The sequence below is a fragment of the Rhamphochromis longiceps genome, linkage group LG7, assembly GCF_057381845.1.
Source record: "Rhamphochromis longiceps isolate RC_006_pf linkage group LG7, R_longiceps_female_GT1.1, whole genome shotgun sequence".
Classification (NCBI taxonomy): domain Eukaryota; kingdom Metazoa; phylum Chordata; class Actinopteri; order Cichliformes; family Cichlidae; genus Rhamphochromis; species Rhamphochromis longiceps.
Window position 1 is genome coordinate 19,562,151 of NC_140563.1, and position 112,734 is coordinate 19,674,884.

The 112,734-nt window shown below is 40.0% G+C and overlaps 4 protein-coding genes across 12 annotated transcripts; 2 read left to right on the plus strand and 2 right to left on the minus strand.

Moving 5' to 3' along the window:
* Positions 1-31,184: 31,184 nt before the first annotated feature.
* Positions 31,185-64,090, minus strand: fbln1 (fibulin 1). Of its 2 annotated transcripts, XM_085412736.1 has the most exons (17): positions 63,779-64,090; positions 59,729-59,837; positions 57,978-58,107; positions 54,656-54,797; positions 54,140-54,199; positions 53,963-54,049; positions 53,651-53,788; positions 53,414-53,551; positions 52,363-52,506; positions 52,139-52,264; positions 51,835-51,960; positions 51,062-51,181; positions 50,453-50,584; positions 50,213-50,336; positions 45,558-45,703; positions 43,757-43,897; positions 31,185-31,717 (listed from the first exon to the last, which is right to left on the minus strand). In XM_085412736.1, the coding sequence occupies exons 1-17, from the start codon at positions 63,831-63,833 to the stop codon at positions 31,578-31,580; spliced, it is 2,058 nt and encodes a 685-aa protein (XP_085268862.1). In that variant the 5' UTR covers positions 63,834-64,090; the 3' UTR covers positions 31,185-31,577. The 2 variants fall into 2 exon arrangements, with proteins under 2 accessions (XP_085268862.1, XP_085268863.1); XM_085412737.1 differs by lacking the exons at positions 31,185-31,717; positions 43,757-43,897; positions 45,558-45,703 and adding an exon at positions 48,032-49,432 and having other exon boundaries at positions 63,779-64,081.
* Positions 64,091-65,290: 1,200 nt separating this feature from the next.
* Positions 65,291-80,795, minus strand: LOC146665203 (transcription intermediary factor 1-alpha-like). Of its 6 annotated transcripts, XM_085412739.1 has the most exons (19): positions 80,198-80,795; positions 79,842-79,960; positions 79,251-79,398; positions 78,926-79,058; positions 78,541-78,657; positions 78,316-78,430; positions 77,957-78,103; positions 77,664-77,778; positions 74,985-75,340; positions 74,242-74,379; positions 74,052-74,157; positions 73,882-73,936; positions 73,611-73,743; positions 70,669-71,015; positions 70,281-70,410; positions 68,627-68,701; positions 68,068-68,223; positions 67,661-67,971; positions 65,291-66,949 (listed from the first exon to the last, which is right to left on the minus strand). In XM_085412739.1, the coding sequence occupies exons 1-18, from the start codon at positions 80,466-80,468 to the stop codon at positions 67,699-67,701; spliced, it is 2,934 nt and encodes a 977-aa protein (XP_085268865.1). In that variant the 5' UTR covers positions 80,469-80,795; the 3' UTR covers positions 65,291-66,949; positions 67,661-67,698. The 6 variants fall into 6 exon arrangements, with proteins under 6 accessions (XP_085268865.1, XP_085268866.1, XP_085268867.1 ...); XM_085412740.1 differs by lacking the exon at positions 65,291-66,949 and having other exon boundaries at positions 66,980-67,971; positions 73,611-73,740; XM_085412741.1 differs by lacking the exon at positions 65,291-66,949 and having other exon boundaries at positions 66,980-67,971; positions 70,281-70,407.
* Positions 80,796-80,814: 19 nt separating this feature from the next.
* LOC146665204 (aldo-keto reductase family 1 member D1-like) lies at positions 80,815-90,449 on the plus strand. The gene is made up of 9 exons (XM_085412747.1): positions 80,815-82,240; positions 82,418-82,585; positions 82,727-82,843; positions 83,158-83,235; positions 84,359-84,481; positions 84,767-84,876; positions 85,070-85,235; positions 86,401-86,483; positions 86,591-90,449. The coding sequence occupies exons 1-9, from the start codon at positions 82,064-82,066 to the stop codon at positions 86,631-86,633; spliced, it is 1,065 nt and encodes a 354-aa protein (XP_085268873.1). The 5' UTR covers positions 80,815-82,063; the 3' UTR covers positions 86,634-90,449.
* An 883-nt stretch (positions 90,450-91,332) lies between these two features.
* slc6a13 (solute carrier family 6 member 13) lies at positions 91,333-109,580 on the plus strand. 3 transcript variants are annotated; one of them, XM_085412745.1, is made up of 16 exons: positions 91,333-91,782; positions 92,005-92,120; positions 95,988-96,197; positions 96,780-96,914; positions 97,515-97,655; positions 98,586-98,667; positions 98,903-99,035; positions 99,396-99,530; positions 103,042-103,145; positions 103,317-103,441; positions 104,701-104,813; positions 105,048-105,185; positions 105,641-105,743; positions 105,988-106,088; positions 106,271-106,441; positions 107,235-109,580. In XM_085412745.1, exons 2-16 carry the CDS (start codon positions 92,114-92,116, stop codon positions 107,397-107,399), a joined length of 1,863 nt encoding a protein of 620 aa, XP_085268871.1. In that variant the 5' UTR covers positions 91,333-91,782; positions 92,005-92,113; the 3' UTR covers positions 107,400-109,580. The 3 variants fall into 3 exon arrangements, with proteins under 3 accessions (XP_085268871.1, XP_085268872.1, XP_085268870.1); XM_085412746.1 differs by lacking the exon at positions 92,005-92,120; XM_085412744.1 differs by lacking the exon at positions 91,333-91,782 and having other exon boundaries at positions 91,813-92,120.
* The last annotated feature ends 3,154 nt before the right edge of the window (positions 109,581-112,734 follow it).

A 112,734-nucleotide genomic window follows, 5' to 3' on the forward strand; every position in this document is an offset into this window, starting at 1 on the left:
ATTCAAAAGGATGCATAAAGGAATCACTGGTGGCACTGCTGAATATTGGTTGTTATTCTCACATTTTTTTTTCGGTTTAAAAAGAATACTAGACGGCATTAAAATACTTGTAGAAATTCGGGGAAAAGCAGATATTATTAAAGGTTTGTTTGCCAAATGAGACAGAGCGTTCAAAGGGGAAACCACATCGTATTGTGTAAGAATCTGTGGTACTACAGGCCATCATTAACATTTTGTCACTGGGCAATACATATATCTTTGGGATTAGCTGTTTAGTGTTGATTTGAGCCTGAAAATGTGTAGAATTCTGCCTTGGGATAGTCCTATTCACTGACTCATGAATGCTGAACAGCCATGTGTCTGCTACTTCAATGGGTTATAAAAACGAAGACTCCTAGGATTACTGATGATCTTTTCTTTTCAGTAATCCACAGCTGGCAAAGTTAAAGTCAGTGTAACTGTACAGTTCATTTTCCTTTTCTTGAGGAATAAGAAAGCAGGATGCAGATGTAATGTGCCCATAGTTCTTTCCTTGCACTGATTCAACAGAACACTTTGTCAGCATTGTTACAGTTCTTTAAAGAAACCTGTGATTGTACTTGTTTTCATCATTTAGTGATGTATCGTAAGATGTCCCTGCTTCACTGGGGACTTTTTTTTTAAGCGACATTATCCCCTCTCCAAATTAGGGGTTACCTACTTTAATGTATGCATTTGTAAGTTAAAACAAGGAAGCACTTCTGATTTTAGGTTTTCTTTTTCAGAGGAGCCACAGTACGTAGTCACATCTAGAGTCATAGGCAGTGAGGATTTAACACTATTAGCATGATAATCAACCCCAGGGGGAGCAGAGTTTAGGTAGCGGTGTTGGTAAATGGCATTAAAGAAGGTAATAGTGGAGAAATTATATCCTTATGCTTAATTATAGCATTTTCAGAAAGACATCTACTGTAATGAAATTTATTCCCCACATCTGCGTAATCCATTATAGTAAATTTACATGTTTTTCAATAAATTACACGTTACAGGGAATACTGTTAAATGTTCAGTTTCTATGCCATATGTCACAACAATATCCACTTGTGGATGTTTCAGAGAAGTCAAATGAGTCTAACAATTAAATGCATGTTGAAGCTGTCATGTTCAGGATGAGGATATTGTCCTGTCTTTGTGAATTTCTATGCTTAAACAATTATTTTACTTATTTTGGTTTGTTTTTTGGTGGTCTGGGAGCAGACACAATATCTATGGGAATGCATTTTTGGGTGGATTAAATGAGAAAAGAAGTTGCAGAGAGGTGTAATAAATTTGGCCAGATTTCTAGAAATGCGAGCTACTCCAGCTACAATGGGATGGATGTTGTCTCCCCTGACAAGACTGGGTTTTCCCCAGAAAGTTTCCCAATTATCTATAAAACCTACATTTTGTTTTTTGGACACCGCTCAGACAGCCAGCAATTTAAGGAGAGCATGTGGCTAAAATGTCACTCCTGGTCCGATTGGGGAGGGGACCAGAGAAAATTAGAGTCCAACATGGCAAAGTTACACTCCAATTCAATATAAATCTTATTCAGGTGTCATTACTGCTGATGTTGCCTTATTATGGTGAATTATTATGGTGGCTTATGGTGCTGGTGCATTATAATCCTCCAATGTTTGCAAAATTCCAATCAAAATCAAAATGAGTAAAACTCACAAAACACAAATAAAAATGTAGTGCTCTCCCAGTAAAGTCTATTTGACTGTGTCCGAGATTCATTTTGCAAGTAAATGGGCAGTTATAGAGAAGGATTACTGTAATTCACACTGACACAAAAACAATAAGTGAGTGGCTGTTTCACAAACAAGTGGAAAAAAGCAAATGTGGATTTTCCCTGTATTTTTGTTTGTGGAAAAGCCTGTTTGTCCTCAATCTGTCACATTCTTCACCATCAGTGGCACAACACACCACATGGCCTTGACCTAATGTTGTGGGTTTCCTCGTAGGAGCAGTCAGGCATATTCAAAACAGACGCATTTCACACGTGTTGCACTGAATTTCTGCAAACAATTTTTCCTGAATGTTTACGCATCTGTTAGCAACAGTTATACTGAATAATTAAGCTAAATTTCTAAAAAAAAAAAAAAAAAGAAGAAACCATACAAATTTATATACAAGAGCAGCACAAAAATGCATCTAAAGAAAGTATTGCTCACCCATAAGGAAGTAAGCAGAAAAAAAAAACTGTAAACAGGAAACGTGGGCATAAGAAAATGCATTCTGCAGTTTCAACTCCAGTCTGCTCTCAGCACAGCATCTATTTTTGGAAACGCTGTGAAAACACTCAGCAGGCATTGCTTAAAAAAAACTACTCCTGGTTTTGGAGTGAAATAATACTACATTATATGGTCAAATAAATGACAAGTCTAATGATGATAGTAGATATGTTACTATGATTTTTTTCTAGAGCAGTAAAGACCATAAAGGAGGCCACTTTTCCACTTTATTGTCCGCAGCTGTCTAGTTGAGCCACTGGTACTGCAGATTGGCAAGTGGGTAATGCTTTTTTCAGACCTGGCGCGTTGCCAGCGTTTGGTTCCTGTCATTATCTATGCTTTGTGTGTCAGTGATGGCTGCATGCATGTAATGAATATTCAAAATCTCTTCCCATTAAAATAATAGCCTCATCAAGAGGGTTCCTTTCAGCAAAGCTGCATCAGTGCCCAAATGAGCTCTGTGATTCAAGACAGCTCACAGAGTGGAGGACAAAGGCTGGAATTTTAATTGTTTCAAAGGAATCAGCTAGTTAGCCTTCTGCACAGACATCTGAGGAAGCGCTTTATAAGAAAGATGATGTGCAGATAAAGATTAGGTTTGTAGAAAATGTTGCTGTAAATTAATCCAGCACAATCCATAGCTTTGATAGGTTTTGCTTTGCTGTGATAAGCTACAAAGGGTAGACTACAAAGAGTGGAGGACTTGAAAGAAGAGTGGTTGGTGGTTATTTGTAAAACTTTCTAAAAAAAAAGGTGCATCCTTTTTAGTCGCAGGGAGATTAAACCTTTTATTCAAGTGACAAAACACCTTATTAACCTCCACCTAACCTCTCAGGATTGACCTTTGACTTGTGACCCTGACACCGCTGTGCTTTACTCCGGCTGGGAATCGACATGAGCCTTTTTCAATACAAAAGTTGTGCCAAAATGGAAAAAAGTGCTGATTGTCTGAGTGTATGTGGAATAGAAGATTGAAGGGGGTGGAACAGAGAGAAGAGTTTAATTAGTGACACAGTACCCCCGGTAATCCACTCTCCCTCAGCTCATAAAAAGAATATGGGAGGGAGGGATGGGTGGGAGACATGAGCAGTTTTTAACAAGAGGTCAGGGAAACTTTGGCTTAGAACATGGGCTTTTATCAAATCCACTGGCAAATCTGCAGATTAGTCCATTCCTTTGTTTTCAGGAAGTCTGCTCCCACCAACTCAGAATGGTCCTAAATCCACTTAGGACCGTTGCAAGAGCTCCAAGTCACTGAACTGGATGGCAAAATACGCATGTGTCTGTCTGTTTGTGCGTGCACATGTGACTGCATGTGCAAGTGTGGAAACACATGTGCACGAGTTTCTATGAGCCGGGGGGATGACACAGTCAGGAAGGGGTTGTCAGGAAGCCTTGAGCTCAAACAAGAAGCATTGACCAAAAAAATTCCAGTGATCGCTCATGACTTTCTGGCCACCAGAAGAAATGCAAAAGGATGGCAGGCCACTTTCCCACTGTGACCTCTCCATAGATAATATGTACTTTGGAAACTGTCATACCTTGTGGTTTCATTAAAGGTCTTTTGATATTTACATTGCCTGTTGAGCTGCTCTCTATACAGAGTCAATTTGGTCAAAATGTGAAATTCTCCCCCTTAAGTAAACACCATGCTTTCTTCCCTGCAGAATCATTTTACCACAACCGAAGTCACTGGCATTTGATATAGGGTTATGGTCAAAACACTTGTGGACAGCAACAAAAGTCAGGGTCTTTAAATCCAATATTCAGTTCCTGACAAAAGCCCTTTTCTTTTTCAGTCTTCCCCTCTCCTTTACCTGTTACTTTCACCAAATATCTCTAGCTTTATGCTTCCTGTCCTATTCAACCTGGGGAAATGGGGCATTAGAGTGATGACAAGGAGCCAGAATCACTGAGTGTGCTAAGACTCCACGGGATGCTTCTTCGTTCACTCCTGCATATATTTAAAGTAGGTATCTTTCAACTCCAAAACAAAGATCTAGAAGAGAAAACACATTAGCAAAATTGGCAGAAAGCTGAGACACAAAAGGCAAATGATTTATTATAGCTTTCAGCAGAAATACCAGAGTAGTGCAGGCCCTCAGGTGCTTTTTTGGCAGACTATAGTGGAGGATAAGAGAATCAGTGCTGAGAGATGTGCTGGAATGATGAGCCTGGGAAGCAGAGAAGGTGTAGGTAGCGCTCCTTGCAGGTGGGGAAAACTGAAGGAAAATGCCAATGAGGGGGTACTTTTAAGACTTCAAAGGAATTTCAGCAGGTTTTGCAAAAAAAAAAAAAAAGAAAACCCCCCACATATTTTTTACCTGCATATCTGTCACCTGAAACAGAAAAAATATTGAAGGTGTTTTATTTCTCTTTAGTAAATCTAAATTAAGGACCATAAAACCTTTTAATTAAAAAGAAAATTAGAAATTACAGTCCTCTGGAGAGATTTGCCTGTGACTGACCTAGTTGCAGCCTAATCATATTTGTTGTTGGCCCATGTGATATCAGATATTTTCTTACAGTAGTTTCACCCCTTCCACAATTATGCTGTCCAACCAACAGACCTCACCGCAAATCCTGGCAAAGTTGGATCACTAAGTCAGTGTCTCATTCACTGCTGGAATATAGGTTGAAATTCATGTTTAGGAGCTGGCTGACTGTCAGTCGACTTATGGACATTGCACTGAGCTGACTGGGGTGATCGTGGTGTATGCAGAATAACAGCAGGAAAAATATATCATCGTGGTACATTCTGCATTTGTTAGTGACTTGAGACATTATAGTAGGCTCCACAAGTGTTTTTCATGGCTCCAGTAAGTTGTTGAATATTATCAGTGCAGTGTTACCTTTGTGTGGCACCAATCATTATAGAACAATTAGTACATTTTCATGCAGTCAGTCAGTTCAATCACCTTGAAGCTTGTGCTTTAACCCTCTTGTGTTTTTTCCAGTGCCCTCTCAGCTTGGCTATTATGATACCCAAGAGAAAACATCCTCATTTTTGTAAGCGGGTTATCAGCCAGTTATTTTAAGGTGTTCCTTCATGATTAGGATCATCAATAATTTTAAGTAAGTGTTGTTAACAGGTCACTTATTTGTGTTGTCAGGAAATTTTGGCATGTTGTTATCTTTTTCAACCAGAAAGACTGCTTTCTGGCTGTCCAGCGCTTCATGCCAAATACTCACTGTTGGATCTCTTCCTCTGTTTGGGTCTTGTTCTAGGAGGTTATTTGTAGGTTTATTAGCCACTTGGCATTGTGTTGGTGGGTAATGCCTCTTTATTCCACAGAATTGCTCAGTCTCATTTATGGGAGGGTTGATCTTTGTTCTGTTTATCCTTTGGAGATGGGTGTATATTGTAGATGGTTCTAAGAGAGATGGATGAGATGGAAACAGATGATGTACTGTGGTGACGCCCAGGAGGAGCATTTACTCAAGAGGAGCAGCTGAAACAAGAAGACTATTGTCATTAACATAAAGCTAGATCTTGCCTTTATTTTTCACCATTCAAGTTTCATAGTTTCAAGGTTGTTTTTTGCACTTCTAGGTCACTTAAGTGCTTCTCTACTCCTTCGCTAATCTGTAGTGTTTCCCGTGGTTCAGTCCTGGGTCCATTACTATCTTCTGTCGACATCCTTTCTTTAGCTGACACCATTCAGTCTTTTTCTAGCATTTCCTATCATTTCTGTGCCGATGATATTCAGTTGTATCTGTCTCACCACCTGGATAAGTTTTCCACCCTAGTCCACTGTTAAACCCGGGTTCATGACTGCCTCTTTAGCAGTTACTTTATCTCAAACACCAACATAACTGAAACCATGATCATCACTCCTCATGATTTGTAATGCCTTGTGCACTGGATTGGATAAATTAGCTCTTATAAATATCTCCTACACCCAAGAGACACTTCCAGAATACTGCAGTAACACGTTCCAGCAAGTGAATTCATGTCACTCCCATTTTATATACTTTATATTGGCTTCCAGAATTTGTTTTAAAATCCTTGTTCTCACATACAGATCACTAAACAGGATCTAGACATTTATCCCTGCTAATACTGATACTATTGCTCATAGACTTTGATCTTAGGCTCAGAATCTGCTGATTGTTCATCATACAAGAATGAAAACAGGGTCACAAAGCATTGTTTTTAATGTTTTGTTACTTACTTTCTTAGTTACATTGGGATTATGTTACTATTACCTGCTGTGATGTGTTTTGATATAACATATGAACATGAATTAATGGTTTAAACTTGCATTAGAACCAGAAGGAGATACAAGGAAGCTATAACTTTTGTTATTAAAGATTAAGTGCAGCTTTATTATAGAAGCGCACAGGTGAAAGGATCCTTTTTTGCAAGTGATCGTAGTTGTGGTATAAAGGAGGAACCAAAATGTAAAAATTTTATTGCTTTTCCACCAAAGGAAAACTGAGTCTTTTTTGATTTACATTGTTCTAGAAATTATATTACATGGCCATTTTAGAAGGTATGCCCAAACAGTATAAACAATGTTTGTAACATGTTATTGTATTAAATTCAGTAATTACGTCATCGTTACAGTTATGTTGTAAGTTGCATTACAGAGATCCCTAGATGTAGAGATAGAGTTAGCGATAGAAAGAGAAAAACATCAACATTCTTCCACTTGTGCTACAATCCGTTGATTTCAGTTGGTGAGCAAGAAGGAGGAAAATAGCATAGTGGTCTAGGACATTTGTGGAGTGACACAAGAAACTGTGTCCAGGACAGAAACGCAGATGTTTCTGCATTATGCTAGATTAAATTCATTTTCACCTCAAAATACCTGAAATTAGTTGCAACTTCTTTAAAAAAAACTTTTTTGAACATGTACATATGTATTCACAGACTTTGCCATGACACTCAAAACTGAACTTAGATGTTCCTCTTTATATAAAGTCCCATAGTTGCAGTACATGTCCGAGCACAAATCAGCCCAACAGTGTCAGATCCACTTAAAAAAAAAAACACGTCAAAACAGTCGCACTTTATTAACAGAAACGTTCAACATATCCTCAAAAACTCATCTCATCAGTCTTGTAAGTGACTCCTTTCACAAGGAAAGCTGAGGTAAACATCAAGGTAGCCAGACTGAAGAGCCTACACTCACTACAGATGAACGGGGACCAGCATTGCTAGGATTATGCACTTAAAATGGGTGGAATAAGAAAACAGAATACAGTTGACTGCAATCTACTGACATCTAGTGGTGAAATTTTACAAGTCATTTCTTCTTCATGTCCTGTAGACCCTGGCCTTATGGCCTGGCTGTCACATGTTGACAAGATCATGTTCTTCCTCTTTAAGGTTGGGGAATCTCTTTCATGGATTTTATATCTCACATAAAACTTCCAGAATACATTTACAATTCTATGTTTATCAGTAATTGTGCTATGGTTCAGGTATATCAAAGATTAAATGGTCTTTATTTGTCGCTTTCATTGAGGCTAACTTCTTTACAAGGCTGGAAAACTACACCAACCTTTGTACTGCAGTTAAACCTAGCCAAACAGAGTTGCCCACAATACAAAGTATTGGTCAGGCTGACTAAACAGACCAGGGTTTTTGTTTGGGTTTTGCCATAGTGTCACAGATGCCAAGTTACTCATTTGTAATGTCTGCAGCTTTGTCTGTGTATTTTTTCAATGTAAATTCTAGATGGGGAAAGGTTCAAACACTGTTGTGATGAAAATAAACATGACTTTAATTGCTTACAATTTGTTGTTCCCTCTTACAATGTAGTGAGCAGGCCCTGGAGCCTTCCTCCTTTTGGGTAGTGATGCTTTTGCTCATTCATAGGAACGCACATTAACATCCACTCTCAGTATTGGCTTTCACACACACCTCACCAGTGTCAAGTCTAGTAGTTCTAAAAACGTCATTGGCAGCTCGAAGGAAAAGCAAATATTTAACTAGAACTTAAAAATAATTTTCCACCTCACTAAGAGGACCACACACACATACACACACACACACGGATGCACTCACACCAACACATATGCATGCATGCGTGTTAAAATCTTCTCCTTTCCTTGTGCACTCTCTCTCCCTTTCACAAACACACACACACATATGCACATGGACACGGCTTTCCTTCAAACCCACATCCTGAATATCCTTCCCCAGGGGAGAAGATTTACACTGTGGTTGTCCTTCAGGTAAACCATAAGAGCTCTGCACTGAAGCCTCTACTCTCACAACCCCATGATTTTTGACTTGGTTTACAGTCAAATGAATACAGTGGAAAGAATGGAAAAGTGGGAGAGTTGCATTTGGGTATGAAATCATATTAGTAGCTTTACAAAAAATTCAAACTTGTATCCACGGGGCAATTAATAATTCCATTCAGACATAAAAACACACCCTCACAAACACACAAGACAAGAAAAGTGATACTAATTGCAACACTCTAACCTATATAGTGTTCTTACTCTATATTCTTTGGCTGGGCTGCTCTAGAGGTCTAGCAGGAGAATTGATGGGTGCTTAAAGCAGACCAGCAAAGCTAGGCTACTGGAGGAAGCAGTGGCAACAATTAATTCAAGCCCTGTAAACGATCCAGATTAACTATACTCACTTGGCCTCTATCATTGTGGCTTGAGAGTATAAAACTCTATTCTCCACAGACTTGGTTGGCACCAGTGTTTAAAAAAAGTCCGGCATTGTAAATGTCCTGCAGTACTAGATTTGGTTGTGACTACAGCAAGAATCTAGCAGTTTTAATGCATTCCAGAGTGGACCAAAGGAGACTCAATACTTGAAATGTGCAATTCACTTGTATTTTTATTTTTTATTCCTATTTATTCTATTTATCCCCTTTGTATATTTTATTTATATTGTCTCTGTATTTATATATATATGTGTGTGTGTGTGTGTGTGTGTGTGTGTGTGTGTGTGTGTGTGTATATATATATATATAACAATTCTGTAACTGTAACTTCGGTCGTTGCTGTGCTTTTTTTTTTGGAAGTCGAATTTCCCAGAGGAACCCACCCGAGGGATTAATAAAGTTCTATCTTATCTTATCTTATCTTATCTAATTGCTACAGCGCAGAGAAAAACATTTGTGTAGGGCTGCTCTTTCAAAACAATTGAGTGCATAACGAAACCCAACAGATGTTTACTGAGAACACACTTGGTTAGCCATGATATAAAAACGAGCTTTCCACCCAAAGGTATTAGAAATACGAAAAAAATATTTCTCTGGATAAAACACAAGAACATTATGTTCACGCTGTGCTTACATGTAAGCTAGGAAGGAAACTGGACTACCGGATTCAGTTTAGCTAGTAGCTAAGCTAATGGGTACGTAACAACTGTTTTTCTGCGTTCTTGTTCAGTTCAAATGTTTAACCCTTGTAAATTTGTAGGTTCATTTATTTTTATTTTACCACTTGTCAGTGCTGATGTTTAGTTTAAATGTGACTACTTCACATTAGAACTGTAAAACTTTATGCTTCATCCATTAAGTTCATAAAGTCTGACAGTCTTCCATAGCCTAATGAATGAGTTGTGAAATCACTTGTGAAGAGTGAATATGGAATACTATATGTAAGACAGTGAACAAAATTACACACTCTTGGTGTTAAATGGTCCACAAATGTAACTGAACCTGACGTCAACAGGCTGGTTGGTTGCTGTCAATAGATTAATAGCTAATAGTATCAGTACCAGTTATTCATACAGAGTATTTTTTAAACAAGGACTGCACTGAGGAGAGCCACGATGTGAGAGGGGGGGGGGGGGGGGGGGGGGGGGGGGGAGTCTGGCATCTCTTCCTCAGAGCATCCATTTATTTGTTTTTGTTATCCTTCGCACACGTTGACCTATTTTCCTTGCAGACGTGCTGATGGGATTCCTGATCATGCTCCTGTAACATAGTCATGTTGTGGTGTGATGTGCATGCTGCAATCTGTTATGTTGTAATCTGTTTGGATGTACTTGGGAAGACAAAGATTATTTTATTGCATAAAATAGCGCTGGTTGCATCAGCTGACTGTGCCACTTGGTACACCTGGCAAGATGAGGAAAAATCAGAGTTACATTAACCCATTGTCACTTAGGGCAATAAAGTTAAAAGCAAGTAGTTGTCACATAATTTAGTTTTTCCCACCATTCTGCTTAGAAACATTGTCCTGTTGCATGACCTGTTTTTGGTCAAGCTCTAGCTGACAGATGACCTCAAATTTGAATCTAAAATACTTTGCTAGACAGAGTAGTTCATGACTGATTCAATGCTTGCAAAGTCCCCAGGTCATGTGGCTTCAAAGCAAGCCTTGATCATCACCCCTCCACCACTGTGCTGTTGGTACCAACTGTACAGTTGGTATGAGATGTCTGTGCCCATATGCTGTTTGAGTTTCGCCAGACATGGATATTTCAAATTATGGCCACAAATTTCCACTGTGGTCTTGTCTGTTCAAAGGACATTGTTTTAGAAGTCTTGCAGTTTGTTCAGATGTAGCTTTGCAGTCCTAGCAACCTTTCCAAGCAAGCCACGCTAGATGAGTTCAGATATTTTTTAGTTGTACTATCATGAACTTCAACTTTTAACTGCTAACTGAAACCTGTAGAGCTTGGGGTTTTTTGTCATTTCTCTGAGCACTGCACAGTTTGAGGTTGAGGTGAATGTGCTGGAATATCAACTTTTGGGAAGATTGGCAGTTGTCGTGAATGTTTTCCACTTATGAATAATCGTTTTCACTGTAGAATGATGGACTTCAAATTATTTAGAAATGGTCTTGTATCCCTTCCCAGTTGAATTATGGCTGAAGTCTTTCCTCCTTGGGTTTTTTAACACATGCCTCAATGCTGCAGCAAACCAGGAAACTCACACTTGTTGATGATTAATTAAAGTTCATATGATCAGCAGCACCTGACTGGTACTTACCGTTTTAATTCCTATGGAATCATGTGAAAAATTTCTTCTTCATGACTGTATTAAAAACTTTCCACTCTGAAGAAGGAGAATTAGTGATACTTTTCACATGAGATGCATCCTTCTGAGTACAAATTTCAGTCTTGTCACTGAAACTTAACTAAAATAAGAGGTACATGGCACATAAGATTGTAAATTTAAAAGATTAGAGAATGCCTTAAAGGGAAGAAAATAAAATTGACTTTGGGTGTGAATTATTGTGCATGTTTCCAAACCTATTATATTCAGTTCATGCTGACACCAGTACCGTTTTCCCAATCATTTTGTGAAAGACTGTTCTGATGATTGGCTGGTGATAAACACCACCCACCTAATACAGGGGTTACCAATCTACAATAAATGATAATTTAGCTTCCTACAGCAGGCAGGGTGTAAGCTTACACATCATCAGCATTCCTGAAGTCTTGCCCAGTGCAAAGGTCTATTTACACTGCCATAATAACACAATTGTTCAAATGGGCTGTATGAAATATTAAATGAAACAGGAGATGAATGGAATCCAGTCTGATATGCTTGGTTTCAGAAAGGAAAGAATCGCCTCTCTCGCCTTGTTTATCATATGCAAGAAAAATAAGTCATAATACTTTCCAGCCTATGAGCATATGATGCCGTTGTGTGGTTTCTTGACCCAGGGCACACTGTCAGATGCAATACAGCAAACCTTCTTCTTTGAAATATACCACTCACAATAGAGGTACTAGTGCACTCACAGTAAATTGTTACCCTTTAGGCTAAATTTAATGTTGTTTACTTTGTAATGTAGTGGCTGTATGTACAGATTTTGAAGTTTTACTTATCAGGAGGGACCATGCGTTTACCTGCTGCTCCTTGGCAGGTAGCTCCATGCCCTCCTGGGTTTTAATTGCACCTTAGAACACACATGCATCAACACTACAATGAGCGGGTGGAGGGAGGTTTGGAGTCTTCTCCCACCCCCATTCTCTGCAGCCTGCTGGAGCGGGAGGGCTAGGTGGAGTTGGCCGTCCGACTGCGGTCTGGAGTGTGGGGCCTCCCTGCTGCTACGGAGTCGGGGCGGTCTGCCTCCCCCCACCGCAGGGAAAAGGGTAACACCACCTGGGTCTGGGTGCAGTTCCCCCCTCCAGGGGCAAGGGTACCTAGACCCGGTTTGTAGAGTACGCTTGGGGAGTGTGATCGTGTGTACAGCGTCTCTTTATGTCCGTCTCCACGTTGGTTGAGTGTGGAGTGAGTGCACATGAGAGCGGGGGGGGAATGGATGTTTGTGTCTGTGTGTGCCTGTATGTCTGTGTCTATATGTCAGGTGGGGTATCAGACGCCACCTCTCTGGGGACACCTCAGGCCCTCCAAGGTTTGGAGGCCTATCTCCACCTACCACCACTTCCCCTGCCGGTGGCGGACTCCCTCAGGTGTCGGTGCGTTGGTGGTTCTTTGTGTCTGGGGGTGGGCGTCCAGGTACACACCGGCTCACTCCTTGGCGGCCGCTTATCGGGGCCTGGAGCCTGGGGCTCGCTCGGGCCCCTTCGGGGGTGGGGTCACTCAGGCACAGCTGGCGGCCGGCGGAGCTCACGGGCGCGTCACTGCAACTCCCCCTGGCTTCTGCTCCGCGGCTGCTGAGTGAACCCTCATCTGGGACTCTCCTCAGCTCTTACTGGAACAGTGGCGCGGCTGCCCCTCTGTTGGTCTTCCATGGTTTCTTGTGTTCTGGGGGCCTCTGGATGTCTGGAGTTTTGATCTCCTCCATACCTGCTTCACACCCTGGAGGACGGGGCTGTGGCCCCCCCACACTCCCTAGCAGATCGTTACATGGAGAAACCTTTGGAATACAAGCGCGCTGATCCACACAGGTATGCACACGGGTGTTCACTGCTCGTAGACCCAAATTACACCTTTCTTGGCTGCTACCTCGAAGCACATCTGTCCTGCGTGCTGCACAACAACATTGAATATTTAGTATTTACTGCTGTTTACAGTTAGCTAGATTAATGCGATGGTGTTGTGTTTAGTATGTTGCTTTGTTTCTTTTTTTTTTGTCTTTTTTTGCTTGTTTTCTATTCTTCTCTCAACAGGAGATCCAGGAGATTTTTATTTTTTTTCTTCCCCCCTTTCTCACTGTCCCTCTCCCCTTCTGTTTTTCCTTTCCTTCCTCTTTCTTTCTCCCTTTCCTATCTCTCACTCATGTCTGTCCCGTCTGTAACATCTGAAAATAAAATATAATAAATAATAAAAACAAAGATCGACCAAATGGACCAATACGGCAATGCCACGATGATCCATTTGGCAAAGTAAATCCATTGGGTATCCTTGTTGGTCTTCAGACAACAATTCTGATGGCTAAAGAACCAAATGGGACAGGCGAAAAAAAAAAAAAAAAAAAAAAAAAAAAAGACGTTTTACTTACCTCGGGTTTAACACAAATGTAGCACTTCTGTTTTTTTTTTCACACAGAGTAGTGATTGCATACCATGCTATAAAAGCACATAATTCCTTTGCAGTACATTTCAGTTTTGATTAGAAAACACCCCATGGTGGTGTCTTGCAGGTCTGTCATGGGCTTCTTACTTTAGATTATTTTTATATAAGCCTTGATAAAGCATGGCAAGCTCAGACGTGCAAGAGTCTCAAAATATTGCCAAATACTATGAACACCTTAGATACCAAGGCATCCAGATGTAGTTTTTCTGCAGGGCATCAAACCGGGAACTTGATCCAACAGCACAAAGCTGAACAATGCAGAAAAAGGGTGTATTTTAGTCCCCTCTGTTTTTGTCAAGCAGGAGAAAATCTCTGTATACTTTTTGATGTATAGGTATGCATGGCTTTTACGCTCAAACTATTATAACATTGCTAACCTAAACCTGTGTAAGTACTGACAGGTGACTGCAATATGTGGTATACTGTGGTATACCACAGTACTAGCAGATATTTACATTCAAGTTCTCTGTGTTTTTCTGCAAAACTCTTCCATTGTAATGCCCCAAAATAGTTGTGTAAATGTCACTCCAAATCCTTATATTGCCTGCCATTACTCAACATCTCCCCATGAGGTTGAATGATTATGGATAGTTTTACAATATTATGCTAAGCCAGGCAATATGTCACGTAATATACAAAACACCAGTGTGCGCCAAGCAAAAACCATGTTATTGTCCAGCTGTGGTCAGAGAGTCGGCTTCCCATGAAACAAGGCTCCAGGGGCCAAATGTTGCCGGATTTGTGGCCAGGGCCACACTGCAGTTTAGCCATCACGTGTCACAGATCTGCCTCGTCCCCCGATGGTGGAACAATGAATGTGTCCAGGACTAGGCTGAAAGAGAAAGCTTCCTGAGGTCAGATGAGTATAATGCACTAGCTGGCTTTGAAATAAAACTGGTTTGTTTTTCTTAAAAGAAGGTTGAGGTTTTGGGGTTTCAGTCCATCACCCCCACACAACACCACCTCCACTCCTCTCCATTTGTTACAATGGAAGCATTATGACTTATGTATTTTGACCTTTTTGATCTTAACACGAGATGGTGATTGGCACAAAACTTGTTTCATCATAACTGGAGCTCTGGTTTGGCCCACTTAAATGTCAGCTATGTATAAACTGTGAACATAGTGCTTTTGTTAAAAAAATTAAAGCAGTCATGAAACACTACATGTATAAAGTCTCATTTATACCATGGAGCCAGTTTTAACACTGTCTGTGAGGCTGGATTTAATGAATAAGTGTTAAAAGGTTTTTAGAGCATGTGTAGCAGCATCTTGTGCCAAAACAGAATGTGATGTCACTAAGTTGGTTTGTTGGTTGCTACTGATAGACTTATAAAAGTTTAAGTTAGCTAACTAGTGACAGAACCAATAAATAAGTGGAAAACAAGGAGACTGAAAGTATAAAATGGTCTAAAGGAACTGTCGCTGACTGCAACAATGAGTTTTATGTTTAAAAAAAACAAAACAAGGATATACTGTCACTTTCACTCTCTGTCTCTTAAGCAGTAAGTGGTTCTTTAATGTTGGTTAGCGGCACCTAGCCACTAATTCTCCTGTTAGCCATAATGTTAGGGTTTGTAGAGCACTTCATAAATGAGGACTGCATAAAAGAGAGCCCATTGTGTCAGGTCCACTGGTTGTTCACAGGACCAACAAGCCAGATGGCGACAAGCTGGAGACCGACACTGTCCCCTCAGTTTACAGACTGGGCGGTGCTATAAGTTGACAGAGCAGAAGTGATCAATGCTTATTCAATAAACGAATCTGTTTTCACATCCAAACAGTTTACAACTGTCTGGTGAATCACCGGCGCACCTGAATCAAGTGCCCTAAAACCCCTAACATTATGGCTAACAGGTGAATTTTCCTGTTTCTGTGCAGCTAGCCAGCAACAAAGAACCACTTACTGTTTAAAAGACAGGGTGAAAGTGAAGAATAACTTGTTGTTATTGTTGTTGTTGTGGTTGGGGTTATCAAAAAACTCCTTGTTGGACCCAGGGGCAGTACAAATGTGACCAGCTTATACTGATTTTTAGTTAGTTAGTTATTGGTTCTGTCACTAGTTAGCTAGGATAAATTAAAGTAAATCTATTTGAAGCAACCAACCCAGTGACGTCACATTCTTTGGCACAAGATGGTGCTACAAATGCTCTAAAAACTTTAACTTTAAACATTTATTTATGAAATCTTGTTCCACAGACAGTGTTAAATCTACAACAGATTTTTAGAGTAGGACTCTGTGGTCTAAATTAGCTTTTATACATGTAGTGCTTCATGTCCAGTTTAAGAATATTGCATAGAATAAACATTGAATATAAAAAATGTTTTTCATTATTTTTTCATCAACAGTAATTTAACTGCCACTGAAAAAAAGTTACAGAGCTGCTTCAGTCTTCAGAAACAGCATGGCCCAAAAAAAGAAAACAGAGTCATCTTATTTTATAAGGTCTAACCTATACTGAAGGCGGTGGCAGAAAACGGAAGACATTATGAACAAAAAGTTTATCTTTTGTCACACACAGAGATTATGCAAAGTGTAAATGTACTCTCCTAACCTAGAGATAGCCAGGATCCAAAAATAGTTAAAGCTCATTGGGTGTAATGGTCAGCAATGGTCAGTAATGGCCAGTGGTTTGGCCCAATCTGCTCCTTGTTACACAGCTCTTCCTGTCCACACACATACTGTATAATAAAGACTTCCTCAACAGGCTGGAAACCACTCCATTCTCAACAACAGTCTTGAGGTCCGCTTTCTCTCCTTACCCCCCTCCCCATCTCATTCTTTCTTTGATTCTTGCTTTCTCTCAGCCTTTCCCATCTCTATCGCGCTCTTTCCTTCTACATACTGACCTTCCCAGGCTGGCCTGAGTCTTTATATTTCAGGCTTTGAGGCTACATCTGAAACAAAAGCAAAATTATGGGTCTGGTTTGGCTTGGGGAGAGCGCAGTGACCCCGGCATGCGGTTTTCTTAGGCCAGACCAGAGAGAGGTGAGGTGGGGAGAAGAATTTGTGTGAATCTAGCTGTGTATTTGAAGAAACCCCTAACCACACCTAATTTGAATGTGTCATTTGCAGGAGGGGGGGCGATCTAAACTTGGGCTAGCCAGTGATAGACTAAAATCCACATACTACAGAAGGCACCCCTTGTTTTACCTTCTGTGTTAAGAGGTTTTCCGAGGGGCCATAGTCCGGAGAGAAAACATACAAATTATCACCTCATAAATATGCTCCCCTCTTCGCCGTTTATCCAATACATCATTTTTTACATTTCCATTATTTCTTTCATGTTGCTTTGGGCCATCAACCTGAAATAGCAAAGCATAATCTGAATGCTTTTATTGTCAAACTGTCACATGTTCAAGCATTCACTCATACAGTTTGTGTTTTTAGAAGATTATCAATACAAATTTTGAAGTAACAAAGAAAATGCTTTAATGCTAGCATCTCATTGTTTGTATTCATGAAGAAGAGGTGTAGCAATGAGAAAGATTTAAAAAGACATATTTTAAGACCATACACAGATGGATCACCCTAAAGCAAAACAATCGGTGAATAAAGCTCACAGTTTCATCCTGTGTCTCTGAGAGTTTCCTACAGTGGGTCTGCATCGTACTGTGTGGTCTTGAACCCTATTTAGACCTAGTGGGTGACCACTGTACAATTAGGTATTCCATGTTTCACAGCAGCAGCAGAAAGTGGAATTCCTGTCAATGGAGGAGACCTTCTCATGTTTACTGCTCACATATTCCTCCTACGATCCATGGCAGTGCACCCAAGCCGGCTTATGGTTGATTGTAACACTCAGTATGAAAGAGACAGAATTTGAAAACCCCATAAGACACTGTGTTTATCTAACTGTAGAGCCTCGAAGGGAAGATCTTACTACATGCAAGGATGAAAGTTGACGCCCCATGTGGCAATTCGAGAACAGGCAGCTTGACAGTGTTTGACATAACTAATTCAAGGATGACGCGGGTTCATGTGATAGGGAGAAATCATCATTTTGTCCTTTTTTTTCTTTAAGTTGTATACATATAATGAGAGCAACGCAACACGCAGTCATCAGCGTTTCTCATTTGTCTACATTTCAAGACAAACCTCATGTAAGCTTATCTTGAAGTTTTATTTCTAAGCTAAAAATAAACTAGAATCAACAATCCGGAGAAGATTTCACCAAACAATCACACAGTCTTGAAGTATTTCTGTTTGAACTTTTGCGGAGAAGTCAGTTGCCACGGAATACAGTTGCCAAGTATTCCGTTTGTTTACTGGTTTAAGTCAGTGACTGTTGATAGATGACAGTCACTGACAGCTCTAGACATCTCCTAAGACAGACCAGATAGTCTTGATTCTTTGCAAAGAATCAAAGAATCAAACTGCAATTTGGGGAAAATGTATAACAATGGGGAGAAATCACATTATGGTTTTCATCCATTGAGCCAAACAGTGCCATGCGTCATTCGTAATGGTGGAAAGGCGACTTAAAACATCAAAGTATAAAAGCAGGACTTGATCCATGACAGTTTTCAGAAAAAAAAAACAGAAAAAAAGCCACAGCTTTGGATTCATATGCTTAAATCATTATAGAGTAAGACCCCTTACCACTGCAAGCGTGCTCTAATGAGAAATCTCTCCATGCTGCTTGCTTGCTGAGTGGTGTTGTTGGGAGGTTTGATGACAGACCCTTGTGTGAACAACTGTAGCTTCATCACCGTTACATCCTTGAGATTAAGCTGTATAAGCAGCAATGACCTCTTAGTAGAACCCAAACAAATGCAATGGCTTTTTAAAATCTATAAGAAAGGGCCCTTCTCACTTTTTATCATGATTGCCACAAACTTACTTCATTTCAGAACAAAGCTGGCATCCATAAATTGTAGGGTTGGTCGATTGGGCATGAGCTCTTGGAGAGCAAAGAATCTAAAATCTACATACTTATACTTAAGTGATGAGAAACAGTCACAGACTAATGAGCTCATATGTTATTGCAAATCCTTGGAGATCACAATTTCAGGAAGGTGAATATAGAAAGCCTATCCTGCAAAAAAAGAAGAGCCAAGCAACTGGACAGATTAATTTTTCTTAGGTTTATCTGTCAACTAAAGATAGATTAGTCTTTGTCATAAAGACAAGGCATTTCAAAAGCAGAGAATAGGAATCGTGCCATTATTGAGACTTAGGAGGTAATGAGCCAAATCTTGGCAGCACCACCATTAATCAGTTTGAGGAGGCTTCCCACTATAAAAGATAAACTGGTATGTAGCCATCTTCGACCAGACTCACAACAAACATGAATTGGACTAGATTTGTTCAGTCAGTGCCATCATTGCATAAATGTAGTAAAGACCAAGAGATTTGTTGATTTTCACTTCTCAAATGGCGTTTACTATTAGTCAGTTAAAATCTTAAGACATTATTTTAACATCCTTTATTTGATCCAAGAAACATTCCTTCAAAAGAGCCTTAAACAATTCAATTCATTTTTGTTCATATAGCACCAAATGACAACAACAATCACGTGAAGGTGCTTAATATTGTAAGGTAAAGACGATAATGATGATAATAACAGTGTTCCTTCCTTTGGTAAAGGAACTTGTTCTTGTAAATTTAAAATGTTTCTTTTCGGCTTCACTCTCAGCAGGTGCACGGTTTCCTGTTGTCCAGCTGTTTGGCCATGGTGTTCAAAATGGTGAGTGGTAGAGATTGCCAGCTCTACCCTCTTCCCACACTTGGTTCCTGTGCAACTGGGCAGAATGTGCTCTAGTCAAAGGTCTGTGTGTGGTCCATGGAGCTCCCACGGCAGCTCAGTGTTGCCCAAAAGAAAGCCAAAGCCAAATCCACAATCTATGTAAAATTGCAATAATATTTCTTCAAATCTGGAAAATCATATTTAGAAAAGTATACAAAAGGACCTCTAGCTCCCTGGTCACCCTGGTCTGGTCAGCTATCGTTGCTGAAGTCACATTTTTTGCGACTTGAAAACTTTTGACATGATACAGAGTCTAATGGAACTGAGAAAGAAAATAATAATAACAATAAATAATCTTTTCTTTTCTCTATATTTTTGAAGTAATAATGAATGCTAGGACAGAACGATAGAACAAAATGTCATGGCATTTTCTAAGCTTAAATACTTTGCCCCTATTGTCATGTATCAAAGGACAGTGCAAAGCCTGCTTCTTTATCTTGTGCGTTCTCCAGCACACAGCGTGTCTGCTCTTAATTGTGGTAGGCGGAACATCAACAAGACTCATTCTATTCTTCATTTAATCCCACAGACACACCAGAAAACAGCTACAGTAGTTTCTGCAAGCTACATTTTCCACGGGAAACGGCCACAAGCCCAAAAAAGCAAAGCGCAGTGTCATCACCCAGGAATCCAAGAAATACCAGAAAGTCTGAGTTTTATTACAAAAATCATCTATGAGCACAAACAAATGTGGAGCACAAACATGCCTATTAATTGAGAAGGCAGATGGTCCTGTTGCGGGTGGGACGCAGTGAGCAGGGACTGTGGAAAACAAAGCATCCTTGGTGACCACGACCTTCCATTTCTGTCGCTCCAACTGGGAGACAGGGTCTGAGGTTGAAACCCACAAGAGTTGAACAGAATTTGCCAGTGTTGCCTCAGCAAGACACACAGACAGACCAATTCACAGGAACAAGTTGTATTGGGTTTCCGGGGGGACTGTTGTTTATCCACTTCATCATCAGTGTTGTGTTTTCGATTCTGTTTTTTTCCTTGATAGCTTTGGGCTTGAATTCACTTCCACTCTGACCTAAAATCCCCAGTGCAAAAGGAAAATTCACAAAATCAAGTTTTTAGTAGTAATATTGAAACAAGTAGACTCTGGAAGTTACAAGCAAAGCAATTATCAAAAGCTCATTTGTCTGTAGCCTTCCATAATTTGGGGAATTCCACTGGGTGCTTGATTTAGACAACACATATAAAATAGTTTTCTTTAGGGTGGGATCATACTGACGCATCCCAAGAAACAAAATTCCCCCTAAAGATGTCTTTTCTCCCAGACATAGTAACTGGATCCTCTGTTTAATAGTTTGCCGTAGCAGGGGACTGACAGAGTGGTTTCCATTCCGCTGGGCTGTAACCGATTGTCCCAGTGACCACAACAAAGGATAAAAAAGGAAGGAGGGTGAGTGGATAGAGAATAACTCAGGGCTTAGTGTGGACTTGAGAATCCTGAGATCAATGACTCAATGGCTTCCAGAGTCTCCTCCAGCTTTTAATCCTCAGCACAGTATCTGTAAGTCAAGGCTGCGTGATACAAGTATAGCATAATCATATGCACAGGATGTGGTGTCCTACCAGTCAATCTGGCATTTCAAAATGTTACACAAAGATGCGGGAATCAATGAAGCTTGACCTATTTAATTCATCCAGATATGAGTTTAAACCAAGGAAGAGACATCACCACAGTGGGCTACCAACAGTGCACTCCATATGTCAAATAAGTGGCATTCAGCCCTGCTTTGTGGGGTTGGGTGCTCACACGGGTGACTTTGAAGGCAACAGACAATTTATTTAAGTGTGTGTTGATGGAGCAGTGTTACCTTCGCAGACTTCCTCTCCAGACGTCCATGGGTAACCATTAACCAAGCCTACTTTCTGTGACCTTCTACCACTACAAGACATATTATGATGGACTTCCTCATCACTCTGAATTTACAAAGGGTGATAAAAAAAAAAAATTACGACAATATTAATTATTGTTGGCAATTGTGTGCTACATTAAGCCACACAGAAAAGCTCCATGCCAGGGTGCCAGAGTCAAAGACACTCATTAATATCACAGATGACCTTTTTTTCCTTGTGGTTTATGGAACTCTAAATCACTTGCCTAGTCATGCACAAAGTAAAGCAGAGCACTAAGTAGGCAGAGATGCAGTAATGTTAAAAGGAAAGCAGGCAAACACATTTTGACTGTCATCAAATTAAAAATACGCCTTTTGATGCCCTAAGTCCTTTTACCCACGATGGTGTCTTTGAACAATTGGATAATTAATTCTCTAAATCTCTCTTCTTAAAATCTGAGTGTATACAGAGACAGTGGTTTAGGAACAATGACATACAGATGTGCTCTGGAAGACTGAGCTTTGCTATTATAAACCCATAAATAGTATTTCTATCAAAACTTATTTTTTTCCCTCGCTCAGCTCCAGCACAAACAATTGTGGATTTTAAACTGTATGACAGCAGCTAATATATTCTTCCCTTCTCTTTTTCAGATTAATATTGTTTCAGAATGAGTTTGGCAGGAGGCTCATTATATTTAAATCTGTTTTACACTTTAGCATTATGATTATGGCAATTTGAAGTCTAGAGGTTTTAATACATTTTGTAAATAAGCGGTGACCCAAGTCATATAGATCAGGGGTGTCAAACCTAAGGCCTGCGGGCCAGAATCGGACTGCCAAAGACTCGAATCTGGCCCATTGGTCAACTTTAATAAATATGGGCATAAAGTTTGGACTTTTAAATGTATTTTCATAAGTTTTAAGGTTTTTCCTGCTCATTAAGACCTCCCCCATGGCCATTTATACTGCACTAAAGTAAATAAGAAATAGATATGCAGAACAGTTAAATGACAGAAAGTTCATGTTTTTTCACCAATTACTATAGAAATCCGTGTATTTTACAGAGTAACAAAACAAAAAAAGAAAGTACACATTCTGTCAGTTAACAAAAATGTTGTGTTTTATAATCACAGGACAGTCTAAACAATGAGCAAACAGAATCTTTTCTGTAATTTTACACATTTATTCCTTGTGTTAGTTTGGTGTATTAAAAGTGTTTTAGTGATAAAATAATGGCTATGGTTCTGATCATGGCAAGTGCGTCATAGTCAGAAGTATAAAGTGAATTCCCAGCCATTGCATACATGACACCTAAATGCAAAACATACAGTACGTATTGGTCTCAGATGAAAATGAAAATTCCGCTGATAATTTCATATGTTTACAGAGTAAACCCTTCGTGTTTTATGTTCACTATCTGCTCACTGCTTAGAGACCCAGAGGCATCTGAGAAAGTGAGAAGTGTCCACTGAGGGGTGACAGTTGGGTGTATGTGCTTAGTCACAGACAAAACAAGACCTTAGCAGACACTGAAAACTCACAGCTCATTTTCAGATACAATGAAAGCTCAAACATTTGAGGTCTGAAGGCTCTGAGATCATGCTCATTAGTATATAGATATAGCCCTCAAAGGTCAAGCACATAGCTGAGCGCTGGAAAGTGAAGACAGCTATAGTTAATGATGTAAGTTTAATATGGGACTGGAATTCTTTTAAAATCCTTGTTTTGCATTGTATTCAGCAGAGCAATTGGAATAACATGTCTATTATGGTGCATTTTCTGAAAATACACAAGTTTCTATTAACCCTCTGTGTAAAATGTAAATAACAACAGAAATATTAACAGAACACAGTTATTTGCAAATATTATAAACCAGTATTTTATTCAAATAGAACATATGTGATAACATTTCAAATGTTTAAACTGAAACATTTTCTTTTTTTTAGTGAAAAGCATAATAAACATTTCTTTTAATTTGATGGCATCAACACATCTCAAAAAAGCTGTGACGGGACCAATAAAAGGCTTGAAAAGTAAGTGGTACCAAAAAGAGACAGCTAGAGGAACACTTTGCAACTCATTAGATTAATTAGAGTGATTGGGTATTACAAATTTCCCACGTGTGGGACTAATAAAAGTTATCTTATCTTATCTTATCTTAAAACCATCTTAGACAGGCAGAGTTTCTCAGACTTAAAGGTTGGCAGAGGTTCACCAATCTGCAAAACTGTCTACAACAGTTTCTCAATTTTAGAATAATATCTGATCAATGAGAAATTATATCATCAAAAGATTCAGTCTCTGGCGGAATCTCTGTGTGCCAGAGACAAGGCCAAAACTCAATATTAGATGCCCGTGAGCTTTGAAAATCATTCCATGGGCTCAAGAACAATTCCAAAAATCCTTCTCTATCACAGTTCAGTGTGTTATCCATAAATGCAGGTTAAAGCTTTATCGCATAAAGAAAAAGCAATATGTGGACATAATCCAGAAACACAGCTGTCTGCCCTGGGCCAAAGCACATTTACAGCAGCCTGAGGCAAAATGAAAATTTCTTCTATGGTCGGGTGAATTGAAATTAGAAATTTTCTTTCAAAACATGAACGCCACACCCGCAAAACTAAAGAGAAGAGGAGCCACCCGCTGTCATTTTCAATTAAATTCAATTGTATTTGTATACAATGTTTAAATAAGTAACAAACAATTTGAATAAGCGCTATAGAATTTATAGTATAGAATCAAAACAACAGTTACACTTTTCACATTCAAGGCACTTTACAGTGGTCTGAAAAAGTATTGGTCCCCTTCCTGATTTCCTGTTTTTTGGTATGTTTGACACACTTAAATACTTCAAATCATTAAACAAATTTAAATATTAGCCAAAAATCACACAAGTGAACACAAAATGCAGTTTCTAAATGAAGGTGTTTATTATTAAGGAGAAAAAACCTACATGCCCATGTGTGAAAGAGTGATTGCCTTCTAAACCTAATAACTGGTTGGGCCACCCTTAACAGCAATAACTGCAATCAAGCATTTGTGATCACTGGCAATGAGTCTTTTACAGCACTGTGGGGGAATTTTGTCACACTCTTTTTTGCAGAATTGTTGTAATTTAGCCACATTGGAGGGAACACATCAGAGCATGACCCATCTTTTTTTTAAGGTCATGTCACAGCATCTCAATCAGATTCAGGTCAGGACTTTAACTAGGCCACTCCAAAGTCTTCATTTAGTTTTTCTTAAGTCTTTCAGAGGTGGACTTGCTCGTGTGTTTTGGATCATTGACCTAAAGCTGAAGCCAAGTGCAGCTTTAGGTCATGAACAGATGGCTGGAAATTCTCCTTCAGGATGTTTTGGTAGACAGCAGAATTCATGGTTCCATTTACCAGAGGTGTGGACTCGAGTCACATGACTTGGACTCGAGTCAGACTTGAGTCATTAATTTTATGACTTTAGACTTGACTTGAAAAAATGTTCTAAGACTTGTGACTTGACTTGGACTTTTACACCAATGACTTGGGACTTGAATTGGACTTGAACCGGTTTACTTGAAAAGACTTGATATTTTACCCCAAATATAAAATTTAACATGCATATTATATAGAGATTGAAAATGTGACGTCATTCAGGGGTAAAACCGCAAAGGATTCTGGGAACTCGTGGCAAGCGGTACTAGCGCACGCAGGCTTTCAATTAAAATCAGTTATACAGCGATAAAAAGAAACACAAAAATGTCAAGAAGCCGTTGTATTATTAACTACAATAGCCGGTCGCATGACAGCCACGGGAAGCCGACGGGTAAAGAGATCGGTTGTTATCGGATTACGTCGTTGAAGAGAAATTGTTCGAGCCATGTTTCCGAAGTAACAAAGAGGCGACTGGATTGCAGCCATTCAAAGACAAAATATAACGTCCCAGAACACTCCAGCTCACAGGTTAGTCTGCTCCAAGCATTTACACGAAGGTCAGTCTGCTGTTGTAGTTAATACATCATTTTCATAACATAATTGGTGATATAGGTTACAAGCAAGTCTGGCGCTGAACAGAAATTGTCGCGCTATGCTCCTTTATTTATTGTGTTTATTGTGCATAAATAGTGAATTGTCCTGACACAATATTGCGTTTCGCTTCTGTTATTATGGTGCATTGACAAAAACATATACTTTTATTCACAGGATAAAACAGTTGTTTTGTATCACCAATTGCCCAGTACGATTACAGCATACAGTATTATTGTCACTGCTACATTTCTGTGATGCTACCAGAAATTATTTCCACTACTAATTAATTACCGTTGAGCTCAAAGGTTATATTAATAAACGGTTAATGAATGTATATTTATGACGACGATTTGTGAGACTGGTAAACTTATGATACGTACGATGGTCTTTCGTTCTACACGGTGCATTTCAAGGTCCTGCACCCATCCGTCGGTAAACTGTACCTGCTTGTTGCAGTGACCTGAAGTTACTAAACTTCATGAGTGTATGCACTCACTCCAAGAACCGTATGATTATAAATATGCATATAAATATGCTACGATGAGATAGCTGACTTCATCTAACTAGCAAATGTTGTCCAGGCTACGTTGGTGATGCAGTTTTTTTTTTAATGTGTATGATATTTTTGTCATGCGATTTTAAAGCTGGTCCTACAACCGCATCCAAGAATAACATGCAGCTTATCTCAGAACTGTCGGTGAAAATTATTCTTGGAGCTAGGTTTAATTGAGCTGCATTTTAAAGAGGTGCAATTTCACAATTTGTGTATATTTTCTAAGTTCACTATTTTGTCATGTGTTGAGAAAAACACAGATTTTAAAATTACATGGTCTAATATTTACATTTAGCATATAACTGCAACATTATTTTTTTCGTTTTTTTTTTAAAGACTCGAAAGGACTTGAAATTCAAAATTTCAGACTTGTGACTTGACTCGGACTTTTACACCAGTGACTTGAGACTCGACTCTGACTTGCCTGACATTACTTAAGACTTGACTTGAGACTTGAGGATAAAGACTTGAGACTTACTTGAGACTTGCAAAACAATGACTTGGTCCCACCTCTGCCATTTACCACAGCAAGTCTTCCAGGTCCTGAAGCAGCAAAACAGCAGTGGTAGTGTGATGTACAGACCGTCACACTACCACCACTGTTTGTATTTTCTGAAATGCTGTGTTAGTTTTATGCCAGACATAACGGGACTTAAACCTTCAAAAAAGTTCTATTTTTGTCTCATCAATCCACATAATATTTTCCTAGATGTCTTGGGGATTATCAAGCTGTTGCTTTGGCAAATATGAGAAATGGCCTGCATTTGTATAGTGCTTTTCTAGTCCCTAAGGACCCCAAAGTGCTTCACACTACATTCAGTCATTCACACACTGGCGATGGCAAGCTACATTGTAGCCACAGCTGCCCACTGACAGAAGCGAGGCTGCCGGACACTGGCGCCACCGGGCCCTCTGACCACCACCAGTAGGCAAACATGGGGTTAGTATCTTGCCCAAGATATTTGGCATGCAGCCAGGAGGCAGCCTGGGATCAAACCACCGACCTTCTGATTAGTGGCTGACCTGCTCTGCCACCTGAGCTACAGCCACCCGAGAAGAGTACTGTTCTCCTTGAACACTCCTATTGATATCATTTTGCCCAGTCTCTTTCTTACTGTTGAATCATGAACCTCAGAACCTTAACTGAGACGTGTGAAGCCTGTGGCTCTTTAATATTGTTCTGGGTTCTTTTGTGACCTCCTGGATGAGTTGTCGATGTGCTCTTGGAGCAATTTTGGTAGGCTGGTCACTCCTGGGAAGCTTCACCACTGTTCCAAGTTTTCTTCATTTGTGTATAATGGCTCTCACCATGAATTAATGGAGTCCCAAAGCCTTAGACTGATAGAGGTCAAAGACTTTGTTTCTATGTTTTTTCTTTAGATTGTGGCATGATGTGTTGATGTGTTTTTGAGATCTTTAGCCTGCTTCACTTTGGCCGCAGGTTGTATTTAAGTAACTTCTTGACTCAACAGGTCTGCGTGTAATCAGGCCTGAGCGTGTTTTGTGAAACTGAACTCAGCTTTCCAAAAATGAGGTTAATCCCAGTTAATTCATGATCTAACAAGAGGGCTATTACTTTTTCACACAGGTCCAGGTAGGTTTGAATTACTTTTCACCCTTAATCAGTGAAATCATCATTGATTAATCATCACTGCATTTTGTATTTACTCAGGTTATTTTTGTCTAATATTAAAATTTGTTTGATGCTTGGTCTGTAACATGTCATTTGACAAATATGCAAAAATGCAAAATGTATATTGTAAGGCAAATACCCTACAATAATACAAAGAAAACTGAGTAAACCCCAACAATCAAACAACCCGCTATGAGTAAGCACTTTGGCAACAGTGGGAAGGAAAAACTCCCTTTTAACAGGAAGCAGAGGCAGAAGCAGGCTCAGGGAGGGGCGGCCATCTGCTGCGACCAGTTCAAAAGCCTATATCGCTGATGTGGTATGGGGTTTCACCAGATGAAAACAATGGGTCCCTCATACCATGAAATATACAACAAAGAAGACCCGGGAATTTTAAGCAGCTAGAATCCTCTATCAGGCACAAAATGGGACATTCCTCTCCCCAAAAATGTTTCTCAGTTTAAACATTTTATGTTTTTCAGTGTTTTTATTTACATTTCTCAACTTCTGTTAAACTGGGGTTGTAATCTTTAAGTTGTCATTGGATATTTAAACCTTACAGTTAGAGTGTCATTACACAAAAAGCATATTGTTCACAATAAACAATGTACTTTTTGTGCTTATAAAGAGCATTTTATTCAAATGTTAAATTTTGCAACCGGTAGTAAAAGTTGTCTCAATACGTAACAAATAAAGGCCACATCAAACAAAACCATGTCTATACAGTCTAAGGTCAAGACTATCACACCAAGACTGTATGCAGTTGGATTGATTTTCCCTCTTTCCCTACGATATGCATCCACTTAAGCACTACGGACGTCACAGTGTGTTCTGAGCTGCTTGTAACAACAGAGAGAGTGCACACTGAATTTTCATGAGTACAGCCTTGGTCTATAGTCCCAAATGTGATTGATCTACTGTATAATCTGGCAACAGTTTGAGTTCAGTAGCGGTTATAAATGGTTACATTTACAATCTGTAATTTATGTAAGGGCACACATCTGTGCTTTGTGTTTTTCTTTTGGGTCAAGGTGGGGCCCCATTTATAATTGGTCAAATGTCTATCACATTAAAACTCAAAAGATTGAACTGATTTAAAGAGAAGTAAGTATATCACAAAAACAGTATAAAGTAGGTAATTTGCTGTGGAACCAGTCATTTATGATCCTATAGCTTTGTTTGTTTTTTAGTCATGTAAGACTCTCACAGTGGGTTTGTATAATGCAACACTCACAATCAATTTCACGTGGTATATATTTAGGAAAGATGGACATAGGTTTAAGTACACTATTTTTGTTTGACTTTTAGCTGAAAGATAGAAAAAAGATGCAGTTAGTTGGTTGTTTCTGATATTTTAATGCAAGGTGACATTTACTCAAGGATCTTTGTAGGATTCCCTGACTGTGCAGTGTTGTGTTGTATGTGTCTGCCATCTATTGGACTCACAAGAAACACCACTTGGCAAATTCATGTGACATATTTAGAAATAAGTTCTTATCAATAGAGGTAGATAACTGTAATTCATTTTTGGCTTTTGCATATTTAAAACTGTTACAGATAAAACTTGAGCTAAGATTGGATTAAAATATGCATCAATTAAATACAGTTAATTTACAATTACATTACAGTTGTTATTAACTCATTATCTCTGTGAATAGAAAATGTTCTAAAGAGATGAACATCTGAGGGACGGGGGGGAAGCATAGCAAGTTGGTAGTGCCCACCTAAAAGAAACATTTTTGTGTTTATGGCAAAGAGGAACGGTGGTTTGTAAAATAGAGGAAAAAAATAAATACCCACAAATGTATTAAAAGAGCTCACTTATATCCTATAACATGTGTTGCGGTCAGAGCTGTTGTAGGACGCCAGGAAAAAGAGGGAGTGGGTGAGTGCAGGAGTCGGCTGAGCACGTGCCTGCAGAGGTCCTCTGGTCTCTGTCTGGGATCAGCCTGCCACACCAGCCCCTGGGCTAGACTCCCATCAGCCCCATACCCTGTCTTCTCTGAGCCAGACACCACCATGACCACTTGTATTGAGAGCTCTGACCGCCATTGTGCCACAGTAGAGTACACAAACAAACAGTGCAGACACACACCGGTCTGCTCTCCTGCCATTACGTCTACTCAAGCCCACTTGGTTTAGTCATACCGTAGGTCTCCATTGCAAGCAGCTCCTTCTTGGCTTGGGATGAAGAATTTGGCAGAAGATATTTGCTCATTTGTCCCCACACATGTATGTGGTTTGGTAACTTTGCTAGGGACTGCTGCCCCAGTCTTTCTTACAGTGGAGCTTCAGAGCAAGCCAGGCCTTTTCTGGGTAATGTCCTCCCACACAGTCTGACTATACAGCTTTTTGCTGTTCGTTTCCAGCTGTTTACATCCTTACAATGTGTGTGTGTGGTTTTTTGTGGATTTTGGTATGCACTATAGAAAAGCCGAACATGTGGACATCTATTATCATCTGTCATCACAGCAGTTCACATTGTTTCATCATTTACTTCCAGCTATTCCCACCTCTTCTCCAAATAAGGCCATACAAAAAAAAGTCAGGCTACTCACTTATATGTCATCCAGAAATAAAACAGTTACAATGCATGCATTAACCATTTGCTCAGAGTATAGCTTAACGTTGTGCACATGCACATGCACTCACATCCACAGGCACACTGCATTTCTTCTTTCTTTTCATGTTGACCACAAGATTAACCTGCTGCCCTCTATTTCCTCTGAAGAGGATTCCCCCTCCTCCCCTTCAGTAGAGCCTTAAAATCTATCACAGACTTTAGATCCTGATGTATGTGCCCCATCCTCTGTTTTCTTTGAAGTCTTTAACTGGCCCTGGCCACATTGCAGTCTGATAGCTGGACTGTCGCTTACACATATTCAGCTTTTTTCTGTCTGAGATGAGCCTCTCACCCATCCCAACATCCTTAGTATTGTCTGAAGAGGGAATATCTGGTTTAAACATAATTTGTCAGGCACAATTAAAAATACAGTTACATGGGTTCAAGTGACTCTGGCCTTTAAGTGTTGCTATCACCTTGTTTCCTATTGTTACTTTGCCATGTAGGAAAATCTTACATTTCCCAACTTCTAAACTGCAAAAAGATCACAAGTACTGATATGTCTGAATGCTCAAAATCAACTTTAGTACTTGTAATGACGATGGCACTCTAGGCAAAATTATAAAGGATCACTAATGTGATAAAAATACATTTCACATATGCTTACATTTAAAATATTTCTTCACTATTCTGAGCCATCAGGATACAAGGTTTGAATTTTTTTGTTTTGTTTAATTCCAGTTTTAGCTTGTAAATCCTGACATCTTTATACTGTTGTCAATTTCATCTCCATGTGTGAATTCTGCCTTATAATATATTTTATTTCAGTCTTTACATCTGTTTCTGAGATCTTAACATTTATGGATTACTTGTATTAAAACAGCCAGTAGTGAGCCTTTGAATGACATGAGCCCAAATAATATTTATACTACAGTTGGTATACTATGTTAAGGTAGTAAAGCAATTTGAAATTACTTTGCATTGCATACCTTGTTTTACATTAAAACTGTGTTGGGTATGTCAATGCCAAACATGATGAAGGATAGGAAAAAGGACTGAACCAAAGCTGTTAAAATAACAAACAATTTTGGTCTTCAAATGTTATCAGGAAAAAACAACAGATATAACAAATACTGTAACAAAAAAAATAATGTTTATTCCTTTAAAAAAGTTTGTGCACAGTAGGAAAGGAAAGGTAGGTGTTTTAAAAACAGAGGCTTAAACATCATGAAAAGAGTATGGCTGAATGTAATCCCCATATCCTTTAAGGGCCTCTCCAAATGCATGCACGTTCAATTAAAAAAGTCTTTTTAAAATATAAAGTTTCTTCATATTTGTGCACATAATGCTGAGCTTGTCATCAAAACAAAGTGTATTGCTCTTTTCAGAAGCAGCTAGGAGCATTTCATCTCAGCAACAGTCAAAAGCAATTCCATAGTCAACACATAACATTAAAACCTCAACACTGATATGTCCATTGATATAACAAAACCAATGTGTACAGTGTTGACAATGGATGTCTTATATTGTGATTGTTGGTAAAATCTTGACATTTTCAGAACCAAAACTCTGAGACAAACACATGGACGTTGACGATGTTATGGCCAGAGTCGCCCTGAATTGTCAGGTTGCGCATAGATAGCTTGAGTACTGTCATCGCTGGACCAATCAGAGGCTTCACCTGGCGAACAATACCTGGAAAAGACAAAGATGAATGAGAAAAAGTAGTATGGCTAAATGTGTAGATCCGTGCTAAGCAAGACTACTTGTTGTATCATGACATGTCTCAATAATCTCAATAAACAAAAAAAGAATTATTTTGTTCAGAAGCTTGAGAGTTGGTTAGCTTAAGGAACTACAATCAGTCAGAATAATTTTCCTCAAAGAAACTGTTGTCATTGTGGAGTCTTTTTGTCTTTATTAATGTAGTTCTGTGTGTTTTAAATATGGTTTCTTTGTTCACCCTAGTGATATCTAGCTCTGGATAGTTTGGGTTTATAGTGTTGAGGATCAAAGTGTTTGCTCTTACCTCACTACAATTAAGGACAGTTTGTGATTGTATTTGTAATTTACCAGCAAAAGTGAAAAGACAGTAACATGTAGTCACAAGCTAGTCACAGCTTGCTTTAACTAGCCATTCTTCAGTCGTTAATTTCACATGTCTGATAGCTCTGTCAGTCTTGCATATCCTTAAATTATCTGTCTAGACAGGTTGCATAATAGCTTAGAACATATTTTTGAGTTTCAAGCTTATTTTCTTCCAACTTCAATAACTGAATTTGCAGCATACTATGGTTATACACATCTAGAGTCTTAGGACATGAAGTTTAATCAAAATTGAATTTATAAACTACTAATTTACAAAAACAGTTGTCTCAAGGATGCTTTATATTGTAAGATAAAGACCCTATAATATTATTATAGAGAAAACCCAACAATCAGACAATCCCCTATGAGCAAATACTTGGCAAGTGTAGGAAGGAGGAACTCCCTTTTAACAGGAAGAGACATGTGGTGGAACCATGATCAAGGAGGGCCAGCCATCTGTCATGACTTGTTCAGGGGTGAGGGTAGAACCTGAAAGCTGAGGGAAGTCCCTTAGCAGACTAAACCTTTAAGTTTCTAACCCATAGGTTTTTATCAAAAATCAAAGTCTTAAACCTAATTTAAAAGTACAGTTAACTCTGCTCACAACTGTGCAGCAATGCACAATTCGAACCACATCATCAAGTTCGCCAATGACACGACTGTGGTGGGTCTCATCAGCAAGAACAAGTCAGAATACAGAGAGGAGGTGCAACAGCTAATGGACTGGTGAAGAGTTGTCAAGAGCACCAAATTCCTTGGTGTCCACCTGGGGGAGAACCTCCCCTGGCCCCTCAATACCAGCTCCATAACTAAGAAGGCCCAACAGCATCTCTATTTCCCACAGAAGCTGAGAAAAGCCCATCTCCCACCATCCATTCTCACCACCTTCTACAGAGGGACTATAGAGAGCATCCTGAGCACACACACCTTCATACATCAAGTTGCTTTTTGCATACTTCTCAGACTTTTGCACATTTCTATTGCACTGTTGTGTCTGCACTGTCTTGTGTCTGTATCATTCTGTTCTGTATGGTGTTGCACTGTCTTTGTTTTGTTTTGTTTGCAATTTTTGCACATTGCACCTTAAGTACTCCGGTGCTTATTGTCTGTTATATGTCATATGTGGCACCATGGTTTGGAGGAACGTTATCTCATTTCACTGTGTACTGTAACACTGCACGTGGTTGGAATGACAATAAAGCCACTTGACTTGACTTGTGTCTTTCCCAAATGCAAACTGGAAGCTGGTTCCATGGGACACAGGGCGAACAGTTGAAAACTGCCTCCCATTCTACTCTTGGAAAGTCTAGGAAACATTAGTAAGCCAGCAGCCTGAAATTGAAGTGGTCTATTGGGATAGTATAATACTATGAGGTCTTTAAGGTAGGATCATTCAGGACTTTATATGTAACAAAAAGGATTTAACAGTAAGTCAGTGAAGAGAAGCTAATACAGTATGTGAGATGTATAATCTTTCCTTCTAGTAGTGCTCTCACTGGGGTACTTTGGATCTTTAAAATATCCTGATGATAAGGAATTACAATAGTCCTGCCTAGAAAGAGTAGTATTACAGCAGGATTTTCCAAATTTTAGCAAAACTGTGTAGACGAAAGGAGGCAGACCTAGATATTTGATTAATGTGTCATATCCTATACAAAAATGACTCCAAGATTCCTCACAGTAGTATAAAACTTTGTTAATTTGTCTGGATTTATAACTTTAAAACAACATAGGTTTTTATGTTTTTTAAAGGGACATGTACACAGGAAGCAATTCTGTGGTTCCCTGGTTATATAACCCTCTAATGTATAAGTCAATCAACTGTCATGTGTTAATCAGAATCAGAATCAGAATCAGAATACTTTATTGATCCCTGGGGGAAATTATTTTTTGTTACAGTGCTCCATTTTAAACCAACATTAAGACAAGACAGACAATACGCTAACTAAGAATAGTACAATATATACATATATATACATACATACATACATAAGTCACTTATAAATAAATAGCTGGAAAAGAAACATGTGTAGTTGTAGCAGCAAACAGTGTGTTAAGTGGATGCGTTGTACAGGGAGATGGCCACAGGCAGGAATGATTTCCTGTGTCGTTCAGTGGTGCTTTTCGGTAATCTCAGTCTCTCACTGAACGAGCTCCTGTGACTGACCAGCATGTCATGGAGTGGGTGGGAGGTGTTATCCAACATTGTCTTTATCTTGGACAGCATCCGCCTCTCCGACACCACCTTGAGGGAGTCCAGCTCCATCCCCACAACATTGCTGGCCTTACGGATCAGTTTATTAAGTCTGTTGGCATCTGCGACCCTCAGCCTGCTCCCCCAGCATGCAACAGCATAGAGGATCGCACTGGCCACCACAGACTCATAGAAAATCCTCAGCATTTTCTGGCAGATGTTGAAGGACCTCAGTCGCCTCAAAAAATAGAGACGACTCTGGCCCTTCCTGTAAAGTGCTGTGGTGTTTTTAGCCCAGTCCAGTTTATTGTCAATGTGTACTCCAAGGTATTTATAGTCCTCCACAATGTCAACACTGACCCCCTGGATTGAAACAGGGGTCAAGTGTTTCCTGGTCTTCCTGAAGTCCACGATCAGTTCCTTGGTCTTTGCCACGTTGAGCTGCAGATGATTCTGCTCACACCACGTGACAAAGGAGTCGACCACAGCCCGGTCACGTGGTGTGAGCAGAATCATCTGATCTAATCAATGATATTATTTGCTCTCACAGGTAGTGGGTTCAACTCCTTCCCTTCAAATTGAGAAAGTTTTAATTCAGGACTCACTCAGTTTGCATTGCCAGTGGTTAATTTTTTGTTGGGACTCGCAGTCAGAGAATATCATTAAGTATCTACTATCTGGGGCTCACCCCATCACTGCAAATCACTTCCTGTGTGATTAAGACATGTCTGCAGTTTAAATAATTGATTTGTGCCGTTTGGCTTCATTAACAAAGATGACTATCATTTGAACGACACAAACTTTGTAGTATTTTTTTTATATCTGCTAAAGGTTTTATGTATTAAATGAAAACTATTGGACCCAGCACAAAACCTTGTGGAACTCCATGACTAGATTTCATTTGTGAAGAAGACTTTTTTATACAAAAAAATGGGAATCTATCAGATAAATATATTTCAAACCAGCCAGTGCATTTTCTACTAATGGTGTACACTATTCCCTGTAGTAAAATGTAGTAAAAAATTTCTGCCCACAGTCCAGTGTGCTAGATTGTTAACTTCCACGTCTAGGGTATACCTTATGTTTTACCATCCACTGACTGAGATCTATTGATCCATCCACAAAAAAGGGATGAATCAATAGATGTTTCTTCAGTAGGAAATATTTAACTGTTCATTAATCAGGCTTTTGAGCAACAGATTTGGGAGTTTTTTAGCTCTATTCTTCACTGTCTGTGCAATCAGGCCTGTCAACTCAAAACAAAAAGTCAAACTGAATATGCAGAGATTCTATGTTCTCTCCCTCCTTTTCTCTCACAATGCAACGATTAATAAATTATAAAGTGTATATGTGACTTGTTTTCTGTCTTGAGATTTTGGCCTAGATATTGACCAGCAAACCTATTAAAAACAGAGCATGTTAACTACCAGACACCATGATGGTAATAGATGCTACTGTAGAAACAAATATGTATAGTTAAAGATCACTATAGCAAATGAAAAGTTCTGAATAACAAAGTAAAATGAGGCACAGTTCAAACCACCGCACGCAAAGCTAACATATCACAACTCTATCAAAACTATGTCATTGAGAATAGAGTGGAGGCTGGAAGTTGGGTCGATCTTTAAAGAACAGTGAAGTAATCATCAATGAATACTGAATAGCATTTATTGCTTAAAATGCGTTTCCCTACTTTTTTGGCATCAGCTGATCAATTTAGATGAGTTTCAAATAACCTTTGCTGTTAATGAGCCAAAGATCTGCCAATGAACAACCCCATAAACAGAAGACACAGTGATATCATGGTAAAACAGATGGAAGAATAAACATACTGCAACAGAGCATTACTGAATCCCCATGGAATTCATTGGGTGCTCTTTTTAAGTGAACATGCGATTAGAGGGGGGAAAAATGCCAGTGTTTACACAAGCTGTCAACAGACTTTTCTCTGCAGAGGGCTGGGGACATTTCAGCTCTGGCCTGTTTGAACAGCTATCGGTGGTATAGTCAGGCAGCACAATCACCACACTGTCCTCCTATCACACCTTCAGCCGCCCTCTTTCTTTTTCCCCATTTACTTCTGCTTCTCATACTCATCTGAGTCAGTAACATGTTAAAGCCTTTAGTAGGATGACTCAAGAGTTTAACTCAGCATGGATCAAAATGACAGATCACTGCCTAGATCACTATGAATTATGAGGCTCTTTCCTGTGGTACTTGTAAAAAAAAAAAAGGCAGTAAAATCCATTTGGTTGTCATTCACTACAGGGCAAATGATGATCCATTATGAGCCATGCACTGGGTCCTGTGGGACACTGGCATTGTATGATGGCCCCCCACTCACATATTCGCCTTTTTTTCCCTCCCTTCTCTTCCCTTCCTGAGGGGGGCTGGCGTTTGTGGCACCATCACTGTGGCCCACAAGGCTAAATGAGTCCCATGTGTTTGATGGAGGGGAGCAGTTGCAGTCACGCGATACAGCCATGGAGGCATTTCTCCAGGAATCGATCTTTAACTCTGGGAGGGGCAAGCTATAGGAACTTAGACTGGCGTCTCTCCTTCTCTCTGTCACTTTATTTTGCTCTCTTGTCCTTCTCCGAGCCAGGAATGTGGGCACACAACAGATTCCAGCAGATTCTGGTGATAAGCACTTGGAGAAGTGTGGAATGGGGCCCACTTCTACCAGGGTTGCCCCTTGTTTTGGTGTTTTGGGATTCTGTTGCGTAGTGACACTAAAGGGGCCCGGGTCTGAGATTTTATTGTTTCCAAACCATTAGCGTTGTCAGAGAGAACTAACCTTTTCTTAAACCTAACAACAGCTGCAATATTAAGAAAATAACTGACATGGAAAAAGAGATTGGATTTTGAGTCGGAAAATTATTTTCAGACATAAGCCAGCTGAGATGGCATGCAACGCCAGTGGAGTTAATCAGTGCAAAGGTTCATTCTTTGCTCATTTGCTTAAATCAAACGAGATCTGATCAAAAGCTTCCGTCCTGGGATGAGCAATCATGCAATGAAGATGAGTAAGTTGTTATGAGCACAATATGGACCACCGCAAGGACAGATGGGTTTAAGTCCACATTAAGGGCATTTTTAAAAAATGTTATTATTGCATTAATTGTGGCCTATATCTAATTACGGCTAAACACTTATAATCAGGGCCAGCTGAGGTTAAGTTTTCCATTAAAACTCCAGAGGATGGTTTCCGTGAAAAGTAAAACAAAAAAAATCTTACCACATAAATAAATAACAAAAACACAGAGACTAAACTAAACTAAAATTTATTTAGGGCATCTAAACAAGGCTATGTGGTATGTGTGTCGGCCCCATTAGAGTTTTGTAAATTTGTTTGTGGTCTAATTAGCACATGCAGAGTGCAAAAGTGTGCTGTCCGGAATTTTTGCAATGGCTCGTCCAAATCCTTCAGTTTTCTCAGAGCATTTGAAAAGAAACATGAACCATGGTTCAGGGTTCCTCACTTCAGATTTTGGAATTTCTTTTAATCCTATATATGTTCATCTATATAAGATGTGCCACAGTTATCTTGCACACCTCATGTGAACTATTTTTTGTGAACCTTGAGGACAAGAAAGGGTCATTATGTCATTATACTGTGGGCTTAAGCGCCCAACTCTGCACGAAGTAGCGTGATACCATAGTCGTTTTACATGACCTCTCGGAAGCCTCAGCGAAATCCCAACATGATGACTTTGTGTTTCCGTGAGCTTCCCATCAAAAGCACAGTGGTATCCTCAGTGAAGGCAAAGCATCAGCTAACAGCTGGGCCTCAACGCACTCACAGCGAACCTGAGGTGAAACCACAACCACATACGCATCTTTAACATTTCTTCCAAGCTATAAGGCAAAGGGCCAACATCCACATAACAGGTTGACTTTGATTTGCTGCAATGCCACCTGAGATTCATATAAATAAAGACGGGAAGGTTTTCAAACCTCTACAGCTGACAGCATGCCCTGTGACTGGGTTGCAAAGTTGCAAAGTAATGCCGGAAAAGTTTGTGGTGTCTTTCCAATTCTTTGAAGTATCTGCCGCAGGGTGCAAAGGTGACCCCACTGGTTTTTAACAGCCACCATCACACTAAACCCTAACAGCTGTACAGTTTGTCCACTCCCCAGAAGCATCCCACCACACAATAAAGTAGCCTCCCATGAAGAAAACAGTCCTAAATAAACACATAGTAGTAGCAGAGACGCTGCCCCCAAAACAAAGTGAAGCAAATGCCATCCTTCATGGCCACGAGGTCTGCAATATTGAAGGGTTACATGTAAACAGTACAATTTCGGGGTTTTCTGGTTTCTACAACTCAGCAAGGAAGTGTATGACAAAATCCAAAATGAACGGGTTTAACACCAGAGACAAATGAAAAGTATGCATTGGCTTCACCGCAGTATTGTATAATGACATGCTGGTTGTGGTGCTATGCATGCTCACTGCAGTGAAACCCCTGGAGAGCATCCAGGTGCTGTACAAAGTTCCAGTATACAAAGAGGGTACTGGAGGACATTCTTGAGCACCCTCACTGTAGTAACTGTGAGATCATCCGGATCTCTCACTGATGTACCAAGTGCATCTCTTACTGATTCACAGCTGCTGGCATTTGTATAAACAGAGCAAAGAGTGGTTTCTTTTTCAATAACTCTTTTTTACTGCCTGAAAGGTTTTCTCCATAAAAACTCGAAGGCAAGCCAAAGAAATTGCTAACTAGCTCCCTTGTTACCCCATTAGTAAAACAAGCAATTTCAGTTTTGATAACCCTTCAGTTTGGCTGAAATATAATACATTCAAATGTCCCGGCGCGGCAGGATAATCAACTGTACGAAGACAGCGTACAGACCCCTCAGGGTCTGACTTTGTATTTATCTTCTGACTGGTGCACTGATGGCCACTCAGGTCAGGCTGTCCAAACACAACTCTGACCACTCCAAAGAGGGAGTGGGACCCATGTATACCCCATCCATGTCTGTGTGGCTTGGTATTTTAAGGCCAATTAACAGTGATTCACTGTTGGACAGTGGCACGCATGGGCTGTGACATCACTGAAGTGGCCTTAGGGAACTGGTTGGTTCTTTTCTTGGACTTTCTGTTTTAGCAGTTGTGGGCCAGAGCAGCTGAGATGACATAACATGCACCATTATCTTTACCACAACCTTTGCACTACATTACAACTGACCTTTCAAAGCGAAAAACCATAGCTCAGGGGCATAAAATAGACTTGAATGTAGACTAAATGGATAAAAGCGTATGTGAGGAAAAACTGCCCTGTTTGCATTTTAAATCACTGCACTTTATCATGCATTAGAACTGAAGTATACAGCGTGTTCATGAGCTTTTAGCGCACTTTGCTATCTATCTGGGCAAGTCACATCATGAGCATGGATTAAAAACAGGCATTAATTTTGGGAATTGAGTGGTTAACTAAACACAGTTGGTTTTTCTTAAAAACACAGTGCTGGAAAGCAAAGAGTAATGATGAGTGTAAATTAAATGGATCACCAAAGCACGGGAGATAAGTGTATCATAATGAATTATTGCGACAGTTTTATTGCGAGCAATGTGTACTATATGTGTTCACACCAGTGTCTTGGTAACTTGACTTACTGACTGGGTACGCAGAATGTCTGTGTGAGCTTGACATTGCTGCATCGCTATCTCTTCATCAGTACATTTGAATGCGGTGGACCACCCGAGCGGAGCGCTGTGTGTTTGATTGTGGGATTACTGTGTGGAGGAGAACGTGTTTTGATTAGCCATACTGTAATCTCCCGACAGGGATTCTTCGTGGGCTTGGCGCACTCTGGTGGGCCGTGTAAAGATCCAGCCAAATAACAGCCTCGCTCGAAGCAGAGCGGCGTGTTGTCTGCTTATCTCCACAGCTGTCCTCAGCTTCTCACCAGCAACAGCCACAAGCTAGAGCTGCAGGCTTCACTGGCTCAGAGGCGGTCATGTCTCACACAGAAGGTTCACATTCCGCCAGTCACTGTGGACGGCAGCATCGAAGACCACGACTACCTGCACAGAGGCGCTTTGTCCATGGCTACCTCGCTTGCTGCCAACATCGTGCCAATGGGAGTGCGAAAGATATTTATCTCTGGACATCGTATAAACCACTAAGGCATATTTCCACCTGCCTTTCAAACTGGAATGGAATTTAGCCCCAGCGTCTCAAACTCACAGATTCTCTACATCATGGCTGTGATTCATAAACAAAGTCATTACGTAATCTGTTGCCATCCAGCAAGATAAACATCAATACTACACAATAAAATCTGTTTTTCCAACTTAAAAGAAGAAGAAATGCAGACAGCAATGATTAATGGCACATTAAAATCCTTCCATGACAAATAATTACTCATGAAGAGGAGTCATTTGAACAAATCCAAGGCATGACTAAATGTGTGGTGACTGGTTCATTCAATGGTTGGCTACTGATTGTGTTGTACATTGGATTTACACACAAGGATCCTGGTCAGGGGTTTGGCTGTGTCAACTGAAAGTGGAGATTGCATAGCATAAGAGCTGTGGCTGAATGTATAGTTACTTATAGTTAAAGCGGTCACATGAAGAGAAGCCTTCTCAGTAACAGTTAAAATCAAAAGAACGCTTCCATGCTCTCTGAGCTGGCCTTGATACGTGGTGATAGAAAAAGCATGACCATTCTTGGATGATAGTTCGCTGGTAGACAATCAAACAAGGGAACTACCAGCATTTTATTAACACCTCAAACCACGCTCGTGCTTCCAGCTGAAGCCACCGAGCCAGTGTTTTTAAAAGCAGGATTCATCTACCCTCCCGCTGACTGCCAGAGTCAATCACCCCGTCATCAACCCGACTCAAACAACCTGCCCCTAATCAAAATCAATGACTGCTTCCAACACTTTTTGACGGGTGACAAATAAAACACTTTGGAGAATCTGGTGTTTGTCTACCTGAAGAGATGTTTCTTTGTGTGGTCGCTGTTGCGCTACTGCTGTGGTCATCCTGGGAATTTGTCCACGTCTGATTGGTTGTGATTATGTTTTCCAAGTGCTGAGGGATGTCTTTGTTTGCACAGATGCATCAGGGTTGTTATCCAGATGTGACAGAGCTGTTGAAGCCAGTGATGGATGACCGGGAACTATGAAAGAGCGGTGTGGTTCTTACATTGTGGTGTGTTCTCAGCCAGTGCTGTACATGTGCGTGTGTGTGCTTGCGCGTGTATGCGTCCGTGCATATGTCTACGGCTACACCGCATGCATGTGCGCGCTTTTAAAGTTGATGGGTTTTAAAATAGGGAGTGAAAGGGAAAAGAGCAGCAGCCAATCAGACCTTTTTAAGAATCACTTTTTTTCGAGTTAGCAACAGATTCTGTGGACTGCTAATTGCCTCTTTTGTCCCGTTCAATAACACAAAAAGTGGCCAAAAATAATGACCGAAGTCAGTTTGAGTTCACACACTTGTTCATTAGTGGAGCCTCAATGTCTGCTACTCTTCACATCCCACCAAGCTGTAATACCACTGTTGGAGACACACTGGAGATACTGGAAACTAAGCTTCCTTAAGTGACACGTCAGCTAGCCTCACAATGGTTATGCAACAGCTGCATCTGCGAGCCAAAGCACCAGCAGCACAACCCACTAAATAAAACCAAGAGGGCCTTCATCACACCATGGACACCACACTTCACAGCAAGTAGTCAGTGACCAAAGGCTCCAGTGCGCAGGGCCTCAATTTGGATACGTGATGGGCAACTGGTGCTAACATGCAAGAGCTGCATCCAATAAGCATCCAATGGGTTTGGGAGAGAAGTGGCTCCTCACAAACAGGCCTTTCATGTGGTCGTCAGTTTAAGTGCTCTAATGCTCGGCGAGACACTGAGGCCTAGTGCAGGGAAATGGAACAATACATTTAACCACATGAAGCACAGCGCCCAGGATTACTTCTGCACATATTTTCTCTCTCCCGGCCTCTTTGACTGAACTGCAGTCTCTCGCTTTGTCTTTCTCTCCATACGCTTTTGCTCTCTTTGCTCTCCCTCGCGCAAACACACGCTGCCCCTGCAAATGAGCACCGCTATAAACAGGGAATTTCTCCTAAACCCTCTTTATACACATGCACACAGACGTGCACAGTGGATGACACATTACAAAACAGAGCTTATCGTTCATGTAGAATTACACCGTTGTGCATTCCAAGAAAAATACACCACTCGCAAGACAGTGCAATATAATTATAATTGGTTTTACAGGAATTTATGTGAGTTATTGCTGGTGATAAACTGGTTTTTTTTCTCTCCCATGTCTTTGGGTGTATTTGATAAGTACACATCTGTTTCTGCAAGTGCATGAAAGAGGAACACTTGCGTGCTCGCACCAGTCTGGCCTTAACCAGTGACAGCCACACACTCTCTCCTCCTCCTTCCCTCCCTTTAATTCTTTAAAGACAGATGTGCATACTGACAAGCCATCCCTTCATCCATCACTCGGAGAAGAAGAACAAGGAGAAAAGGAAGAAACTATACTTCATCTACCAACCCTGCCTGCATCTCAACACACCAACTAAACAAAAACACCTAAGCAGGTCCAACAATGTGTCATCTCAGGGCTGAGAACGCCCTCATCCTCCCTCAGCCAAGGCTCAGTTCTGCTCCTCTACAGACACCACCAGTAGCCTTGGGTCACCACCACACTAAAGTATACCAATGGCTTCTACCCAAACATCTGTTGTTGTTACACACCGCTGGAGATGGTATCTGCTGCTCCTACTTGAAACAGTGCAAATCCTTTTTTTTTTTGTGCATAGTGGCAGCTACTGACCAGGTAGTTATGATGAATTGCCTGTCAACAGCAATTAATCATGCACACATGCATACGAACACACAAATGTAGATTTATGCCCTCTATTCTTGCACGTTCAGGCCACCATAACTTATTGTGGAAAATAATGATCTTTGGGATAAGCATAGCCATGGATAAGTGAATTAAATGGTACTTTGCTTAACCACAAGACTGTGAAAACCGATGCCAAATATTTGGTCAGGCAGAAACAGGCCTTTGTCTGTCTCAGAGAGCCACTCAGAGGACAGCTCGCCGAGCACAGAGACACGAGGAGCCCCCGTGAAGACGATGACAGCTACATGATGCCACCACGCTGCAACGACCATAACAAGCTGCGTCAGATGTACTTATGTCAATACATTCATCGTGAATATATTTTTGTGCTGTTTTGTTCTTGCACTTTTTAAATGCACACATGTGCGTTTGATTTGTTGTAAAATAGATATATATATTTCAAAATGAGATGAGGTCAGAAAAACCACCTCCTTTGTCAAAAAGAAATTGCAATTTCCAGTCACAGAGACCATCGGGTGGTATGTGTTACACGTTAAAGTCACTCTTGTCTGAATGTGCTATTGGTTCACCCAGACAAGCAAAAAATACCCTGTACTCACCCACATACAGCCCATTCTCCACTCGCTTGATGATGTCGAAGGCGTTGTCCACGTTGCCCTCCAGGATGTCAAACTTGACATCGTAACTCCCGAAGTTATAGGACCCGTAGGCTGGCACTGTTGTTCTCAGGAAGACGATCTCTGATGAATTATTCAGGGAGAAGAAGTTAAGACAGTGGGATTGCTGTGCAAAGCCGGTCCCAACTGTTGTTTTTTCTGAATTTAATTTTTTTTTAAAGAAATACAATAAAGTGTGTGATGACAGTGCTTGTGTTCGTGATAGTCAGAGAAACCTTAAGGATTTTTAGCACTAGTTCTTTACACTCCAATTCAGGACATATGAGGAATGACAAGAAGTGACACTGAGAACGGCTGTGTCTGAAACACACACTGCATGACAGCCAAAAGATGCTTATCAGCTGTCGCAACCTGCAAATGATTACAGTTGTTACATATGTGGCAGCAGTTCTCTGGGGAAAGCCAGCTAAAACTGTCTTCCACTGAGGACTTCATGGAAAAGCTCATTTGGGTGTCAGAGGCAGCCGTACGGATTCTGGCAACTGTACAGAAAGCAGTTGATGGGAGCTCAGAGATTAAAGCAGATAAAATTAAGATAATAATAATAATAATAATAATAATAATAAGAAGAAGAAGAAGAAGAAGAAGAAGAAGAAGAAGAAGAAGAAGAAGAAGAAGAAGAAGAAGAAGAAGAATGACACTGAAAAAAAGATGAGATTTGGAAAGAAAGATAAACATTTTTTAAACTTGGTGATGCTAAAGGAATTCTTCCAGTCCAGAAAAAAATTTATAGTCATGGTAAAAAGAAAAAGCACCTCTGACAGTTTAGTGTATCAAGACATAATATTAATTTTTTTTTTTAAATCATCTGGTTTAGAATAGGTGTTAAAATCATTCAAGAACAACATGATATGAACAAAAACACTTGACATATTAATCATTATACTCCATAAAAATTAATCCAAAATGCAGAAGCAGTGAAAAACTAAGGAATTAAGAGGGTATACATGTAAGTAGCAGCCACATGCTGTTAAATCAAATGTACTGCATGTGTTGTTGTTCATCTGAGGTTGGATTGAAAGACCTGCTAAGGTCTTTTTTTATTATTATTATGACCGAGGCAACTGTCTATCTGTGTGACATATATGAAACAGGAGAGGAGGAGGAAATGAAAGTCAGTAGAAGTAGAGTACATGTGTGTGAATGAGAGGGAGACAGGTGTAAAAGGGAACAGGCAAGGAGTGGAGATTGTGAAGGTAGATTTTAGGTGGAGTTTAAATGCCAATGCACAGTCCAACCCAATGCACAGTGCAGATGAGAGATGAAGAGAAGAGGGGAGGCATGGTGGAGACAAGTGTCAGGGGTAATTTTGTGACAGAAGAATAGCAGCAAAGATGAAAAGAATGGTTTACCAAATGATGTATATTTTGGTGATGGCGACTTTAACAAAAAGACAGGAGGCCAAACTGGATGTGGCAGGGCTGTAAATGCTAATGCGTTGGTAGTGAGCAGGGAGGACAGAATTAGAAATGAGTACATTAGAGAGACAGCTCGGGTTGAGCAGTTTGGAGACAGTTAAGAGGTTTGGACACATGCTGAATGAAAATAATAAGAAGATATGTATATAAAACAGCAGCCAACCGCTTAGCTTCAGAGACCACAAGATATCGGCACATTGAAAATCTTTTTCTTTAAATAGAAAAAACCCCTCTTGTGTTTAGTGCTTTATTTACTGGATTATGTACCTTTTGTGTGACTATTCAAAGAATAGTCGTGTACCTACCCTCAGGCCTTGGTAGTTCTCTGAAAGTAGGCAGGGAAATGAAGGTGTGTGACACTGAGTGCATGGGGTCCAGAACGCAGGCGATGTTATTGGGCTGACAGGACTTTACACAGCGAACAACTTCAGACCGTTCAAGCCTCGCCGCTCTGAAGAAGTGAACAAACATACTTACCCACCAAAAACAAAACAAAAAATAATTGGAAAAGAAAACATGCACAGCCTCTGACCTTTTAGGTTCTGCTTTCTTAAAGCTAACCACCTTAGAACAAATCAGGGCAGCGCGATGCTGTTGCACAAACACTATTTGAATGAGGCAGAAGGGGCACTGAATGTAGCGCTCGGCACAAGAAAACAATCAAATTCTTCAAATTCTATGTGGTTTGGAAGAATAATAAACCAACAATGGCTAAGGCTCATGCCACAGTCAAACTTTGTAGCTTGTGGAGACTTGTGCTGTCATTGATGTCTTTCTGATCCACTATTTCAAGCTGTGTGGGAAATGAATTACTACATTTACAGAATGATCCACAACCTGCTCAGGAAAATATTTGGATTTGCAGAGCATCCCCGGCTTCACATCAGATAATCTCTTGAGGAGGATTTATGGGGAAAGGGAGTGTTCTAAAAGACTCCTAAATTGTAAGCCACATGACTAGACAACTCCCCAGCCTCTCCCCAGGGCAGCTCTCATCCTATTATTTAGGGCTTTGTTTATTCCACAGACTAATCAGTGACAGGTCGGAGGGATTGGAGTGCCTCTACTGGCTCCTAAAGCTAACGCCACCTGAAACATCACTATTAACTACCTGTCTGCTACATAAGACAGCTTTTTTAGAGAGGTTTCTAAGGCATTAGCAACCCCATAAATCAAGAGTTTGAAAACTTGTGATCATTTGGGAACTTTTGGAACAAAATAAAAGCCTTGATTATGACATTCAAGATGTTAAACTCAAGCTGAGCCTTGCTTGAGTTTAACAAAGGAGGCAAGTCAGTACACGGTTACACTGGGTTATGAAAACATCCATGTTGTCATGTATAAGTCCAGTTAATGTGCATGGCAGCCATATAGCCACACTGTGAGTCATGCCCGTGGATCTCTGGCGCTCCTCGGGGGACCTATCTGCTGCAGCTCAAAGCTCAAGCCCAAGCTTGGGTTGCAGGGCTCCTTTCATGGAGAGCGAGGAGAGAAGCCCCTGACAAAAAGTCAAGCCACCACTGGGTAGGGGCTTGTAATTAGCAATTAGCGGCGGGTCCAGGTTTTGCTCTGCTCTGGGCCAAACCCACAAAATGTTCTCCTAGTTTATAATACCACGGCCTGAGCTGCAGAAAGACCCAAGTGGGGCTCTAGAGGATGAGGTGAAAGCTGTTGGGGTAGAGAGTAAATTTATGAGAAGACAATGACCTAGAGTGAACTGCCCCCCCCCCCAACCCTAACCCTTTTACACTCAGATGGGCTCTTCAAAGCAGAGGCATCAGCTCAATGTAATTACAGTTCAGTGTAAAAACAAAAAAAACTTCTACGTCTTCATTTGTGAATATGTGTGCATTTATTTCATGCACACACACTTGGACACACATGAACATATGCGCGCCTTCTCCATGTCCCCATGCCTCACGTGGCCCAGCCCAGGAGAAAAAAACCCCAATATTCTCAGACCAGAAAGAAAAACAGACTTTTTTGGATGAAAGTCTTCTGGTCAAGTGTAGGGCCTTTTATTTTTTTGGTAATTATTATTTATAGTCAGCACATTGATAACGCCCCAACACAAACACTGCAGGGCATCATTCATTTTGTGCGCGGTGATGTTGCTGTACCGCAAATTGTTCAGACCACCGGCCAGAGCCCAGAGCCCCATAACTCAATGTCAAAAGGGGAGGAAAAAACTCCTGTACGCCACTAGACTCTTATTTTAAGGCTATCCCCAACAGGGACCAAGTGCATCCTTACTAGCCCAAACGTTCGGGACAGGAGGAACCTGAGAAATCTGCATTTACAGTTATTAAAAGCCACAGCCGCTCAGGCAGCACCCTCACAGCATGTCAAGCTATTTATAATCTCCGCTGGTGCACATTTCCCCTCTCCTTTCCCACTGCATCTCTTCTCATGTCACTTACTCAGCCTTCATTTGGAATTGTCTGTCTGTGTTGGGGTTTGCACCCGCAGTATGCAGTGGAAATCTGTGCAACGGGAGCTAAAGAGATGTGCACGAAAAAAATCACTGGTAATGGTAAGTGACATTTGGGAAGCAGGAGTAACAATGCAAAGTCTGGTGTCAGTCTGGCTTACTGGAATTTGAAAGAGTAGAGTCACTCTAAGTACTTTATATATTACGTGTAGTTAGTGACTGAAGGTTTTGCTGTTTGCGATTTTTAACAGGTTTTTTTAAGCCAATGTTAAAGACAAAAATACAGCCTGGTTTGCACATATGTTTGCAGATATAATGCAGGAAACCCTTTAAAAAAAAAACAAGAAAATTAACTTTAATGGCATCTAATAACATTAATAAATGCTGTTTAGCACTAAAATGTTTAAAATACTAAAACACTTTCTTGTAATTGAAGAACTTTTTTTTAATGACAAAACAGAATATACGCAATGTTCTGAAACTACTGGAATAATAGTAATATGAAACTTTGTGAGGGGAAATCTTCATGCCTCCATCTGTGACTTAGCCTCACATTCCAACTGCTCCCTTTGCTGTATTTGATTAAACCCCACAAAGCACCATTATCAAACACTGGTTTTAACTTGAACATGTGTTATTTCTATTGCAGTTTTAATAGAAAACTGTTCATCCAGCACATAAACCATAAAATACTGCAAAATGTCAGACTTTATCATGCAACCATCATCAAATTACACTCAGTTGTCGGCAGACTTGGGTTGTTACCATTTTGAGAGTTACACTGACCTAGAACGCCACCTACAGTGGCTTCTTTGACAATGCCTCACCTAAAAAGATGCATTCTGTTGGTCCTAATATAAACTCCTGAATAATAATCCATGTTTTTTTGTTTAAAACAAAAGCTTTATTGTGTGTAATGCTATACAACTACAAATTGTGATTGTTTTTCCTTCTGATTAATGTATTTTACAGTGTCATTAAAAAAATAATGTGCCATGTTTAATGTGCATTTATTAGGAGACAGAGTAGTATTTGAGTTCATTCATTTAAAAAACTGTAGTAGAAAAAAGCCTCAATAGCAGACAAGATAAAGGGGACAGCGGTACCATAGTTTTGGACCAGCAGTAGCCCTGAAAGGCCTGCACTTGCCAGAAACTCATGAAAATTTGAATTATATTTTTACCTGTACATGCTCTAACTATACTTAACTTGTGTAATCATTAATATATAGCAGGCTATATTGCATCACCATCCTTTACTCTTGCATGCATTTTGCAATTTTTCTGATTTCTTAGTGAGATTAAGTTAATATGCCACATCCATTTTAAGGGGGTAAAAACTTGTGCAAACCTATGAATCCCTTTTGTTTATTCTAGTAGGGGATTATAAGGTACTCTGGGCTCCTCCTGGGTAACAAACACCAGCACTTTAGCCAGGTATGTAGTGATTGTGCCATAGCGGCGCAGCCTCAGTTCCAGAGACAGCTCAAAGTCCTCTGGCTTGTTGATGAGCTTTGCCACTGACATCACACCACCAGTGGGCATCTGCTCAGTTCTGAAGAAGCCGCCCTCGTTGCCAGCTGTGATAGCAATGTGGATGTCATCGCCAGGCACGGTGTGGGAGGGGCCCATGCGGAAGATGGTGGTGAAGATGGGGATGTTGGTGGGGAAGGTGAGGTAGTAGTAGGTTATTCTCAGGGGCATGGTCAGGCACTGGACAGACTCATTGCAAAGCAAGCGTTCGCATCGACTGCAAAAGAAAAAAAAGAGATCGGAGGCAGGACGGGACAAGACGGAACAAAACGGGCAAAAAGAGAGAAAGAGAAAGGGAGATCAGGTGAAAATTTCATTTGCCGTGCATGGCATGCAGAGAAAGGAATTATCACTTTCAGTTATAGTGCCCTCTTTAGGATCATGCAAAACGTTCTGTCACTGGGTGCCTCCAAACAAGGGTGTGGGTGTACACACTGTCATCGTCATGTGCGCCAAAATTAAACTGAAAAACACCCATGTGCATGTCATCACTCGGAAACAGCAAAACATGCTACAGCCAGATTCATACTGAAATCATTCCAGCATTGAGCATACTGGACATGCAGGGGCTCTGATCCATATACAAACCAGGAGTGCTTTAAAAAGCCTGATATGTAAACTTAAAGCTCTTTAGATGGTGACTGTTTCAAATTTAACTATATGGAGCACAGACCGTGTTCTTTGAGTGTTGCATGAAACTATGTAACAAAACAGAAAATGTCCTGGCAATTGGTTATTTTATGCCTTTTTTTTTTTTTTTTAAATGGTGATGGTCCATAAATAGTAATTGATAAATGCTAAAATTAAATATGTGGTTAAAAAAATACACGAAAAAAATGTGAAATTTACTATATTTTTACGAATTTGTTTTAATGTGTAATAGGGGTAAACTCATTCAATTTAATTCTGTCGTAACACAGACAACACAATCATAGTTATGCCTGTTCATAAACATGTCCCTGCTCAGCAAAGAATCTGCACCAGTTCAAATACTCACGTCTCTCCGACCCGTCTGTAATTGTTCGGACACTCGAAAGACAGGCATCTGAATCCTCCCTGTACATTGAAGCAGCTTTGATTCTCTGTGCACGTATGGCTTCCTGTCACACATTCATCAATATCTGAAAGACAAAAAAGGGTCTTAAAAGTCACTAACATGATTTTTTTCCCAAAGCTGGGGAAAAAGGGCCTCCAACAAACGCCACATGACTGCAACATGACATTACAGAGAGCTCACCCTGGCAGCTGCGCCCGTTTACCGCCAAGGTGTAGCCATTGACGGGGCAGGAACAGTGGAAACTGCCAGGCGTGTTGTGACAGCGGTAGGAGCAAATGTGACCTCCGGTGGGCAGGGCACATTCATCTATATCTGGAAACGTCAAAGAAAAAGGTGAATTTGTAACACATTCATTTTATTTATATACACATAATAAGGATGGCCAACCACCATTAATGTCTGATCCATATGTGCCACACATTAGCGTTCTCACATACGTCTCTGTCAGGTCATGTCTAGAAAAATTCAAGGCTGATCTGCATGTTTGAATGTTCCTATTTGTGGAAATTCGGCTAATACCCCCAACTCGTCACAGCAGATGGCCGCCCTGGGTTCTGGCAGATGTTTCTTCCTGTTAAAAGGGAGTTTTTCCTTCTCACCATCGCCAAGTGCTTGCTAATAGGAGGTCATCTGATTATAAGGCTTTTTTCTGTTTTTTTCTGCTATCCTTCTTTTATTGTAGGGTCTTTACCTTACAATGTGCCTCGAGGTTGTGATTTGGTGCTATACAATAAAATGTCAACTGAATTAAACTGAGTATCAGTTGCAGTTCACATGCTTCAACTTTACCTTCACAAGTAGTGCCATCTAGGTCACTGAGCTGGTAGCCACGGCGGCAGTAACACTGGTAGGAACCGTACACATTGGCGCACTCTTGACTACATGGGGTGCTCTCACACTCGTTCGAATCTGCACAGAGAAAGTATCAAAGTTAGCATCAAAATGTATGCGTGCATGTGTCTGTAATGCAATATTTACCTATTTATGGATAAAGAACAAGTAACTATGAAAGCTACCTAAAAAATATGACTCCTAGATTGATGACTGGTAAAATGCTACGTAGGCTGAAGATATACAGCAACATATTTCTTAAGTTAGACTTGAAAGTGTACCCCAGTGTACACAGGGGTATCTAGGTGTATCGGTTATCTCTTTGTTGGTCTTGTTCCAGCATTACCATAATAATGTTGGTCCAGGATCAACATTGCAACTGAATGCTTCCCTGATCCTGGACCAGTATTATTATGATACAGGAAAAACATTAACACTGGGATGTCAGATCATGCAGGATTTCTATTGTGTAAGTCAGAGGGGAGACATGTTATTGACTGTCCCTTATACTATATGGCACCTTTCTTCTTTAAAAAAAAAAAAGAATCTGACATTCAGACCAACACTCCGTTAGATGCATCGGGGGCAAAAACGCATTTAGGAATGCATGGGGAGCAGGAGATTGATCCACAAAGATTCTGATTACCAGATCCACATCCGCCCACATAAACTCTGTCTAGTCAACAGTATCTAGGCTCTATAAAGTCTCCCAAATTACTTGATTGTCTTACCATCACAATTTCTGCCGTCAGCAGCTAACGCGAAGCCTGTAGTGCAGCTACATTTGTAGGATCCCAAAGTGTTCTCACACTTATGAGCACACAGACGACCAGGGTAATGCCTGCATTCATTGACATCTAAGACAAAAAGTCCAAAACTGACAAAGTAAGAAGCTGAAATTGTGACTTCAATGCTTATTTTAACTAGAAGTAGTACACACACATACATGCTGTGGGCATTTACATGCTCAGGATACACTTGGATTTAGCTACCAACGTAAGAACGCAAAGCAAAAGAAAAAGAAAAACAGTTTACCTTCACAAAGCCGAGTGATGCTATTGAACATGTAGCCAGCTTCACACTCACATCGGTAAGACCCCAACATGTTGAGGCACGCATGACCTCCACAGACGTTTTCAGTAGTCTTACACTCATCGATATCTGTAAGCAGGGGTGCAAGCGACAGAGAACACCATGATATCCACCGCAGGTAGGCTAGTAAGACACTTTGCATGTAGGTATGATGAGCTCTTCCGTACCAACGCAGCGTGTGCCCTCTTCATTGAGGTGGTATCCTCGACCGCAGTTAACCGAGTTCCTCTGGCAAGTGTACGAGCCCACTGTGTTGACACAGATCTGCCCCCTGTTGCATGGACCTGTCTGGCTAACACATTCATTTATATCTGAAAACAGGAGCACAGATGACACAGATGTTACTCTAAATTTTAAAAATGCCCTGATGTTCCACAGTTTCTGTTATATTTTTTTCTTATCATGTCTTATATTGTTACATGATCAATTCCTTCTTTTTGTGACCCATATATAGAATAGAATAGAATAGAATAGAATTCAACTTTATTGTCATTGCACATGCACAGGTACAGGGCAACGAAATGCAGTTTGCATCCATCCAGAAGTGCTTTAGTGATATAGATATATTACAATATATATTAGCAATAGTATAGATATGTAAGTCGTATCTGTCTTAGTTTCCTTGACTTGTCTTCTTTTTCAGTTCCTATTTTAATTGGATCATTTCTATTCCTTGTGTGTGTCATTCCTTTCAGCTGTTTGTCTTCTCGTGTAATGAGGCCCTGATTGCCTTGATTTAACCTGGTCTTGTTTCCTAATTAGTCCTCTGTCTATAATTTGGCTCCTCTCAATCAATGTAATGATGGCAGTGATTAACCTTACACCAGGTAATTTATTGCATGATGAGCTAAAAACATTTTTTTTTTATTTAAGTCAATAAAATAAATAATTGATAAATCAAATTTGACCACAATGATGAGGACAGGTTTGAGTTTAATAGCGAGCCCCAAAAAGACCTAAGTCTAACTACATAGCTGGAAATTTAACTGACTTAAGGCTTCAAGAACAGAAGTCTTAATGATGTTAATTTATTAAAGAGCATATGCCAGTCATCATATTGTTAAATATTTTGAAATTTACATTAATATGAGGACATTTTGAGGGAAGCAATTTAAGAATCTCAATATCCTTACAAGTGCTCAAGTAAAGATCATAAATGGCAGCGGAGCTCTGTATGGGATGCTTGGCCACAATAAATCTTTTGGTGCTAATGCTTACCAATACAGTTTCCAAGAGCATCCTGGATAAAGCCAGATCCACACTGAACTTTGGGCAGACAACGGAACGACCCCTGGGTGTTTTGGCATTGAAACTGCGGTCCACAGTTATGGATACCGGTCTCACACTCATCAATATCTGGATGAAGACATCACAGAAGAATTGCCTGTCAACACGCTATGAATAGCAGCCAAAAAAAATACAGCAGATCAATGTCTCCCTACAAACAGCAGAGACCTTTGCAGTTGTTGCTGTCAGTGAGCTCATATCCTGTTCCACAGCTGACTTCTCTCTGGCAACGGAACGAGCCCTCTGTGTTGATGCAACGCTCTCCTCCCCGACAGTTGCTGGCTCCCACCAAACACTCGTTAATGTCTGCGAAAAAACAGGACAGACAGTAAAGGAATACATCACATGTCTCCTGCTGAGGCTCTGTTGTGTTAGTCTTTTCTAGTAGAAAAGTATTTTCTTTATCACCAAAAACAGTCCTGATATTAAAATATAAGACTGAAATCATTACATATATATAACAATACAAAAGGAGCTTACCCTCACAGCTCCTTCCATCTGGTTTGAGTTTATAGCCTTTGAAACAGGCACAAGTGTCATTCCCCACACAGCGATGAGCACACTTCCCTGAGAGGCACCACAGAAACATTAATATCTGATCCGCGCTTTTTAACGCAAGTGCAGAAATCACAATTGTTAGCTTTTATTGTGCTTTACCATTGCACTGATTATTTAATGCTGAATCTCCATTTTCAGTTGTCTCGTCCTTGTTAGGCACTGCAAGAGAGAGAAAAAAGCATGCTTATTCATGCTTTCATACCTTATGCATGAAATCATTTGGCACAACATTGTGTTACTAGTGAACTTCTGACTTTGATGGTCATTAAATTCTTATTTTATCCAGTCCAAAAGCTCATAATCAGCATGCTGAATCTTACCCATTTCCACATTAATGCTCAGTAGCTGAACCTGAGCTGCTTTATATCATGAGCTAAGAAAATGAGCATGCGATGACCATAAGCGTCCACTAGGGGGCGGTGTAGTCTTATGTTTGACACCAGTAGTCCTCCTATTTCTACTTCTAATTATTTTGTTGACTTGCATAGGTTTTCACTTACTTTAATCCACTTTTTTATGCCCACTCTACTTTAAATTACATATTTTGTTTGTTTTATTTAAAAAAAAAAAACAATAAAAGAAACTGCCTCCTGCAGGATCACATTTTTTACCCACGTTCTCTCTGATGCGCTGTGGCTCCTTCCACACAGCAGGCCCGGGACACCAGATTGCACTGATGGCCAACAGATAGGTTGTGGTCACAGGGTAGGCCAAGCTCATGGGCTGTTTTACCCAGAGTACAACAGTCACAGCACATCTATCGAAAACAGCATACAACAAAGTATTAGAGAACTTAGAAGGATAGACATGAAAAATGTGCAAGTAATTGAAAGAAAACAAAATACAGATCTTTTCAGGATATTGTGTACCAGCAGAGGTAAAACAAAAACAAAGAATAGCTGACAGAGGGTTGGTATGCTGGTTGGTTAAAGAAGTGAGACAGCCTTTTAAAGTGACAGCTGAGAATAAGTTGCTTTAGACAGACAGCCAAGCTCTCAATCAACCAGACAGACAGAAAAAGAGCTTTTTTGAGACGATACGCCAACTGGCAGGCTTCAGACGGGACCAGAAAGGCAGTCAGTCAGTTAGAAAAAGAGAACACAGAGGGAGACAGTGATGAGATGACATCAACCCCCCTCTCCTTAATGCATGCTCAGTCAATCATTATGACAGCCCGGTAATGTCAGTTATGGACAAGAAAGGTGGGGAGTGTGACAGATGGGCATGTTTTGGCAATTTGGTTATGCAGCTGGAATCTGACTGTGTGTGCGGTGGTGCACACGTGCAGCGTTTGTAGCGACTGCAAGACTGAACACATGCTAAGGAGAGCAACTGTAAGAGTTGTGTACCAGTAGTGGCTGACTGCTACTCTCTGTGTTTGTTTGTGTGTGCTTGTTTATGTGTGGGTATATGCCTGTGTGGCCTTGACTGCTAGAAAACGTTTTGTTCTTAGGACTCTTTTAGTGTAAACCACTCACAACAAGCACACAAACACACTCCTGAACAGTTCGCACACACAACTGCTTTATATCTTGTTATTGTGCAGCTTTTTCTTGCTTCTCCCATGCTTGCTTAGAGTAAGTGGCCTTTTTATTAGTTTCATATATGAAACATCAATACAGCATTCTGCTATCATCACTGCAAATCTTACAAAACACAATAATGCAGTTTCTAAATTGAAAACATAAACCTTATCCAGACAGCACATTGAAGCAAATCCCCTTTTCTTCTCTCTGACTGCTTAGAGAAAGTACAACATTATTTTCACAGATATTGTCATTATTTATCATTTAAACGTACATTTTGTTCTGTCCATCTCGCATCGTCGTGCTTTTTCCTTGAGAACACACAGATTATTTGAAGAAGTTCGGAGTTATTGAATAAGCCACCCACAGTCCTGATTTCTTTCTTGTCAATCTGACGTCCTCCATATCAAGTAAATGATTTTTGTGGAGTGTTTGTGGAGTTTTGCACATTTGAGACATATTTTCACACTATGTAAGCACCTAGAGATTTTAAGCATATTTGAAAATGTGCATATTTTTCTCAAGCTTCTCGTGTTCCTTCTTCCTGATGTTGGGAAGGTCCACAGCTGTCTTTCTCTTCGTGTCCACGGCTACTATGTCCGGTTGGTTAGTCATCACCAGTTTGTCAATGCATTTCTCAATCATCCTTGGGGACGTGACCTATTTTGACCTCGGGACTTCCAGGCCATAATCGGCAGAGATATTCCTGTATACTATGCCAGCCACTTGGTTCATTTGTGCTGCCAGATGCTCATAGAGTTACAGTCACTTTCTTTAGCCCGTAAGTGTGACTCATGTCAGGGCCAGGTACTGTCTAACACTTCATGCTTGAGACTCTTTCTTGGATGTCTGCCGCTGTGATGGTTACTGGATCCTGTTCAGGGAAGTTGCTGTGGTCTTCTCTTAGCTCCACTAGCCACTGAGCATTGTTGTTATGTGTTGCAACCCCGTGGTGGTGTTATTCTCATATTGTTTTCGCGCTACTAAAGATGCTCCAGATTTTAAGCATTTTAATTTCGCAAAAAGGGTGTGACAGGAGAAACTTTGTAAAACAACTTGAAAGCACTGTAGAGAAAATTATTTTTGTAAGTGCATCATCATAGCATGCTGGCAGCCATGCCAGCAGCAGCAGCAGAGAGAGGAACACAGAGCAGCTGATGTTTGCCAGCATAGAAGAGGTTCTGGTAAATATGTAAAGTAATCAGCTTTGGTTATGTGTTAAGGTTGGCTCATTTTCCCTCATCAGAGCTACGCTGCTAATTTTATTTTAAAGCATATTTGTAGCATGCGGTGGCTGTGTGGGGCTACAACACCTTTAAAAGCTTCTATGCAGTATATAGTAGATCACAACTAAACTGTTAAAGGATAGAAATTCTAGACCAATTTCTTTATTAAGTAATTTATCAAAATACTTCTGAAAGACATAAAACCAGTTAAAGGGAACTAATGAAGGTGAGAAAAAGAACACATTTAAATCTGTAATCAAAGATGGAAGCAGAACTTACACAAGCCTAGTTTTGTGTAAAAGTACAAATTTTCATGCTAGTTATAAAGCTCACTAATAATGAGGTTATATTGGATTGTAACCCCATTAAATGACTATTTATTTCAATTTAAAACAAATGGGAACATTTCTCTATAATGTTGATGTTTGGTGCAATAGCTATGCCTAATCATCTTCACTGTTTTGGTCCTTTTGTTTCTAAAGGTTGACTTTAGTGGTGGTTTTGATTTTCCTGAAGGAGACACCCTCATTACTCATCGAGTCACACCACTGACCAGCCAGTCGGTGGCATGCAGTCTGTTGATGACACATTTTTGGATTGCTCAGATCGCTTGGATCCCCAGAGGAATCGCTACTAAAAAAGTCCTGGTACCAGGTACTTCCATCTAATGGAAAACCCTGCAAACCGTGGCGTGCCAACCTGAGTAGCTACTAATGGAAAAGGGACTTAAAATTACAAGAAAGTCTGGCTTCTTGGAAGCAAAACATAAGGAAACCAAGGGTGATTCAAGATTTTTTGCCAAAAACACTGTATATACTGTGTATATAGTACATATAGAATGAAAATAAAGGCAAGAATTTGCCTGAGTTTGGTTAAGAAGCATTTCAAATCTGAAAGGTGCTTAGTGCTTGGATATGGGCTGGTGAAATATTCCACAGTCACAGTTTAATTTATAATCTAGCAACAAGTTTCATTCCTCCCTACAGTGACATGCCTCATCCTGCTGCACAACACACACACACTCCCACACACACCCACACACATAGAGATGTACAACACTGCTCTCATCAATCACTTGCCATAATCATCGTCCAACAAAGTGGTGAAAGAAGTTTTTTGGTGATTTACTTTTCTGTTTTGTCATTTCTATTAGCAAAACACTCATATACACTCATACAAACACACCTTTGTAGTCTTGGTGTCGCAGGTGTTGGTGAATAAAGAATCGCAGGCCCCCTGGTCTTTGGCAATGTTGATACCATTGGTGCACATTTTATCCTCGAGCACTGTTACACAGCACTGCTCCTGCACTATCCTGTCAGCAAGAAAAAACACAAAACACAGGTGGTGCATTTACTCTCCGCTCTATCAATAATTGGCTTACGGCAAAGAAAATCTGTCTTAGAAGTGCAGCTCATTAAAATTGGCCCGAGGCGAGCCTAAAGGGGATCTCATGTCACACTGAAAACTGACGAATGACTGGGCTGAGTATGTCTAGAATGAGCTCAACGATGGACATTGTGTTTGCAATGCTGACAGCTCTCTGAGGTCTGTTCAGATTGTTTAACACCCAAGAAGTTAAACCAAAGATTTTAGTCCCAAGCTGCACATTTGTCCAAAAATATCTCCATATTCTTTTGCAGAGCAAAATCACTAAAACAAACCTCATCCTACATACACACCCTATAAAAACAACAAACAAAAAAAGCAGAACAGCAGGGGCCCTAATCGGCTGACTAACATTTGCCAGTATCTGTAGTTTACTTGCAGCCACAATGACATCACCGGGACAGAATCAGTCTGCATTTCTTAAGAATTTGGTGACACAGTTAGGATTTGAGAAATAGCCATAACCATAAAATGAGTAACATCTTGATACAGGATGTATCGTAATTGACCTTCACCTCTGAGATCCCCTTAGGGATTAGCATAACACAAATTTTCTGCAAGAATCATTTAAAAAATGACAATAGCTGTTTAATTGGGAAAAGCAGTACTGGGAAGCAGCCAGCCCAATCTGACAAAAGAGTGTTATCATAAAAATATGTTTTACTTAATGTTTCTGTTCAGATCAGATTTCGTTGTATTGTCTAACTGTCTGCCCAATCAGTTAAGGGAGCGGAGGGGAGGTTGACTGTTCCTCCCTGGTCTGGATCTCTGTCTCCCTGCAGTTTTACAAGACAAAAAAACATAACAAACCAAGTTTTTTTTATCATCTCTTACCAGAAACCTCTTTCCACATAAACCACTCGAGATCCGAAAGTCACAACAAAGTACACACCTCCTCTGCAGAACCTTTTAAGGGCACAGTAGCGTGCTCCTGTTTTCCTTTTACCATTTTTCTCCTGTTTTTTTTTCTTTCTTCTTACGTTGGTGTCTGAAGTAATCTCACAGATTTCCTGTTATTCCCTCCCTCTATGTCGGATTTCACCTCTAAGGTATTTCCTGGGTTTTGAAACAGCCCCTCTTCTGACCCCCCTCACCTTTTTCCACCCCTAAATATTACCCTGCTACCCCCACAAATCCCTGCCCCTTTTCCTCTCCACTCCTCACACTATAATTTAGACAAATTTGGAATCACTTACAGTGGCTATGGCAAATGTGTTTGCCATCAGTTTGGCTTATAGGCCCTGAACCTGTGGTAGCACACCTTCTATGGTTACCAGCAGACGTGTTATTATCCCATCACTATTAGCGCTTCCTGCTCTCACGTGAAGTGAATAATGTGCCTAGAGATTTATGGGAGTAAGGTAAAGTGATCTCATATTAAGGGCATTTAGACATTTCCTTAATATCCAGCACATGCCAAATCACTTGGGCCCAGTACCATGGATAGAAAATATGATTTTAAGAAATGCAGCATTTAACAGCTTGGAAGTCTATAAACTACCACACTTAAACATAACAGAGGAAGGTAGCAGTCAGCAGCGGCTTACCTGCATGTGGTTGACTCAGAGATAAGGGGCAGGGATGCACAGTCTTCATGATCGGTGCCATGCTTTTGCCCATTTTTACAGCAGTCCTCCATTGAGATTTGTTCTGCTCCTATTAAAAACAACATTGTTTTTACCTTTGCATGTACAGGTGAATCACAACAGGCCCCACATTATAGTGCTGGCCACCTGCCTGCCTACACACACACACACACACACACACACACACACACACACACACACACACACACACACACACACACACACACACACACACACACACATCAAGTGCCTAAACACACTGTGCCTCAAATATATATCAGATGGCAAACTTCTGAGCATCATTTGAGGGGAATGAGCAACATTTATCCGATGAGCATTTGTCTTTCAGCAAGACCAAACAGTTTTTATTAATTGAGCAATGATGATCTGTTTTTTTGTCTCTCTTTCCTAAACAAAAGACAATCCTGCTATTGTGACCCAAGACAAATTGTATAGCAAATAAACAAAATTCAGAGTCTGTTTAACGATATGAAAAAAAGCCTTGAGAGATTTTTTTGTTTGTTTTTTGCCAAAGACAATGAATGATGGATATGTTTTTGCAGAACCACATGAGGCCTTTTGACTGGAGCGCGACCAACTCTGTGGTAATCTGGCTGTTTATTCATGTGGATTAGAGAGTTTGGAATGCTTCGACTCTCTAAACAATCAGCCGTAACAATCACATCAAGCACATTCGTTTGCCTGTGGTTAGTGTGTTATATGCCAAACGTGAAATAGCTTTGGCAGATCCACGTCTTGGGCTTTTTTTCCAGTTTTTTTGTTGCCTGTCTCAAACCAAGATCGGTCTACAAAATTGACATTAATCATCGTTATTTCCCCCCTGAGAGGAAAAAGAGAAAACAAATATTGAATTATCCAGAATAGTGATTGTGAAATACCTCAAACAGAACCATCTGCGTCTAGCAGGAGTAAGCAAGATCAGATAATAAGTTAGATTAGGCAGGTAGGGAGGGAGGACAAGTGTCCGGAATTGCAGTCCACAGTTTTATAGATTTGCTGCCCTCTCCCAGAGGTGCAGGAGGAATGTTTTATTATGACCATTAAATCAAACTAGTCAAGCTGAGGCGAAAGCGGGAATAGTTGTTATCACAAACAGTCTGCACACTGGTAAACCTCGTGGAAACACAACGCAAGAGCTGCTGTAAAACTTCATTTCTCAGGTTCATCACAAGTTTCTATAAGTCCCGCTTAAAATCTAGAACTAATATGAGGAGAAGCATAACAATGACACAAGAAAGAGTTCTTTAAAAAATGACACGTTTTGATTGTTGTCTGTTTCTTTAAGAAAGTAAGCGAGGTTACAGGAAAAAACAACTGTGCCCATTCCTACTACAGAAAGGAGGTTTAACCTGGCAGAAAGGAGCGAATATGGATATAGGATTTATTGGTAGACAGGCACATTAGCTGACTCACTACTGACTTCTGGAAGTCTGGCACATCACAGTATTCTCTGGCCAATAAACCTTGTAGCAGCTGGATGAAATGAGATGACATTTTAAAAGCTTTTCACATGGACCTACCAAGCAGGCTCCCCCAGCCTCTCTCTCTCTCTGTCTCTGTCTCTCGCTCACTGACTTAATTTGTTTTCTGAATGTGTAAGTAACAACGGGGTTTTCCAAAAAAGCTAGGAAAGCAAAACTGTGCTCACAAGAGGCTGAAAATATGGATGTTTATTAACAATAAAGAATCCTATTTAAATGTGTGTACCCCTGTGCATATGTGTAATGTTTTGGGGTTTTTTTTACCACTTCCAGTAACTGACACCATCTTGTCAAAACACATGATTTGTATTAGAACTGGAAAGGCATCCAAGAGGTGTCCAGAGTCCATAAAAATGAACTAATCCTAAACTCTTTCTTAGCTTAGTCAGTGCATTTTAAATGCCAGGAACAGTTGGTCACTTATTCTAAACTTCCCCCAGCGATCTGTTCTGGACTTTTCCCCTCACAGTAGCGTTCTGCTGATAACTAACTCTAACCCACTAGGCATCACTGACTCATTCCTTTGCTACCGCTGTCTGCTGACTTGAAAACCTAAGATTGAAAGACCAGAAGTGCTTTAAAACTGCATGGCTTCTTGTCTTTTATCAAAAAAGAAGAAGAAGAAGAAGAAGCAAACCAGGCACAGCTGTGCTCTGGTTTAGATACAGCCTGCCATAATTCTCAGTCTCCTCGGTGCATTGTCTGTCTGGAGAGGGCTAATTTCCATTTTGGATGATGTTGTAGCTGTGAGGGCCATTCTGTCTTGGCAGAGCAGCACATGTCTTGTCTGCGTCTAGACGCCTCATGTAAACAAGGCATAATGAGCATAATGAGCCTACTCGTGGAGCCCCGCCTACACAGAGGAGCTGGCCTCAGACAGACATCACAACATAGAAGTGTGCATCTCTTTCATAGGCACCACTCAAAGCTGACATGTGGAAGCTTCTTCCAATCTTACTGATATATACAAAAGGCTGAAACCAAAGTCGAGCTTATCTATCTGGAATGCATTTGGTTATGCAGTTGGTTGAGCTGATACCCAGCAGATCTGCAGAAAGACCTGCAACACAACCTCCTACAGAGAAGGCAGCTGAGAGAAAGGTCCCCCTGCTGACTGTGAAATTGCCCCGTGTGTGACCACAGCACACTGGGCTTTTTAAGACACGGCTAGTCTTATGATTTGGTGACCCTGCTGTGAGGCTCAATCTCACCCTTCTGTCTAGGACCACCCTGCCCTGGTGAGATACTGGTTGCTCTTACATAGCATCACAGCATACCAGCACTCGGCCTTTGACTTGCAGGGCAGAGAGTGAAGAAACCTCAGGCAGGGATGACTTTTGCTTCACAACTGGTGTGAAACTACATTTTAACACTCTCCATGTGGGGTAACATATCATCACTTCATGGAATGGAGTGATTCCACTCCACAGTGTAACTAAATAAAACACAGTAGTGAGAGAGTTAAAGGTAGAAAAGGTTAACTGTAAAGTTCTATAGTTGTGGGTTTTGTTGATGCAGTGCACAAAAGTTGGAAAATGGTTTAGATGGCACTTTATATGGTCACACTGCTACTTATTGTACATTGTAAGTGGTAATAAAAAAAGAAAGAGGTGTGGGATTATAATATTATTTTATGCCATGTTAGACCTCTAATTAAAGTTTGTGAATTATTATGTAGTTTTAGTTTGCATTATTCTCCTGAATTAGAAGAAGGTGGTAACTATTGCATTTGTTAAACTGATTTGCATTATATTAGACTGCTGATTTATTGTGAATGAATGACATTGTTTTATGATGCATTATACTGCTGAGTTATAAGAAATACTGTTCGCAGAAAGTCATCGCCTTATTTGTCTGATTAGAAGAGAACAGAACATACTGGAGTTTTCTGCCCCATCTCAGCAGGAGCAGATAAACAGGGAGCCAAGGTCGTAGCTTAGGCGCTGTGTGAGAGAAAGCATGTGAATGTTTAGGCTTTTATGAATAGGTGGGGGCCACTAGAGGCTATAAGAGGTTGATCAATGCTCCACCATTTTGAGATCGGATGCTGTCTGCGTACGGTGTCCATCTCCCACGCGTGTGATCATTAAAATCATTGTTTGACTCAACCTGGCCGGACCAGTGTTGTTATTGTGGTTTTTCCTCTTGTATCCATCCCCAATATCAATATTTGAATCCGTAACAGAGGAAAAACAATGATTCTAAACAATAGTTTCAATCTTTTAATTTGAGATGTTCGAGCCTTAGCAATTTTAATAAAGACCTGCAACACTTTGAAGCACCCACCTTTGCAAACTTTGCTTTCATCACATGCCCCAACTAGCCCCCAGACAAATGCATCACTTCCCCAAGTATCACCCTTTAGCCTGTTATCTGTCTGCTTCTTACTTTGAGTACTTTAAAGTGAAGCTGTCATGCAATATGCGCTATTCATCCAAATCACTGTCACATGCACAGTCCCACTGCTTGGCTCACCTAGCAGCAGTGATACCCAGCTTCTCACGCTTACCTTGGCCAAGAAGAACTCCGAACAGAGAGAAGAGCAGCGCTACGCGCAAAGCCATTGAAAGAGGTGAGACTCAAAGTATCAAAAACTGGAGAGAAACAGACGTGGACGAGGTGGACTTTCCGATGCTGGTTGTTCCGCGGGGATGTGTGAAAAAGCTGCAGTGCTCCTTAAAAAAAGATGAAGAAGAAGAAGCTAGACTGGGAAAAGAAGTGGATTTGATGGAGCTGAGAGTCGCAGTTGCAGCTTGACTGAAGGAATGAGCGTCTAATTACGGCACCGCGAGGGGCGGGCTGAGGGCCACAGGCGCACACTTACTGCTTATCTTGTTTGTGTGGCTTATTTCAAACCACATCGCAGTTAGAGTTTATGATTACAATATATAATTTACAGATAGTATATTTTAGCGAGTGTACAAAAGAGCTGTCGTTTTAAAATACCTCCTATTGCAGATCCTTTGTTGTTGTTGTTGTTGTTGTTAAGTGTCCTGAAGCAACATCTGAAAAACTGCCTCTGGAGATGGGACTCGCAGTCATCTCCGGGCTACTGTACCGTGAAGTGTGCGCTCACACATGGAAACTGCACTTCCATCAATGGCAGAGCAGAGTATTTCTGCCTGTGACTAATGACTGTAGTGATTACCCAACATCTGGAGCTGGTTTGGGGGTATTTTAAAAATGTGTTGTGGCTATGTCCAGACTGTAAGCCTTGAAACCTTTTGGATTCCTCTGAGGAAATAAGGGGAATAAAAAATAAATAAATATTTTCACTACCACTAACTGCTGTTATTTCTGAGTTTGGTGCACTTACAGAGACCTAAGACCTGGCTCTGTGACACCCCCGCCTCCCAACCCATCCCACCCTTAATATTGTATCTTCACAGCAGTGTCACAGGTCCCTGCAGTCCTACTATAAAGCTTAATTTTCTATAGTAATGTGAATGAATTCAATCTTCCCTAAGTGTGCCACATGTGTGCAATCAACATCAGTCAAAGTGATCACGAGCTGTGAAAAGTGGCTACATATAAACAAGCCACAGACGCATGCACTCACACACGTCTACCAGAACTGGCAAGAAGTGGAGAAATAATTGATATAGTGCTTTATAAACATTTTGTACCAACTAAGACCCTCTGCAAATTCAATCAGTCTACTGGCTCTGGGCATTGTGACAGAGAGAGATTAAATGATCTTCTAATCAAAGCCATATGGCTCCACCACCACCAGTCTAACCAACAAGAAACACCACCAAGGGCTTGATATAAGGACACCACAGGCGTATAAAAAAGGCCACAGGTATATGACTGTCATAAAAGGATAACTGCCCTTTTAAATGTGTAGTGCTTGATGATCCGTGTCTTGATCTCTTTGTGCTTCCGTCCACTACAGTGTGTATTTTCTGCTAGTACTCTGACAATCTCTCTGTAAAAGTACATTTTAATACAGCACACTGGTGTTTTGAATGTTGTAGCTCATTTAATAGAATAAACAAATTGCACATTCTTGGCAGTTCTCTTTCATTTCACTATACCACACCAGTTTTACAGAGGTGGGTAACTGGGGTAAGTTGTTAGGATGAAAATCCACAGCTTCCTTTCTCAGTATATGTATCAAATTGCAATATTTCTAATATAATATTTTTGAAAATGGGCTTTATATTATAAACAAGCTTCGGGGGAAATTGTTTGAGCAGGTAATCCATCACAGAAAGGTTTTGTCTCTTTTTTATTTCCTCCTTTTTCACTTCACCTGCATGGAAAATGGGAAATATTTTTGAATCAACCTGCACTTGGACACTACAGTACAGCAATTAGACCTTGCCACAAGTAAAAGCAGACACGGTGGGGTGGCTTTTGTAATGGATTGCCAAATCATTTGGCAAAATAAGCAAAGTCTAGTATCAGCAAGACAGGAAAAAAAGTTGCTATAAATCCTAAACGGTGTTATCAAAAAGTATTTGGCCCCTTCCTGATTTCTTTGTGTTACTTTCTCACAGAAACAGAAACGTCCACAACGCAGGACTTTGTTGTGTTCTCAACCTGTGGGTTAAGCCTCTACTAGCAGTGCATATGTAGTTCTTGGAGACCTCTATGAGCCAAGGATCTAGGGGGGTTATCACAATAACAAAGGCAATTACTTTTTCACACAGTCAGGTATGTTTGGATAATTTTTTTTTTTTACCTTAATAAAGTTACTTATTATTTCAAAATTGCATTTTTTTTTCTTTCTCATAGTTACCACTGTTGCTTCACTCAAGGACATGAGTTTAACTCCACCATCTGGCCTTTCAGTGTGGAGTTTGCATGTTCTCCCCATGTTTGCATGGGTTGTCTCTGGGTACTCCGCCTTCCTCCTCCTCGCCAAAGACATGCAGTTAGTGAGTTTGGGTTAATTGGTGATTCCAAATTGCCCATAGGTGTGAATGTGAGTATGAATGGTTTTCTGTCTCTGTCAGACTGTTGACCTGTTCAGGGTGTACCCCCACCTCTTGCCCTATGGCAATTAGGAAAGGCTCCAGCGCCCCCCAGCAGCAACCCCCCCCCCCCCTCCCACAACCCTGATAAGGATTTGGTTTTTACTCTGGTTATTTTCATCTATTGTTAAAATGTGTTTGATGATCTGAAACATGTAACAAATATGCAAAACAAAAAAAGGAAAGGGGGGGGGGGGGGGGGGTGCTCTGTGTGCTGTACCTTTGGGTTAAGACTGTAGTACTACTATAGTAAAGCATATGTAGTTCCTGGAGTCCTCTATCAGCTGAAGACGTAGCAACCCCTTCTTAGAATTATCACAACAAAGGGCAAGTCTTTAGTGCTGACCAATCCTAATCTTATCTAATAAGAGATAATATGCCATAAAAGGAATGAAGAATGTCCAACATGAAAGCCAGGACCCTGCCATGCTTCCAGTCCAGCTGGCTGGAGAACAGTCAGAGGGCAACTTCCCATGCCTTTCAGTCCACCAAAAACAACTAAGCCTCATTCCTTCACTCCACCTCAAATCTACATTTGGGGTTTAACAAGTAAACGCAGCATGAGCTGACTTGCAAGCTAATAGGTGAAGGAAATTGGAGTGGCCAAGGTCGCATTCAAACAGTGTTAATCTTGTTGTTGGGGGGTGTAGCGCAGCTCCTTTGAAGCTCCTTAAAGCTGGTCTTGCCACGTCTATGTCAATCTGCAGAGGGTCACAAACACATCAAAGGCAGACTGAAATCTGCCCCGTGGGACACAAAGGAGTTTGTAGAACAACATTAAACTCTATTAACATGGAGCTACCGAGCAAAAAAGGCGTAGAACATTAAACCTTAGCTGGAGCTGCTACTCAGTATATAAGGAATAACAGTTACTATACTTGTTCAGTTATGCAAGTTGACCTGAATGCAGGAAGGTGTATGCGTAAATGTTTTGACCTCTGGTGATGAGAAAACCATTCTCCATGCCTTATGTTTATAAGAAAGCTTTTTACGTCAACATTATGCCCCTGACGGATATAATCACACATATTGTTACATGGGCAGCGTCACCAGAATATATAATATAAAGAAGCCAGAATATACATTAAAAGATGGTAAATAAAACTGCATTTTCCTTCACGATGTTCTGGCTGTGAGGGGCCTTGAAACACATTTTAACAATAGAAACCTGAGAGTTTGTGATTACTGTCATTTGATTACAGGAGTAGTAACAAAAGAACAACTAAAATGTCAGGTTTCAGTCAGAAGTAGAAATACTGCAAAACCTACTAGCTTTAATTCTGATTTGAACACAAAAAAGTACCATTTGATGTCTGAATTGATAATTCTTGTCATGCAATACCATTTAATCATTAAAACTAAAATGTATTTGGTAACTTGAAGGCAATATTTTTTAATAAAACAGTACACACCACACATTCTTTGTGCCATCTGGCACATATCCAATTGTTTAGGAAAATTGGAGCTTTAATCCAATACCCTCTTCTCCACTGTGACAGCTTGGTGCATCCTGGAAATCTGAATATGTGCGTTGGCGTTTTGCAAGTGGGAATATATTGTCAAGAGACTGGAGTTGAGAATCTTGACAATCGGGTGAAGCAGTCTGAAACATCTCTGGTTTGATTTCTGGAAAGGTCTGATCAGGGTAGATGAGCTTCAGATAATCTTCAAAGAGTTCTTTAAATCTCCTACATGTCACGGCAAGTTCAGTGTTACTCTGGCACTGAAGGAAGATAAAACGAAAAGGATGAAACAGTTTTAATAACAGGTGTCAAGAACTGAATAATAGTTATTGTTGCAGAATATTTGTCTATGGTACCTCACAGCAGGCCACACAGTTTCCAAAGATGAGCCTGATGTCTAATACAAACTCTGCGGGGTTTTGATAGCACATACTCTGCTCAGCCTCTAGACGGTTTTTCACTGTGGAAAAACTCACTGGTCCCTTTATAGTCAGACTGTCATCAGCATGTACCTGTAGTATTTAGAAAGGAAATGATAACAGAACAATAACACATTATTGTCATTTTAGTTTTTTCAAATCTGTGGTGTCCATCGACATGTAAACAGCATGCACATGGGACTATGGAGTTTTACCCTGTTTTGCCATGTAAAAGTTCAAATAAACAGCTATTTCAAGCCAAACCACCAGAATCACACTGACCCCTCAAGTCCAATTATCAAACACTGCAAGTTCTGGGCCTGCAATGAACTTACGGTTTATTTACAGTAAAGCTGCTCTGCCTCTGATTTCTAATTTCTGTCATCACTGATAAATATGGTGCATTACATACAATTAAAATTACAGTTACAGTAACTCCATCTGACAGTAATCCTGTTAATTTTTCCACTATAGTCAGTCTTACGTTCAGACTCACCAAGAGAGATGCAGACTTTTGAAAGACTGAGTTGAGCTCACTGCAAAACAAGTACAGCAACAGCCTCTCACACTTCTGCAACACAAAAAATAAGCCTGAATTAATACATGTCAGAACAACCAAACACATTTCTCCCATCTGTGGTGTGTCAAGCAGAATATTAAACTGGTAAGAGTCGTCTCTCAGGATCTCTCAACACCGTTCTGCTTTGTGTCAGCCCTTGCACTCTTACCAGTTGTTATCAGTTATTAAATGCATGATGCAATGTCAGGCATCTAGCCCTTCAGATACTAAGTTTAACAAACCACTGTTTTAAAGCAATGTAAATGTTTTACCATAAAAATAACAGCCTTGAAATCCTTTTGATGGTAAACTGATTTGTAACAGGGTGAATGACGTCTTTATTTCTACTCCCTGCCTCCAACGCCTGTTCTGGCAGTGTTGTACTTGGAAGTGCAGGTGAAATCTCCTGGGAAAATGAACTGCGTAGCTGAAGACTGAGCCAGCAGACAAGACCCTAGTGTGACAGCACAAGTCTTGGTTGCACGTAGGAGAAGGCAGTGCACTGCAGAAGCAGATGAGAATATTAGCTAACCTAACAGCTATCACGTACAGGATGACTACACATTTACTTTTTCCATCAAACATTTGCTTTATGCATGTTATTTTTTTTTAAAAACAGAACTTTTCTTGTTAAGATAACAAACACAAAATTAGACAAGGAACTCCCTTCTAACCCAAGCTATTTCAATTTTATTTATACAGCACAAATCATAACACGCTTCAAGATGCTTTATATTGTAAGGTAGACCCTACAATAATAGAAAATCCCAACAATCATATGACCCACTGTGAGCAAGCACTTTGGTGACAGTGGGAAGGAAAAACTCCCTTTTAACAGGAAGAAACCCCAGCTGAACCAGGCTCAGGGAGGGGTGACCATCCGCTACAACTGGCTGGGCAAGAGAAGAAAGACATGAAAAAACTTGATGGTTCATTTCCCAATTGACTGACACTCCTGTTCAGGGAAAAGCAGATGAGCTGCACTATTTTACTACTTACAATTACTATTTTTTATTGGTGTTTGTACCCATGATTTAAAATCGTACATTTAGGAACATAAGCGCTGGTTACAAATTAAAGTAATGTCGTATAAACTAACAAGTTTTCTGCCTCCTACACACTATAATCAAGTAACATCCCCACATAAACCGAGACGAGTATTTCTATAAATGTAAAGTTATCTGAAATGTGCTGAATGTGAGAATGAAAAGACCAAATTTGAACATTCAGACATTCGGCCTATATTAAGACAACATAACTGGTGGATCAAACTGAGGTAAGATGGGATGATCTATCTTATTGCAGAGAACGCAGCTGTATTTACGGTTTATATCTTATATAATGTAGTCATAATGATAACTGGTGATTCTCTGTTAATGAATGAGTGGATTTGTTTTTTAAAAAAGATGCTGCTTACTGGTGTTTTACAAAACGGCTGTAAATTTGGAAAATACATGACTTATCAGATTATGCTGAATTCTGAACTTAATTTGAATTACTTGGCATTCAAGTCATTTGGCTATTGTAGTATTATCATTATTATAATTACATAAATGGTAGTAAATCATTTTTTTTTTTAAAAAGCACTGACTCGTTTGTCCACAGGGGAAAATGCTCCTTCAAAATCCGTCTCCTTCTTTATCGTTTTGGCTTCAGGTTTGCAGACATACTCCATCTCAGGCATTAACAGGTCACAACAGAAAGTGCAAAACCATTCCCTGCTGAAAAAGAGACCATTTACAGACTGAAAACAACAGCCAGTAAGCAGTAACTCACATCAACAAGTGCATAATGCTGCAGTCAGATGTAAATCTCACACCTCCAAGATGTAAAAATCAACTTGCCAAAAGTGGATTTGTTCTGACGTGCTTTTAATTCCACAAAGAAAACAAGCGATTGAATTGCTATTAAAATGAAAACATATGAGCTGTGACATTTTCATCCAAGACCAGTAATAAATAAAGTTTGATGGAGCTGACCTTGGAGATTTGAGGAGAGCTGGAATGTGGCATGTCAGATGAAAAGCTTTATGACATTTTTGGCAGCACAACAGCTGTCCTGTAGTCTGACACACAGCACACGAGGCCTCATTAGAGTCTTCCAGTTGGGTTTTATTTTGCTCTACCTGCTGCTGTTCCCCCACTGAACTGATATGAGTTGGAGGTCCAGTCTTACTCTGGCCCAGTGGCTCACTTGGAGCGTGTGAAGAGCAACAGGGTTTGTTGTCTGTGCTATGTATACAAGTCTGGACATCTTCACCTTGGGAATTTATTTGGGATTGGTCATCTGTGCTGTCGGGGAGGCTGGCTCTTTGTTTGGGATGTACCTAAAAACAAGAAAACAAGAACTGAAAATAACATAACCAACATTTTACAGATTTATCATGGTGCTGAAAGTTTTCATGATTGGTTATTACTGCATTATTATTATTATTATTGTTGTTATTATTATTATTGATAGTAGTAGTAGTAGCTTTAGTTTACATAGCATTTCCCTGTCTATTCCTTCCACCGTCTTGTATTTGTCAAAGTCAAAGACCATATGTACAGTTATACACAGGAATTTGAAACTGCAATGCTCCCATGGCCCTCAGTGTACACAAAAAATCTAAAGGGAGAAAAGGGGAAAAAATAATAAAATAAAATAAAAGTCTTATGTACAAGACAATACAATACTATACAATTATTTATGTATGTATTATTAAATACGATTTATGCATCACTGCCTTTTCCAGTCTTTGATATCATGTCTAGTTTGTGTCTAGTTTGAGTCTTCTTGTCTATGAGACAAGAAGACTCTTTGTCTTCTGGTTATTTCCTGTTTTACTTTGAAGGTGAGCTATCTGTTGTGCTTCCTCCTACTTTCTGTTCTTCCTCCCTCTGTGATTGCCATCCTTGCCCAAATTGTTTTCACATATTGCTCATTACTTTTACCTGTGTTCTTCTACTTCCTGCTGCTTGCTGAGTTAACTAGTCCCCTGTGTATATATATAATCCTGTGTTCCTCTTTGAGAAACACTGACTAAGCCCATTTTATAGGTGGACACCTGATTTGTTGATGTACTGATCAAATATGGACGTTTAAAGGGAAACGTTGGTTTTCATTTGCCAGTCATTCATAATATTTAATTCATTTATGCAGCTCCAAATCATAACAACATCCACCTTAAGATGCTAAACAATCACAATCATCTTTTTAATCACTTTTAGCCAGATTGTTTAACACAATCTTGGAAAGTGGCAGGATGCCTGAGGAATGGAGAAGTGTACTGATATTGCTGTTCAAGAATAAGCATGATGTGTAGATCTGTAGTAACTATAGAGGGATAAAGGTGATGAGACATACCATGAAGTTATGGGAAAGAGAGGTGACGATCAGTAAGCACCAGTACAGTACAAGTGCACTGAAGTCTGCTTCAATCACTACTCTCTCCCTCCTGGGGACACAGTCTAAACACTTCATCCACCTCATTCCAGAATTCCCCTTTCTGTTCTGACATCCAACCTGTGAGACATATGCACTGACAACATTCAAGGTGACCCCTTTTCCAGCTTCATACTCATAATTCTGTGTAATACCACCTTCACCTCAACAATACTAATCTTTTCCTTCAAGATTACTCAATTTCTCTTCGATACCATGGTAGAATCCACCTCCAATGGTCTTGGCCTTGCTTGCCTTCTACCAGGTTTCCTGCCCCAAAAAATAAATCTACCCTACTTCTCTCCATCATGGCATTCAATCTGCTCCCTTTATCAGTCATAGTACCTACATTTAAAGTCCCTACTCTCACCTCTCAAACTCCTGTCTTTCCTTCTTTCTCACTGCCTCCTAACACGCCTTTCCCCGTTCTTCTCTCTCTCTTGGCTCTCGGCGAAGGCGGTCGCACTTTTTTCCTCTCCTCCTTCCCCTTATCTTCCCTGCTTAGCCTCTTGTCCTTGTCTTGTCTCGTGTGTATTACTTTCCCTCGAACAGTCTCTCACTGTCGTTCTCTAAAACCTAAAAGAGAATTATGGATGGGAGATTGAGAGACCAGTGTCTGAGCTGCTCGCATAAAAAGAAAATTGACAACATCAACATGCGGACACCATGGCGCCAGCTGGGGCTGGAGCCGAACAAAAACTCCCTGATAACGACTGTGTGATGACTTCCCATCCCATGCACACATTTCCCTTCCCCTTCCAATGCCTTCGATGCTTGTTGCCTCCTGGGAACACGAGGCGGGTCTGGGCCCGCGCTGGAGAGTCGGTGCGGTGGCAGGATGACTGCTGTGTTGCCTAGGATTACTCCTTATCCCCTACCCAACCCTCTTGCTGGTCACGTGCTCTATAATGTTGTACTGTGGACATTTACTGTATGTGCTTTTCTGTGCAGAGGAGTTTTTTTTGTTTCCTGTTCTCATGCTGTCCTCCTGTAGCCCAGCATGAGTAGAGGTCTCTTTTTTTCCTCTTGTACCTTTCCCATTGTAGTGTACATTTCAGTGTTTTTTCTGTAATGCAACCATTCTCTGACTTGTATCCCCATGTGATGTCCGTGTTGTATGTGTAAGGTCGGGGGGCGGGTTCATTCCACTGCAGGGCAACCTGCCACTGCATGTGGCAAATAAACTTTGAACTTGAACTTGAACTTTCTTTCATTGTCTTCAGCTTACAGTAGCACAGTTTTCAAAGGGACCCTATTGGCCAACAAGACCAAAGGCAGTTGTTGTTAATGCCGATCTAATATGGAAATCTCATTCTTTAAGATATGCATGGTTGAACTGGCCAAGATTTACCCTTCTTTATACAACCCTCACTGCTTATCCGGGCTTGGGAACAGCAGTAGGAATACACTGACTTGTGACTTGTGAAGTTACAGATAAAAGCAACTAGCAACAATACAAAATCTATACAGTATTTGAAATAAATCATTCCCTTCTTACATAACTACTTTCATCATCTGGCTCATCTTTGATGACAATTATAGGCCTTGGAGATGATCGTTGTCTCTTCTTTGCAGCAGATCCCACTGCTCCACTAGCCTGGTGTATTTCTGGGGCTTTCCAAAAAATGCTGCTTGGGAACAAAGCAAAAATCAATCAAAGATAAATTCACTTAAGAGACCCATAGCACAGAGTTAATAGTGCCATAACAGAACAAAGAGATAATCTGTGCTTGTATACTTGCAAAAGTGCGCATACTGCTCCCCCCTACCTTGTTTTTTTCTGGGATACTGGAGTGTACACCACTGAACTTTGATGTCTTGGTGCTTCAGAAAAGTTTACAATGCATTTGTCCATTATAAAAAATACAACATTACACATATTCTCTATGCTAAAAAAAACTGCAAAAAAAACAATATGCAAAAATAATTGCAAACATACCATTTCTGCTTGACAAGGAAGTTTCTGCTCCCTGAGGATAGTTTGGTTTCACTGTATACATTGGACCAGTTGAATCATTTCTCCTGGTCATATATGTGGGCTCAGTCTAAACACACCATTGCAAATCAATTACTTAAAAGCAGATATTATACCATGACAATGCCTTCAGTCAATACAGGAAGTTGCTTACCCTCTGTTGTGAATGAGGTAAACTGACACTACCACTGAGGGGTGGCGGAGTTATTTGTGCATAGAAAGGTGTGGAGAAAAATCCATCCATGGGCTTGGTTTGGTAGGTGGAGCCACTTCCTGTCCTTCTCTGCTGATACTATGATGAATGGAGACAATACAGAAAAAGGGAGAGCATGCCACAATCATTTTACTGCATGTGATAAAAAAGGCCCCACCATTATGCCGCAATCTAAAAACCCAATGCAATGTGACCACAGTATGCTTTGAAAAGTCTCAATCAGCTTTCCAGATTTGTCTGCAGAAGACTGCTGCTCCTTTACTACTAGTTTCCTGTGCAGCTTTAACAACTTGTTCACATCAGTAGAAAACAAATGTCTGCACTTTACATGCCAGTATTGTCCTGCTGCAGAATTGAAACCCAAACATCCAGTGAAGCAGACTAAACAACTTGAATAAGAAGATATTATCAAGCCTTACTCAAGAAGTTTCCCCTTTGTCCTCTGTTACATGCTGGCTTGCTGTTTGTCATGCAGATTTATTTGATTTACTTTATTTTTGAGCTATAAGTTCATCCAAAACTAAAATCCTTCCTGACAAGGAAAGACATAAATTGCTCAGGATGTGAAAGCTGTCAGCTCTATTTAGGACAATGCCATCTGCTGTCTGTGCTTGTTAAGAAGGCTTGTCAGTCAAACTTAGGCAAGCACACATCCACACTCACACAAAGAAACGCACAGTAACCTGGGGAGAAAGTATGCTCCTAGTTGAGCTAACATGGTTGGGCAGAGGCCTCGTAAACCTGTGGTCTGGTTGGGGAGGCAAACTGTGGGAGGGAGAGCCTCTCTGTAGGGGCCCTGGGACAGTTTGCTGTAGTTGGATGCTTTGGTGCCATGTGCAGGGGGGAGGAGGTGGTTGGGGCTGCCAATGAGCTTGGGGGTTTAGCTTGTCCACCTGCATCTGGAGCTGAGCCAGAGTGCTATGGGGAGCTCCCAGGGCAATGCTGTGGGGTGAGCCTGAGGAACTCTGCCCACTGTGGGTGTGCTCATGATGAAAACCACCCAGCTGGTGGCCTGGTACACTCTCCACCATTAAAGTGCCTGAGAGGACATACACACAGAGACAGGATGAGCATAACAGGGAGTGATGAAATATATACAGTACAGAAAGAAAATTCCAGAGAACTGTAGGGAGATATATGTAAAACTCGAGGCAGTTAGTAAGTAAAATTATGCTAACTTGGGTTACAATTGGATATAAGCAACAAAAGATAACAATTTCAATTAATTTGTTCCATTTAATCAGTTACTGTATAAACTGTGAAAAATCCACATGTGATGGTATTAGTTGTCTTGTTTTTATATTTCAAAATGCTATGTATCCAGTTTACAGTTATGGAAATTCTGCTTTCCTCAGACACTTCTGTTGACTAAATTAGACAAATGTTGCATTTCATTATGATTGTCAGCCTCAGATGAATATAAACAGTAGGGGTGCAACGATACACAAAATTCACGGTTCGGTTCGGTTCGATACTTTGGTGTCACGGTTCGATATTTTTTCGATACAAAAAAAATGTTCATGCCTTTTTAATTTGTCATTTATTAAAATTATAAATATATATTTTAACTCAAAAGTACAGTTTTTAAATTTAATGTTGCTGAAACAAAAGTAATTTAAAAAAATAAATAATCTGATTGAGGAATCACTCATCTTTGGAAAAGAGAGTTTATTACAGAGAAATGGCTCTTTCCAAAATAAAAGCTATACTATACGCTTCTTCTGGGCTATATTCTCAGCAGCATATTATAGCGGGTCAGGGCTGTTCGGGGTTCTGTTTGTACAGTTATGTTTTGTTTATGTTGCCATAGTGACGGGTGACGCCCTCTCGCTGCGACGGTGTGTCCTTCCGGGGTCAGAGGGCGCCCTGTGTGTTGTTGTTGTTGTTGCTGTGCGGTTGCCGCGCTGAGCAGTTAGCTAGCGGCAGTGTTCTTCTGCAGATGTCAATAAACGGCTGTGCTCCCTGGCTAGCTCACGGGAAGCAAGACCAAACGATACCTCCGTCTCCTCATTGTCTGAGCTCGCCACAATATTAAACATATCAGGTCCCCATAAGGAGAATCATGTGCTAACGGCTGTCTAAATGACTCGGGTAAAGTTTGTAGCATGCATGCTTGTTGTTTTTGTCTGCTTCCACTTGTCTTTGCACTAGGATGATGTCGGCGTAAATGTGCAGTCATATTCGTTGTGTTCACACTAGTGCTGTCAGCGTTAATCTCGTTGAAATGACGTTAACGCCACAACACGGCAAATCTCCGTTAACGAGCTATCCTGCGTGGGGCTAGATGGCCAACACGTTAACGAGCTAACTGCGCTAACACACTAGCTCCCACCCATGTAATTGAGCATTGCGTGGCACATCCAGCATACTGTTTTACTTTAGTCCATGACTCGCTTACCTTCAGGGTCATACGTCACATGAAAACCAAAATAATTCCAAACGCCAGATCTGAATGAGGGTGGGAGAGGTTCAATTTGCCATGTTGCAAGGAGAGCTTAACTTCTGTCTCGCTAGCTTGCCCTGCGCTCTTCCTTCTGACGATGCTGTCTGTGTGGAGCGCTCAGTGGATCTGCGCTCGACAGTGCAGCCTAGGCGGAGTAGTCGAACGCAGATTCACTGAGCGCTCCACACAGACAGCATCGTCAGAAGGAAAGTTGATAAAATAAATTACAAATGTTGTATTGTTCGATACATATGCGTACCGAACCGAAAGCACTGTATTGAACGGTTCAATATCGATACGAATATCGTTGCACCCCTAATAAACAGCTAGACAAGGATTTTCATTTAATGCTGAGCTCTGCTCTCAATGAATCCTTCATTTAGATAGATAGATACGTTATTGATCCCACAAGGGAAATTTGTGTGTTACAGCAGCATGATGAAGAGTAAAAACAGTACAGTACATACCATGTAAACAACACAATTAAATAAAATGCCACAGGTGCCTAGTAAGGAGGCTTATAGTGTGAGATAGTCCAGGAATTTATATATTTACAACAGTGATAAAAAAACAAACAATTAACAGCAAAAATGAAGGTAGTTCAAAACAGTCAGAGTAAAACTGACATTGTGTGAGAGAGAAGTGCAAATGCATTAATAAATAATAGGATTTGTCATCCAAGTTTTACTGGCCTCCAGCTAACTCCCCGTGACCATCTGACTCTCCTCATGCCTGTTTATTAATACTGTGCAAGTCTCACTTAGATCACCACCACAGATACAATCTTATGGAAGAATGCCCCTAAAATTATTAAGTAAAATTGAAATAAAATTTCAAGGTATACAAGTTTACTGGAGCAGAAAACAAATAATCCATTCATTCTCAGGGCTGTGGATCACATCATTTGTTAATCTCTTACCCAAATCAACATTTGAGGCCCAGTAAGAGGCTCGGCACTGGAAGCGTATGGTGCTCTGCGGTACGAATGAAGCACTGCATTTTGCCTGAAGGAGGTTTTCGATCTGAAACAGAATCTGCAAACAGAAGGAATGTTATCAGTCATTTTCAGAGGAGGAACATGCATGCTGCAAAAGCCATATGCTTGCGCTTCATCACATCCGAGACATACTAGGCTTAAAGACAACCTGAGATCAGGAAAACAAGACTGTGACAAGATACTGCTTTATGGTTAATTGATTAAAGAGGCCTCACCAAACGTTTACAGTACAAGAGGGCCGTGCCCCCATTCTTGGCTGTGGCCCATTTGATGAAGTCGATGACATGATCCAGGTGTTGGGAGAGATAGCCAATGTCTTCCTGTTGTTTACGCAAGAGACTCTCATGATCTTTTGTAACAGCCTGCAAAAAAAGAAAACGAAAAAGAGGAGTGCAGTGTTAAAGCAGCTTGAGTGGCGGAACTCTGAGCCTCGAGGCCACACGAAACTCACCATACAAATAACATTCTTCTGGAAACAACTCCACAGCAAGCTACAGGACTACAGAGTAAAACTAGTCCATGATAGTTTTACTACACAGTATTGTTTTGCTGCATGTAATCGTCTTTGTCATACCTCAAGTTGATCAAGTAGAATTTTGCCCTTTTTGTTTATCGCGAGGATTAAACTGCTGACAGATTTCTTTATTTCATCACATACAGAAGTACGGTTCTGTTCCACCAGAAGAAGTCTGAAAAACATACATTTAAAGTGTGACTAAGAACAAAATATACATTTATTAATATGGAAGAAGTGACTTTTTTTTAACTAGACATCTTTAAGGAAAAATGAAATACATACCCACTATTTATGGAGTCTGATACCTCTTCTATCAGTTTCTTTTTCTCCTGTAACTGATGAGTCATATGCTCCATGTGCTCTTTGTGGTTTTTATAAGCATCTTCAAGGAACTGATAACTAATTCAAAAACATTAGTGAGTTAATACAGACAGGTTAATATGCATAATATGCATAATGAACTGGGGGGTGGGGGTGTAACTTAATCTCTCAGTGAATTTTTTTCTCCGCCTCAAATGCATCACATGGAGAGATCACAGTATCAATCAAATCAATCCATGAACAGTGGTGAAAAAAAATTGCAATAATAATGTATTGTGATATCATTTCGAGGGGTGCCTGGTGATTCCCACTTCTGTCAATCAATATTACTGAAACAATGCGGTACCTGTGGTCTTTATGCTTGGTGAGTTGGCAGTCCCGACAGGTAAGCAGGTCACATGTCTCACAAAAGAGTTTCAGTGGCTCTTGTTTGTGGATATGACAGAACATCGGCCTCTGATTCGACACAACACAAACGTCTGGAAAACAGCAAAAGGCTCACCATAGTTATTTTTAAACTAATTCTTACAGTATAAAAAGCATGCAGTGCATACTGATGTATACTTATCATTTTGCCCATTAAAATATTGCGGTAGCAAGAATCACATGATACGTCAGCACAGGCATTTAATTTTTTTAAAACAGCTAAATGAGCAGGTAGGTTTGAGTACCTTGTGATACTTCTGACTTCTGTCTGATCATATGGTCTTTGGTGAATTTGACTCTTTGGTGGGCCTCCACACAGGTGGTACACAAGTAGTCCACACACTCAACACAAAACCCAGCAGCTTCTGTGTTGTCATTGCAGGTCATACAGAGCTATAGAAAGAGGAGTCAAGCATCAAAAGTTAATAAATATTTGGAAACATGACGTGGAGATGATGGCTCGGCACATGTTTTACCATTTCTTGTTCAATCAAGGGAATGCAATGATGACCCTTATCTGCTAAGTTGATATCAGTGAAGTTTCTACTGACAAGCATTGCTTCTGCTGCCCAGATTTCAGAGCTACAAACCAACAGAAGACAAGGTAGCTTTGTTTTTACAGATATCTCCTTTAATATAGTGTGCACCTGCCCATTAAATCACTGCAAATGGAAATCATCTAGTGCCTTATTCTGGTTCTTACAAGAGCAATGTTTTTTTCTGCATGGCCAATGACAAATAAAAAATACAAGTAAAACTTACGTAGTTATATTTTGATAATTACCCTCAAAAACCCAGCCTGTCCCCAAATTGATATTAATTCATTTGTTACCAACCTGGACTGCTCTCTCCACCGTGCTGCTGGGAGCCTCGAATGACTCCTTCACGAACATATTATCCACCACATCTGCCGCCATACATTCCTGCCTGCACACCGGACAGCGGATCACGTTTACTGGAATCAAGCAGGAGCATAGGTGTTGGTGTAAATTAGTAAAACTGTACATTTCTGGTATTATTTACCATCAGATTATATTTTTTATGACATTTAGACATTTAGGTGATTATGGTTAGAGGTAGCTACAAGCATTTGTAAAATGTATGCAGTTGTGCGTGCAGCTGCTCTGGTTGTAGAAAAGGTTGACAGCCATTAATCGGTCCTTGATCTGTGTTTGTAAACAAAGTGACTCACGTGGTTTGGTCGCGCCGTCGTCGCTCTGGGAGACGGACGGTTCCGTCACGTCCAGATTCCTCGACGGTAAAGGCAAGCACCTCTCGCAGAAAGTGTGCAGGCACGGCAAAAGTTTGGGCTCCTTGCTATGGAAGCTTAGATGACAAACGGGGCACGTGTCCAGGTCATGTTGGTCGAGTGCACCGGACCGCTCCTCTCGCGTGCTCTCTGCTTCGTTCTCGACTGACAGGACAGCAGTATGTCCCGACTCCTGTTTTTCCATCGCATCCATCGGAAACAGTTTCTGTTCTCCAAGTCTAGTTTACTCTGATTCAACGGCACGTACAGGGAGGGTAGTCTGAAGCGTAGGCTATATGTCATTGCTCTCTAGCCGAAGAGAGCGCCTACTTCGTACCTGCGTTGTCCTCCGCGCGCTCTCTATCAGTTCAGCATTTGTAAGCGTCGAGGGTATTATTGTCTACGTGTGATATTTTGGGGAAAATAATTTTTTGGACTGTTGCAGCAAACAGGAAGCACTAAAGAAAAAAAAGGGTACCTGTGTTGCATGCTCGTGTGCCCCAGATGTTGTTGGTCAAATTAGAGCGCACGCGCTCGTTGAGGTAAGAGTGGGGCGGGGTCAAAATCTTGATATGAGAGCCACTGGCTGCGTGTGCTGTGCTATCAGGAGGACAAAGTCCACTGAGCAGCAAGAGTTTGCCTGATTCTTGTTATTCTGAAACTTTACACAGGGTTCAGTTCAGTACAGTAATACTGTGTTATGCTTCTGGTGACGTTATTTATTTATGGCACTTCATGATAGGCTGTGTGAAATTCAAATGTATTAGGTTTTGTTGGCTTCAGGCTTCAGCCAGGCCTATGGACATTTTTTTGTAACGTTGTAACCAGTGGCGGCTGGCCCATAGGGGGTGCTCGGGCTCCGCCCCCCCAAATGTGGAGGAGTAAAAATATATATTTTTAAAAAATTCATCAATGATAGTTTTACTATGTGTGTGCCCATATACAGACAGGCGTATTTTAACATTTTCACCAGCTGACTCATTAAAGTTCAACCAACAAACGGTGTTTTTCTTCTTCTGGGGCGCTCGTCAAAGCGCCCTTGATATGCAGCGAAATAGCCTATCATTAAATGGTTGCCAGGGGAAAATAATAAATATTTGACCTATCAGCGTCGCTGAATTAAATGGTTTGGGGGCGCTTAAAATTGCGCCCCTGCAGAAAACGCGCGAAGATTTGCTGTTCTAGAATTTTACCTCAGTCAGTAGCCTAAGTGAGCTATAAGGTCAGAGAGAGACGATGGCAGCGGTATTGTTAACGGTTGAGGCACAGCCTCCCCCAAATTCGGTTAGATCGCTTCTAACCTACCCTTTTGCCAGAAGGACAATGGCAGAAAAACTGCAAGTTAAAGAGTTGGGACCTGACAAGCCCGAAATTCAACTAACCCAGGCAACGAAGGAGAAGTCAAAAGCATACAACAGGACTTTTTGTCGGAGTTGGTTCCAGCGCAAGTCGTGGTTGTTCATTTTTACAAATCTATACAAATGGCCAGAATATGGTTGTTCATTTTAAATTTAAATTAAAATTGTGTTGTTTGATGTACTCATTAAATGGGTCATTTTAGTCGATATCATAAAAATTGCCCCCCCTGAGATTTTTTTCAGGAGCCGCCACTGGTTGTAACACTGTTTGCTGAAAAGATACTCACAAAGTGCTGGTGTCATATTCACATTTGATTATGATTATAAGAGTGTTTTGTTCTCAAGTTAAATGGCATTCTGAAAAGCTGGTGAAGAACTGTTTTAAAAATGGACACACTGCTCTGGTTCAGATCAAAGTCACTTGTGCAATTGAGTGGAAGATAATGTCTTGATGGTTCAAGGTTCATGGCCAATCTATGGGTTAGCCTTGAGAGAAGTGCGCTGCAGTTCAATTGTCCACATTTTGGACACAAACATGAATCTAACAGCGGAAAGCCACAGAATCCCTTTGAGTAATGGTAACAGTATTCCACTCCTGGGACTGGGCACCTATGGGGACCCTCAAACGGTGAGGAAAATATCACGTAGTCTCTCTATTTCTAGATTTAGAGTGCTGTGTTTGATTCCCCGTTTATGCGAGGCTTGTTTACCTTTAGTGATTTGAGTTTCACTGAGAAGTACACACTGTGGCTGTAGCTTAAAAAAAATCAAATAAAATGTATATTTTCTGTGATTTTTTTTAAAGACACCCAGAGGCACTGCATTGGACTGTGTCAAGCTGGCCATAGATGTGGGCTACAGGCACTTTGATGGGGCGTTGGTATATTTCAACGAGCATGAAGTGGGTCAAGCCATTAGGGAGAAGATAGCTGATGGAACCGTTAGAAGAGAGGACATCTTTTACTGCGGAAAGGTAATATTTGTTAGCTTTTGTTTAATCAACTTTCATTCCTATAAACCTACAAGAATTAATCATGTTATTGCAATGGTCTGTTGCCTGGATGTTCAGGTTGTTTAAATTGTTTTTTAAATTTAGCAATGTTATTTTTCTCAGCTCTGGAATACCTTCCATCCACCAGAGTTGGTGAGACCAGCCTTAGAGAAGACATTGAAAGCCTTAAAACTGGACTATGTGGATCTCTACATCATTGAGCTTCCAATGGCCTTCAAGGTTTCTAAAAAATAATTTTACTAATTTTTACAGCAAAGTATTTTTAATTATTTATGCAAAATTAGATAATAGGGGTTCAAACACAAGAGCTGCATAGCAAATACTTCAAATCTGGCCGTTGCCACATTACACACATTAGAATCAGATAAGATTATGTAGACAGGTGTTTGGTTAAGATTGGGTACCTGGAATCAGTATGTTTCTTTGTTTAAGCGTTTTGACCATGAACACATTGTGTCACCTTAGGTCACTATAAATTATATGCTTAAATAACCACTTTTAATGCAAAGTATTTAATTATGCATATATTTTAGCCTGGAAAGGCCTTTTATCCAAAGGACCAAGATGGAAACTACATCTACCACCACACAGATCTCTGTGCAACATGGGAGGTGAGCTCTATTAAAACAATGGTCATACTATGTAAAGTCTTTGCATGTCTACTGCTCATCTCTAATATAATATCACTATGAAATTAAAAATCTGTTGTTTTGTTATGTAAATTAAAATATTTTTTTACATTTGTATTAGCAGCTTGCATGAGAATATGCTTTTCCTCCACATGTCAAGCTAAGCATGACTTCATTGCAGGGCTTGAATGAATGAATCCCGATCAGCACATCAAGGATTTCATTCTTCATGTAGTTATGTTATCATAGGCAGAAAATATTAAAATCAACGAGCAGAACTTAACACAACCTTTGTAGCGACATCATAAAGCCGTCACTACAAATGAAATCTAACGATTGAGCTCTTGAGCCACCTCTAAGTTCTTTATACTTTGATTTTAGGAGCCAGACTTCCATGTGATGTTTAAGAGGTCTTGAGAACCAGTTCTCCAAGCTATTATTCTTAAGTCATTGGGGGGTTTTCATTTCTGCATTTCGGCCAGTGGTGTCGGTGATTCTGTCAAAAAGTGGAATGTAGAACCGAATGGTTATCACTCATTGATTGGCCTTCCGTGACCCCAGATCACAATGTTATTGAAGCAGTGTTGGATCATCTTGACAGAATGGAACAAAATGCAGTCAACACTGAAAGAAGAGCTTTGAATATCCTTCTAGCAGCCTGGAGAACTATTCTTGAAGACTACTTAAAGGAGTTGCAGACTGTGTTAAAGAATAAAATTGGGCATGTCTAATAAACTTTCAAGCTTGTTAGAATTCTAAAAACTCTATTTTGTTATATGTATAATTTTATATTTTGGTTAGTCTGCACCTATTTTCCATTTTGCAAAATATTTCTTTAAAAGGGAGATGGCTCACGACTTTTGTACTTGCATTTGTACTGCATGCATCTAATAAAATATTAGGTAGGCATTGTTTTATCTTATTCAAGTGTTCTTACATGTTAATACTGGTCAGAGTGTTTTTTTCTGCAGCACATTACTCTCAAGGACAGTGTCATAAACAGTTTTTTTTCCTTGTGTCTTGTATTTTTCTTGGCTATCTCAGTTAGCCTGTAAAGATTACTACTATCAATCTTTGATAAGATATTAATATTTTCTTCTGTCAGGCTTTAGAGGCTTGCAAAGATGCTGGACTGGTTAAGTCCCTAGGAGTCTCCAACTTCAATCGCAGGCAGCTGGAGCTGCTTCTGAATAAACCTGGTCTCAAACACAAACCCGTATCCAACCAGGTGATCCCAGTTTGTTTCCTGACCCCTAATGACATCTCAATGAGGGTAGTTTACAAAGTAAAAAAGTACTGTACGGCATACATTAGTATTCTGGGTTTTTAATATGAAGGCATTTCTAAAATAGACTCTCTGCCAAAAAATAGTCAAACACTATGCTGAAATACATTTTCTTTCATTAATCTAGATTAAATGGAATAGATTTTACTTTTGATTCCCATCCAGTTTCCTTCCTACTTGTAAGACTGAGCCCTGTCATCTTTTTCCCTTCTTCTTATTTACCTTTAGGTCGAATGCCACCCATATTTCACACAACCAAAACTTCTGGAGTACTGTCGTCACAATGACATCGTGATTGTTGGCTATTGCCCAATTGGCTCCTCCAGAGATGCATCTTGGTAGGTTTGAAAATATATACACTTATGTAGGCTGGTGTGAGGTCATTGTGATTTTATCCCCCCTGTTACTGCATTAATGTGAGACTGCAAAAATAAAAACAAATTATTGTTGTTACCAAACCCTCAACGTGACCCTAAGCAGAATTCATTTGGTAAATGACATGGTGTGTATTTAACTGTGTCTCTTTTATAGGGTGAATTTGAAATGTCCTCCTCTGCTGGACGATGAGGTGCTTGTATCCATTGGGAAAAAATACAACAAAAGTAGTGCCCAGGTGGCCCTGCGCTTCAACATACAGAGAGGAGTTGTAGTGATCCCAAAGAGCTTCAACCCTGAGCGGATCAAACATAACTTCCAGGTACTGTACCAACATTTTTAACTCTATGTGCACGTAAAGTCAAAGTTATGGTACCATTGCTGCCCGGTTTTAACTCTTACATGCATTTTTGGTTATATTTGACCATTTTGACATTGGAGAACAGTAAATATACCCAAAATGCCACCTTTCTGGCCTGAAATTTGATGATGTTCCCTAAAATGACCCAAAATTAAAACTATTTTAAAATGTTATACTTTTGAGCAGGTGCTACAAGTTTTTGTAGGCTGATGCGCAGCCCACATCCTCAACTCTGCTGTTTAAGCCCCAAATGCATTTTCCTTACACATGTGGCACATTCAAGGGGAAATAAACAGGCCTTGCAACAGTGTGAGATTTATTGCCAAGAAGCATTGTTACAACAAACAAATAATCCACCAAACACAAATATCCGTAGGTTTTGCAACAAGTTTAGTTATAAGTGTAATTATATTATTAGCCTACACTGACTGGTGCTTGTGCTTTGCACCTGTAAACAAAAGTAAGCATTATGTAAGAAAATAATCGAACAATAAACTAATTAGGACCCATTTTGTCTGAGCTAAGTGAAATTAAAAAGAGATCGAAACAGGGATCAAAAGAGGAATTAGAGGTCATAAGATTATAAAGTCACCTGATCTGCCATTTCAGTAAATGTAAGAAACGTGCAAATGCTGCACAGGCAATGCTTTGAATGCTCAGACTATTTTGCAATAAGCAAGTTTTTTACTCTAAGTTTAAAATAATATTGAATTCACAAAGACATGAGGACAGCCTTTAATGTTTGTAGTGATTATACATGGTTATGCAATAAATCCAACCAGTTCCAGAATGGTTTTGCCATTTTCACCTTTAATAAAATCTCATGAAATCGTTATCGCTATTATTTTCATGTCTAAAGTAAATCAGAGCACGAGATTGTGCATAATATTTATTTTTCTCCCTGCTCTTTGAAACATTAATTAAAAATTAATCCTCCATTAATGTCAGCTAGACTATTTATACACTCTAAATAGATCTGTAGTTCAGACTTTGTTGTAGACACTTAGGAATCCTGGCATATCATAATGCAAAGACATGAAATATATACAGTATGTAAGGGTTAAACAGTTGAATGAATGAAATAATGAATGGATGAATTTAAACAGAAGCAAATTATTTTTTTCAGATATTTGATTTTTCACTGACTGAGGAAGAAATGAAAGCCATTGAAGCACTGAACAAAAATATTCGGTTTGTTGAGTTGCTGATGTAAGTACAAGCTTTGACGGACAAATATCTAAACATTTTTTTGTTGTATAATGCATGAACCAAATCCTCGATATTAATGGTAGTAAACACTTTTTTTTAAAACTCAGGTGGAGTGATCATCCGGAGTACCCCTTTCATGATGAATACTGACCTTTGTAACTTTTACGTGATGTACTTGATTTTTAAGAAAGATGGAATAAATAACAGAGAAATAAAAGTTCACACATTTGTTGAACCAGCTTAGTTTAGTTTGCTACCAGTTTGGTACATTTTCCACTCTAAACACTAGAGGTCTCTAGCTCACAGTGGATTAAAAGAAGTCTAACAGGCCCATAATTCATTGTTAATTTCACCAGCATAAACAGCAGCTGCATTTAAGACTAAGATCTTGAGCCACCCTTCATTTCTTTAGATTTGCATCCAAGGAGCCAGACATTTTTTTCAAATTTTTTAAAGTGGTCTTGAGCAATAGTTCTCCAAACTTTCTGCAGGTCTTTCAAAGTTTTTCTTTGGATATTGAATAATTTAAAATCATTTTAGTCCAGTACCATTTTCACAGGAATGTATCTTTGGGCACTTTGTTACTAGTAGCCTGTCACAAAAATTCATGATTTGTTCGTGTATTTGAAAAATGCCAGTGATAGCACAATACAATAGTACTAACGACAAAAAATGAAATACTATTTTTGCACCAATACAATGATAGCCAAAGAGCTATTGGCAAAACATTTGGCATGTCTCACCATGCCGTGCGCTGTGTCCTTAGAAAATCTGAGGAAACTGGGTGAGGAGAGGACAAAAGAAAAACCAGGCCTAAAAAAACTATTGGCAGCAAAAATCTGTCTAAAAGTCATGTCTTCATGAATAGGAAAATATCAAGCAAATGCCTGACATAAGACCTGAGAGATGCATCTGGCCCTTCAGTTTTTATCAAGTCTCATCAAAAATGTTCTCAGCGGAAGAGCGGCTGTCAAGAAGCCATTCTTATCAATCAGAATCAGAATTAGCATACTTTATTAATCCCTAAGGAAATTATGTGGGTGCAGTTGCTCCAGTACAGTAACAGAAACAATACAATATGTTACAGATTTAAGAAATAGCACAATATATACAAATCACTTAATATTAAATTATCAAGGATCAAGGACTGACAAAGGTGAATAATAAATATCAAGGATTGACAGAGGTGATTATAAATTAAACTCAACCAACTATATGATTGTGGTGGTTGTGTGAGTGAGCCGTGGTGTGTAAAATGCTTTGAGTGCTCAAGAGGAAAAGCACTATAAGAACCAATCCAATGACCAGTAACTGAAAATCAGTGGCAACATTTATTATAGAGTGAAGAATACACTTTATATTGTAGGGTAGAACCTACAATAATACATAGAGAGAAAAACCCAGCAATCATATGACCCCCCTTTAAACAAGTACTTTGGCCCAGTGAGGGGCGGCCATCTGCCGTGACCAGTTGGGGTGAGAGAAGGAAAACAGGATAAAAGACATGCTGTGGGAGAGAGACAGAGGTTAATAACAAGTATGATTCAATGCAGAGAGGTCTGTTAATACATAGCGAGTGAGAAAGGTGACTGAAGAAGAAATACATGCATCATGGGAATCCCCCAGCAGCCTACACCTATTGTAGCATAACTAAGGGAGGATTCACGGTCACCTGATCCAGCTCTAACTATACTTTAGCAAAAAGGAAAGTTTTAAGCCTAAGCTTAAAAGTAGAAATAGTGTCTGTCTCCCGAATCCAAACTGGAAGCTGGTTCCACAGAAGAAAACTGAAGGCTCTGCCTCCCATTCTACTTTAAAATACTCTAGGAACAACAAGTAGGCCTGCAGTGCGAGAGCGAAGTGCTCTAATAGGGTGAAATGGTACTACAAGGTCATTAAGATAAGATGGGGCCTGATTATTTAAGACCTTGTATGTAAGTAGCAGGATTTTGAATTCAATTCTGGATTTGACAGGAAGCCAATGAAGGGAAGCCAATATAGGAGAAATGTACTCTCTCTTTCTAGTCCCTGTCAGTAGTCATTGTAAACATGTACACAGGAGGTCATTAGAGAGATACAGCAGTGAGCGTGTACAGTCATCTGTATTACATCGTGGAAGTTCTGTCGTGGTTTTGAGGTGCATTTCAGAAATGGTGTTAGGGAGCTTGTCAAAATGACTGTCAGGGCACTAAAAGTATATCTGGATAGAAAAACACACACTATGACACCTTAAGAAATAGTACATACATATTTGTTTTGTCGTCTTCTTCCCAAATCTGATTTCTATGTTCTATTAGCCTCCCCAAAGCCCTCAATTATTGAAGCAGCATGAGATCATGAGATATTGACAGAGAACAGAATAAGCCCACAACCAAAGAAGATCTTTTAATGCCCCTCAAGATGCCTATAGAACTATTCCTGCGGACTACTTTTGCAGGAAAGTGTGCCTAAGGTGATCATTCCCAATATTGACTTTCATGCTTGTCAGAACTGTACAAAGTCTGTTAAGCTCTATGACCTTATGTACTGTTTTGATTGATTGATTGATTGATTGATTGATTGATTGATTGATTGAATCTTTATTTTGAACATGTTGAAAAAGTATAAAAAAAAAAAATAGAATTCTAAAAAAAAAAAAAATAGAATTTTTGCATGTATCTTTGCAATTTTCAACAAGTCTCTGCAACAGTTTCGCAGGAAAGTATTTTAAGAGGAGGGGTGGCTCAAGACATTTTTAAAGTACACTAGTACACTTTATACAACAGATTGGAGATGGATAGGCTGAGGAGTAGCTCAATTCTTCTTAGGCAGGCCTTCTTGTAGGGTGTATGCGACTCAAGGAGGCCTGATTAAAAAAAAATTACATCAGAAATTATGCTTGGGCGGGGCTTTTCCCACTTGTGGGTATTTTCCATTCAACGGTTATTTAGAATTAAAGAATATGTAAAAGAACATATTTCAGGGCATGTCTGCACAGGTTTTTCTCTCCCCGTCACGTTTTTATTCAGTAAAGTCCTTTGTGTTATAACGGAATAGGATGTCGGGCCACTATGGCAACATGTTTTCTTAAGTTTGAGGTTTTCAGTTGTTGTGTTACTTATGTCCTTATCATACTCCAGAAAATATAGCAGTATTTTAATTTAACTAAAAAGGTATCAAGTGTGATACAAAGACCAAGATCATTTTTATCCATGAATGGAGGGAACTGTACAGCTCCTGAGGAAAGAACACTGTTGTCTATAAGATTATAATTTTCTCGTTGCAGTTCCTCCTCTGCAAGTTAACAAACTAACACATTTTCATGTTGAAGGTTCCAGTGTAGTGTTTTGGACAATGATCGGTGGGTTATCCAAAAAACTTAAAACCATTTTAAACCTAGCCACTCATTTCGAGAGGCTTAAAACTAGTGAGACAAAATGATATAATTTCAATATATGATGGGGTATTTTGTTGTTTTTTTATACTTTGATGAAAATCATTATTTTAAAACATATGGAAGTCACCAACTGCTATGTTTGCTCCCTTGCTCTGCAGCCACTTTGATCTTTGCATTCACCTTTATTCACCATTAAAATCATGGATGAGGCAAGAGTTGTCTGTCAAACATTGATGTGAATTGCCTAATAATGTCTGTCTTGTTGCTTTAGAGAGGGTAAATGAGTTCATTTGGATCAATTGGAATTACAGTTGTGGGTATTTTATGACTGGCCCAATGCTTCTTGGAAAAAAACGTTTTTGTAAATAGCTATATAACATCTTTTTTTAACCTTAACCGACACATTTTAAGGTCGCCCAATCCAGTCAAACTGCTGTGGATTAGATTTTAACCTATAGTCTCAGCAAGCATTAAACAAGATGTGTTTACACATATGGTTTAACCAGCACACTTCTGTTTGATCTGTGGAGACCAGATGGACCCTGGAGAATGCACAGAGCAAGCTTGTTACAGGTAACAAAAACTAAACTAAAAACTAAAACGTTGTATAAAAAAACATTTTGAATTAATGAAAATATATATTAAAGTTACACTTCTGAAAAAAAGAAAACTAACTGAATTGATTTTGTGAGATTGAAAAATGAACAAAACTGACATTAGATTTAAAATATACCGAGGATATATCATTTGTTGATTATTTGTTTTGCTTTATTTTATTTTTTAAATGAAATAAAAAATAAAGCCTATATATAGAATTCCAACCTGTAAGAACTCTGGCACAGGGGATAATCAGAGTTGTGATTTGTGGCTGCACACTTAAGGGAGCAGCAGAAAAAGACGAGGAAACGCAGCCCATTGCTGAGCTCTCCAGTGTCTTTTACCTGGTTTTGCTTGTCTACACATGTTGCTACAGAAGCGTATGAAGTAGTTGTAATAATTTAAAGCAGTGGTTCCACCTTGGTGAAGGTCAGAGTTGCATTTTTATCTATGGAAAGGGGCCCTATGGGCGGCGAAAAAAGCTTAGAAACCACTGATACCTGTCTGTACGTGTTAACAGCAGTTAAACTATTTTTTTAGACGAGTTTTTGAACTTCTAAGTTTCTCTTCTGTGTTTTCCTCTGTTTGTCTGACTACTTTACATACTCTGTATTTTTCTTTTTTGATGTAACTTTGAAAAAACTTTACTTACAATGCAATGCTCATATTTGCAACTTTTCAGATGCCCTGTGTGTTCAGTTTGTCACAGTAGAGGAAACTAAAGGGAATCACCGATGGCTTCATTTGTATGGATAATGCATACGTTTTAAAACGATGGAACAGTGGGGGAACAAAGGAGATGGAGTTTAGTGGGTTGGTGGGGGTGGGGGTGGAGTTAAGAACATCTTAACTCTGTCCTTAAATCTGTCTCCACCGCCACACAGATCCTCTGCATTGTGACCTTATAACAAATGCCTTGAACTAGACCGATCTGGACCCCTGTGGTGGGAAAAAAAAATCTGAATGGGCTTCTGGGACTGTGAAGAAGGATTGAGGGAATAAAGCCTCCTTTTTCGTGGTCTGAATTAATGGTGTTTTTGGAGCCGGGACTTCATGAAGCAGGATGGATATTTTAATTCCCAGGAGTAGAAAAATACTGAAGAGAGACAGCAGAAACAACTAGAACGATTCGTTTGAGCAGATGATTCAAAGTTGCACATTCTAAGCATGATGCATTTCTGCATACCAGCCCCAGTAACAAACATGACTGAACATGTGTGCTGATGGTCCACATAGTCCAACCAGTGTCTCCACCGTACTAGTTGCTCTCAGAACAGACCCTGGGAGAATGTGCGCGTCAAAAGGTTACGTAATTATCCCACCACGGTAAGACAGCACAGACCTCTAGTGTGCAGTGTGTGTGCATTTCAGTCTGGGGCTGTCTGAATAGAAATGGATGGCAGAGAATGTGTGTGTGTGTGTGTGTGTGTGTGTGTGTGTGTGTGTGTGTGTGTGTGTGTGTGTGTGTGTGCGCGCGCGCGCGCGCGCGCTTATGGGGCAAAGCAGAGGGAAAATCACTCAGCTTCACCAAAGTTTCCAATTTCTCAGTTCTCCGCCCCCTTCACTATATAACAAGCGTGTTATATAGTGAAGCCTGAAGCGGCAGCAGAGCTCCATATGATCTGCTCTCTCCTGGAAACTGTCACACTTTAACACTATGAAAGGTGAGTAGCTTTGATTATTAAACACTTTATATTGTTCTGGGTTCACAGATGAAAAAAATAAGTGAAGTCATTGCTCCAGAAAGCTTCAAACTTATTTGGTACAGAAGCTTAGTGAAAGCTCTTGGGACACTTAGTTTATTAACCTGATCTCTGCACTAGTTCCCGATTTGTCCATGAAGTACTGCTGTGTAAAAAGACAAAAACAAAAAAACGTACTAACATTTTTTCAGCAAGCCGTTTCCTTCATTGTCTGCAGTTATTAGTTCTGTTCATTAAAAAGAAAGCCTGCAAAACCTGATTAAATGCACTTCTCATCTAAAGCAAGAGCTTTTGATTAAAACGCAATTCTTATTAACTAGCTGTGCTTTTCATTGCATTGTGTCTATCAAGCATTATTTTTTTTCTTAGATGTAACATCAAAAATTACAAAATGTCAGAAAAACTGATTGATTAGCTCAAAGGCTAAGCTTATTCATTTATCTCTGAGACGACTTCTCGTGCAGTATTTAACTGATGGCCGATAAATCCAGTGTCCACATACAAGCAATGCAACTTACAACGTGTAATTTTAGAGTAGATGGCGTGAGAGGATTTGATATAGTGATGACAGGAAATATACACAGCTGACCGACAGTGTGGTGTTCAGTATTAAAACGTGATTATGAAAACAAAGTGTGAGGAAAATAGCCTTGAGAAATCTCCGTGCTGTTGGTTCTTGGCATCTCACAGTCAAATAATGACCGGGGCTCCTCTTCCTAACACGTGCACTCAGAGCAAGTTGCACATAATGAGGCTCCGACCGTTAGCAAACAGCAGTGTGCGGTTATTTCGTAATGGATCTCTTCCGAGAACAGGTTATGGCAGGTGTCGTGCCAAGGTAGTTATCCCCGACAGAATTTGTTTCCAATGCGTCGGGAGCGCGCACTGGACAGGGAGCGCGGATCCAGTTGACTCCTCTACCATTCCAACCAAGCAGGCGTGGAAACTGATATGCTTTAGTGAAAAAGTGAAAGATGAGTGTCGTTACATAACCGTTCAGTTTGTAGCTTGCAGCAGAAAACGTTACATTCAGTGTTCTTACGTGGTGTCGGAATTGATTATTCATCAACCCGAGAACTTGTTGCCTAATTACAGGATAATCGCAACTGTGTAAACTTAGTCTGATTGTTGGACATCGATGGAAGTTATGTCTGCTGGAACCAAAACTACACCTTTCTGAGTACATCACTGAACACAACCGTTTTAGTCTTGTAAAACACAACCTAACTAAGCTTTAGAGGGAGGAAAAATAACCCGTTGATTGTGAAATAACTTTGCCATAGATCAAGTTGTTGAGTTTTCTTCCAGCCTATCTGAGTGATAACAGATTTTTTTAATACATTACTGTTTACAGTCCCACTGAACTTAGAGCAGGGGATGTCAAACATAGTCAGAATCGATCGGCAAAGACTGCAATCCGGCCTGCTGAATGGGTTTACAAAATATTAAAGAAGGTACCGTATAAATATTGGAAACTTAACTTTAAAAAAAAAAACTTTACAGTTTTCACTGCTGATAAAGACCTACCCTACAGCCATTCATTATGCACCAATGTTCAGTTCAGTAATAGATAAACAATTAAATGACAGAAAAATTGCTATATTTCACTGTCTACTATAGAAACGTCCGTTTTATGAATATGGGACAGTCAGTGAGCTACTGGAACCTTTTCTGTAATTTTACACATGTATCATGTAGAGAAACTGAGATGTGCTGCCAAAATTGTAATTGTAAATTGTAAAAATTTTATTATTTCATAATCTCAGGGATTAAATGTGGAAAGTGTAGTTTCACTCTTTGGGCCCACTTAAGATCAAATATCCAAAAGGCTGATTCTGTTCATCTGAACGTAGTGTTTTCAGTGGGAGGAACGCTTCGGCACTCATCCAAGTGACTTCTTCAGTCTCAGCTGACTGCAGGTTTTCACAACCTTATAAACAGTACATTTGCACAATGACTTAAACTAGGCCACTGATCAATGGTCTTTGATCAATGGTTGTTGATCAGTGGTCATGACAATTTGCACGTCAATGATCAAGTTGTGCACAACCATTACAAGTAAACTTTTTAACTTCTTTCCACAGGCTAATTTCCTTATAGATTTACAGTATTTATGTTCACAGTGTTACCCACTCAAAATTAAGTCAGTCAGATTTTGGATTTGAAAATAATAGCCCTGTGAATTCACCTATATGTGAATATTTTTTGACTCAGTTCAGAATCCTATTATAAGGACACAAAACCCAGATCTTATAATATAGCCCTACTTATCAGGCAACATTTTGAATACTAAAAATTTAGTTTACAATAATTATTTACCGACTTTGATGTATTTACAATACAGTACTGGACCACAAAGTCAGCCTAACCTTCAGTCAGTCGGCCAGTCATTCAGTAGCTCAGTCTGTCGGTCACTCAGTGGTTCAGTCAGCCCATTATGTTTCAGAAAGAGGAAATGTTGGCTCCGTTTCCTAGGAAGAAGGTCCTTTTTGCCTCCATGAGCTTGTTCCCAGTTTTGGCACATTTTCTCACAGTGTGCCTCTTCTCTGATGTCCTGTATTGAACGTGTGTGAATACCTACTATTTCAGCAAGGAAAGGCTATTGTAAGTTCGATCTTTTAGAGCCTATTAAAATTATGCTTTTTGAAGTGAGGCACTTGGCCCACAGAGAAACTGTGAAAAGGGGAGGTAAACTGTGATCTGGCTGCAAGGCCACTCCACTTTTGTTGAACTGAGCCTTCATTCCCACCAAGTAGCTTCCGAAAACAAGAGCTCTATTTTTTACCTCGGCCACAATTTGGCTCTGCCGCTGAGATTTTGGCTCCTAAAGTGGTTCTAACCTCCATCCCTATGTACACATCACATACAAAGTCACTTTTGTGCTCCACCTCTGCCCTTTATCAGCAGGAGCGAATTCCTGAAGATGGCTTCACACAAGGCTTTGTGATAAATGAACCTTCTATCCCCCGTGCTGTTTTCAGAAGTAAACATAGAAAACATGGAGAAACTACTCCTGTTAAACTAGGTCACACTACATGTAACTTGTGTTTGTGTGGATGTTTGGGGTGAAAAAAGAATTGGTGCATTTTTGTAATCGGATTAGTGTGAGCGTGTTTCCTGCAGAAGGCTGCAGGACTGCAGCAGTGACCATAATGTGTTCCAGAGAGAGGAAAAAGGGGTAACAGACGGACTGTGAGAAGCCTGTTAATGCAACCTGACAGGAGTGAGCACAGTCAGTGAGCTGTCTGTTTCCTCCATAGAGAGAAATTCTTTCAGTAGTGCTGGCCCCAAAACAGGGTTTGGCAGAGGTCCTGACCAACTTCTAATGTGGTCACATAACCTCAAGTAATTGCTGACCTCATTCAACGCACAAAAAAGATGGCATACATTTTGGCTTTTGTAAATACAATAATAGATGGCACATCATATAAATGTTCACCAAGAACTACCCAAGGTCCTGAAATTGCTTAATCTCCTGTTGAGGTTGTTGGTGCATTATCCTGAATGCAAACATTTTCACGGATAAAAATGCAGAAACAAATCTCAGTCAGAATTGTTGCAGCTGCGTATCATCACAAATGTATAGAAACACTTTTTATGAAGCAATCAAACGTGTTAATTTTATAGACAAAAAAGTTCAGTCTGTACGAACTGCTGTCATGGTTGAATTGAAATGAGAGTGACTGGGACAAATAATGCATGACGTTTTTCAGCAATCTACCTTTAAGCTCTACTGAAATTGGACAAGCCATAAATGCCTTCTGAATGAAAGCTTTATTCTCTGCCTTTAAAACAAATCCTGACACTATGTTATGTTCAATTTCTTAGGTCAATCAAACGATATGGAAAACACGTCCAAGGTGGAAGCTTCTAATGGGCACAGCAGGCCACTGGACATTGTACCCAGTACAGAGGAGAAGATGACAGAAAGGGGACAATGGGGCAACAAGGTTGAGTTTATTCTGTCCGTGGCAGGAGAAATTATTGGCCTTGGGAATGTCTGGCGTTTTCCTTACCTTTGTTATAAGAATGGAGGAGGTGAGTGTCGCCAATGAACGTTTTTTGCTCGTTACCTCGTTATCTTGAGATATCTTTAGTTTATTTTTGCATTTACATAGTCATACACTGCATCAGGGTCTGGTGGCAAGATTACAGCCACAAGACACTTCAGATTAGTAGATGTAGTAGACTTTATGCATCATTTCCTTTCCTTTGGAAAGAGTAGTCCACCTAGCATGCAAATTAAACTGATAAACTGCAAGTGCTTTGCTTGAAAGTTGGATTAATTATCATTTTTTATAATTACTATCGTATGCATTAGCGTTGAAAGAAAAAAAATACATGAGCTAACGTGTGAAATTCCAAGACAATCAATAAAATAGTGAATAAGTAGGCCAGGCTTGTTAAATCCTTTAAAAATATGAAGAATGAGCCAATTCATGCTTAACTTCTAGCAAAATAACTTTGGAGCAGGATGTTTTACTAGAAACTTTTTTGCAACCTTACCTTGCAGTATGTGTACAATAACTTCAAGATGCAGCAGTCCTAACTGCACCACATTGCTCGAGGACATGTTGAAAACAACTTAGTCAACTTTTCCTTCAATCTGTGTGTGTACAGGTGCCTTTTTTATACCATACCTCATCTTCTTGTTTGCTTGTGGGATCCCTGTCTTCTTCCTGGAGACAGCTTTGGGTCAGTACACCAGTGAGGGAGGCATTACCTGCTGGAGGAAAATCTGCCCTTTGTTTGAAGGTAATCAACTTGTGTTCCCAAGAAATCATTTTATGGATATTTTATGGTGTTAACAGTACCATACATGGATACATTTGTCTAATTCACGTGTTAAATGTAAATGTGTCTGCAGCAGCTGCTTGTGAACTACAGAGTATTCCTAACAAAAATGTAGAACAACACTGAAAAAAGATACAGTACAAAGTAAATGGATATAGGGGATTGCAAGTTGTGCAGGGTCGAGTTAAGGAAACAGTCATGTAACTGAAACTTTTTCCTTACTTGAACTGACAACTTTGGGTGGATCACATCAGACACAGCACAATTAGCTTCAGTGGAGCTTTAGTGTTTACAGGCTGCTGTTAACAAGTGATAAAAACAGATTCAGTACATCTCCAGCTGTGCTTCGACTAGTACATGTCACAAGAATGTGACAATATTAAAGTACGCCTCTGTGGAACTACACTAAACAATACATTTGCACAGTTACCTGACTGTATGTTGGTTCAGCGACAGGTACTGCGGAAAAATAATGACCTAACTGGCCTGACCAATCAAGTCAAAGGATTGGTAATAGTGGTATTTTATTGCTTATCACCAAAAGCGTGTTTTCTGTTTCAGGCCTGGGTTATGGCAGCCAGGTAATTGTTGCTCTGCTGAACATCTACTACATTATTGTGTTAGCCTGGGCCATCTTCTTTCTGTTCCACTCCTTCACCTGGGATCTGCCCTGGGCATCCTGCAACAATAGCTGGAACACAAGTAAGACAAAGATTTTGTATCTCTGCTTATCATATAAACTTAAGAAAATTCTTATTGGTGTTTATGACTTTGCTGTCCACATAGGGTAAATTTCTTTAATGACCATATTCTAACACAATACATAAATACAATATTCAAGTATCTTACACTGTCACTATGAACAATAATGGAAGAGCATCTTTTTATTCTCAATAGACAAAAGCAGCAAATGTGACCTACACACAGTGTCATCCATGTCGGGCAGTTTGGATTGGTTGAAAAGCCCTCTCTGTAGGCTGTCTATAGATAAATACATATATAAATGAACACAATTGTGATACAATAAACTGAGAAAAAGGGATGCTGATCATTTTTATGTTGGTTAAGATCATAGAAACCAGCCAATTATAATACCTCATGGAATTTCTGTGATTGGTCCTTTCTGTCATACAATTTTTTGTATTCAAGTGTAGACAACCTGTCATACACAATATGCAACATTTCAGAACAGTTAATATCCATGTAAACCACAGGAGGAGTGGAAGGGGCAGACTCTTTCTTCTTCTTGTCACTGACAGTTCTTTGGCATCTGTATCTGTATGTTTGGAGTCACTGCCAACTGAATTACGATGTTTAAGAATTTTAGCATGTGAAGTGCCGAAAATTTTTGCCGGTGCTGCACATACTATTGGTGTAATCTTTAATCAAGGATACCTAGGTCAGCATCTCTAAAGGTCTCTAAAGACTACTTTTAGGGATGCAGATAAAACGTCCTTTTGTGATTTTTTTCCCATATTTTTGAATAAAGGGAGTGAATGCTGCAGGAAAACTGTTTCTGTCTGTCTCAGTGTCGGCACTTGTTTGTCTTGCCTGTGTGTAACTTGGAAACCTTGGAGAACGCTTGGATTTCTTCACAGGATTGAATGTCTTTTTGTCTGTCCTTCATTCAAGATTCCTGTATGCCATTGCAGAAGGGGAATACCTCCATCAATCACCATGAGAACACCACCTCTCCTGTCATTGAGTTCTGGGAGTAAGTGTCCTTTTGTTTGACCATGTCCTCAAATGACCTTACATACCAACAGATTTACTAAACAAAAAATTTATTCTAGAGGTTTGGATTAAATTAGGTCAAACTACTTGTTCAAAGTTGTCTTATTTTTGTTTCTCTCCGCTTTTTAACTCTTAGCTTCTGGTTCCTAAGGGTTTGTATCAGTACATTAGGTATGATAATTAGTTTTTCTCCTGTGCGTATGTTTTCGATTTAGGCGCAGAGTACTGAGAATATCTTCAGGTATTGACCACATTGGTTCTCTGAACTGGGATCTGGCTCTGTGTCTTGCCTTTGCATGGGTAATCTGTTACTTCTGTGTATGGAAGGGAGTGAAATCCACAGGCAAGGTAAAAAAAGAAAAATAATAATAATAAACCCTCCCGTGCTAAACATTCACAGTTAGAACAGCATCTGTGTTATTGATGTGCACCATTAAATACCAATCTTCTGCCAGTCTTTTGTTGTTTGTAATAAATGAAAAACAAAGATTTGCGTTTAACCAAACTCATATAATGAAAATCTGCACTGCTTAATGCTACGAAAGATATTCTACTTTTTTTTCATATTTGAAATTTTTGCAGACTAAAGAAGTCACATTTTGGAAAAAAAGAGAGAAAATAACACGTTTAATTGAAATCAAAAAAATAGAATGGTAGGAATTGTTATAAAAGATGTTAGAATCACAAGAAAATGTTGTTTCCTTCCAGGTAGTTTACTTCACAGCTACTTTTCCGTATGTAATGCTCCTGGTTCTCCTGATCAGAGGAGTAACACTGCCAGGCGCCTCCATTGGAATCCACTTCTACCTTTACCCCGACATCAATCGACTGTCTGACCCCCAAGTAAGTTAAAAAAAAACAATACACTTGTGCTGAGGTGGTGAACAGTGGTTCACCTTGTCAGAAAAACATATGTCCAGGCATGCAGATCAATGTAGAGGTCTGAGCATTCCTCGCTGCACTGTACAGCATACACCACATTGTTAAGTTTGTGTTTTGGCGTTTTGTCTTTCGGGTGAACCAGTTTCTGTCTGAACGTGTTGCTGGGTCTGAAATACAGGAGAAACTCAGGAGAGTTTTCTCCAAGCATGACATCCCAGTGTATTTCAGACCCAGCAACACGCTCAGACAGAAACTGGTTCACCCGAAAGACAAAACGCCAAAACACAAACTTAACAATGTGGTGTATGCTGTACAGTGCAGCGAGGAATGCTCAGACCTCTACATTGGAGAGACCAAACAGCCACTTCACAAGCGCATGGCACAACACAGAAGAGCCACCTCCACAGGACAAGACTCAGCAGTCCATCTGCATCTTAAGGATAAAGGACGCTCTTTCGAGGATGCCAATGTTCACATTTTGGACAGAGAGGACAGATGGTTTGAAAGAGGAGTGAAAGAAGCCATCTATGTCCACTGTGAGCGACCATCTTTGAACAGAGGCGGGGGTTTACGACACCAACTCTCTGCCATCTATAATCCAGTTTTGAGATGCTTTCCCAGACGCCTTAACGCCCACTCACATCCTGGGCCATCTGACCTCAGGAATTCACATGATAAGGTGGGGCCAGGTTTCACAATGAACACACCCGAAACTCTGGCTGATTGGGACCCACGCCCAGTTTCCCACCTTGGCTCAGGCGATTAGAGGATCATCAGGGGGTCCTTTTGTCCCTCTGTGGGGGGTCACTCCCACTAGGTTTATATCTGGGACTCTCCACCATTTGACCTTAGAACTGAAGAAGCTTCTCGGATGAGAGGTGAAACGTCTTCAAGCAACTTAAAGAAGTCCAGACGCTTTTCTTTGCAAGCTCCTTTGACTACGATGACCTGGATGACTGAGAACCTTCACAGACATAGTTGTGATAGACGTGACAATTACAGCATACAGCAACATCAGGAAGAAGAAACACGAGAAAATAGAGAAGTACCAGAGCCTGAAGGAACAACTGGAACAGATATGGAATATAAGGCCAAAGCATTTCCAGTAGTTACAGGAACATTAAGAGTTGTAACCCCAAAACTGGAAGAACAGCTTCAACAGATTCCAGGCTCAACATCAGAGAGTCCTAGGAAGAGCTAAGATATTGTGCAGAACCTTCAACTCCCAGACCTTTCGTAGACGGTTGGCCTGATCATGTACTTAATGGTTCACTGTGAGACTGGCAGCTTTTAACACCAAAAATTTCTAAACATATGTACTGAATCATCTTTAACGTTTTTGTTGTATTGTACATTTGTAATTTCTTGGAAAGTCACCACTGTTTACGAGAAATTGTCAGCATGACTGTTTGATCCATCCCATAGGCAAAGATGTGATTTCAGGTTCAGATAGATTTTCACTGCTTTGCCTTTTTGCTCTTAAGAAAAGCTTTTCAGATTTGTCAAAAGCAAACACCGGATACAGCACTTAAGATTTTGAATTGAGTGCACTGTTACTTTGTGTTGTTCACTTTTATGGCCTCATAAAGTCACTAGCCACATTGGGGTGGTTGCTCAAAAAAAGCAAAAAGGAACATCCCAGCAAGCTCAGTATCGAGCAACACAATTAAAACAATAAAGCTTTGAAGGCTGTTACTGAATGGCCAAATTTGCATTCTATGTTTAGAATTTGACTTTATGTACTCATCCATCCACCTAAAGCTAACACAGTTACTCCACCCATCATCCTGTCTGTCTGAAAAAAAGAGATAGAAAATATGTTTCTCTTGGCATTGAGACATTACCAAATTGAGAAAAGTTTCCCTTTTTAGCTTCACGCAGAAGACTGACACACTTAAGGACTAGCTGGAGGATCATTGAACAGCTAAAAGATAAAGCCAGTTATTGTAGGTTTATGACAGGGGTGGGCAATTCCAGGCCTCGAGGGCCGGTGTCCTGCAGGTTTCTATATCTCACCTTGGGTCAACACACCTGAATCACATGATTAGTTCATTACCAGGCCTCTGGAGAACTTCAGGACAAGTTGAGGAGCTAATTTAGCCATTTAAATCAGCTGTGTTGGTCCAAGGACACATCTAAAACCTGCAGGGACACCAGCCCTCGAGGCCTGGAGTTGCCCACCCCTGGTTTATGATGAGGGACTGAATCCTGTCTCATTTTTGTGCCTTTAAACTAACTAAACAACTGGTTGCTTTAAACCGTTTTAACAATCACATGAGAGTGGGTTGGGAATATGGGTGGTAACAAGGACACTTGCAGTTTCCTTTGTGCTTGCTTTTGTTTGAATTCCAAACACTCGCCCCAACCCTTCTTCATTGTCCTTTAGAGAATGAACACAAGCCACGTGTATGCAGTCCTAGACAAGGCTGAGTGTAAAGCTTTTAAGAGTTCAAAATATATGCCTTTGGTTGTAATGATGTGTCCAGAGTTACTGTCAGTCAGATCTTCAGTCCCGGCTGCCAGCTACCTTGAAAAATGCCTCAGTGCAGTGGGAGCATTTTACCAGAAAAGCAATTAGAAAGAGAAATCTCATTTACATGTTGAAGTGTGAGTGAGTGTTCCAAGAGTGCTCTGCTTTGTGCCTTAGATGTGGAAATGGCTTTACTAGGAAGCTCATGTCAGGGTTGTGGGGTGAGAAGAGATTTCAGAGATAGTAGCAGTACTTTTCTAGACTTTTTTCAAAAATTAAAAGGGACATGGGAGGTTTCGAAGACTGAGTTCACTATTTGCATTTTTGGGTGTGGTGCTGCCGTTGTGCAAAACAATCTTATCTTACCCTGATCACACAGTGATCCGGTGGGGCTGTATCTGGCCTTTTGTCCAGTGTCAACTGCTCCTGCAAACTGGATAAGAGGGCAAAGAGAATTTTATGGGTGGATGTTAAAGGTTTCTTTTAATTCGAAGCAGAAGAAAGAAACAAAATAACAGCGAATGTAGTTCTTGCTTAATGTTATGGATTGAAGTCTGTTTCCAAACATTCAAACTGGACTGAGCCTTTCAGGAACACAGAAATATGCAAACCAAAATAATGTGTAAACTTGTCTGTATTTTCTTTGGTTGTCAAGGACATCTGATTATTCTGTTGGAAATATATTCTCTTAAGGTCATCCCATTTTTTTCATACAGGGTAGGTTTGGTTAGATTGGGTTTTTTCGTTAATAAATTAAATCATCATTTGAAAACTGCGCTTTGTAATATTAAACTGTATTTGATCGTCTGAAACATGAAAATATGACAAATATTAAAATCAAAAACAAGAAAGAAATGATGAAGGGGAAAATATTTTTCACAACACCGTAGAAAGCTGATAAACATTCGTTTTTTCTTTTTCTGTCTGAGTTTATCCTTTTTTTTTTTAAAGAGTCTTTAAAAATGTATTTCTTTCCTCATCTGGTTTCATTTCTGTTCAAAGGTATGGATGGATGCTGGAACTCAGATCTTTTTCTCATTCGCCATCTGTCTTGGCTGCCTCACTGCCCTAGGAAGCTACAACAAATATAACAACAACTGCTACAGGTAATGACTCTCTCTCTCTCTCTCTCTCTCCGTCTTTTGTCCAGTGACAAAAGACGCTTTACACTCATATATATATATGTGAGCATATCAAGTAATTCTGTTCCATGTAATGTCAGTAATATTTTCAACAATTTATTTTCAGTGACTATATTCTTGTTGTGCTGTTTGCAGGGATTGTGTGGCCCTCTGTTTCCTTAACAGTGGTACCAGTTTTGTTGCGGGCTTTGCCATCTTCTCCATCCTGGGCTTCATGTCCAACGAGCAAAATGTGCCCATCTCAGAAGTGGCTGAATCTGGTTTGTAGTTCTTATATTGTGTAGGTAGGTAGGTAGGTAGGTAGGTAGATAGATAGATAGATAGATAGATAGATAGATAGATAGATAGATAAGATAGGTTTGTACATCAAGGTCCATGCCAGGGGTTGAGAAACCAGTAAATACTGATGTGGGTAGTGGAACAAAGCTAATATGGACAAGGACTTACAATGTGGAATTGATGTAAAGCTACTAATCCAACTGAGAGGTCATATGCAATACATGGGAGTGCAATAGCGTTTGTAGCAGTTGAAGACAGCTACTATTGAAGGTGAAGATCCAGAGCCTATAGCACAGTGGGAGGTGTATTGAGCACTATTGACATAATTCATTTCAATTCTGGAATAATAAGCTAGCCACATAAGGAGATAAATGCCTCTGATGTCAAGACACAAAAACTGCTCACAATACACTGAGGTCTCCAAAATCCTGAGGCACTATGAACAATGAATAGAGGAAGGGGTGAGGATTAGTGAGTGTCAGAGTCACAGTGCAGGATGAAGATAAGTGCCCCACCCCCAGCCCCTGTTGAGATCTGAGGCAGCTGAAGACAGACAGTGATTGGAACAAGAAGAGGAACCGTCATGGACCACCAAGCCCCAACTTGGCCTGTACCTCTGACAGATACCATCAGATCCATAGAGGCAGGAGTCCACCATAGACAACAGGACCCAAGTTGCAGACCGTACAAAGGTGTCGTGAAGACTATCCAACATATAATAGCAGGATGTAAGATGCAAGTTGATGCAGTATATCCCAGCTGGGATAGTGTACAGGGACATCTGTGCACAATATAGACTAGATGTCCCCAAGTCCCGATAGGAGACACTACCAAGGAGAAAAGGTCCTGTGTTGCAGTCTTTGAGTTCCAGCTGCTGGCAACCAACCAGATGTAGTGGTAATCAACAGGCACAACATCAAAGGGTCTCCGTCCAGAAGAGCAAAGTCCTAGGAAAAGCTTAGATACTGTGCAGAACCTCCAACTCCCAGGCGGTTTGTAGAGGGCCCGAGTTTGAGGAACACACAGAGCTTTCATGTATCCATATAGATGTATATATAAAGATACGGTGTATTGATCAGTACTGCAGGATGTTTATTGGGTGTGAATCAATGCATGGCAGAATACAATTTTCTAAAGCGCAGACAGTTGAACTGAACATGTCAGTATTATATCAAAATATGTGCTTGATTGAAAAGAAAAACACAAATTCTAACTTCAGTGGGATTTCTGTGTACGACAGGTCCAGGTTTAGCCTTCATTGCCTATCCTCGAGCTGTGACCATGATGCCTTTTTCCCCTCTGTGGGCCTGCTTCTTCTTCATTATGATTGTATTTCTAGGACTGGACAGCCAGGTGAGGCCAGCATGTAGCAAAATAACCCACACAAGAACACATACAAAAAGAAAATTCAAATAATAGTCATATGAACACAATCCCAACTAGTAGCCTTTGTACAGCTCTGCTATTTTTCCTCAGTTGCTCAGTACCTTTTTATTAACAGCTGGTCTGTGCACATGCATACACAAATGCAGTACACAACATCAAAAAGTACGCACATCTCATAACTTTGGCTTTTTTCCTGATTAGTTTGTATGTGTGGAGAGCCTGGTCACAGCCGTGGTGGATATGTATCCTTCCGTCTTCCGCCGTAAAAACCGCAGGGAACTCTTCATCCTGGCAGTAGCAATAGTATCCTTCTTCCTGGGCCTCATCATGCTGACAGAGGTTAGTTTGTGCAATTCTTTCAGTTTTAATACATACATAATTTCAAAGTGATACTGAGCATAAATGCTACCAATCCATGGTCTTGTGAATTTAAGTGAAGTACTTACTGGGGCATTTTGTTTGGGGTTTTTTTTTTATGATTTTTTCCTAAGTCAGACTGTCGCCAAGCAGTCTGCCAAACTCATTTAAAGTGCCTGAGTTCACCTACTGTAGCTTCTCTTTAGCAACCTATTAAAATTCCTTCATATCCAGTCACTTGGCACAAATCATGCTGTGACACAGCCAACTGTGAATAACTTTTGTTGTTGGCAAATTGTTTCCACTTTAGTAAAATCCAAGCACATAATGGATAAATGACCTGAAAGCAATATTTTGCGTCATGCAGGTTGTGTTTCATTTGTTTTATCTTACACTTGTGAACTCATGTCTGTCTGTCTGTCTGTCTGTACCCACAGGGAGGCATGTATGTCTTCCAACTCTTTGACTACTATGCAGCCAGTGGGATGTGCCTGCTCTTCGTAGCCATTTTTCAGACAGTTTGCATCGGTTGGGTTTATGGTGAGTTTGTTATTTAAGACTGTCGGAACTTAAAAATGCTCAGTGCTTAATTTGCTAATAGAGACCATCCATAAAATGAAAGGTGTAGATTGATGGTTTGAGTTCAAAGGAATTAAAGAAATGATCATTACTAGTTGAAAATAACTGCAACTTGTTTTATTAAAATAATAGTGCGCTGGGGTTTTTAAGCTCTCTACTGGTCAGGGGGAATCTTGACACTGATCCAACTTTCCTCTGACCACAGGGGCAGATCGCTTCTATGATAACATTGAGGATATGATTGGCTATCGCCCCGGCCCTGCCATTAAATACTGCTGGCTTTTCTTCACTCCTGCAACATGCTTTGTGAGTTTTGCTTTATTAACAGTTCTCTTCTGAAAGTAGAGCAACCTCTGCTGGTCAAAATTAGAAATACATGTCAATAAAACTGGGCTAATATCTTAAGATGATACCAAAATTATACAGTCAAAGTATTCACTGGTGTATTAAATGTCAGTTATTTATCAGTGTTATCATACTTCACACAGGGAACCTTTGCCTTTGCCTTAATCAAGTACTCACCTTTGAAGTACAACAATGATTATGTGTACCCGTTGTGGGCGGATGGGATCGGCTGGATCCTGGCTCTGTCCTCCATGCTTTGCATACCCCTTTGTATGGCATTCAAACTGTACAATACCCCAGGAACACTGAGAGAAGTAAGTCCGAAACTGTTTGGATTTTTCTGTGCATATGAAAAAACTGGCACCTTAAAGATTGAACCACAGAAACAAAACCAGTCAGATTCGTCATAATTCAGTATTTTTGAATGAACAATAGTTCAATTTGTTTGCTTCTTTGTTACAGAAGTATGTATACATATCTCAAGAGCATTTCCTTTTTGCTTTACTTTGAAAAAGTTCTGGATCATCCGTTCACTATTTCTATTGTCTGAAATTGGCAGCTGCCATAGAATTCATCACAATATTTGAATATATTTATTTATATACACCGTTATCTTAAGTGAATAAAGGGAACTTCTATCTTCTGTTGGTTAAGGTATTCACCAAATAAGAATATTGTTCCAGGTTTTCAGCAGGAAAACATCGTAACTTACCATGCCCCCACCTTCCCAAAACCATGTCCCAAATGCAGACACAAGCAAGCAGGTAAATGAGCAAGAGTACCTTTTAATGAGTTTACAGATAAATGACAACTAGTCCTGCAAGGCAGAGATGAAATGAATCCATTGCAAATCCCACTGAGATCATTCCAGCAGGCAACAAGATGAATCCAAAGAGGTGGTAATACGGAAAATCCAAATAACTGGGTGAAATGAAATGATGGCACAGAGAGAGAGGGAGAGAAACAAGACACACAGAGTTCAAGTTTCAAAATCATAATGAATGTCTTTAAGTTAAAAAAAGGTTTATTAGAAATTGAAGAACAATCAGTTTGTCAGACATCATATCACTGACATGCTTTGTTTTTTAATCAATTTTCTGTTCACAGCGTTTTGTTCTTCTAAGCACTCCTTCCACTGAGTTACCAAAGACAAAGCAGGAGCAGGAGGCACTCCATGCCATCTTTGCAGCAGACGGTGAAAGCCTCCATCAGAAAGCACCTCCCTCTCGAGATGGCTACGTCCCTGTTGGTGAAAAGGAGTCTCATTGCTAGAAGTTTGAGGATTGGAATCGGAGTCTATTTAGAGGTCAGTTGTCACTGTGAGGCTCTCAGTGACTGGCCCCATCACTGTTCTCTCTGTATTACCTCACAAGATAAGCTGGTGAAAACAGACATGTATGCAGACTTTTACAGTCTGCTCACCTGCTATTGGCTGCTGGAACTTTCTTCTTTGCATGTTGTCTTCAGTACACAGTGTTGTGCAAATATCCTGAGCTGCCCTTCATTTCTTTATATTTTGCTAGCAAAATGTGAAATGGGTGCAGTGATCTACTGAAACATGCAACCATACATGGTAATAGAGCATGTGAGGCAAAAAGTAACCTTTGGGAATAGTTCTCCAGGCTTCCAGAAGGACATTTAGATGTTCTTTGGCTGTTGGCTGTCTTTTGTTCCATTCTCTGTTAAGATGATCCCACACTGCCTCAGTAATGTTGCCTATGTGGAGGCCAATCCTTGACTATTAGTGTTCCACTGTGTGTTTTTCTGTCCAGGTACATTTTTACTGTATTGACAGTGTGTTTGGGATTACTACTAATCAGACATGTTCAAGATTGTATTACATGGTGGGTGAAAATTTGATAGTACTTTTTTGCTTTCATAATTCCATCATTTTTGACAAGATTCCCAGTACCGATGGTTGAAATGCAGACCCATACCATGCTCCTTCTTTTTTGGCCACTTGTTCTGTTTCCTCAAATTTTTTAAGTACAAATTGCACACCCTTCTAAGCTATGCTAGGTTTCCACGTAATAGGTTTTTAGGAATCACCTTGTTGGTGCAAAAATACTCTTTCTATGACAATACTGTTTTTGCAACAGGCAGCTAGTAAAGTGCCTAAAGATACAATTCAAAGTGAATTTTTCGCTAAGTTGTCTGTTGTGTGTAGACACAACACCGGTTAATACCTGGAGTTGGGCAACTTAGGTTTTTGCAAATAATTCACAGGTCAGTGTTAAACAGGTCATATATTAAAAAAAAACATTCCTTCAAAAATAGTCAGGTCTAAGAATTGGGATGAATGAATGAAAAAGCAAACCATCTTCAGAAAGCCTGGAGATCAACCGCTAAAAAAATCAACAGTATAAAGAAACGATGGGGTGACTCAAGACTTTTGCACAGTACTGTACCATATGATGGCAACAGCAACATTACGCAAAGATTTACTTCCGTTATTTGAAAGTGGGTTGACATCTCATTTGCCTGTGGCAGAGTAACGTGACAATGTAAACACTGTTGTTACACAGTGGCAAAGAATTTACATTTGACTGTCTGCTTTCTAAGGAAGCATTTTCTTCTGTTGTGGACATCTCTAATGTTCAGTGAATCTCATTCTGGCTGCTTCATTAAATTTAACAGCCGTCTGCTGCAGACTGAGTGCAGGAAAGTGTCACATGATCGCACAGCTCACAAACCCCTCTGGGCTTAAATTAATCTGCTTAATGTATACAGAGGAGAACCACATTGTTTATCCACCAACAGTTGAGGTGTTCTCTCAGGATTGGTAAAAAAAAAAAGTCACAAAAAACATTACTACACAAGGTGTTTTAGTAACCAATGCTTCAGGATACAAAGACTGGTTACATTTCTACAGATCAACCCACTTAAACTCTGTTTGTTTATTTTTATCTTAACACTGTTTGTACCATTTTAAAGGCTTCTCTGTATAATTTTGGTCTGCTTTGGGCACTGCAGATTTGTATTGATGTTTTATATTAAATGTTTATGTTAAATGTTCAGATTCTTGACATGGATTTAATTTAGTCTTGTTTTAATGTGCCTTATGTCTAATTCTGGGAATGTATGAAATAAAGTTAAAAGGTACCCAAAGCAAAGGGACAGTTGATCCACTTAGATTATATCAGAAGTGAGTTCCAATGCAGGAGATTCATTCCAAAAAAGAAGAAGAAGAAGAAGCTTGTTATCTCTTTCTGCTGTATCGCAATGAACTTCAGCCTGTGTTTCTTTTTCTTTACATGTTGAAATGAATATATGATCACTGATTTTGGAGCATGAACACTTTTTGTTATAAGATTTTATACCCTAAAACACTTTTTTTTAAATGAATGAATACAAATACCTTCATTTGGAACATATATTTCTACTACATGTGTATATTTTGTGGGACATCTTCAGTGAATTTGTGTTGGCCTTGATTACAAATAAATGTTTTACATTTTAGCAATTGTGTATGTGATGCCTCATTTCCAGTTATGAACATTTATGTAGAATTTTACATTCAAATCACACAACCCAACCAGGACGTCTACGCTATAGGTAAAAAATAAATGCTGAATTTTATGTTTTGACAATTTAAAGTGTACTTAATCGTACTTAAAAAACATCATGAAGGTCAGTAAACACCCACAACATCACCTGTTCATACCTCTGCCCTCGGGCAAGCGCTACAGGAGTCTGACATCGAGGCCTAAAAGACTCAAACAGCTTCCGCCCACAGGCCATTAGACTCCTGAATAAAACAATTTACACAGTCCCTCTCTTACCTCATCACAGCTATAGAATGCAACTGTATTATTATGTTGTATTTATTATTGTCTGCTATCACACTAATCAGTACAGATCTCTTTGCAAACTTGCACAAGAATAAACAAAAAGCCTCAGGTCTCTGACTCATTTCACTGTTTGCAGATTTATTACTTGTACTTTCTCTGTGAATTTCTTGGACATTTTTATAATAATAATAATAATAATGTATACTTTATTGATCCCTGTGGGGAAATTCCTCTCTGCATTTAGCCCATTCACTCAGTGGGCAGCCATTGGGCGCCTGGGGAGCAGAGTGTGGGGACGGTACCTTGCTCAGGTGTGCCTCAGGGTAGCCGTTCAGTGGATTCGAAACCCCGACATTCCAGTCATGGGGCCACCACTCTACCTACTGAGCTATCCCTGCCCTTATTTACTCATTTTATTTATTTTTGCCTTATTACATTTTTATAACTTTATGCTATTTGTCATATTAGAATGTCTCTGACTGCTGTGTGAAGTGAGTCTCAGTATAAACTGTATTTCTGTATTATTATTATTTACATATGACACATATGACACTACTTCTGTTTCTAAACATCACCCCTGACACCTGTCTATGCCCGCTCCACCTTGCCTGCACTCTCTTCTTCACCTCTCTTGTGCACTGTGTGTTGCTTTGGAAGTCATTTAGCTCGCCTTCCTTCACTAAACCATGAACCCATCTATCACTCCTACCACACACCTCACCAATGTCTCACTCCTCTCATGCAGTGCCACCCTCATATACTTATGCTCCTAACTGATCGTTGCCCCTCTTCTAAACCCAGATTTAACAATTCTTTCCCATATCATAATGGTGTGACTCATCAGCTTTATCTCAGCACTGCACATCACCCTTCTTTTTGAAAATTGCTTATCCTTTCCCCAGACATCTGCTCACTCTTCATCACTGTGTTAAACTATCTAGTCAAAACTCCACTGCCCTCTCTTCAGGACATATTCATACTTCTACAAGTTTGTCATCTGGACGCACTACCTTTGCACTCTTTTCCCACCTCATAGTTGCCCTCTCCTACCTTACTGAGCCTCTTCACTTCCTGATTCACAAACAGTCCTCTATCCTCCCCCTCATTTTCTTCATTAATCATCCCCTCAGTGTACTCCTTCCACCTTCTCAGCACACCCTCTTCATTTGTTTGTTCAGTATTTTTTTGTAGATTGTATTGTCATGATCCTTTTATTGTTTTATATTTACTACTTGTGAATAATCTTTCTCACTATAGAATGATGGACTATTTGGAAGTGGCCTCATAACCCTTCTCAGACTGGTGGGCACCGACAGTTGGTTGCCTGGGATAATTTTTGATGTTTTCCCTCTGTGGAATTATGGTAGCACACACCTGAATGCTCCGATGATCACATAATCAAATGCCTTTGATTGACATGACCTCTTAATTCCTCTGAAAGCCATTAAGGTGTGCTTAAATTTTCATGTAGACTGTGTTTCTGCATTTTTGGCTTAGTTTTTCATCAATAAATATTAATGACACCATGTGATATATCATGTTTTGTTCATGTCAGGTGGTATTTAGCTAATTTTAAGGCTGGAGAGGTCGGACGATATTTTATTTTTAAATCTCCTGGTATGTGAACCTAGAAGTGAAAAAGGGCGCACTTTCTCTTTACCATGACTGTAGATGTCATATGCCGCTACACATCATCAGCATGAGAAATCGATGCATATATGTACAACGCCGGAGTGTTAGTCAGTATCAGCCATCATACCAGGTATTCCAGGCAGATGCATATGCACTCCCGGTTGTAGTTTCTTATCATTTTCTGTCTTATAGTACACATATAAAAATGTAGAGGTTTATGAATTTAGTTTTAGCCCTTGGCTCTTCAAAGTAGAAGACATTGTCTTACATCAGTATAAAGAATGACAGGCATTTAACAAACTCAAAAACAAAACATCAGAATCTCTTATACAAGAAAGTATTTATAGGCAGTGACCCTGAGGAGATGGTATGACTAACACAAAAACTTCCTCTGTCGTTTCTTCAAAGTGGTGAAAATCCTCAGAAATATTAGTGAATTGCTTGGGGTATTCTCTTCTAGTGTTTTGACAGGATTCGGCATGTGGTCCTGAAGTAAAATGTCACAATTTGACATTTAGTGTCAGAAGTGTGAGTTACTGGAAAAGGTGAGGTACAGGCTGGAGTGCAGCACCAAGCTATTTGGTGTCAATTACTTGGTGTAACACCAGGTAAATGTGTTCTAAAGCTGTTTTGATACAGAAAACACTGAATTAATCTGGTTAATGATTGGTTTAACAGAACCAATATGTTCGAAAGTAATAATTCCACTCCAATTGTAAAAGGATTGTTACTGTGCTTCTGATAATATTGGGGTTGTTTTTCCACTCTTTTCTTGGCAGTTAAATGAGTCTAAGGTGTGAAACTTTGCACTCCACCTCCCCAAAGACAAAATTGCATTCCTTAGCAAGGCAGCACTGAAAGCAGCCGGTGAAGGGATCCATGTGAGATGCAGAACAAAGACCAAAATTTACATATTTATTTTGGAAATAAAAAAATCTGAACCTGGATGAAAAGAAAATCAGAAACTTGGTGCAGCTTTAAGTGGAAACTTACAAGCAGTTCTGGGTGACTGTAGACTGTAGATATATTTTTCTTTATTTTTCTTTTTATTTATCTTACAAACAATAGACACGGTGAATAATGCTCACGATTCATTTTCATGCATTATATCTTGTGATAACAATTAACTGGGAGGCACATTTATGTTTAAAAAGTGCCATTCATGAACCGATAGCTTCTTTATT

Excerpts from the sequence above, each read along its gene's own strand:
- fbln1 (XM_085412736.1), bottom strand. The coding sequence starts at position 63,833 with ATGGCTTTGCGCGTAGCGCTGCTCTTCTCTCTGTTCGGAGTTCTTCTT. Across the intron at positions 53,552-53,650 it reads TGACAGCAACAACTGCAAAG|ATATTGATGAGTGTGAGACC; the intron begins GTCTCTGCTGTT and ends GTCTTCATCCAG. Across the intron at positions 50,585-51,061 it reads AGATGGCACTACTTGTGAAG|ATATAGATGAATGTGCCCTG; the intron begins GTAAAGTTGAAG and ends TGACGTTTCCAG.
- slc6a13 (XM_085412745.1), top strand. Across the intron at positions 97,656-98,585 it reads CAACAATAGCTGGAACACAA|ATTCCTGTATGCCATTGCAG; the intron begins GTAAGACAAAGA and ends CCTTCATTCAAG. Across the intron at positions 99,036-99,395 it reads GAGTGAAATCCACAGGCAAG|GTAGTTTACTTCACAGCTAC; the intron begins GTAAAAAAAGAA and ends GTTTCCTTCCAG.
- LOC146665203 (XM_085412739.1), bottom strand. The coding sequence starts at position 80,468 with ATGGATGCGATGGAAAAACAGGAGTCGGGACATACTGCTGTCCTGTCA. Across the intron at positions 79,399-79,841 it reads CGGTGGAGAGAGCAGTCCAG|CTCTGTATGACCTGCAATGA; the intron begins GTTGGTAACAAA and ends CTCTTTCTATAG. Across the intron at positions 73,937-74,051 it reads TTCCTTGTCAAGCAGAAATG|CACCAAGACATCAAAGTTCA; the intron begins GTATGTTTGCAA and ends ACTTTTCTGAAG.
- LOC146665204 (XM_085412747.1), top strand. The coding sequence starts at position 82,064 with ATGGTTCAAGGTTCATGGCCAATCTATGGGTTAGCCTTGAGAGAAGTG. Across the intron at positions 84,877-85,069 it reads TCCTCCAGAGATGCATCTTG|GGTGAATTTGAAATGTCCTC; the intron begins GTAGGTTTGAAA and ends TCTCTTTTATAG. Across the intron at positions 86,484-86,590 it reads CGGTTTGTTGAGTTGCTGAT|GTGGAGTGATCATCCGGAGT; the intron begins GTAAGTACAAGC and ends TTTAAAACTCAG.